This window comes from Prionailurus bengalensis, chromosome A1 (assembly GCF_016509475.1).
Source record: "Prionailurus bengalensis isolate Pbe53 chromosome A1, Fcat_Pben_1.1_paternal_pri, whole genome shotgun sequence".
NCBI lineage: Eukaryota > Metazoa > Chordata > Mammalia > Carnivora > Felidae > Prionailurus > Prionailurus bengalensis.
This window is the reverse complement of record NC_057343.1, coordinates 66,921,842-67,066,020: the sequence shown is the minus strand read 5'-3', so window position 1 is coordinate 67,066,020 and position 144,179 is coordinate 66,921,842. Positions and strand designations below refer to the sequence as shown.

Sequence of the window (144,179 nt, the reverse complement as noted above, 5' to 3'; positions counted from 1 at the left end):
CTGTGACTACAAATGGAGAACAACTGCTCACAGCGAGGGCCAGCCTCTCCACCTGGGCATTAGACCCCATCTCCTTTCTGGTAGGTGACCTCTCAGATGCCCCCGAATGACCCCCACTTTCTGGAATTCATGCATTTGTGTCAACCTCTCCTTTTGAGCGTGGGCTGGACCTAGTGATTTGCTTCTAACAAAAAAGTGATGGGATGGCATTTCCTAATTAAATTACAGAAGTGATGACTCCCTCTCCCCCGCTTTCTCTCTCGGCTCTTGCTCTGGGGGAAGTCAGCTGCCATTTTGTGAGATGCTCCATAGAGAGCCCCACCTGGCAAGGATTGGATGGTCCTCTAACCAAAGGCCAACAAGGACCTGAAGCCTGCCACCAATAGAGCAAGTGACATGGAAATGGATCCTCACCCAGTGGAGCCTTGAGACAGGGCAGCTGGGGCTGACTCTTGATTGTGGTCTTGGGAAAGATCCTGAGCCAGAGGTCCTCAACAAGGCACCCCTGGATCTCTAAGCCACAGAAATCATGAGATAATCAATGTTTATTGTTTGAAGCCATTAAGTTTGAGGATGATTTGTTATGGTACAAGAGATAACTAATATACCATGTGACATATGTAAGGATATGGCTCCAGAAAATCTCTCCCCTTTCTCTTGCAATAGCAAAATTTTCCCTCCCTACTTAATCATTCTTGCCAGCATAAAAATAAATGCTATGCTCTCTTTCTATTTATTTATTTATTTATTTATTTATTTATTTATTTATTTTGAGAGAGAGAGAGAGAGAGGTAGAGAAAGCACGAGTGGAGGAGGGGCAGAGAGAGGAGGAGGAGGAGGAGGAGGAGGAGGAGGAGGAGGAGGAGAGAGAATCCCAAGCAGGTACTGCACTGTCAGCGAGGAGACTGATGTGGGGCTCGAACCCACTAACTGTGAGATCATGACCTGAACGTAAGTCAAGAGTCAGACACTTAACCAACTGAGCTACCCAGGTGCCACAAATGTTATTCTCTCTTAAAACAAACAAACAAAAAAACCTCTCGTGACTCCATTTTCCCCTCTAGCTACCATTCCACTTCTCTGCTCCCCTTTATAGTGAATTTGTTAAAAACAACAACAGCAACAACAACAACAACAAATGATGTCTATATTCCCTATTTCTATTTCCCTGTTTCCTCTTTTCCTTAAACTCCTTGCAGTCAGAGTTTGTCCCCTCCCCCAACACCACCCATCAAAACCTGTTCTGACCCGGGTCACTGATGACTTCATAAATCAAATGGTCAGTTCTCATCGACAGCATTTGAGAGAGTTGGTCACTCCTCCTGGGAGCTATGTGGCAGCTAAGCAACCACACTCACCTGGTTCTTCTGCTATGTCACTGGACCCTCTCTCCTAGTCTCCCTTCCTGATTTCACTTCTCTCCAACCTCTTTTCAAGTTTTATCAGATAAGATACGGATTCATTTCATATTCTCATCTCATAGCTGAATGTTTGTGTCCTTCTGCCCCAAATTCATGTCAGAATCTGAGGCGCAGTGTGATGGTATTTGGAGGTGGGGATTTTGAGAAGGGATTAGGTCATGAAGGTAGAGTGGGATTAATGCCAAGAGACTCCAGAGTGCTCCCTTGCCCTTTCTGCCATTGGAGAACACAGCCAGAAGACAGCTGTCTGTGACTCAAGCAGCAGGCCCTCACCAGACACAGAGTTGGTCCCGGACTTCCCGACCTCTAGAACTCTGAGGAGTACATTTCTGTTGTTTATAAGCCACTCAGCCTATGGTATTCTGTTTTAGTAGCTGGAATGGACTAGGACTTTCTCCAACCTTCAAATGAATTGCAATTGTCTTGGGAAATTATTTTAACAGTGTAGGAAACCACTGTAATGTAAATTACGTATCTTCATAACCAGCAATATGGGTTTATCAGTTAGTATGAGCCAGAGTACCCGGAAGTAACCTATAAACCTTAAGCTCAGTGGTTTACACAACAGAAGTTTATTTTCATTCTGACTCAGGTTAGTAGGGGGAGTGTGCTCATCCAGGCTGATAGAGATTCTTTTGTTTTTTAATTTTTTAAAATTTTACTATTTTTTTTTTTGCAATGCTTATTTATTTTTGACAGAGAGAGAGAGAGAAAGAGCGAGCAAGGGAGGATCAGAGAGAGAGGGAAGACACAGAATCTGAGCTGTCAGCACAGAGCCGGACGCGGGGCTTGAACCCATGAACAGTGAAATCATGACCTGAATCAAAGTCAAGAGTCAGACACTTAACCAACTGAGCCACCCAGGTGCTCCCAGGCTGATAGAGATTCTATGTTAATAGACCTCTATTTTGCTGACTGCTTCAGCAGGGGAACACAGCATAACAACCATACATAGGCTCTTAAAGCTTCTCACTAAAAATTATGCACATCACTTCTTACATCTGTTTAGTCAAAGTAAGTCTTGTGGCCATACCAAACCTCAAAAGGGGCACAGAAATACCATCCCGACCACGTGCCTAGAAGGTGGAGAGCCAGAAATATTTGATGAACTCAGTATTGACCATCTCAATAGGTTTTATGTTAAACACCCTCAATCTTAAAAGAAAACATTACCAACTGGGCTCCTTTGTATTAAGAGACAATGTTATCTGGAAGAAAATGTGGCTAAAGCGCCCCTGACTTAACCAGTGGTCTTTTTACCTCCCGTAATTGAAAAGAGTTCCTATGGCTTTGCAGGTGCAGCCAAATTTGGGAAAGCCATGTGATGCTTGCTGCTCTGCCTTTCATCTCAGGCTTTGATAAAAAATGTCCATCTCCTCTCTGAATTCACAGCTTGCCAGGCGGTCTGTTGCAGTGGAGGATTTCTGGAAGGTCCATAACCCCACTGAGGGATTGAAACTGTAGTTCAGCAGTACAGCTCAAGAGTTTCTTATTTCCTGAATTTATGCACCCCTCCCCCCCCCCAAAAAAAGCCAGACTCTTCCTTCCATCTTTCCAATCTTGTCTCTACCCACTTCACATAAGCACTCATACATTCATCCTGATACACACGCCCCATCGAATGACTCTCTTTCGGGACCTGGTGTTGTAATTCTGCATTTGTTCCCTCCTCCAAAGTCCTTCCCATCATTCAAAGATCTACTCAAATTTTGTCTTTTTCTAGATCTCACACCCTGCCAAGTTCTGATGCCATTTGGCTTTTTTCCCCTTCTGTTTCTCCTTGTATTTTTGTTGTTGCTGTTTTTGTTCTATTAGGCACTTCCTGGCTTCATTGAATTGAATAATTCTCTGTATGTGTGTGTATCAACACAACTGTGTTAAAAGAAGAGTATCTTACTTAGCTTTGTATATCAAAGTGGCCCCCTCTCCTTTCCCCAGTGTCTGGCCTAGACTCTGGTCCTCAGTAAATGTTTGTAATAATATACTCTCTGTGTTGGAATATCTTCTTTCTGAACCTACCAACAATTGGAAACACTTCTAGCTTTAATCAACTTTCTTTTCTCTTCTGATCTTATTATGTGTGGTCTCACTGTGAGCGTTTCAGTTAGTTCAAATCTAAATGCCAGATTTACTTCCAAGAACCCTAAATATTAACATTTAAATATGACATTATATCTTCTGGGCTCATATCTTGTCTGTATCTTGTGGGGTAAAGGGCTGAAGGAAGGAGATTGTTGAACACTCAATATGAGAAGAACCTTTCTGTATTAGTTGGGGTTATTAATGTGAGTTGTTATAACAAAAAACCCCCAACATCTCAGTGGCTCAACACAATTTTTCATGCACATCACAGTCCAAGGCAGGACATGTGGCTCCTCTCTAAGTAGTGACTTGGGACCCAAACTTCTTCCATGTTGTAGTGGGGCCATCACCTAGGGCCTTCTGGATTCTCTGCATTCAGCTGACTGACAGGCCCAGACAGCCCATGGAATTTGCAGGGGTTTTATGCCCATGCCTGGAAACAGGAGGCATCACTTTAGCCTATAATTCTCTGGCTAACACCTCCACCTAGTAATAAGGCGTGCTGGGAAATCGATTCCACTGTTGTACCAAGACAAAGAAGAGAGGATTGGTAAACATCTACCTTGTTACTTTCAAAGGGCCTACGAAGTCATTTCTTCACTATGCAATATTGAGACATTGTTCCAACACTTTCTTGAACAGGGAGATTTGAATCCATGTAAAGGGGGCATGGGCAGCTTCCCTGTAACCATGCTGAATTTCTAGTCCTCTCCTTTGTCTATAAATCCCAGAATTTACTCTCAAAGCCACCCCTCCCCCAAACAACAACAACAACAAAAAGAATAAAGAGATAGGTAGGCAGTCTCTTCCATCAGGTTATTCTCTTCTCTCCCTGAACCCAGGCTACAGGAAACGTTCTCAGAGAATGTTTCTCAACCTTAACAGAGCATCAGGGTCAATGTGAGCTTCTGAACCATTCCATTGAACATTACTCCCTCCTCCTAGAAACACTTCCTTCCCTCAGCCTCCAGGATCCCACTCTTTCTTGACTTTCCTCCTGTCTATCCCATCCTATCTCCTTTTTCTGTTTTTTCTTCTTTCCACTAGCTTTAAACAGTAGGGTGCCCCAGGGCTCAGCCCTGGAAACTTGTCTCATCTCTGTCCAAGCTCATTCCCTTGGTGATTGTATTAGTTTTCTATTTACGGCATAATACGTTACCACAAACCAAGTGGCTTACATGGACATCCCTTGTCGACTCACAGTTCTGTAGGTCAGAAGTCAATGCGTGGTGTGGATGGGTCCTCTGCTCAGGGTCTCAGGAACGGAAGTCAGCAGGTCAGCTGGGCTGCGTTCTCATCTGCAGGTTCTGGAGAAGACCTGCTTTCCAAGCTCAGTCATGCTCAGCTTTAGAGTTCAGTTCCACAAGATTGTAGGACTGAGGCCCCCATTCTCCCTCTGGTTTTCAGCTGGGAACTGCCCTTGGCTCCTACAGGCTGCCTACATTCCTTGCCATGTGGCTCCCATCCTCCAGCTTCAAAGCTAGAGATGGAGACTTTCTTATGCATGTAATCCCTCTTGCTTCAAATTCCTCTCCTCTCCCATCTCTGCCCTCTAGAGCCAGATTCAGAGGGCTCATGGAATTAGGTCAGGTGCACTTGATTATCCCCTTTGACTAAATCGAAGTCAGCTGATTAGTAACAACTATGGACTGAATGTTGGTATCTGCTCCCCATTCATATGCTGAGCCCCTAACCCCTAGCCAGTGTGATGGTATTTGGAGATGGGGCCTTTGGGAGGTAATTAGGGTTTGAAGAGGTCATGAGGGTGGGGCCTTCATGATGGGTTTAGTGCCCTTGTAATAAGACGTGTCAGGGGGCTTCCTCTTTGTGCCCTCCCACCCCATCCCTCAGCTGCTTTCTTTCTCTCTCGCTACCAGGCAGGGACACAGCAAGGCAGTGGCCATCTGTAAACCAGGAAGAGACTTCTCCCTGGTAACTGACCATGCTGGCACCCTGGTCTCAGACTTCTATCCTTTCAGTCAGGGGGATTTTGTTACGGCAGCCCTAGCAGCCCTACACAGTAACCTTAGTTATACCTGCAAAATCTCCTTTGCCATATACTGTAACGTCATCATAGGAGAAAAATCTCACTATGTTCACAGAATCCACCCATAGTTAAGGGGAAGAGATTCTAAAATCTCTGGAGAGGATGATAATGTTAGAATGGTGTTCACCTCAATAATCCCACTTAGTCTCATGGCTTTAAATATCATCTATATGCTCATGATTCTCAAATTTATTTCTCCAGTGTAGACCTGTCTCCAAACCTAGACTTTCTATCTACCTCCTAGACATTTCCACTTGGATGTTTTCCAGGCGCCTCAAACTTCACATAGATGCCGCCAAATTCTCCACCTTCCCGCGCAGACCTGCTCCTCACGTAATCTTTCGACCTCAGGTAGTGGCAGCACAATCTTTCCTATAGCTCAGGTGAAAACCCTTGAGTCATTCCTGATTCCTCCCTTTCTCTGTGCTGCAGCCATCAGGAAGTCCTCTGGAGTCTAGCTTCAAGGGCCCACGCCGTCATAATCTCTCATGTGAATTACTGCAACAATCCCTGTTCCAGTTTCTATTGCTGCCTAAACAAGTCACCGCAGATGTAACAACTTCAAACAACACCGACTTCTTATCTTGCAGATGTGAAGGTCAGAGGTCCGGGGGCTTTGGCCAGATTCTCTGCTCAGGGTCTCTCTCGGTGAGACCAAGATCAAGGTGTCCATTGGCTTGGGCTTTAATCTGGAGCCTCTGAGGGGAAAATCCTCTTCTAGCTTCTTTCAGGTCCTTGTCAGGACTCAGATGCTTTCATGGTTTCCTCTTCCTGCCTTCTCTTTCTGCCACCTTCCTCTTACTCCAGCTGAAGAAAGCTCTCTGCTTTTAAGGGCCTTTGTGTTTAGATTGGGCCCATCAGGACAATCCAGAATAATCTCTCTATTTTAAGTCCATAACCTTAATTGCATCTGCAAAACTCCTTTGGCTATGTAATGTAACCATTCACACATTCCAGGGATAAGGGTGTGAACAGGGTGCAGGGATCATCCCACCTGCCCCAGCCTCCTAAACTGGCCTCCCCGCTCACACCCTTGTTCCCCCGCAGGCCATTCTCAACGCGGCAGACAGACCTGCAGTGACTTTCCATCTCACTTAGAGCAAGTCCACATCTTCACTATACCCCGTGTGCCTACTGAGTTTGGATGCCCCTCACCTTTCCGACCTCCTGCTCACACGCCAAGCATGCTCCCTCTTCCAGCATTTGCCTTTGCTCTTCCGCGCCCCACACTCTCTTCCCTCCAGTACCTCCATGGCTCACTCCCTCATCTTGAAGTCCAGGCCAAGATCCTACCTTCTCAGCCAGGCCTTTCCTGACCACCTGCTTAAAACCGCAGCCTCTGTACTCCCCAGGACTCCTTTAGTCCTTTTCCAGGCTTTAGTTTTTTTCTCCATAGCACTTTTCGCTCCCGAATGTAATACACATTTTATCTGTATTTGTTTACTGGATGCACCAAAGCAAGCCGCACAGAGATTTTTGCTCATTCTGTTCGCTGCTTTATCTCCAGTGCCCAGAACGGTGTCAGACGCGCAGAAGCACCCAGGAAATGTTTGTCAGATGATCGAATCCATGAGTATGAAACAGAGATCCTGGCCTGCCCTACATGGAGGAGATGTTGGGTTGGGACCAGCAGAAAGGAGTTGGACCTTCCGTCCCATGGAGTGCCCTCTGCTCGTCGGACAAAACTGTAAGTGCCACGAAGACCAGGCTGGTGTCGCATCAGAGGACCTGGCACGCAGCAGATTCTTGGTAAATGTTTGCTGAATACAGTTGATGTCGCTGTGCTGGATTCTGCACATACATGATCTCATCTCACCCCCTACGACCTGTAAATTGTGAATTTCATTTTGCCACTTTGACCCTTCTCACAGTGAGCCAAGGGAGACGTCACAGTGTGAGAGCACACTGCGAGGTGTCACAGTAATTCTGGAGAGGAGTTTCGGTCATCCAGTCCACCCTGTACATCCCAGGCTGTATCCCTCTCCACCAATGTGCACACTTTTGAAAGTGTTAGGCCGTGGGAGGACAGCGTGCTGCAGTGACAAGCACGTGGGGTCAGCCCTGGAGAGGTCTGACCGTCATCTGGCCACTGACCGGCTGTGCGACCCTGGAGTAGTTACATAATCTTGCTAAGCCTCCCTTTCGTTGTCTTTAAAAAGAGGGCCAATCATCGCACCTTGTAGGGATATTGCGGGGATTAACTGAGATCATGCAGGTGCAAATACCCAGCAGAATGCTCGCTACAATGATAAGAGTTTCCCTCCTTCCTTTATGAGAGCCCGAATCCACCTCTCGGACGTCTACCCTTTCACGGGAGCCTTGCTCTTGGGAGCAGCGGAGAATGAAACACCTCTCCCTTCCAAACAGCTTTCAAGGCAGTTATCTTGTTCTCCCTCAATCTTCTCTTTCTAAAGGTGAAAATGCTCAGTTCATTCGACCATTCCTTATGAAACCGGTTTTGATTTCTAAGTGGGCACTAGCTTGACAACACAGCTTCCGAAATGTGCTGTCTGGGGAGGACTTCTCCGAGAACTGAGCTTGAGTACTTTTGTTGTGTTTAGTTCCTATCGTACCCCCAGCGCCTGGAGAAGTGCCAGCACATAGTGGGTCCTCAATAAACACGTGTCTATTTAAACAAGGAGTCTACAGAGGTGCTCCATATTGCTTTTTGTGGGGCTCACACTGCTTTTAATGTCAGTTGTCCTCACATCTCAATGGTCCCGAGTGAAGTAAAAATCCACTTCAAACTAGCTTTTAAAGATAATTGCTTGGACAATATCCTCACAGTCCCTCAACTAGAAAATTTGAAGTTGGTACCATGTGATGCCCAGGCACCCTTCCAATCCTGGGTTTTGTTCCCTCTTTTTTCTTTTAATAAAAAAAAGAGGTATAATTCACATAAGATGACACTCCCCATCTAAAGTGTAGTTCAGTGGTATTTACTGTACTCATGAAGTTGTGTCTCCATCCCCACCACCTAATTCCAGAACATTCCCATCACCTCAAAGAGAAACTCCACACCTATCAGTAGTCAGTCTTAATTTCCTCCTCCTTCCATCCCTTGGCAACCACTAATCTACTTTCTGCGGCCATGGATCTGCTTATTCTGTCCATTTCCTATAAATGCAAACATCCAGGATGTGGCCTTTTGTGTCTGACTTACCTCACTTAACACAACGACTTCAAGGTTCATCCCGGTGGTAGCACGCATTCGTTTTGATGACTGAACAATATTCCATTGTACGGATATGGATACACTATGTTTCATTTCTCCATTCATCTGTTGGGTTATTTCCACTTCTTGGCTAATAGGAATAATGCTTCTACAAACACATATGTACAAGTTTGTGTGACACATGTTTTCAATTATCTTGGGTGTACATCTGGGAGTGGAATCGACGAGTGATGGGACGACTCTCTGACCTTCGGAAGATGGCTGCACCGTTTCACATTCCCACCCAAAAATGTCTTTGGTTGTGTGAAGGTTCACACACATTCACACACACTTGGTTGTGTGAAGGTTCCGATTTCTCCACATCCTTGCCAGTACTTGTTATTTTTAGTTTCTTTGATTCCAGCTGTCCCAGGGAGTGTGAAATGGTATCTTGCTGTGGCATTCGATTTACTTGTCTCTTTTAAGTCAGGAAGTTTAAAGATACTCCCTCCAAATATTCCTAGCATCCTGTTTGTCTTAATATTAGTCATATACTTGTTAAACAATGATTAAAATTAATTTATGTTCTCAACTTGGACCACTTGTTAAATTTTTTTAATGTTTATTTATTTTTGAGAGAGAGTTCAAGTGGGGGAGGGGCAGAGAGAGAGAGGGAGACACAGAATCTGAAGCAGATTCCAGGCTCTGAGCTGTCAGCACCGAGCCTGATGCCAGGCTCGAACTCACAGACCGGGAGATCATGACTTGAGCCCACATCAGGCGCTTAACCAACTGAGCCACCCAGGTGCCCAGCTTGCACCACCTCTTAGTGTAACAAGTTTGTTCAATATACAAATCTGCCTAATAGAATGCTTGCTGTAGACATTAAAAAAACAAAACAAAACAAAACAAAACAAAAAACAAAGGATCAGTTCAACTTTTACAAGTTGTGCCTTAGTCCTAATCATCTATTGGTTGAGGGCTCTCATACTCAACCCCTCCTCACTCTTCAAGCTTCTGTGGATATACTTCATCCCCTCACCCCCCAGGGTCCGTCTTCTGAGAGTTCAGAGTTTATCAGCTTGCCGCAAGCTCTGGCAACAGAGAGAGGTTCTAGCTCAGAACCACCGTGCCAGGAGAGCAAAGAGGTGCTGGGACATTTCAACCCCACGTCGCTTCTTGTAGAAATAAAAGGCAAACCTCTATCCAAGAGCAAGACTGGAAAAGATACCTAAAAATCCTGAGCCACAAATTCACAGCCTGCATAGATCAACCAAAGACCACATACACTTAATGTGACACAATGGCTTTCACCGGGACAACTGTGCCCCCCCCCCCCCCCCAGGGAGCATCCGGCAATGTCTCGAGACATTTTTGGTTGTCTACTGGCATCTAGTAGGTAGAGGACAGGGACACTGCTGAACATCCTACAGTGCCCAAGACAGCTTCCAATAGCAAACTTTCTGGCTCCAAATGTCAACATGCAAAATCGAGAAACCCTTGTGTAATAGGTTACTAAAAAGGACTTTTCCTATCTTCTGTCTTCAGCATATTTCACAGACTTTGGTTGAAACTATCTGGTTCCACCTCTCTAGCTGAGCCCCCAGGTGACAGTGGAGAATAAATAGTTAGGTTTTCTATACTCTTATTAAAAGTAGTGCTCAAAATCTCACCAGTGATTGCAGTGAGCCATGTATAAAAAATATATTTATAGTATCCAGAAGGTAAGTGGAGAGATGGTATATAAATATGGATATATGTAATACATGCACACATGTATCCATATATGGGCGTGCATATATTATCACCTATGAAAAACTCATTGTCATATAAAGAAAGGTATCTAGACAAAAGAGAAGGAAAATATTATAAATGGTTAATTATTTATTTTTTTTGAGGGGGGGGTGGGGGGGGGGCAGAGAGAGGGAGACAGCAAATCCCAAGCAGGCTCTGCGCTGACCCAGGGCTCAAGCCCACAATCCATGAGACCATGACCTAAGCAGAAAACCAAGAGTTGGCTGCTTAATTGACTGAGCCACCCAGGTACCCCAAGAAGGAAAATATTATACCGGTGCTTCTGGCAGTAAATTAAGAAAAATATTGTTATTTGTCAGACTTTCATTTATTTTAAATTTTTAAAAATGTTTATTTATCTTGAGAGAGAGAGAGAGAGAGAAAGCACTAGCAGGGGAGGGGCAGAGAGAGATGGAAACACAGAATCCGAAGTAGGTTCCGAGTGCTGACAGCTCAGAGCCTGACGTGGGGTACAAACTCATGGACTGCGAGATCATGACCTGAGCTGAAGTTGGATGCTCAACCAACTGAGCCACCCAGGTGCCCCATTATTTATTTTTTATTCGCGCGTGCGCACGCGCGCGCGTGCGTGTGTGTGTGTGTGTGTGTGTGTGTGTGTGTTTTAAGTAATCTCTATGCCCAACATAGGACTTGAACTCACGACCCTGAAATCTAGAATCACATGCTTTACCAACTGAGCTAGCCAGGCGCCCCTTGTCAGACTTTTAAAATGTGTAACTTATTTTGTAATTTCTCATTCTAAAGAGATTTGTACATTTACACCTCATTTTTATTAATTCTGTATTATTTTTCTTTGAGAGAGCCCCAGGCTGTAGAGCCTTCAGGTCCTAAAGTCAACCTTCTGAGTCCACGATCTTAACCACTACAACCTTCTGCCTTTCTCCACCCACCAGGCACAGACCTGGTTATCATTAAACTTGATCTGCCCCTGCCTGAGCCCATCCCAAACAAGCTTTGTCCTCACCCGTCCACAGATGCTACTCTAGGGATTACCCACAACTTGGCAAACCCAATCCATGGACAGTTCTCAGTCACAGTATTACCCAATCCTCTGCAGCATCTTACACAGTCGATTGCTCCCTCCTCCTTGAAACTCCTCTCTTGGCTGTCATGACACCACACCCAGAAGGTTTCCTCCCTCCCTCTCTGCCTTCCCTGTCCAGCTCGTCTCTCGCCCAGTGCCATGGCTTGAAATGCCACACACATCCGGCGGCCCTCAAATCGCCAGCACGGATGTTTCCCCAGAACTCAGACTCGTTCTTCCACCGCTCTGCCTGACCTTTCTCTTTCCTTGCGCATCTAATATGCATCTTAAGCATCGTGTCCAAAACAGAACCTGCGATCCTCCCCCACCTCGACCTGCTCTTCCCTACAGTCCTTCCCAGGGCAGTAGATGAGACCTCCGTCTACGGTACCTGACTGCTCAAGCCCAAATCTGAGGAGCCGTCCTTTTAATCCCTAGATCCAACTCCACTAACAGCTTCTGTTGCCTCTTCTTGCCAAACATATCCAGCCTCTCTCCATGTCTCCCCAGCACCACTCTCCTCGTTCCTGGCTCACTGCTGTGGCCTTGGAGCTGGTCTCCCTGCTTCCATTCTTGCCCTGCTGCAATCCATGCTCCATACCACACAGTCAGGGGAGCTCAGGTCATGTCGTTCCCCTGTTCCTCTGCTGGAAACCTTCTGGTGGCTTCCCTTATATTTAGAATAAAATACCCTGGCCTGATTTCATCCCATCTCCTGCTTATCTGCAACCCTCCAGCCACATTGGCCTTTCTTTGACTTGAACACACCAAGCTCATTCTGGCTTAGGATTTGTATTGCTGTTCCCTCTGCCTGGAAACCCCTTCCCCGTGATCTCTTCATGGCGACTCCCTGCCATTCTGGTCACCTCTTCAGAGAGGCTGTGCTAAGCAGCCATCCTGTCACTCTACCACATAAACCTATTTTGTTTTTTTTCCTAAACCTATTTCGATTCTCCTCATTGCACTTACTACTCTCTGTTACATCCTAATTTATCTGTTTATTGCCTTTCCTCTTACTACCATAGAGACTCCATGAAAGCAGACACGGTCTTGTTCACCTCTGCACTAGAGGATTCAATAAACATTTATAATAGTGAATGGCTGGGTGAATCCCTGTTTTACAGATGGGAAAACTGAGGCACAGAGAGTTAAGTCTCTAGGCCAAGGTAACACAGGGATAGCGTAGAGTCAAGGTTTGAACCCAGGCAGTCAGTCTTCAGAGTCTGTGACCTTAACCTTCATAGCACCCTACCTTTCTCCACCCACCAGGCACACACCTGCTGGTGATTGACTAGAGACCAGAAAGGCAAGAGGACGCAGGGCGGCTACTCTGTCTTGTATCCAAGGGCGACACCTCCTGGGATGCAAGGAGACAGAACAACCTCATGGGTCCATTCTTAAATACTAGAAGGTGAAATTGTGAGCGGATTTCCAGAACCCATCACTGGGTCTTCAAGTCAAGCCTGCAGCTGACTTTGACCAACTTGCTCCTAAAGTCTTCCCAGGGCCCCTGAGCAGACCTGAAAGTCACCCTCTCTTCACTCAAACCCAACACAAAGCAAAAGAGAGTCCACTTCGCAGCAGCGGTGTGGTCGCTTTTAGGAGTAAGCGGGGTACACCCGGAGGCTGCCAATTTGGTATTTCCAAATTAATGAAGGCCCCTCGTGAGGTGACTGTGAATGGGCTCTGAAGTTACCTGTTACTCCCCGCTGTGCCCTCCCTGTCCTGTCGGGAAAGGGATTCCCTTCTCCTGCAAGCAGTTCACACTTTTTTTTTTAATATTTTAATGTTTTTTGTTTATTTTTGAGACAGAGAGAGACAGAGCATGAACAGGGGAGGGGCAGAGAGAGAGGGAGACACAGAATCTGAAACAGGCTCCAGGCTGTCAGCACAGAGCCCGACGCGGGGCTCGAACCCATGAACCGTGAGATCATGACCTGAGCCAAAGTCAGACCCTTAACCGACTGAGCCACCCAGGCACCCCAAGCAGTTCACACTTTTACAGCGTGGTCTCCGGGTTCCTGAGTCTGAGGTCATTTGTTTTTGCTGTATTTGATGAAATATTGTGTTCTATTCTTCCCAGGGCCTAAGTCACTTCCTGAAGTTAAATTTGCCTGGGGAGTGGCCCTCTCGTGCAATTAATGTATAGAGGCACCGCCAGGGAATGAACTTGTTAATTCAAGCGTTTAACAGTATCTTCAGCCCACCCCTCCCTCCACTGCCCTCTCCCCACAGTGACTGGTGGGTTATTTGGTTTTTTCTTTCCCCTGATACCTAATAAAGTAGAATGAATACCTTCCACGTATTGTAGACACTCTCCCCGTGTTTCTTGTTCCGTGTATGACCACAGCAGAAGGAGAACGAAAGGGTTATATAGATCCTTGAACCTGAGTATTTTCAAGCTCATCGCTTGGAGAAATTACTAATCACTTTCGCAAAGGTTATTCCTTTGGAATCATGTGATTTAAAAACACATTCCTCCCTTTCAGATGTAATTTCTGTGAAATGATAATAATTCAGCAGTTAGTACAAAGAGCAGTAAAGTCATATATCAAGATCACATTCCAGCCCTCTACCATTTCTATTTCTGACACATAAAAAAGGGCAACATATTAATACTAGAGAAATTCAGAATTTATTTTCAACTAAGAATGACTGAAAAAAGATTACTTTTTGACCTTTGTCTTTCTTTGCTAAGGAGAGCTAAGACCAAACTGTCAACCTTGGTTACCTTGAATAAATCAAGATTAAATTTCTTTATATAATGTCTTCTTATATGTTGCTTAGAAATGATTATTAATTAGTACGCTAAAGCATACACAGATGTATGTATTTTGATACCAGAATTTAAGTTATTATTTAAATATGGAAAAAGCTGAATCTTAGGTATATCAGAAAATTGGGGATTAAATCAAGTGTGTGTATGGGTGGCTCAGTCGGGTTCAGTGTCCAACTTTGACTTTGGCTCAGGTCATGATCTCGAGGTTTGTGAGTTTGAGCCCCACATTGCTGTTTCTGCTCTCTGTGGAGCCCACTTCGGATCCTCTGTCCCCTCTCTCTCTGCTCCTTCACCGTTCGTGTGCATGCATGGGCACGTGCACACTCTCCCTCTCTCTCTCAAAAATAAAATAAAATAAAATAAAATAAAATAAAATAAAATAAAATTTAAAAAATAAATTAACTAAACGTGTGTGTGTGTGTGTGTGTGTGTATGTGTGTGTGTGTGTGTGTGTTACTCCCTATTTATTGAGGTTTGGAGCATCTAGCAGACATTTACTGATAAGGACTTCCCAAAATCAAGGGCTGAGACCATTGCTGGGGAGGTCAGAGGCAGTGTTTCCCTGGAGTTCAGACAGTTCAGACCTATGGAAATGTGCACAGTGTGCCAGTATATTCATCTTAACCAACACTCATAGGATCTCAGAGTTGGGAGGACCCTTAAAAGTTATTTAATCCCTTCTCCTTGCATTCAAAAAAAGATTCTTATCTTACAAGGGGCGGAGGAGGAAGGAGTTCCTCCCTAACCCGACCCAGTCTGGCTGGGTTGTGTGGTAAACTTTTGATTACTTAATATTTTGTATCTACGAACAAAGAAGTTTGATCATTAATAAAGCAGAATTTCCATATGGGGTTCTGCGTTAATTGCTTGGATTTAACACATAAGTTTGAGGAATTTAAATGTTTGCTAAATTCAGATGCTTCTCCAGTAAGAAGGGCTTGGAGGGTGGGAGATGTTAATGCCCCAGAGATCTCAAGATTCCCTTTCAGAGTTCCCAGGGCTCTTGGGCAGTTGAGCTCAGGCTTCAGTTAAAAGCTCTTGTCTTGTAGGAGAGGAATACTCCCGAGTCCATCTAGAAATGGCTCAAGGTGCTGGCCACTTCTCCTGGAGTAGTGGAGCTTACCTCTGGACAAGGGCAGGCGTAAGCTCTGCTGATGGAATCAACAACAGGAGATGGGATTTTAAGCTCTTTGTGGCCAGGTGACAACCAGACATGGTAGTTATGACAGCCCTGACAGACGAGATACCCCCCACACCCACACCCACACCCACACACATGTAAAACACCGTGGAGCTCCTAAATTCACAGATGACAACAGAGCCTTCAGCTCCCCCCGGAAGTCTCATGGAAGGGCAAGGACTACTGACATGCATTTGTGAGTTACGATGATTGTTCTAGATTTGGAAGCCAATTGTTTTCCAGTACTTGATTTGCAGGTTAAAAAAAGAAAAAAAAGGTCTTTCCCGTGATTTTCAGATAATGGCCGATTTGACTGACTTGCTTGGTCTCTTGAATTTCATCGCAAAACTCAAACGATAATCACTAACATCCAAGTCATGTGGGGAAGACTTTGGCAGCTGAGTCCACACACCCAACGGCGAAGTCCAAGGCTGTTTTGTTTCCACCATGTTCACATTTCGATTCATAATATTCTGCTGTTTGAAGGAAAGGGTCAGCTGGCATTTAGTCTGGTGGAAATCCAAGTGGCCGCATGCCATCGGCTAAGCAGCACACATTAAAGATGCGTGTGCCTCTTCTTGCTGATTCCTTTTGCTAGAAGGATGCACTTTCCTGATAAATGAAATCTGGAAACCTCTCTTCCCTCTAATTTGCATGAGAGAATTAGGCAAAGGGCCTACGAGGATTAGGAAGGCTCTCGCACCATTCATCTGGAGTCCCGTCGCAGTCACAAAGCTCCACGTAGATAGTGCAATCACCACCACATTCAACATGGAAATTATTCTGTAATTGAACTTTATTAGACACTAAGGCTGAGCCTCCCCGAAGGAAGAAATTTGAACATTTGGGAATGTTATCTGGGAAATTTAGCTTTAAAAAATATTCATTTGAAATATTTGGCTGATTTATTAAAAAAGTACTTTTTCCAGAAGTATAAAATATTCAAAGAATGACCTGGATTCTTCCTTCCTGTTGATATGTTGTAGGACCCATCCTAAAATACGCACATTCTTAGTCATTGTGTTTCAGTTCTTTCGCGGGAAAGAAGTTAGATTGACTTATAAAAGAGAGAGGTCTAGGTCCCTAGCCTGGCTGCTCTCTAGAGTCTCCGTCTTGCATTTCCACCTAACTGCTGGACATCTGAACTTGGATGCTTTGTAGTTACCCCAGAGTCCAGCTAACTCTATGCTCCAATCTCCCCCTTTGCTCCCAAATGACTCACCTCCCTGATTCCCCTCACTGTCTCTGGTACCTACGCTCACTGCCACGTTCCTTGCCTTTGTCCCGAATATCTGTGAGTCTCCAAGGCTTGCTGGGCATTCCCTTGCACTATCTCTCACATTCCACCTCTCCTTTCAATTCCCATTGCCCCCAGACCCCCGCCGCTTCAAGCCTGGATGATTATAATAGTCTCCTAACTAATCGCTTACTTGTTTCTCCCCTCCAATTCACTGCTGCCACGGTAATCTCCCTAAAACACCATTTAATCATGCCAAACCCTTAATTAAAAATCTTCATTATCTCTTCATTACCACCAGGATAAAGTCCAAGCGCCTTAGTTTCCTTCCATTATCTGGCCTCAATCCACATTTCCAGTTTATTGCCCACTATTTCCCCACAGTTTTCGTAGACTGCGCTAAAACCTGTCTAGTGACACCTTTCATCCACCTGGAATGGTTTTTCCAGGCCTCTAAACTGGGATTTCTGTTCATTCTTTGAGGCCCATGTCAAATCCTTCTGTCTCTTGTGGGGCAACTGTGTCCTCCTCAGAGCTCCTAGGACAATGTCCAGTATCAAGCCCATTCGGAGTCATTACTCAATTCTTGAAGTGTTTGTGTTTTCTGACTACTTGGACTCTATGTGTCTTAAGATCAGGAACTTCTCCAGATACATCTTTATATCTCCTTCTCACTATAATCACCACCACCATTCATTGCCTGCCATCCCCAGTAAATACCAATTACGATATGATTTGGTTATAAGATGTTTGGAGTTTGATGGCCAAAGGGAATAACTGGTGTGGTGTGTCCATTGTGGTCCTTTTTATTTGGGACAACCCATATGGGTGATTGGCATGACAGATTATAAAGGGAATTCATTTTGTATGAACAGGTACTCAGTTAAATTCACCCAATCCCAAAGAGATCTAATTAAAGAAGGAGAATTGCTGGGGAAAAGCATGTGTGGTGAAAGACTGTACTTCTCAGTACCCGTAAGGACTAAGGAATACGACGAAGGAAAAATCCTTATGCACAGCCGTTGGACGGGAGAGACTGAAGGGAAAGCAGGCACACTGGTGTTAGCGTCTAAGTTCTAATTTGCATCTAAGTGTTCAGAAATGTGTAGCTCTGCCCTTGTTTGCTTTGATGCTAGACTCACACAGGAGTAAGCACAGAATACCTGGGTGGAGAAGTATCAGGTGATTCTCCTGATTCTCTTCTGCATTTTAGTTCTGATTAGAATACAGGAACCTTGTCCTGAAAAGACTTTTGTGGTTTAAAAAAGACAACCAGATAGTGTCTTTCCTGCTCTCTGCTAGCCTCGAGTGCATTTCACCTCAAGGACCTTTCCCTCTTCTGCTTCGTCTCAATTCACTGTGTTCCTACAGGAGTTCAGTGCTCTCCTCGTCCCCTGGAGTTCTGAGATCGGGCACTTATAATCTCACATGCCATCATCGCAAGAGTGAAAATCTTCCTTAGCGTCATTTGAGTAGAGGATGCCTCTTCATGTCTTCCCCTACTTTCCTCCCACTTTAGGGGGGGGGGGAAGCTTCATAAGTAAAGCAACATCAGATAGTCAATGATGCATTTTCTTTTTTCTTTTCCTATCTTTTTTGCCCCTTCTTGTTAATTTTTTTTTCCACTGGGAAACAGTGAATCTGGGCCACTTGTGCATTGGCATTATTAGAAGCCAGGGGCACAAATGATCATCACGATTGATGGCATGACCCCGGGCACCAGCTAGTGGTTTCCCATGTTACCTATTCCCTACTGATGAGCTGTCATTCGAAGAAGCCCCCAAAGATTAGCTGATGTCCTCTAGCCTGATCGTCCCATCGTTCCCAAAGGGTCTTCTGTAACAGGCTTTTGTTTTTCCTAGTATAATCATTAAAAGCAATATTTCAGTCAGTGAGAACTGAGGTCACCCTATGTGTGCAAGACATTGTTTTCAAAAGCTTGAAATCATTCTGAGCAGGTGAACTGACGCTCACATGACTCGAGGTTGCTCCTAGGTTAAGGTGACATATGAATGCTTACAAATTACAAATACAGTAGAGTATGTGGCTTAAGTAAGAAATCTGAATTAGAAGGTGACTTAAAGAGGTACATTTGGGCACAATTTTGATGCCCATTGTATCAAAAAGTGCAAGAGAGTGGTGTACAAAAAGACATGGACCTGTTATGAGAGTAATGGAAGATGAGGGGGGTTGATTAAGAAAGAGAGTTCAGGGACACCTGGGTGGCTCAGTTGGTTAAGTGTCCGACTTGGGCTCCAGTCACGATCTCATGGTCTGTGAGTTCAAGTCCCATGTTGGGATCTGTGCTGACAGCTCAGGGCCTGGATCCTGCTTCAGATTCTGTCTCCCTCTCTCTCTCTGCCCCTCCCCCACTCATGCTCTGTCTCTCAAAAATAAATAAACATTAAAAAAAATTGAAAAAAGAAGAAAAGAAAGAGAGTTCAGACTGGATGTTTATTATACCAATGGGTTTGAAACGCATAGTCTCATCTATCTTTGCATCTACGACAACCAGGATAGTGCAAGGCACATAGTAGGTGGGCGATTAGTACCTATGAATTAATGCATAAAAAATTAATGGTTGCAGGATCAATATATCAAATAAAAAGTTAGCTAGTATATTTTTAATTTTCTTCAATCTGGGTTTAAATTTTTTTTTCTTCCCCTCTTGCCTGATGGACTTCTTGACTTTCTGACAGAGTAGATCAATAAATGGAAATCCCTAGATTATTATTTTATGCACATCTGTAATGTTTTACTTGGCCTCATGCTGGGTGTGAGGCTCAGACAGGAAAAAGCACTTTGATCCCTTCTTAGTAGAGAGGCCATGTCAACACCTAAGGAAGATAATACCACCAAAGCATGTTTAAAAGCTTTTTGTTATTGGATGGACATTAAGGTCTTCAGGGAAAGGGTGAGGGCATCTTGCAGATCATTGATGTGCTACAGGGAACTTCTGTAAAGTTCTGGTTCAACTGGAAAGTTGAATTTTCCCAGGGTTTTTGCCCAGGTCAAAGTAACACTTGCAATGACCTTTTCTTGCCTGAGTACAAACCTAACATAACGTACCTCTCAGTCTAAAGAGGAAACCACAACAATTTCACTCCAATTGGAAGGTCGTATATTGCACAGAGCAGAAATATGAGTAGCGCAATCATTTTTTAGAGAAGAGAAAATATGGAGGCCTTTCCCTCCGCGTGAACTTGGAGGTCTCCTTGGTAACTGTGTGCTAATTGGTGAACCGTGCATCTGCAGACAGCGGGGCGGGGCAACTCCCTGCCGGACCTCCAGGCACAGGAGCGCCACCTAGTGAGGAAATTCCCCTTCAAAACTTTCTGAATAAAACAACCCCAACTGTATTCATGTAACTTCTCTTTGAAAAATGATTAAGTTCACATAGATAAGTATTTAATTTTAACTATTTTAACAAAGAATTTTAACTTAGGAGTTAAGAGACAAGATCTAGTCAAGTAAACAGAGAAAATTCAAAGGTCCAACCAATACTTTATCACAATTTAAGATTTCTTTCCACCTTGTATATTTTCAAAGTGCTGATACGTTATTTTTCAAATACAAAGAACATCTGCAAAACTTCTGGAGGAAAACAAAAGGGATATGTACGGAGGGCTGGCAATAGTGTGCAGGGGGACAGAAACAAGACCTTTCACTCTATACCGAGTTATATTATTTTCAGACCAGGTGAATGTGCTGCTCATCCAAAAATTATATTTAAAAAGAGCCTTTGGCACATATTCATGTTGCAAAGAGCTGTGAAGTGTCGGCAAAAACAATATCACCAAGTTACATTACATTTGCTAATTTACAAAGAAAAATAGTGCTTCGTCTCCACATGGTTAAAGAATGTTCTCCAAGTGAAAGTATTTGTCTGCTAAATGTAGACTGGTGTATATATAAACTTCATCTCTCTCACACACACACGCAAACACACAAACAGTGTGCACACACTTCTCCTCTGAGTTTCCTACATGTTACATAGGCAGACATCTCAATTATTGAATTAAAAGAGAAAACAGACACTCATGTCAATGGTACTCGACTTCTTTGAACAAAGTCTACCGATAACTTTACCTAATTTGATCCTTGGACATACCAAGTGAAAAAGTAAAAGGATATTAAACATTACAAAGCAAACCTCATAGGACGTGTCCTTTAGGATGCCACAAGGGCGGAAACGAGTCTTCCATTTATCTTCTGAGGCTTGGAGAGAAAAGATGCATGGAATCCTGCACCCAATGCAGCTGACAGTCGCCAAAAAGACCAAGACCCAGAATCGTCAGGCTGGCCTGGTCATTGTTCCCGTGACACCAGGCCACCTGCCCATGTGTTCAGGAGTGGCAGACTGCCATATTGCCTTCCATCATCACACTTCAAAAACTATGATAATTTGCTTTGACGTTATTTTATAACCAGGCAGAACTGGATAAAAAATGTGAAAAATATCATGTAGCTTTGGAGATTTTTTTTTTTTGCCTCTGCGGTTGAATTTTTTTCTGCCCACAGACCACTTTACCGTTAGGTAAAAGACCCTGGAAACTCCACAACTGTTTCCACGGAATTGAAACAAAGTGATACACAAGCAAACTAGACAGCTTTTTGCTGAGCAAGTGGATGCGATTTTTTTCAAGTTCACTTTGAAATTTCAAACCAGACCCTCAGGGAATAAAAACCCCATCACCACCACATTTTACTGTTTTGAATTTTGGGTCAACACTGAGGAGGAAATAAATTTCTGCCATATTTAAAGCATAATAATAGAAAATAAAAGTACAGGTTTAGGGTTCTGCATATTTTAGATATACAAACCACAGACTGTGGCCTAAATAGAATCTAATCTTTTTTCTAAAACGATTTTATTAAAAAAGTAAAAATAAAAAAAAATACTTTATTTTTAATCTCTACATGCAACATGGGGCTAGAACTCACAACCCCGAGATCAAGAGTTGTGCACTCTACTGACTGAGCCAGCCAGGCACCCTTACAACCTAATCTTAATAGTGTTCATTGGTGTACCTGATGTCAAGTGTTATCCTTTATTTTCTATATTTTTTATAGAGAAATGATACAGTATTAAAATAATTTCAACAATTATTATGTGACACGTGTTTATAATTTTTCCTTACTTAGAGTCCCTTAAAGTATTACATTGTATAGAGTCTGACAGCTAAGAAAAAGTTCAAGTGAGGGTGTCTGAAGATTTTTAGATATATACATTTCTATCTTTCACCGGATAAGCTTGTAATTTTAGCAAAGAAGTATAAAATAGGGTGGAATCAATGATGAGGCCATTATCCTGTAAAAATAGACTAAGATGAGAGATTTGTATTTATCTGACAGTTGGTTTTGGCATTATAGAAAAAAAAAAAGGAAAAATATGTACAATTGCAACTCCTGAATGATATCCAATTTATAACTAGTCACATGGTTACCAAGCTAAAAAGCAGTGAAATTGAACCATCCTCCAGTAAATTAAACTCATGCCAATATTCCATCTAAACTGTTAGCCCAACCGTTCTCTTCATTTCATCCGAGTTGACCCAACCCTAACCTGTCCATTGTGAAATTGTTCTTGGAGCGACAACTACAATCCAACATTTAGTAACGGATTATTAAGTAGGGGAAAAACACAAAATGCACATCAGTCAGAACTTGATCTTGGATCCTCAATTAGAAAATATTTGCCTTGCCAGAGCTACAAGTAGTATGAGAAAAATCTTTGGTGTTTTTGTTTATATATGATTTTGAAGTTATTTTCTCTAAAAGTGCCATTTTGGTTGCTTAGCTCTTTACAGCTGGGGAGAACCTGACGTTCTCCATGGAATTTTAAAATTTTTTGCTTTCCCCAAATTACTGTATGTTACAAGATACCTTTTACATCGACTAGATGGGTTTCTGTGTCCGCATGAACGGGCTATTTGCAGCTTATTCTTCGATTAACAGATAGTAATGCTGATTGTTTCAATGCGACCATTCTAACAGCTGAATTGTAGCTAATCAATTCTTCAAAATTCTTTCTTAGAACAGCAGATCTATTAGCAAAATTATTTGAATTAGGTTAAGCTTATTAGACACTTATGAGCTCAATATATAATTCTTTGAACATACACTTTATAACATGTAATTACACACTACAAGATTATATATATTTGAACATATATATAATTCTTTGAACATATACTTTATAATGTAAACACAACATCTACTTTATAACATGTAATTACATACTATATGATCTGAGGTGCTTTAACACTACCCTCAACATATTGTGTGAAAATTCCATAAATTTCCCGAGGAATCTCATTTTTCTCCGTAAACCTATTTAAATCATTAGCTAGTCTATCAAATAAATTAACTAGAAATAAAGCAAGATAAGGGATTCTTAGCAAAATTTTCCCGTCCTCATTCATTCATTCATTCATTCATTCAATGAACCAATATTGAATATCTAGTAAGTGCCAGGCACCAGGTATTATAACAGCAAACAACAGAGACCTACACGGCCCTTGGCCTCATGGGGAAGATGAACTAGAATCAAATAAACACAAAAATGAAAACATAGTTACAAGTGATGTGGAGGAAATAAGGGAGAAGAATGGGGTGGTCTGGAAGAATAATACAATAATTTATATTGGGCCTTCAAGGGGCATCTTTGAGGAAGTGACATTTAAGTCACCGGAACAATAAACCTGAGGCAGCCAGGTGATGAGGAAGGTGGGGTAGGATTTCCAGATAAACAACAAATAATGTTTTAGTGTAAGTTTGCAAGATTTGGGACATATTTCCACTAAGAAACTACTTGTTGCCCCTCTGAAATTAGAATGTTTTATTGAGCTCTAACTGGCATAAACATTATGTTTGAGTTTCAGGTGTACAACATAATGATCCGATATCTGTATAATTGTGAAAAGATCACAAAAAAATCTAGTTAACATCCATCATTGGACATAGTTACCATTTTTTCCCCTTGTGATGAGAACTGTTAAGATCTGGGTTTTTTTTTAGCAGCTTTCAAACATGCAAAAACGGTATTATTCACTACGGCCACCATGCTGTACCTTCTGTCCCCAGGGCATTACGTATTTTATAACCGGAAGTTTGTACTTTTTGACTACCTGCACCTATTTTGTCCATCCGCTACCCCTGCCTCTGGCAACCACCCATCTGTCCTCTGTATCTGTGAGTTGTATTGTTTCTCTGAAATTTGAGTGTAACTAGCCAGCCTGCGTTTCGTCTAGTGACCCCAGGTAGGCACAAGCCCAAAGCAAGTGGGAAAGCTCTGAGGTGGGGCCCCGCCCGGCCCCTTTGGACGAGGGGCGGTGGCTCGCGATGGAAGGGGAAGCGGCTGCCCTGCGGCTGGACAACCGGAAGCCCAGCGTGTCTGCACGACGTTGACTTGCAGGTGTTAGTCTTTTCATGCCTTGAGTTTGCTTAAAGCAAACTTTTGCAGCACTCCGGTTGGGAACTCGTTGCAATTCAATATGATGATTTTCCAATCAATATAGAAACCTGAGAAACATTCTCAGCAAATACAGGAACTGTACGCTCCCGAAAGATGTGCTTATTTTCTTGAAAGACTAGCTTACATAGAACTTTGGTGGATAAAGCATGCACGCGTTCAGTCTCTGCTTTCCACTTGGCTGTTTCATCCCTCATTGGCGCAGTCTGTTGTGGTGCGCGTAGGGGTCCTGGAAGATGCTTGCTATCTGCGGAGGCATTGTCCTGGCAGACCGAGGTGCCCTGCAGAGGGATGGGACTCAACTCTTGCCTCTTGAAAGCTGCCCATTTCAGCCCCCTGAGGTAGTCTCCTCACACAAGCCTCTCAGGTAGCACAGAGAATTTAGTCTTTTCACATCTTTGAGTCAAGGAAAGATACTAGCTGCTGTTTGATAATTTTCTGTTTGGTGTGAGAAAGCATATTAGCGTACAGCCTCCCCTGCGGGGTTCCCCCCACCCCACCCCCCAGGAGTGTGTACCGATGTCAAAAAAGTTTACCTTATGTTCCAAATTCAGTAACACTTAGCTGGTAGCTTTTTGTTTACATGTAATTAAGGAAGATGGCAAAGTCTTTTGCCCCATCCCTGAAGTAATCTAGGAAATAACAGAAGAAAATCAAACTATCTCTAGTCTGCAAATAGAATGGGGGCGCCTGGGTGGCTCTTCTTGGGATTCTCTCTCTCCCTCTCTCTCTCCCTCTCTCTCTCCCTCTCTGCCACTACCCCGCTCATGCTTGCTCTCCTCTCTCTCTCTCTCTCTCTCTCTCTCTCTCAAAATAAGTAACTAAACATTTAAAAACAAAAAGAACTAAAATAGAATAAAGTTAACTATAGAGTCACATATATTGGCAAGTTGGCTTCTCATATACGTGCACACGTGCCCCTTCTGTACACATACTGATAAAGGTCCCACTGTGCACCCTACCAAGTATTTTCTAGCACGTTCAAACAAAAGGTCAAATACAGCCTTATGCAATTTACGATAGAACTCATTCACTGAGGGTCTATCATCTTAACGACCAAGCACTGTAACAAATTCCAGGGGTACTTATTAAATCATATTTAGAAATAAAGATGAAGCAATCCTGGAAATTCAAAGAGTCCCTGAAGAACAGAGTGTGGATAGTTACAAACTAAGGGTTGCAAATCTCATTTATTTTTAAGATCACCAAGCGTGCCTTTCTCCATATACATGTAAGGCCTAGTATCTCTAAATTGCCTTTAGCAAAAGAAAAAAGATAAACACGCATGAAGTAATGCACAAAAGGAAATCTGCATTCCGTATTCCTTTTGCGAGGTATGTTAGTTCCCTAAGACTTCTGTAACAAAGTACCGCAGACTGGTAGCTTTGTGTCAGGCCTGGAGGCTGGCAGTCCAGATCAAGGTGTCCACAGGGTTAGTTTCTTCTAAGGCTGCGATAAAGGATCTGTCCCCGCCTCTCCCAGGCCTCTGGTGGTTTTCTGGCAACTTTTAGCACTCTCAGCTTGGAGAAGCGTCACCCAAATCTCCTGTCTACACACGGTGCTCTCCCTGTGTCTTCACATCTTCTTCCCTCTGACTGTGTCTATCTCTGTCCAAATTTCTCCCCTCTGGAAGGAAGCAATCAGATTAGAATAAAGCCCTCCCTACCGACCTCATCTTAACTTGATCATCTGAAAAGATCCTATTTCCAAATCACGTCACGTTCACAGGCACTGGGAGTTGGGACTTCAGCATCTTTTGGGTAACCCAATTCAACTCAGAACAGGGGCAACTGAACCAATAGTGCAAATACCTCTGCGTTTAAAAACGGAAGCCCTTGGGGCGCCTGGGTGGCTCAGTCGGTTAAGCGCCGACTTCAGCTCAGGTCACGATCTCGCGGTCCGTGAGTTCGAGCCCCGCGTCAGGCTCTGGGCTGATGGCTCAGAGCCTGGAGCCTGTTTCCGATTCTGTGTCTCCCTCTCTCTCTGCGCCTCCCCCGTTCATGCTCTGTCTCTCTCTGTCTCAAAAATAAAATAAACATTTAAAAAAAAAAAACGGAAGCCCTTTGCTAAGCTGGTTTTCCTAACCTTGATTTTTTAAATTAATTTATTTATTTATTTATTTATTGTAAAGTTTATTTATTTATTTTGAGATAAAGACAGAGTACAAGCAGGGGAGGGTCAGAGAGAGAGGGAGAAAGAGAGAGAGAGAGAGAGAGAGAGAGAGAGAGAGAATCCTAAGCAGGCTCCACAGTGACAGCACAGAGACTGATGAGGGGCTCCAACTCACCAACCATGAGATCATGACCTGAGCTGAAACCAAGAGTCAGACACTTAACCCACTGAGCCACCTAGGTGCCCTGTAACCTCAATTTTATTTAATGAAGAGTTGATATGTGAGTCTGAAACCATCCAACCTGGACACGGGAAGGCATGTCACACGGGTAACACAAGATACTATGAGAGCAGACAGTCATGGGGGGGAGCGGTAACAACTCATTTTCCTGACCCACCGACCAAAAATAAAGATCAAAAACTCCCAAAAGATTGACTTACAATGTTACTAGTGAAATCTGATTTTGACACGTCATGATCCCTCATAAAGACAGATCGCCTAGTTACACAGTGAAAAGGGGCACAGGGCTAAGTAAGAGACAGAGTCTGCCTTCCAGGCATGGCCTCCCCCAGATCGCTGGTGGTTCGGGGCAGATAATTAACTTTCTTAGTCTCAGTAGCCTCATGAGGGGGTTGGACGAGCGATTCATAATCCCTTCATAGACCTACACCTTAGTCACCATGGGACACTTGAAGATGTGGTGAGGTGTGTTCATGCATCCCTCAGGTAGGGAAAGAAGTAGCTCTTTCTCTCTTTCTTTCTTAAATTTTTTTAATGTTTATTTTTGACAGAGAGAGAGAGAGAAAGAGAGAGAGAGGGAGAGATCAAATGCAAGAAAGAGCAGGGAAGGGGCAGAGACAGAGGGAGACACAGAATCTAAAGCAGGCTCCAGGCTCTGAGCTGTCAGCACAGAGCCTGATGTGGCGCTCGAACTCACTAACCGTGAGATGCTTAACCGACTGAGCCACCCAGGTGCCCCAGAAGTAGCTCTTTCTAATGCCCCAGAGTAAGATCCTCAGGCCCAAATCCGTGCTGTCTGTACATCCCACTGATTTAACTGAGCCCTGCCAACAAATGTTACTTTTGCTTTCATACGCAGGGGACTGTGGGGTCTTGGAAATAACAAGGCCCACTCACAGGAAATGAAGAACTTAGAGCAGCTCTTGCCAGGCCCCACGTCTAGGTACTTTCTTTTCTTTTAATAACGTCCTCTGTGCTCACAAGCAAGAGGGAGCCACAGTGTAGCCACAATGCTACAAAAGACATGAGAGCGAAGGCCTTTGCCTTTGCGGGACGTGTTGGTATATGTGGAAGGTTAAACAAAGTCCTACCTGAACCTCAAGGAATATGAACACATTGGTAAGTTTCCCCGTAAGGATGGAGAAAGAGCCGACACAGAGAGGGGTCAGGTCTGCGGACACTGGTCACCTTCCCTCGGGTGATTTAGAAGTGCCTGATGGCAGGGCTGAGACCCTGAGTTTTGTCTTCTCAGAACAAGAATCATACAAAGTAGTTCATGGTGCGTGAGGGTCTTTGTGACCATGAACACTCTCATGTTCGGCCGTAAGCCGAACTACTGCTCTAATGGGTTTTCACAAGGATCCCAGTTCATATAGAATGGAAAGCCTCTTGAGAGCCTCAGAAAAGTATCCCAAACCTGGTTTCATTTTGAATCCTTGACTGCGTCCTGCAAATACACAGAACAGAACTGGACCCATATACACCTGCGAAGGGTGTTGGCACAACGTCTTCTTCCCAACATCTCAGCCAGGCTAGTGCTAGGATTTTTGTAAACATATCCAGAAAACTGTGTCTTTTCACCTGTATCTGCCCCACACATCCTTTACAGAGGGAGGGTAAATCAGGCTTCTGGAGGGCTACAGCTCCAAAGGGTAGGAGTGAAGTTAGATTTGGTTTGGTAAATGCCTCCACCTTCCCACAGGGGTTATATAAGAGACCCGCTTTTTTTTTTTCTTTTTTCTGGCAATATCTCTTGGAAGAAAGGCTTTTTTTGGAAACTCTTACATCAGAAGCAGTAACTGCTATTTTCCTATGTATAGTAACACATTTGAAGGGGCCTTCTTTTTGGCCAACAGTCATCAAGCTTCCAGCTTTCCATGGCGGGATAGGAGTCTTCTTAGGCTGGATGTTTAAACTGGATGCTTCAGTACAAGAATGGAGGAGCGGTTTTTTTCTTGAGAACAGGTTGTTGGGTCTTGGTGAGTGAGACTGCCGGAATGGAGTCACTCCTCAAATCAGTAAGGCTGAGATTGGCCAATGATTTGCCCCTTGTCAGTAAGAGCATTCATTGGTGCTGCTGTCAAGACTTTTCCAGCACATGGCACACTGCAGAAATCGGAGTGTTGAGCATATGTGCATCTTTACAGAGGCACATCCGATAATGTTGATAGAAAGTCACAGAGTGTGGGGGGAAAAAATCTGCTGGGGGAATCACTGCAGTTTCTTTTCATTGAAAATCTTGATCGAATGCTGAGCAATATTGTGGCAGATGTGATTTTGGATTTGCAGTGGGGCTTCAGGCTGAACAGGCCTAAAACAGAGCCACTCGGAGGAGTCCTTTACGAATCTCTGCAAATATAAATCCCTAGCCCCTTATTCCGGACAAGCTGGTGATGTGCTTTCTTTTTCAGTTGTCTTGAATTACTTTCCGCTGCACGTGTGTGCAAGTTACCACCTACGCTTTCTCACTCACTCGGCTCAGCACCGTCAGCAAGGACAGTCCCCGATTACAAACGCACTTAGAGGGTGATTTATGCGTGGAGATAGGCAGCATACTCAATGTTGCTGAGGGAGGAAAAACTCCTGATCCTTAAAGGCAATGATAATGATGTGGGTGTAAAGAGAAGTCAGGGTGAAAGAGGAAATAGGCCTTTATCACCAGCAGATCTTTCCCGTCCAAGATAAAGGGAATCCTTCGGACTGGCCGGTTGAATCGGTTGCCCTCCTGGCTGCATCCCACCTCCTTTCATGGTCCCATTTATCTCGTCACCTGATATTGTCTGTGCCTTAAAAACTCCCGTCACAATAGAGACTTCAAATAGGTGGGGAGGAGAATTAAGAGCTTAAAGACATCTGGTGATAGGCAACTTGGATTTAGGCTTGGACGTTATAGGATCTCCATTTTAAAACATCAAAATGTTCATTTTGTGTGGTGTGAAATGTGACTTTCAAAGATGACCCTAATCTCAGGGGAGAGATAGTCTGTCGACATATGTGAATTTCACTAGACAGCCTGTTTTTGCTTCCCTGTGAGGAATTAAAGTAGATATGCTAAAAGGTTGTACCTCTTTCAAAGCTGATTCTCCCTGCAAGAAAGTGTTGAACTGCAGTTGGCGATGGAAGGGGCCGATAAGGCGTCTAGTCAGTCGCTGCCTCCGTGGGTGGCTGCTCTTTTGACATATCTGAATTCGGAGTGAGGGGCTGTTTGTAACAAAGACTCACATACAAAATTTACATGGTCAGAAAGGTTTGTAATATAACGAATGCCCTTATCATCGCTGGAATCTTTACAACAGCTTGGATGACTTTTTAATTGTGGCTTAATACAGTTAATTATGGCAACTCTTCCCCATTTTCCAGGAGGATGAATTAATATTACAGATCATTAATGCTACTAAATTGGCATAATAATATACTAGATTGAACGTCGCAGTTATGTTAAGACCTGCTTTATAATTTGGCTCTTTTGTTATTTGCCTTAAATAGGAACAGCATGCATGATGCTTGCCTCTGAACAGTGGGCTTCATGTGACCACTTGTGTCCTTTTCCTTAATAAATTATTGATACATAAAATCCCAAATGGAAGACTTCTTCGCCTTCAGACTGTATGTGGAGCCAACATTTTCTTTCTAATATCCACTTCATCGGTATAAAAGTTAGAAAGCTCTCTGACTCTTGAGCCAGGTTTTATAATTAGACAAGACTGCATTTTACATCTGCAAAATACTCATGCTTAGTGGGGAAAAAAATGAGAAACGCGATATGTTCCATTCTATTGCAATGGTTATACCATTTTAATCTCTTAAGTTCAATATATATCCTCTAGCAGGCTATACTTCTAGGATTTCATTTTTAGATCCTTAAGGCTGCATATATCTGTCAAACCGACATAATGAATTTAAAGTGCTAATGCCAGAAGACCAGAAAAACATTGAAATATATCCTTGGTTGATTAAATTACCACCTCCAGCTACTTTACATCCTTATGTCCAAATAGATTTTCTTTTTACTTACCAAGTGCCGGATCTGGAAGATGTGGAAGATGTAATTTTATGGTAAAAACATGCACATGTCTTTAGACAAGAGCATTTTATTTAAGCATCTTTTTAAAGTCTGTCCGGTATTTCTGTGATAGGACTTGAAATTTGATTACGGGTCCTTTCAATTACGCTCAACCTGCAGGTTAACCGGTAACTTTCAAGTGTATTCTTGGAATGGAATTCGTGTTTAATATCTGGAGTACTAGTATTCAAATGCACATGATAACAATATTAGAAATATGTGAACTTGCTTTGCAAAAATAGAAAGACAGCAACGGATCCTAATCTTCATGTTAGAAATTGTTTCTTCAGGAACTGCCTAGATTGACCAACTGACAACTTAAGGTAGCAAAAATGACTCAGTCCTTCCTCCTAAATGGGGTTGCTTAGTCATCTAACTAGTCTGTCACAAAAGGGAGACCGGGTGGAAAATCTTATTCTTACTTGTCAAAGGTGCGGTCAAAATAATCCTAGAAATAAAAATGCTATGGATCTCAGTAAGGAGAAAATACTGGTTTTCCTTTCAACTTTTGCTCCTGGAATTTAAGTAGAATCGAAGCTGAAAGATAGTCATGTTTTCTATATGCCTGTCATCGAAGACTTCGAGTACACTGCCTTAAACAACTCCACACACCTTCCTGTGTGCTCTTATCACACGGTCTGGTTCGTACACACTTACACACCCAGGCACACTCAATTACACAATCACAACTCTCAAATATACGCATATTTCAGTGATCACCCGCACACAAAGGAAACATAGAAGCAAATGCGGCTGCAGTGTATGGGGTTCATTTTCTATCAGAAGATGGCCCGCTACGAGCATCCGCATCCGCATCTGCTACAAGACACCCTTCCCTGGCCATCAGGCACGGGGAGGACCGATTCTGACCACATGTTCACCATCCACACCCGTCCAAATCTGACCGAGGGTGGGAGAGGATGGTTCTTCCATCTCAAGGTTAAGTTTCTGGAACCTGGCAGAAACAACACGCAATGCAAAGACAGTGGGTATCAGTGCTTAGACATCAGGGTGCCGTCACGTCTGGGGGTGAAACTAAAGACTGCAATGAACGTGAAATCAAATGACGAGTATCAGAGGAAACAGGAGCAGGGACCGAAGGCAAGAGAGCAGATTTGTAGTGCTTTGAAATGAAACGTTATAATCCCTCCGACAATCCTGTTGACTATGAGCTATAGCACTAGGAGTACAACGCAGGAAAAAAGATACATTGTGGGATAAACAGCTTCTTCTAAGGTAAAACTGAATGGCCAAAATAGATGAATAAAGACACACAATGGAGAGAGAAAAAAGAAATGAGTCAGTGGCAATATAAGCAAAAGGTAAAAGTGAACAGAGGACAGAAAGGCAGAACAGAAAAAAAATGTAAATGAGTGAGACAAAAAAGCCAAAAGACGAAGAAGAAAAAGAGAACGAGAGGGGGGAAAGAAGTAATATTTTCCTTGATAAAAATGCACAAAAGGGAAGATGAACTTTGTTCTTTTTCTCTTTCTACTCTCCTCTCTTTTTCTGCTTTTCGCCTCGCAGCACGCCAGCCTAAGCTGAGAGCTGTAATGTCATTAAATTGCAAATGCTTTTTCATTTCCGACACACACTGTTTACTTATCTGGCAAAAACATATGTTGGAAGGAATCCGTTAAATTCTGCCCATTGCCTTGGGTAAAAGTGCAATGGAAACGGACCCACCGAGCGTCCTCTTTCTTCTTCTTTAGCACTCCCCTTATCTACAAGACGGCTTCGCAGAAAACTGGCTAGTTCAATGAAAAATGAAGATACAGCGGGAGATTAGGGGAGAACACTGAGCACAAAATTCCTGGAGAGAGGGTCACTCCATTGCAAATGATTTCACTCCTCTAGATCTGCATAAATTACTATTTTTAAGGCATCTCCAAAGTCTGTATATTTTTCTCACTCTGTCAAACATTTAATTTCACGCCCCGTGTTCTGAATATGCTAAAATGCATATCTCTGATGCACCTTTAAGCCAGAAAAACGAATGCAAAATTGAAGATAAAATGATGTGATTTGCACTACAAGCCTATTACTTGAGGTATTTACATATAGTTTACCTCTGCAGTTCTGAGGATGATTTATTAAAAAAAATCTGGATTAAGCTCATATAAATATGTATAAATCTTTGTTTAGAAAATAGATTTTGCAGCTGTTGTGTCAAAAAAGTTCTTTAAGATTCTGTGAAGAATTTTCCTTTTAGCATGCTTTAAGAGGGAAAAATGGGGGACAGAATTTGACATTCTGCTTGGGGGGGGGGGGGAGAGTATATCCCACCATCCGGCAGTTATAAAGACTCCTTTATTACTCTTCTTTGCCCAAAGCAGCTTGGCCCGTCCTCGCTCTTTTATTATACTTATTTAATTTTCTTCTTCTTCTTTTTTTTTCCTTTTTGCTTGGGCCCAAATAATAGTGCCCTGGATTACTAAACTCAAATTAAATATCGCTGTTTAATGACTGAAACAATCGTGAGCCTTTTGGACTCGTCCCCAGCCCCTGCCCTGTGGCCTTTCCCAAACTCGCCGTCTTCCAATCAATACATCCTCCAAGAGTCTCCTCACTGACATCAAGCCCTGGACCTACCCGGCGAGAGACTTGTAGCTACCGCCTTGGAAATGATTATTAACACACTGCAAGTAAGAGATCTTCTCCACTGGAGGAGCAATTCTAAAAATACTGGCGTAAAATAAAAGTTATTAAATAAATAAACAAACTGGCGTTTCCTTTAAACAATCCCCACATGTGTGTGTTAGCATCCCCCCGGCTAAAATCTAGAGTTTTGCCTTTTTATCTGAAAAATGCTTCATTTAGTCTGGCTCTCGAATTCCCCCTGATCCCTGTCCCTCTGTAATCACTGTGGGTGGGTGGGTGGGGGCGGGCGGGAATTACTCTTTGCTGTTTTCTTATTACGCTTTGGGTTTGGGAGAGTTCAGGTAACAAAGTGGACTGGTTCCGAGCTGAGCACACCCCAGACCCTGCACAGACAGCACCCCACTACGTGATGAGGGCTGGGCCCAGCTTCTGCACCGCACCTGCCCAGATGCTGTGGGAACCGTTGCTTCTGGAAGCACGTAGTGGGAACAGCTCTGTCTTCAAAGCCCTCATTAATCCTTTCGCAATTAAAACAAGAAAGGGATGTTTGCAGGCATTTGATCACTTTTGGCGGAGATACGAGTTTGCCTGCAAAAGATTGAATTCCAGTCCTGGTGCACTGCGCCTGCTTCAAGGTGACTAATGACGATTTGAAAGAATGAAACGGCATCGTTCTCAAAAGTTAAAGACTCATTCTTTTTTGCACAAAATGGCTTAACAATCCCCCCTAGTGGTCTGTTTCCTGTTACTGTGATTTATGAACACTGCTTTCCCAAACTGCCTGCTCGGTTTGTTATAGGTTCATAGCAAATAACTGCAAAAAAACATAACCCAAACCAAAGGGAGCCTGGAGCTGGGATTCCCTCCTCTCCGACACCTAGGTGCTGCTTGATTTTCTCCCCCACACAGAGATAGGACTAAATCCCGCAAAGCCTAGCTTTCGATTTCGAGGGTGTTTCTCTGAACTGATGAACAACCCCAGCTTTCTGGTGCTTACGATCTGGACACTGAAATCAGTGGGTGGACTGACCATCATGGGGGGTAAAATGCACTCAGGCTTTCCAACATTTCCAGTGCTGGGTTTGGGTTCCTGAAGGGAAAAGGAATGAATCATAGAAGTGGTCTGTGCCCTTCTTACAGGAAGGTTTGGCTCAGACTGGATTATTTTAATCTTTCAGGAGAATTATCTTTACATGATCAAAAACCCTATTTGTTTTTCAAGAGTCCACAAAGAAAATGCCTCGTCATCACTGCCACCTCGTATTCTAGCCTTTTCTCTACTCTGCACACTAAGGGCGGGAAATCCTGTCTCCTTCAGTGTTTGCAGGTGCCATGAACTCTGGCCTTCTCCTCTGCTTCCTTCTAGGCCCCTGTCAGTACATGAAGCTGGCTCACACTGAGTTGGGGCCACCTAAGCATTTCAAGCTTTGAACACTGAGAGGGAGATATCCCATTCACCTGAAAGCTAGCTTCATTTCCCTTGGCCATGCTGCCATTCCTTTCACACTCTATGTAGAAACGGAATCTAGCACATGTTGAGGTCATATAGCATTGCCCCTTGATAGCTCCGATGAGGACAGCATCAAGGTTTCTTATGTTACGGGGATATCTTTGTTCAGGCTGCTATAACAAAATACCATTCACTTGGTCACCTCACAAACTGCAGAAATTTACTGCTCATAGTTCTGGGGGCTCTAAGTCCAAGATCAGGGTGCCAGTGTGGGTGGGTTTCCGTGAAGATTGTCTTCTGATGGCTGGTTTCTCCCTGTGTCTTCACGTGGTGGGAGGAGAGGGTCTGTATGGGTCCTTTATAAGAACACTAATCTCATTGATGAGGGCTCTGCCCCCAGGACCCAATCACCTCCCAAAGGCCCCATCCCCAATAGCATCACACTGGCGGATGAGGATTTCAACGTATTTATTTGGGGGAGACACAAACATTCAGAGCATAGCCCTGGAATATAGGGCTATGTTAGATATTTATTAGATACACATTGACAAAAAAATAGTACAAAACAATGCTAAAACCCTAAGCCCCGACTCACAAGAAGCTTACAACATCAGGAAAAATTAACATGTAAAAATGAATCCATTGCCAGCCTCCATGCACTCCAGCCTTGGTTTGCAGACTTGTATCTAGACTATTCCCCTCAATAATGCTCGGACCGGCATTCATTTCCCTCCTTTCAGTTTCTTCAGTCTCCCTCCAGGTGCACAAAACCATCATTTCTTGCTAGAAATACTCTGGGAGCCCCAGCACCTCCTTTCATTTACTTGGTAACTCATCTTAGCCCCAGTAGCAAGAATGTTTACCTAACTGTGCGACTTTTCCTCTCAGAAATGTGCTCCAGTTCCAAACTACGTTGTCATGAAACTTCATCTTAGCTTTGAGGCCCCCTAAAAGGACTGGCCTTTTCAAGCAACCATTTAGTAGCGTAATTGTCACCTTCTTCTGTACTCTAGACCATAGTGAGTTCAACCTGTTTGCTCTTCCTTGGACCACAGCTTAGGGTTTTTTTACACCTACACATACCTCTCCTGCACAGACAAATTGACCAAGGAGCTAATGACGCTTAGGCCTCAGGGCTCAGCCTGGCATAGGCCATTTCTAAGGCCTCCCACCAAATTCTGTGTCAGTTTTCTTAAGGAGGGTCCCCAAGATTTTATAAGGTTCAGGGCCCACAAAATTAGTACCTCCTCCAGCCCCTTTGTTGTTTTACCCAATGTGGACATCTACTCAGTCCAGAACCTTCTTGGGACTTGCACATATGCCTGTTCATTCTCTCCTTCTCTCTGAACTACATATTGTACTTGTGTGTATTGTCACTTTTAGGAGTTTGAGGATTTCCCCCTGCAATTGTGTTATCTCTCCCATTAGATGACATAATGATTCCACAGGAGGGACTGTCTCATTTTTATATTCTGTACAGAATCGAAGAGCCTTGGTTTCACATTTTAAGCATACTAAACAAACATTTTGACATTGTTTCTGAGGAAACAAACATTGCTTCTGAGGAAGTTTTAAACAGTTTGTTTGTAAGTATCTATATTAAAGATTATTAGAGGCGAAAACTGTAATTTCTCAATACCAAGGTATTTCTCAGGTCAAAATCAAAATAAGCAAACATTCATGGAGCATATTCACTGTTGTATCTTTAAACCCAGCGCGGATAGGTAATAGATACTTCTTGAATTCATCATATGTAAGTCAGGACTGGAGGTAGAGGGTAGAGATTGTTACCCACTGACTTTTATCACTAAAGAAACCAGGGCAATTTAACAGGCTTCTGGCATGGGGCTGGATCTAGAAATCACTCTTCCTCCATTGGTTCTACGTCTGTGTTGGATTCACTCCATGCAGGTCTAATCCACACACTGACATGACTTTTAGTACCCCTAAAGCATACATCCCCAGAGTGGGAGAGGAAAAAAAAGAAAGCTCCTTTTCCCCAAACTTTCCAACAAAAGTTGCAAAGTCAAGTCTCATTAGGCCAACTCGAGGCACAACTTGTCCCTCCTGACTTGTGCCTGGAAAAAGGACCAGAGCTGGCTGTGTGCCCTCTGGAGAGTGGGAAGGAGGTTAACCCCCATGGAAGCCACAGGGATTGGGAAAACAGTGGGAAGTAGCACCTAGCAGAAAATTGAGGAGGCCACTCCCACTTCTTTATAGAAAAATGTGAAGAATAATTAGAAAGCAAGAGAAGTCTCTTTTTTATTTCTTTTATCTTTTTAATTTTTCTATTTAAATCTAAGTTAGTTATGTATAGTGTAATTATGATTTCACCCAGTGCTCATCCCAATAAGCATCGTCCTTAATGCCCCTTGCCTATTTAGCCCATCCGCCGACTCCAAATGCCCTCCAGCAACCTTAAGTTTGTTCTCTGTATTTAAGAGTCTCTTATGGTTTGTCTCCCTCTCTGTTTCTATCTTACTTTTGTTTCCCTTCCCGTGTTCATCTGCTGTTTCTTAAATTCCAAATAGAGTGAAATTATATGATATTTGTCTTTCTCTGACTGACTGATTTCCCTTAACATAATACACTCTAGTTCCATCCATGTTGTTGTAACTGGCAAGGTTTCATTCTTTTTGATCACCGAGTAATATTCCATTGTACATACAGACCACATCTTATTTATCCATTCATCAGTCGACGGACATTTGGGCTCTTTCCATACTTTGGCTATTGTCGATAGTGCTGCTATAAACATTGGGGTGCATGTGCCCCTTTGAACCAATATTTTTGTCCTTTGGATAAATACCTAGAAGTGCAATTGCTGGGTCATAGGGTAGTTCTGTTTTTCATTTTCTGAGGAACCTCCATACTGTTTTCCAGAGTGGCTGCACCAATTTGCATTCCCACTAGCAGTGTAAAAGGGTTCCTCTTTCTCCACGTCCTCGCCAATGTCTGTCGTTGCCTGTGTTGTTAATTTTAGCCATTCTGACAGGTGTGAGGTAATACCTCATTGTGGTTTTGATTCGATTCTCTCTGATGATGAGTGATGTTGAGCATCTTTTCATGTGTCTGTTGGCCATCTGGATATCTTCTTTGGAAAAGTGTCTATTCATGTCTTTAAAGCAAGGGAAATCTTTATGATCTGCTGGTTGCAATATGATTTGGTAGAACCACTGTAAAAATAGTTTGGGGTCATGTTGTGAAATTAACATGTGTGTTGTCTGTGACCTGCAGTCTCACTGCTCAAGTGTGTCCCAGAAAACTGCTTTTAAAATAAAAACAGTTTATTTATTTATTTTTGAGAGAGAGCAAGAGCGGGGGAGGGATCGAGGGAGGGGGTGAGAGAGAATCCCAAGGGTGCTCCATGCTGTCAGCACAGAGCCCAACTCAGTGCTCCATCACCTGGTTGGTGAGATCATGACTTGAGCCAAAATCAAGAGGTGGATGCTTAATTGACTGAGCCACCCAGGCTCCCCCCCAGAGAACTGCTTTCACACAGGCACAGTGATGTCCACGGCAGCATTGCACAGAGTTACCGATTTGGAGGTGGAAAACGGTGATCATCTATCATGCCAACTCTCCGTTTATGAGCTGGAATACGTGTATAAAGAGAAATCTTTCCTTATCTACTAATAGTTCATATAGGGAAGACAGGGTAAATACTTTATGTCACCTTTTTGCTTTATCAATTTTCAAAATCATGATTTAGCTTCCTTCAATGGCAATCAAGTTTTTGGTATTTCATGTGTTTAACCATGTTTGATGCATTTCAGTCCATTGAGGTTAACAGTCTTCTTGATGCTCATGTCGGTCCATCTTTGGCCATGGAGAAGCTTTTCATGTTGGTTCTCAAGTCTGTTAGAAATCTTTGATTGTTTTTCTCTTTCTGGTTCAACAAGATGCTCTGGCATCATCTTCTACATTCCCTGTGCCAAACCCAGGGCAGCAGATGCTCCAAGGAGTCCTAGTTCCTTTGAGTGAAACATGGCATACGGAGAAGGCCTGGAAGTGTTCATGGCTACTGGGCTCACCACTGGTTCTTGGTTTTTCCAATGGACAGCACTAGGAATGTATATATATTAAAGATACATGATATCAAGAGTTCATAGTGATATTTCTAATTTAAATTCAGGGCTACAGGGTTTTACTTAACCTCTTCTATACTACAGTGTATCTCTCTTTTCCCATGTTGAGAATGGTACTTCTCAAAGCACTTAATACTTGATTTAAAAAAAAAAAGCAACTTCTTTTGAATAGTTGATCATTTTTACTAATTGATCAACGTAATCGGCAATAATGTTTCGATTTTTCTTATGGTGCTAATTAAGCTCACTCAAAGAAAATTATCTCAAAGATATCATTCTTTTCCTAGAGAAAATTTTAAATCGAATTATTTTACCTTTACATAGTTCCAACATTATTGGGGTATCCATTTCTCTTGTACTAATGCTAGTAAAATATGCAATATTGGCAATGTTAGTATTTTCCAGTTTTGGGTCTGAAGTCCACAAATTATGACTTTTGAGTAGTCCAATTTGGTCAGATAAGTGCTCTGTTCACAGGTAAGACATGAGCTGCTTTGTCCAAGTAAAACACATGCTACTAAATCAGACCAGTGATTATGTAGTCTTGCACCAAAGAATGTCTATGAGAGAGCCTGGTGATGGCTTACAATGACATCAGCGTATAAAAAGATAGGCCCAAACTTTCAGGTCCTCATTAGCACAGTAAAGATGTTATCAACTCTACCAAGCAGGTTAGTGGAGAAGTAGGATAAAATGCCAGTCTAGGATTTAATGCCCAGAGGGTGCCTTCCTTCTCCCTTGGGAAAAGTATAAGAATTTGAATACAACTTGTCCAAAGTTACATCATTAAGTGATACAGCTGGAGTGATCCTTGAACAAGAAGAGCCCAATGTCCATACATGTTCTTTCCACCAAAATAAACTGTTGTGATTGTAAAATATGTGTACTAGGGGCGCCTGGGTGGCTCAGGTGGTTGAGCGTCTGACTCTTGATTTCGGCCCAGGTCATGATCTCACTGTTCATGGGATTGAGCCCCACGTCGGGCTCTGTGCTGAGTGCTGACTATGGAGCCTGTTTGGGATTCTCTCTCTCCCTCTCTTTTTGCCCCTCCCCCCAAAATAAATAAATACACTTTAAATAAATAAATAAAATATGTGACCTATACACGTGCCTAGCTCTCTACATACTCATCCTTTACCATATTTGTATATATACTGTACATGTACACACCTGTGTGTATGGGCATAAACTCATATATACACACATATATGCATATGTACACACACACACATACATTCGTATATAAATAAGATAAAAGAAAGTAGGTAGAGAGTTAGGCATGTTTATAATTCACAGATACATCCAATACATACATATGGCTGACATGGCTTCTTTGGGTAATGAGTCTTACATATTTACGACATGTTTTAACAACTTGCCTTTGAAGTATATGCCTAATACAGATCATAAAGCCAAGGACCGAGTTTCCCTGCCATCTTGCACCTTATTTAATTCTCAGTTTGTACTCCAGAAATATTAACATCGTGACCATAACATTATAACAAACAAACAGAACAATTCAAAATCAGAAGTCACAAGAAGGGAAAAATTAAACTGGTCATTTATGGAAAACTAAGCCATAGTCATTCTGATCTCATCTCTTCTAACCAAGATAATACTCAGAAAAAAAGAACAAGTAGATTACACACTATAGGAAGTATACTTATGACTGTAATCCTTCTTTATATAGACATGTAATAGAGCAAAATCTCGCTTCTGTAGTATATGTTCCTGAGGCAGGGTTGGGCACCTTAATTTTAGCATTTCAACTGTAACTTTAAATTTCTTACAATTCAAGTATCTACTGAATTCACTTTTAGGCACACACCTATTAGCATTTAAAATAAGTTAGACCTCACATCTAGTAAGTATGAAGACTCATTTGTTGCAGTGTGGCTAAAGCAAATGCCAATAAATTTTGTATTTCTTGGTAGATGTGAGGAGAGTGAACGAAACTGTTCACTTTCAACACACCATCCCACAAATGTGGAATCCAATGGGTGAATTCAAAATAAAATGAAATGAGACATATCTGAAAAGTAGCTGCTGTACTTATGTGCTAATCACACCTCAAAGCATAACATTGCTTGTTGTTTTTTTTTTTTAAATAGGAGCAATAAAATCCTATTATGGATTAATCTTGTGCCAAATTTTGTTTTTTAATCAAATCTATTTTGAGCTAAAGAAAATACAAAATGCAAATGAGGGGCCTGATCCTCCAGATCTTGTGAACATGTAAGGGCTGATACACTTCAAAGATTTGTTTAAAAACTCATCAATTAAAATCCACACACGACACAGCAAAACATGCTTATTTGTAAACCTTTTAATTTTATATTCCATGTAAAGTTCCAACCTAATAAAAGTCTTTGGGGGAGAAGGTTTTAAAATTCCTAAAACTAGACGTTCATAAATAAATACTGGCCCAATTTAATTTCTTACATATGTACCAGACTCTCAGGCTGCAAGTTAGAATTTCATGCTGTAAACAAAACCAAACAACAACAAGAAAACCATGTTGAAAAGAGTCGGTGCTCTCAAATATGCAGCCCCATTCTCTCCAGTATACACACCACTTGAACACAAAGGGTGGGTGAGTTCATGGAAGGGTTGTTTGTGCGGCATTTCCCCTGTGTGCTTTCTCCATCTGGGATGAAATATTCATTAGCAGACCTAAACAAACTCTTCAGAACATTTTTATCTCAAAGTGAGAAAATGCTATTCAAACAGGCTGCTAATGAAGCCATCCACCATCTTGTTTGATGTTCTTGTAGTTAAAGAGTGCTCTGAAAGGCTTCAGGCAGTCCCTACTCTCAGTTGGCAACTGTTTCAACCGCTGTGGGGCCATTGTGTAGCTGCAACACAGACTCCTGTAAAATGCCAACCCACATGCTGTAAATGTAAAATACAACAATATTCATGGACATCAACTATATAACATTAGGTATCACATAAACTACATTTTACTACATGAGATCACACTCATAATAACATATCATTATAAGGATGCTGCTTCTGAGAATTCAAAGCATAAGAAGGAATGTGTTTCAGTTTCTGTCCTGAAGCCAGAGAACACAGAAAATATTGGGACATAAACGTACACTGTTGATGAAATATGTAAAACAAGTAGTTTGTGCATATATATACTTCATAGGCATATCTCACACTACGTAAGAGGCAAATATGGGAAATGTATATTATTCCAAGGTGTGTGTGGATATGTGTATATACGCAAAACTATAAGTAAAATTAAACTGTGTAAAATGAAAATTTTATACTAATATTGTGATGATTCAAAGAAATTAAAAAAATTTTTTAAACATTTATTTACTTTTCAAGGAAGAGAGACTGAGCAGGGGAGGGACAGAGAGAGAGGGGGCTACAGAATCCAAAGTGGGCTCCAGGCTCTGAGCTGTCAGCACAGAGCCTGATGCGGAGCTTGAACTCGTGAGCCATGAGATCATGACCTGAGCCAAATTTGGATGTTTAACCGACTAAGCCACCCAGGTGCCCCAAAGAAATTTTACGATGCTTTTATCATACAGGCTATTACTACTTTGGTTCAACTGGATTGGTACAGTTATTCAGAAAATGATTTTGCAGCATTTGTGAAGTGGAATGTGTGCCAAAGCCCATAGGTATTGTATAGAAAGTCACTAAATATAACAGTCTACACCCAGATGACACACAGGTATTTCAAATTCAATATGTTAAAAGCTAAACACAACATTTAATCTCAATAAAATTGTCCCTCTTCACGTATTTTCTATTTCAATTCATGGCAACCTCTAGGCAAAATTCTAAGAGGTCTAATGGCAACACCCATCCATTGGTGTTGGGTGCTGGATAAGGCCTGTGAATCCAGTGGGATCATATTCATGGGATCACTCCCGTGGTTATGGTACACTATGTGGCAAAGGTGAAGGGATTTTGCAGATGTAATTAAAGTCCCTAAATGGTTGACTTTGAGTTGATCAAAAAGGAGATGAACCTCGGCAGGCCCGATATACTCAGGTGAGCCCTTTAAAAGAGGGTATAGAAGGTTGAGAGATTCTCCTTCTGGCTCTGAGGCAATAAACTACCATGTCGGGAAAGGACTGTCAGAGGGCCACATAGCAAGGAACTACAGATGGCCTGTAGGAGTTAAGAGCAGTCCCCAGCTGACAGGTAGCAAGAGAACGGGACCTCAGTCTTACAAGTGCAAGGGACTGAAATCTGCCCACAACCCATGAGCTTGGAAGAAAACCTTGGGCTCCAGAAAGGAACATGGCTCAGCTGCCACCTTGATACAGCCTTGTAAGACCTGGACAGAAGACCAGCTAAGCCATGCCTGGACACTCGACCCATGGAAACTGACATAATAAGTGTGTGTGGTTTAAAGCTACTAAGGTTGTAGTAATTTGTTAAACAGCAATAGAAAACTGATACATCAACCTCCCCAGTTTCCCGAGGCAAGGCAGAAATCTTGGGTGTCATCCTTACCACTCATTGATTATGACTGTTCACAATAGATCTTATTTCCAAAATACATTTTTTATTCCTCTTCGGTCAGGTCTGCAGTATTTCTCACCCTTGTATTCTTAGTCTGATAGTCAAAATGCTTCCTGATCGGGCTACTACCCCCATCGCTAGCCTCATCCAAGTTGGCACTCTCCAACTTAGACTTTGTTCTCTGGTCTTACCAAATGACTGTATTTCTCCATGAACGCTCATTCAAGCCTCTGCGCTTTGCACAGACCCATTCACTTTGCCTGAAACATCCTTCCTTTCATGGGCTACCTGGAAAACCTCCCCCAGTCTTCAAGATCCTGAAATCTTCCCCTTATCCTTCATTTCCTCAATGAAGCCCTCTCTACCCCCTATCCCAAACTGGAGTTGTTTTCCTCTACAGTCTTTCTATCAGATTTTGTGCATAATTACTTCACTTTTACCTTGGCATAACATCATTATTGGATTCCATGCCTACCCTTTTCTGTTGTTGGTTTTTATTTATTTTGGTTTTTGTTTTTTTCATTGTTTTTTATTTTTTAAGTAATCTCTTCTTTCAAACTCACAACCCTGAGATCAAGACTCGCATGTTTTTCCGACCGAGCCAACCAGACACCCTTCCATGCCTATCCTTTATCTGTAAAATTTGAGGACAGAGCCTCTGTCTCCTTTGCCATTCCTTCCTATCTCTACCTCTTCTAACACACTGCTTGGTACACAACAGGCAGTAAGTAAAAATTCACAAATGCAAAAAAGAGTAGAACCCACTATCATAATAAAATATTATCTGTGAAACTTCCGCCTGCATTTGGCATTGTGCAATGTGCCATGTAAAGTTTAAAAGGTGCAATGAGTTAAGACCACTAATGAATATTGCTGTAAGACAAATCATAGAAACACTGCAGGCAGGAAGATAATAAAAGCAAACTAAAGACTGAAAAGCAGGAATATTGTTAAATTTGTGCTATGCATTGGAAAGGAAGACAATTAATTTGGGCATTAAAATACGCAGATCCGGATAAGAAGCATAGAACTTCACCCACAAATGGGAAAGACCATTATCATAGAAACTCATTCTCTCCCTCTTGTATGTCATCATATAAACTGAGTGCCTGCCCTGTGCCAGACAGGGCGCCAATAAAACAGGTGCGACCCAGTATAGCAGAACATTTGGTGAAGATGCATTTTCTTTATTCCACATTCTCCGGAAAGGGCTGCTTGCCTTTACAAATCCTGAAGGAATAATTTAGCATTTTCATAACAATGGAAAACTGAAGAAAATCCAATTGTTTCAACCAAATGTCCAGAAATTGGCTAAATAAGTGGTGGCATGTTTATACAATGGAATAACGTTCAAGTATTGTAACTGATGCTAAAAATTAGTATATCCTAAACATGATGAAATATTATTATGGTAGTATCCCGCTTCGTATGTGTGTGGTGTGATATTTAGATTATGTTTGACAATAGAGGGGAAAATCTTTTGAGAATACATACAAATGTATTAACGGTGGTATGGACATAGAGTTTTATTTTGTGTTCGGAATATTCTTTTCTTGATTATACTTAACATTTTTCTTCCCTTAAACTCATCTAATTTTCCTATGTATTTAGTTTTGAAATGGAATATATTAAAAAAGGAATTTCTGATTAAAAAAATAACATGGATCCTTTTCTCCATACGTGCACATGGCCAGTAGGAAGGAGGTCATTGTTCTTGCTGACAAACTTTAGATAAATGGTTATGACTCAACAGATACTTACTGAAAACCCACTCCCCTGGTTGGTCATATTCAACGGCAATCCAACATGATTTTGCTTGTATACCTTGTGTCTACTGACTTATGCCCCCATCTTATGTGAAACAACTTTGTTCGCTACCTTCATAGCTATGAATACAATGCAATCTTTTAAAAATACTCTTTAGGTGAAATTTACATACAGTAAAATGTGTGTACATTTAAGTGTGCAACTTGGTGAATTATGATAAATGTGTATATCTATGTCACAACATCCCAGTCAAGATAAGATGATTTCTAGCAACCAGAAAGTTCTCTTATGTCCGCTTCTAATCAATTCTCGCTGACCATGTTTCCATGGCCATAGATCAGTTTTACCCATTCTAAAACTTGATATGAATGTGAGGATACTCCATGTATGGCTTCTTTTGCTTAACATAATATTTTTGTGATTCATCTATGTTGCTATGTCTATCAATAGTTTGTTGCTTTTCATTGCTGAGTAATATTCCATCATATGAATATCCCACAATTTATTTATTCATTCCCCTATTCATGTTTTTCCCCCCAGCTTTTGGCTATTATGAATGAAGCTGCTATGAACATTCTTATTCAAGTCAAATGTCTTAATGACATATGGGCTTTTTTCTAAGATAAAGGCCTATGAGTGGAATTGCTGGATCTCAGGATCAATGGTTTAACTGTATAAGACACTGCCAATGAACTTTCCAGAGTGGTTGGGTCAGTCTGCACTCCCCACAACAATGTATGTGAGTCGGAGCTGTGACACGTTCTCTCCACCTGGGAGCTGTCAGTCTTACTAATTTCTGTCATTCTGCTGGATGTGAAGTGGTGTTTGGTGGGATTTGTATCTCCCTGAGAGCTAATGCTGTGGAGCATCTTCCCATGTGTTTATTCATCATTCATATAGCTTTTTGCTGTCACATCAGTTCAAGATTTGTGCCCACTTTTATTTTTTTATTATTATTTTTTTTCAACGTTTATTTTTGGGACAGAGAGAGACAGAGCATGAACGGGGGAGGGGCAGAGAGAGAGGGAGACACAGAATCGGAAACAGGCTCCAGGCTCTGAGCCATCAGCCCAGAGCCTGAGGCGGGGCTCGAACTCACGGACCGCGAGATCGTGACCTGGCTGAAGTCGGACGCTTAACTGACTGCGCCACGCAGGCGCCCCGTGTGCCCACTTTTAGAAATCAGGTTGTGTTTTTTTCTTATTTATTTGTAGGGCTCCTTGATTTACTCTGGAGAAAGTCCTTTTAGGGACAGATGTACTGTGAATATTTTCAGTCTGCGGCTTGCCATTTGTTTTCTTCATGGTGTCTTTTGGAAAGCGTAAGTTTTGATTTTGAGCCCATTTTATCAACTGTTTTTGACGCTTGGTGCTTTTTGTGTCTTAAGAAATGTTTTTGCCTACCCAAAGGTCACAAAGTTTTCTTGCAAAAGTTTTGTAGTTTTAGCTTTTCTATTTTGGGCCTATTATTCCTCTCAAATTAACTTTTTGGGTGTGGTATGAGATAGGAGTCAAGGTTCATTAGTTCATTGTTTTTTCACATATTTGTGCAGTTGTTTTAGTAGAATTTGTTGCAAAGATTTTTCTTTCCTCATTTAACTGCCTTGGTATTTTGTTATAAAGCAATTGACTACATAAGTGTGGGCCAATTTCTAGACTCTATCTGGCATCCAGTGATCTATCTTTATATCAAAACCATATCATCTCGATTAAGGTGGCTTTATAGAAGGTCTTAAAATCAAGTCCTCTGAATCCAACTTTGTTCCTCTTTTTCAAGATTATTCTTTCTATATCTTTAAAGTTATATGCTGTTTAACACTAATAAATATAATTTTTTTTTAAAAGTCAATTTTATTAAGTGAACAATTCCAAAATAGTTCTTTTGGCCAACAAAACAATAACCAATGCAATCCTTCTTTATCCTGAGGGTCTTGCCAAGTCTGTTTAAATAGATTAGCAGCCTTATATCCCACATTGACATTTGTACACAGAATCATTCAAGGATGTGTGTGAACAGAACAAACATTGACTCAAAGTTTAGAGTTTTTAATTTTTTTTTATTTTTAAGTTTATTTATTTTTGAGAGAGAGAGAGAGAGAAAGGGAGATATCAGTGGAGAGGCCTTAGAGAGAAAAGAAAGAGAGAATCCCAAGCAGAACACACACCATGTGCACAGAGCCTGACGCAGAGCTCGAACCCATGAACTGTGAGACCATGACCCGAGCTGAAATCAAGAGTTGGGCGCTTACCAACTGAGCCACCCAGGTGCCCCAATTTTAGAATTTTTAGAATTAAAAGATACCAAAAAAAAAAAAAAGAAAGAAACTGTGATGAGAGAGCCACATGGCATTGCTAACATACTATTGCTAAAGGGAGCATTTTCTAGCTCTGACACAGGACATCTTTATGGAATACAAGGCCAAATATTTGTAAAGAGATTTTTAAAATGCTGAAAAGCTACACTTGTTAATAATGGGATGAATAAATATGAAACCTAAAAACACAATAACAAAAGGTAAGAAAAGAATCTAATTTTTTAAACGTATCTCAAGGAAAGGATAATATTTAATAAAAATGAATGATAATCTGGTTGATGAGAATAGTCAATGCTATGAATAAAAATCAGACATATAGTGACCTAGGAAAATTGAATGCCTTTTCCTCCCCTTCCCCACAAGCACAGCACAAAATCATCAGTGAAAGATCCCTCTCACCAAGTGTGTCCCCTCCTACTTCTCTCCCAAAGGGGCTTTGAAATTTTTGGCAAGTCTGTCGAACTATCTCTTGCAAACATGAGAGGCCCGGGATGTTTGTCTTCTTCTTTTTAACGTTTATTCATTTTTGAGAGACAGAGAGAGACAGAGCACAAGCAGGGGAGGAGCAGAGAGAGGGAGACACAGATTCCAAAGCAGGCTCCAGGCTCTGAGCTGTCAGAACAGAGCCTGACGCGGGGCTTGAACTCATGAACTGCGAGATCATGACCTGAGCTGAAGTAGGACACTTAACCGACTAAGCGCCCAGGTGCCCCAGGATGTTCGTCTTCTATGTAGTACAGAATACCTCACTTGAAGATAGTTCTATTTTATTTTATTTTATTTTTAAAAAGATTTTACTTTTAAGTAATCTCTACACCCAACATGGGGCTCAAATTCACAACCTTGAGATCAAGAGTTGCGTGCCCCATTGACTGTACCAGCCAGGCGCCCCGAAGTTTTTTTAATCATAAGAAGGGAGTAGATTTTAGCAGCTAATAAGCTTTAGGGCCTGACACACTCTCAATTCTGTCACTTACCTGTGTAACACTGGGAAATTACTTAATCTATTTGAACTCATTTCCTCTCAAGGTTGTTGAGAGGATTACATTAAATAACATGGACTTGGTCTCTCCTTGGACTCTAAGTGGTGAATAAGTCGTCAATGCTAGTTTCTTTTCAGATTTTTCCCAAAGAAGGTGAGGCAAACATCCAAAAACACATAAGCCAAAATAACCACACAGTTTATAAATTCAGTCCTCTTAAAATTACTTAATAACTCTAATCTTCCTCATGTCCCTGAATGTCAGGAATATGAAATAGCAGAAAGGGCACGAGACTAGGATCCAGGGGTCTAGCTTCCATCTGGGCTCTGCTGCTCTGTGACCACGTGATCTGCAGCAAATTATCTACCCCCAGAGGCTCTCGGTTCCTTTTCCATAAACTGAAGGGATTGTTTTAAGAGAATCTCTATGACTCCTTTTCAAATATACGATTTTCAGATGTGACTAAGCAATATAATTGCCACTGTACTCAGTTCTAACAAATCAAGTATTCAGGATAAAATATCTCATATATCCTCCCTCCACTCGAGCATTTGGGGAAGGTGCCAGACCTATGGCAAAGTAGTTGCTGACATCATTTAACCAATCTCAGTGCTTTGGCAGAAGAACTCTTGCTGGCTACATTACATTTAATATGACAAAAACAAATGTCTCCAAACAGGCAATTCGAATGTTACTCAGATTGGTAGGAAGACATGGCCTCTGATAAGTCACGTATAAAGTTCATCCCCCACCATAGTACCTTTATCAATTGGACTAAATTATCGTATAAAGCCTTTCTTCACTAATCTCAATTATAATATCTACAACTTTACTATAGTGTGTAGAACAATCTGGATATTAAATTCAAATCCTGCATGTATTGGACAAGAAAATTTCCTCCTCTTTCTGTATTCTCATTTAAAAGAATAACATCTGGGCATCTGGGTGGCTCAGTGGGTTAAGGGTCTGACTCATGATTTCGGCTCAGGTCATGATCTCCCAGTTTGTGGGATCGAGCCCCGTGTCAGGCTCCACATTGCAGCATGAGCCTGCTTGGGATCCTCTCTCTCCCTCTCTTTCTTCCCCTTCTCTGTTTTGCTCTTTCTTCCTCTCTCAAAATAAATAAACTTTACAAAAAAAATAACACCTATATTTCATTGATACTAAGATGAATATATTTTTCAAGTTTTACGATCTTGAAATTGGATGCGTTAATAGTGTGTTTGAGGGGCGCCTGGGTGGCGCAGTCGGTTAAGCGTCCGACTTCGGCCAGGTCACGATCTCACGGTCCGTGAGTTCGAGCCCCACGTCGGGCTCTGGGCTGATGGCTCGGAGCCTGGAGCCTATTTCCGATTCTGTGTCTCCCTCTCTCTCTGCCCCTCCCCCGTTCATGCTCTGTCTCTCTCTGTCCCAAAAATAAAGAAACGTTGAAAAAAAAAAAAATAGTGTGTTTGAAAAACATTGTACCATAATGTGACTAGCCACACTTTTTCTTTCTTAGTTAAATTAATGGTGAGTCTTCAAAGCAATGGAATCTTAAATTCAGTTAAATACAGTAAAATCCTGCCAACCAAATACAGGAATTATTGTAAGGCTCTGATGAAATAAATGATCTTCAAAAAGTCTTGTCAAGGGGCGCCTGGGTGGCGCAGTCGGTTAAGCGTCCGACTTCAGCCAGGTCACGATCTCGCGGTCCGGGAGTTCGAGCCCCGCATCGGGCTCTGGGCTGATGGCTCGGAGCCTGGAGCCTGTTTCTGATTCTGTGTCTCCCTCTCTCTCTGCCCCTCCCCCATTCAAGCTCTGTCTCTCTCTGTCCCAAAAATAAATAAAAAACGTTGAAAAAAAAAAAAAGTCTTGTCAATTATAAACAGGAACATGGACTGACCATTGTCTAAAGTTCTTAGTCTTTAATGTCTTTAGAAATCCAATATGAATTTACGATCTTATTACTAAAATGAATTCCCTATGCAAAGTAAGGACATGGGCTAACACAAGCTAAGATAAAACCATACTGGCTGTTATGATTCTCTCATTGACCAAAGCAATAAAAACTGAAGTATATAGATTCTTTTTATCAATTTTCCCCAAACAGTATTTTATTCTCAGAGATAAGGCAAATAAAATATTTAATAAAGTCAGTTAAAATTCAAATCAGTATATGTATATAAAATAGATAAATGTCTATTTATTTATAAAAATATAAGCGGCAAACTTAGCAAACCAGTGCGTATGTCTTCATCTAATAAGACACCTTTGCAAACGATAGACTTGCTCTAATGATTCTATCACATTTATAAGGATACTTTTCTATGCACTATTTAAAAAATAATGACTAAAAATTAAACTTTTTAAAAAAATTAAGGTTCCTTTGCAACTAATTTTTTTTCTCATATTAAAGGATAATACATGCTTCTTATAGAGAATTTGGGAATTGCAGAAAAAGATAAATAAGAAAATTTAAGTCTCACACCTCTTAGATAATTACCATTGAGATGTGAATGTATTATTTAGTCTTTTACATAGTACTGTATACATTAATGTAAACTTGGAATCAGGGTATTGGCATGTGTGTGCTTCCAAAACATCTTTGAGCGGTGGATTGGAACAATTTGAGCAAACGGAACATTGGATGCATACATGACTCTTTACACAGCGATTCCTGACTCTGGTTGCACCTCACAAATCACATGCAGAAATTCTAAAACAATGCAATGGCCAGACTCTCTCCTCAGAGATTCTAAATGAGTTTTTCTGTAATGGGATCTAAGCGTGAGGTTTTTTTTTTTTTCTTTTTCTCATGTAATTCTACGGCATAGCCATGGATGAGAACTATGGTTTTCCATCAAGATAAATTTCAAATAGATTAAAAAGTTGACTGTAAAAAACCTGTGGAATTAGTGAATAAAAATATAACTGTATATGTAATCTTAGGGTACTAAAGGGAGAAATATCAAAGGAAAATATTCACATATTTAGCTACATAAGAATCTTTAAATTTCTGAATGCCAAAAAAAAAAAAAAACCACAAAACCACAAACAAAACCAAGGCAAGCAAATAGCAAAGTAGGAAAAATACAGGTAGAGCTATTAGAAAGTCTAAAGGAAAAGATAAAGAATAGAAAAGGTTAGGTATAGGTAAATCACTCACGAAAAAAAGTCACTATATATATATATGGAGATAAAAAGTATTTCCTTTTTAAATGGCAAGCTGATCACTTCAGAATATATTCCTCTCTTCCTGACTCTTCCCCTGCCGCTCATAACTCAGGGGCTATATAGTAGCATTTACATTTATACCCTGAAGCTTTACCTCATTAAAAAAAAAAATCAAACTCTAAGCAAATATATTAAAACTAAAATATGAATACATAAAGAGGAAAGTCACACTGACACATAAAGGTCTCATAAAATCAGATGCAAAGGAACATAGCACCACTTTATTACTGCCTGAGTCCAACTCTGCACAGGCTCAACTTGCAATAAAAGGAAGTCTTTTCAATCTTCTGTAGTGACTTTACCCTTATTAGAATGCATACTCATTATTTTCTCATTACTCCTCTACATAAAACATACCATTTTGCACCTTGGTTCCCACACCCCTTGTACTGTATTCATATTTTATCTCTAAAGATTGTAATATATCACTTCAAACACAATAACCCATTTAAGAATGGATTTTACAGGCAAAAAGGCACACCTTTCGTGATGTGATTGCAATCATCAGCCGCTCCAATCCTCAAGCACATATTACACGGCGCGCACACAAACGATGCAGAAGCACAGAAGAAGCTACTGCAGGCTGCACCAGCCAACGCAACCCAACGTACTTCCTGGTTTCGGGAGGTAACCATAGGAACCCTTTGAAATGTTTTGTTTTATTAATTTGGCTCCTCTTTATTTTTCACGAGTGCCAACACTTTCAAGATCATGCGGTTTAGACATGTCACAGCTGTTGAAACTCACAGCAGAAGCTTGAGCTGACAGTGGTGTATCCTCAAGAACCAGAAACACCAAAACAACATTATGATAAAGAGCAGAAGTATGAAAATGAAGAAGAAGACAAAGGGCAGGAAATATTGCCTTACCGATTTAAAGCATGAGCCCTGGGGGGAAACATCTGGTTCAGAGCAAACAGTGGTTCTTTCAGCACAGCAAGGGGGTCCTACTGGAGAGAGTGAGGAGTGGCCACAGGTGAGACCCGGAGACCCGGAGGCTGAAGAGCAGGCGGCGAAATGTTGTTCTCTGTAAGGGAATTTCACTATTTAAAGAGGTGAGAGATCTAGGACTTTGAAATCCAGATAGGAGCCATAATTTACGATTTTTTGCTACTGGGTTGAAAACCTGACCTATGACAGAAGCGCTTCCTCTCTTGAGTTCTCAGGTTAAGTGTACGAACCATTTTACACACTCTGAGGAACAAAGGTAGACTTTACAGGGGTTTAAAAGTATTGTTAGTTTGGAAATACTAAACTTGAACAAGTATCGAGTATCACTTATTTCTACAAAACCTATTGTCCTTACAAGGGGAAAGAAAGAATCTTCCAGTTTACTAATTTGATGAGGAACTCCAGTCATAGCAATTGGTGTATCTGAGGAAAAAAGCCACTTTTCATTTCAAAAACTCCCCCCCCCCCCCCAAGTAAACCTTTTACAAACACTCTTAACTTCTAGGTGAGTCTTTAACATTTATCTTCTGAAAGATCTGTAAGGCTCACAGGCTAGGCAAAAGATTTAAAAGTTTATTTTGTGTGGGTGTAAGTTGGAATGTAGTCGTGTGTAAATTAGATAGAATCTTGAACGTATTCCAATCACGCCTACTTTCTGTTCTAACCACATATGTACGATTATTTAAAGCAAACACTTTCATCTCCTGGACATTTAAATATTATCTCCATGAATGAACAGATTAGGAAGAATCTCAGGTTCACTGAAAGTTTTGCACACAACTTTCAGGACTGTAAATAAAGAGCACTGTACTGAGTAAGCATGAGCGCCACACATAATCTTTACAACAATCCCGAGTTAGTAATATTAAAACCCATCTCTCACATCTGGCCACTTCTCATTCTAGTCGGAGGACCCCTTCTCCGTGCTAAAGGAATCACTGTTAGTTCCAAAACCAGGTAACAAATGAGAAAATCATTGAAAAATGGCAGAGTCTGGATGTGAAATCAGTCCATCGCGCCAAAACGTCCCTGCTCTTTCCAGTAGATCATAATACCTCCTAGATATAAAAGAATTCAGCACCTTATTTATACCTAACCAGCTATACTCCAAAGCATCTAGTGGCAATAAACCTGAAATATAAGTGACACTTAAGGCAAACATTCACAATAATAATACAACTGACTTTAAACGCACTTTTCAGAACAAACACGAGTCTTGTCTTTCCGAGACAACCTCAAGAAATGAATCTGAATATTTTCATTTCCAAACTGCCTGAAGTTTCTATCCTATGAGATACCTCAGATTTTAAAAAATCTTATCAGACTGGGGTGGTAAAACTTCCAAAAATATATTGAATGATGATTCTACATAAGGACATTTGTTAATACTATTCACTATGTTAATAGAAAAAAAGAAAAATGATATTATCATTTTTTTTTTCAGAAGTAAGCTCCACACCCAGCATGGAGCCCAACTCAGGGCCTGAACTCACAACCCTGAAATCAAGACCCAAGCTGAGATCAAGAGTTGGATGCCCAACCGACCCAGGCACCCATGTATTATCATATTCCTAGATGAGGAAAGGAGTAGATAACATGCAACATCCGTTTTTAAAAATTTTTTATTCTTTAAATTATGACACAGAAAATTGTCTTTTTTTGGTGTACAGTTCTTTGAATTTTAATATGTGTATAGATTCAATGAAGCCACAACCACACTCAGTATACAGAAAAGTTCCATTACCCTCAAAACCTCCTTGGTGTTACCCCTTTGTAGTCAAACCTTCCTCCCACTGGTAACTCTGGACAATGACTGATTATTTTTTCTATCACTACAGTTTTCTCAATTTGAAAATTTCACTTAAATGGAATCATACAATAAATGACCTTTTAAGATTGGCTTTTTTTTTTTTTTTAGTTTATTTATTTTGAGACAGACAGAGAGAGAGAGAGAGAGAGAGAGAGAGAGAACAAACTGGGGAGAGGCAAAGAGAGAGGGAGAGAGAGAATCCCAAGCAGGCTCTGCACTGTCAGTGTGGAGCCCTGTGCCGGGCTGAAACTTACAATGAGATCATGGACCTGAGCTGAAACCGAGAGTCAGACTCAACCAACTGAGCCACCCAGGTGCCCCAAGACTGGCTTTTTAAATTCATCATGTCTTTGAGACTCATTGAAGTTGTGTGAACCAATAGTTTGTTTCTATACTGACAGTATTTTTTGTATGGATATATTATATTCTGTCAATTTAGGACATTTGGATTTCCAGTTTTTCATGATTGTGTATAGAGGTGCTATAAACATTAGCATACAGACATTTGTGTGAATATACTTTTTTTACTTCTCTAGGGTTAATACACAGAAGTGGGGTTTCTGGGTCATATGGTAATTTATTTAACTTATAGGCAACTACAGGACTGTCTTCCAGAATGGCTATACCATTTTGCATTCCCACCAGCAATGTAGGAGAGTTCTAGTTGCTACACATCCTTGGCAAGACTTGGCATTTTCAGTATTTTTATTTTAGCCATTCTAATAGGTGTATAGTGGGTATCTCGCTACGATTCTAATTTACAGTTCCCTAATGGATTTTACTTCTGTTGAACACCTTTTCATGTGCCAATCTGTCATCTGTATATTCTCTTTGGTAAAGTGCCTGGTGAAGACTTTGGTCCATCTTTTTTTTTTTTTTTTTTTTTAACTGGGTTATCTGCTCACTAAAGGGTTTTAAGAGTTCTCTATATATTCTTTATGTGGACTTCTTTATTGGGCATGTATTTCCCAAATATTTTCTCCTAGACTGTAGCTTGTCTATTCATCTTCTTAACATTATCTTTTGTGAGCAAAAGTTTTAAATTCTAATGAAGTCAAATTTATCAATATTTTCTCCTTGGGTTTATGTTTATGTGTTTTTTTAAATGTTTACTTATTTTTGGGAGACACAGACAGCATGAGCAGGGGAGAGGCAGAGACAGAAGAGAGGATCCAAAGCAGGCTCTGTGCTGACAGCAGAAAGGGAAATGCAAGGTTTGAACTTACGAACCATGAGATCATGACCTGACCCAAAGTCGGACACTTAACTGACTGAGCCACCCAGGCATGCCGTGGGGTTTGTGCTTTTGGTGTCTAAGAACTCTTTGACTAAGCTTTCATCCTAAGTGTCCTGAAAGTTTTATGGTTTTATGCTTTACATTTAAATCTGATTTATTTTGAGTTAATTTTTGTGTAAGATGTGAGGTTTCAGTTGAGGTTCATTTATTTTGCAAATGGATGTCCAACAGTTTCAACGCTGTTTGTGGAAAAGACATTCACTTTTCCACTGAATTGGCTTTACATTTTCTCTCCCTTCTATTTTTCTGGAAGAGATTATGTAGAATTGGTGCTATTTCTTCTTTAAATGTTTCACAGAATTCACCAGTGAAACCATCTGGGCCTGGAGATTTTCATTTCTGAAGGCTTTGAAACAAGAATTCCTTAGTTGTTACAGGACTATTTGGGATATTTAGTTCATCTTGAGTGGGTTTTGGTAGTTTGGTGTTTGTGGCAGTATGCTATAGGCCCTATGCATCCCTGCATACCTTGCTGGTTATGCCAATAATGCAAAGCTCTAACGACTCTTCATTTCGGCCCTTTCTCAGGACTGTGAGCAGAATGAAGTAACATTTTCCTCTCAACCCAGCACCAGTTATAAAAGAGATAAATTTCTCAACTTCGGTGTTTCTTGGGGGCTACATGAATCCCACTGCCATGGACTACATCTATTGCCACGATGGACTATATCTATTGCCTCCATGGATGTAGGAATTATGTGTAACCCATGCAAACCAACAGGAAGCTCGTGATATTTGCCAAGCTATGAGTAACAAAGTCCTTCATCTCTGACCTAGGAGTCTCATGTGCTCTGCAGCCTTTATGAAAGAGTAACAGGTTAATAGTTAGCTTCTTAATAAAATCTCACACTCTTCGTAGTTCTTGACATACACTTTCCAGAGAGTTGATTATTTAACCTAAATTGTCCTATTTATGTAGATTTTTGCAGTATTTCCTGTTGTCCTATTAATATTTGCTAAGTCTAATACCTCTTCTTTCATGACTGCTAATTCATATTACCCCTTTTCTTCCTTTGTCAATTTTACTAGAGGCTTATTAATTTTACTGATCTTTTCCAAGAACCAGTTTTGGTTTCATTAATTTTCTCCATGGTTTTCTGTGATCAAGTTTAATTGAAAGCTACTCTTTATTATTTTCTTTCTCCTGCTGCTTTGAGGTTATTTTTTATTTATTTTTTGTTTTCTTAAGTTAAAAGTTTTGTATTATTGATTCAAGACTTCCCTTCTTTATAAGCATTGTTTTTTGTTTCTTAAAGATTTTATTTTCAAGTAATCTGTGTACTCAACGTGGGGCTCAAACTTACAAGCCTGAGATCAAGAGTTGCATGCTCTACCAACTAAGTCAACCAGGCACCCCTCTGTATAATAGGTATTGAATGCTATAAATTTATTCCTAAGAAATATTTTAGCTTCCTCTCATGCATTTTGATATGCTGTATTTTCATTTTGTCAGTTCAAATTATTTTTACTAAGCCATGGTTAATTTGTTTGTTTTTCAAGTATTTGTAGATTTTCCAGTTATCTTTGTGTTACTGATTAGGCTCAGAGAGACTATTTGATAACTTCAATTTTTTTTTTTTTTAGATTTGTTATAATTTTTGACCCAGGTTATAGTCTATCTTGATGAATGGTGCATGCATACCTGAAAAGACTATATTCTGCTGCTCTTGGGTTGAGTGTTCTACAAATGTCATGTAGATCCCATTGACAGTGTTGTTCAGTTCTATATTGTTCTATTCAGTTCTATATATGATGACTGAAAGAGGAGTGTTGAAGTCTCCAACTACAATTAAAGGTTTGTCTATTTCTCTTTTCAGTTCTGTTAGTTTTTGCTGTATGTAGTTTGAAGATCTGCTGTTTGGTATATATTTAAGACTGAGGTGTTCTTGATGAATCAACTCTTATCTTTTTATCCTTTGCTTATCCCTGGTAATTTTCATTACTCTGAAGTGTATCTTGACATTAATATAGTCATACTGTTTGCATGGGTATATCTTTCCTGTCATTTTAACTTACCTATATCACTATATTTAAGTGAATTTTTGTATACAGCATAGTTGGGATACAAAAAAAAATATTCTGACAATCTCTCAATTGGTATATGTAGAACATTTACATTTAGTGTGATTATTGATAAGTCTGGATTTGGGTCTATCAGTTTGTTATTTGTTTTCTGCTTATTTTTCTGTTTTTAATTCCCATTTCCCTTTTCCTCTCTTCTTTTGGGTTATTTGAACACTATTTTAGCATTCCATTTAAACTTTCATATTTTAATTTTGCCAAAATATTTGGGTGTAGGGGTGGTGGTGGTGGTGGTGGTGGTGGTGGTGGTGGTGGTGTGTGTATTTTAGTTATTGCTCTAGGGATCACAATAATATGTACTTAACTTTCCAAAGTCTGCTTGGAATTATGTCATGGGGATGTAGAAATCTTACTGCCATGTTACCAAAACCAATTAACCCTGTTTTGAAGATACTAGCAATAAGGGGGTAAAAATGAGAGGTAAAAAAGGGAAAGAAGAGAAAAAATATGATCATTATATGCAAATGACACAACTGTTTGCCTAGAAAATACAAGAGAACCAACTAGAAAATAATTACAATTATTATAATTCAGTTAGAATTGGGAGCAAAATTAAAATACAGAAATTAACACACTTCATGTGTAAAACAACAGCCATTTGCAAGACAGAATGAAAGAAAACACTCAAATATCCAAGGGGTATAATGAAATGTACAAGATCTATATAAAGAAGTCCTTTAAAAGTGATTGGCAAACACATGTTCACATTAAACAAATAGAAAAGTATTTCATACCACTTTCTTGGATCACTATGAGAGCAATCACAGGTTCATACAGTTAATGAAATGCTTGGCTAAGGAGCCAAAAAGATGAGCAACCATCTGTGGGATTAATATCCAACATGTTAATAAAGTCGTTTCTCCCTAATTTGCTATAGGAATTTAGTTCATCCCACTAGAAATAGTAAACAAGATTTTTCTTTTAAAAATCAGAAAAATTGATTCTAAAGTTCATTATGAAAGAAGTGGTAGGTATAATCATAAAAATTATAACAAAGAAGAGCACTAACAGGTAAATTCTCCCCACCAGACAATATGGCATATTTTAAAGCTACAATAATTAAAATAGTGCAGTTTTAGATCACGGATCAAACAGTTCACTGAAATAGCCTTAAGCCCAGAAATAGACTAGCAACAAATCAGTAAAGAGAAGGTAGATTACACAATATATGATGTTGTAAAAGAGGGCAACCATCTGAAAAAAATTAAGTTGGATCCCTAGCTTATATTTTATAGCAAAATAAATTCTAGGTGAATCAAAACTTTAAATAGATAAAAATGTAAATCTACTAGAAAATATGGACAACTGAAACATAATTTCAAAGAGGTAATGCTTTTCTATCTGTGACATAAGAAGAACACAGAAGCCATAAAAAAATTGAGAATTCCACTGTATTACACAAAACAAAAACCAAAAAAGCTCACCTGAGCTTGGTGTCGGGTTTTTGTTGGGCTTTATTACATAGGCATAGCCAACTGAATCATTGGCCACAAGGCTGAATTTAATCTCCAGTCCTTCCCACCCCAGAGGTCAGGCTGTTATCACTGTGCCCCAAAGCCCCAACTCTCTAATCACATGGTTGGTATTTTGGGTGTGGCTAGCCTTCATCCTGAGTCATCTCATTAGCATGAACTATCAGGTTCCACCATGAATAACAAAGACACTTCATTCACTCTGGAACTTCCAAGGATTTAGATCCTGAAAAGGGGAGGGGGGCTGTAGTGCTGGGAAGAGGGGAAGAGGCAAATTTTTTATCCATTTTATTTTATTCCAAGTGTTTAGAAGCTATTTGTAATAGCAAAAGAGTGGAAACTAACACTGTCCAGTGGCAGAGGACTGATTTAAAAAAATTAAAATATACGCATATAATGGGGTTCTATGCAACGAATGAAGAAAATGGGGCAATTCTGTAGGTAAGGACACAGAATAAACTGCTGAATATGCAAAACATTGTGTACGGTATACTATAGTACCATTTGTGTTTCATATATATGTGCGTGTTTATATACACATGAGGCCATCCAGAAAAATAAACAAGAAACTGATAGCAGAGTGTGGATCAATGGAAGGGAAATGGCTGACTTAATTTTTTACCCTTTCAACCTTCTGATTTTTGCACAATTATGCACATAATACCTACTTAACAAGAATAAAACATCACAATGTATTTGCACATTTCTCTGAGGATACTGAACATTACATGTAATTTAATCTTTGATTACTAAGAGCCATTGTCGGAAGTTATACTGAACAACGAAGCCCTAAGGGTCTATTCAGGCCACAGGGCTGTTTTCACCCACACTGCATGACCCCAGGCTCCTGTGATTTGAGTTAGTGCCATTTTTAGTTTTTCCGATTTCTCCCAGCTACTTCTCACTGCCATCAACCTTCTTCCTCTAGTTGACTCAAACTTCTTTTAAATTGGTGCTTTTAGTTGTAGTGGTCTGAGAAACAAGGCACATAGTTCCAATACTATATAAAATAGAGAGAAACTGCCTCTTTGACAACTTGAGGAAGCGTCTCATAACTGATGAGTTTTAGAGATTAAACTTCAGAACAACTACTTGGCTATGCAAGATTTGTACACATTCTTGGTTCCATGTAATTAAATGAAGAACAGGCAAGGAAGGCATAAAGTCATTATGGGAGGTTCTATGATTTAATTCATGCCATATTGCTAAGTGCATGTCTGAAACTTTTTCAAAATTGCTTTCATTAATTCAAGAATATTTTTGAGCATCTCATGTGCACCAGGGAATGCTCTAGGTGCTAGGGATACAGCAGTGAACAATCCAGACGATGGCCAAACTCCCTTAGAATTTACATTCTAATTGGGGTGAGAGGCAACAGGCAAAGATAAAGTGGGAAGTTTAACAAGAAAAGGGGAAATGTGACAGAGCAATCCGGATGGGGTAGCATCTGTTCGGATGACCTCTCAGTTAGCATCTGATCAGAGAAGAACCACTAGGGTATCACACACCATTTTTAATATATAAAAGAAAGGATTTGTAATAGGGATTATAGGAGGCTGTTCTTTTGTGACAGGGAGGCCACAAAAAGGGAAGGGGGGACGGATGTGAAGCGGGGGAAGCGAGAACATACTGGGACCTGCCAGGAGAGGAGAGCAGAACCCACGGGGACTCAGTGGAACCCATGCCAGTCTCCCGCTGCCTCCAAGCCTCCAACCTCAATGACAGGGTTGTGCTGCAGAACCTGGCACCCTCTGTCACAGAATGAAACACACACCTGGCCGAGGAGTCAGAGAAAGTAAAGGAGGTGATCCAGCAGGAGCTGGCGTTTCTGCATGCCTGGTTGTTGGCCCACAGACCAAAAAGATAAGCCAGCAGATACGCAATAATGTGGGTAAGCCACAACAATGCGTGCCCTGCTTGGACCTTTCAATTATAGAAATCTGGATCTGGCGACTTAACTTCTGCCTTCTGAATCTCACACCACACATCTCTTGTGACCCACACGATCCTAAAATTATGCAGGGAGAATTAAGAGGAACATATCTCCAGCTTAGCTATACTGGCACCACATAAAGCCACTACCGATGGTCAGAGGTCTCTGAAAGATATTTGAGCTGAGAACCTGGAGGGCAAGGAGGATTCAGCCACACAGCCAATGCCAAGATTTGGAAGAGAGTATTCCAGGCAGAAATAGTTACTGCAAAGGCCCTGAGGCAGCGATACAAACACGGTATTTTTTGATGATGGGGTTGGAGTATGGTGAGAGGGAGAGTGGTATGAAATGAGGTCAGAGAGGCAGGGATCAGGTCACATGGATCCTTGTAGAATACGGTAAGGAGCATGGATCACTTTTTTCTAAGTGCAAAGGAAAGCAAATGGAGAGTTTTTGACAAGCCAGTAGTAGTTTGGTCTGATTTATCATTTTAAACTCTGTTTTAAAATAATTTCGAACTTAAAAAAAGGCCTAAGATTAGCACAAAGAATTCTATCATCCAACTGATTTCCCTTCACTGTGCAGAGAATGGGCTTTGGCGGGCAGGGCCACTTCTCTCTAGGACTCCTCCAGATCTCCTGGTTTTCTATGTAAGCCACACTCCTAGAGGACGCTGTGCACGATGCCCTGGGAGACGTGCAGAAAAGGCTGCCGGAGTGTGGAAGCAGCAATATTCCTTCAAGAACTATTCAAGAGTTCAGGCCAGTGTGCTTCCACACTGCTTTTCAGATTTCACAGGAAAACCAATTTTGTCATTTTAGTCTCAACTCAAGAATTCATGTTGGTACCAAAAATGGTATTACCTTTTTAGATCTGGTCTCAAATTGATTGGTTATATTACTTCTCAAAACAAACAAAAATCTTGAAGATCTGACACCACTGAAGCTATTTAAATAGAATGTTACACAAATAATTCTGGATTTCCTAAGAATTTCCCAAGGATCGGCACTGCCTCCTCAGGGAAACGTGCTGAAGGGGCCAGGGCTCATGTTGATGCATGTGTTCTAGTCTCACTACATCACAGCTGGCCTTGGACTTGCCAATCTTCTAGTTTTAGTAGACTTAGACTACAAGTTGAGACCACAGACAGCCTTCCTAAAACAAGCTCTTTTGCCTCTAGCTGAAAGCCAAGGTTCAAATACTGAAGTGTGCTCAGTGCACACTTACACGTGAAACCTCACTTCTGACCTCAGTACAATTTCAGGTTTAATGTTAAAATCAACAGCCAAAATTAACTATGGATAGCCACGCATTCTCACTGAAAACATACACACCTAATAGGTGCTCATTAAATCATGAGGGTGAAGTAGAAAAATGAAAGAGAAGTCAGGTGCCTTTAGAGAACTCATTTATTCTCTCTCACACGCAGTTGAAGGGGAGCTCTGCCAGCACGGTAGGGCTCAGTGACGAAGATAAGGGGCCTGACGCACAGCAGACATTCAGGTAAGTAGGAGCTAGTATTGTTACACGTGTCAACAGAAGTAAATATTTTCTTTACCCTCCTAAAGGAAGAAATAAAATGGAAAAAAATGGAAAAAAAAAGGAAAAAAAAAGCTCTGGACATACTCATCTTCTTTAAGAAAAAAATGTAAACACAGATGTAGGAAAGCATGATCTGTCAGAAAGAAAAGTAGAGCAGTTTTGATCTTAAGGAGAGTTTGCAGTCTATCCTTCCATGCTCGGCGCTGACAGGTCTCCTGCAAACATCCAGCAAGAGAAGAGCGATGCTGTGCCACGACTTACGGACTATAAATTCTGAGCTCTGATTACTAGATTTATTAACAGTGTCTTAGGTGTTATATGTTAATTATTAACAACTGTTTTCCTTCATTTAACAATGGCTCCTGAATAACAAAATAAATTATCAACAATTCAACCATAAATTAAAAGATAATTAAAGTAAAAAAAGACCTGTTAAAGTTTCATATATGCAAGCACAACAACATATTTCATATATTCGGATTACAGTTTCTGTGATCTTTGCGTAAGCAACAGAAAAGTTACTCCCTTTCCACTGTTGCAAGTTCACAACACTTAGGAAAAGACTTCACCTTTTTGTCCTGCTTAATTAACTGCACCTCAGTTGAACGCGACAGACAGAAACCGGGGTTATGAGCGAGACGGGCTAAAAGAAAAGGTTGTGACCCCACAGCAGATCACGTAAACCTAAAATATACTTCGGACTTTCTAGTGGTAACCTGCAGCCCTCATTTATTAGATAATTTACAGAGAACTGTTAGGAAAATGATTTAATGAGCAGGCTGACCTCTGCCATTCTGCCAGTTTGCTGCTCAAGAACCTATGCATCTTGCCTTTAAAATGAAACAGAATACTGTTCATTTCCAATGAGACTAGGTGTCAGGTAAAAACAAAGACGAAGCCATAGATATATTAAAGTTACGCTACGTTAACTACTTAATTAAAAACTTTAATTACCAGATCAGTGCACCATTTCTTGCTTAAAAATGTAATACCTTTGACAGTTGATAAAGAATATTTTTTTTAAAGCCAGATGTGAAAATGAAAAGGTCTGAATGACATGACACACAGAAACAGAATCCTTTCCAATCAGTGACTACTAATGGGAATACTCATTTTATACAGCAGGTATTGACAACCATTTAGCAATTCTTTAAACAGGCACTTGATAGAGTGTTTTGCAGCTAGCATACTCAATACTGGGGCATCACATACACAAAAAAATATGGCTTTATTACAAAGGATTCAAGATGGCAACTACTTAGAATCCAGTGCCAACACGGATTATAACAAATCCAGTGAGTATTTTGTTTTTCAATTATTCATAGAAAATTTAATCCTGATTAAGTATCCTTGGGCAGGAATTCATGGGTAGTTGATGACTGAAACCAACATTTATGTGAAATGCTTCTGTTAATTTAATCTGTGTATACGGCTTAATTATGATTGGGGATTCAATGTAAGAGAAATGAATTATATCAGGATTAAAATTTTAGTACCTATCACATAGTACTTTTTCCTTCTTTCTTTTTAAACATAGAACCCTGTTTGTCTCTTCACCTAAGTGCTTACATTTGAGAACTCTTTGTAACGAATAACCTATGTAATGTATCTAAGTGTTATTTTTCATAAATTATCTGTCAGAAACCCTTTGCTAATCAAGCTAGAACCTGAACTAGAGCCAGAAGTGATAGAAGAAAATGGAGAAGAACCCCACACACAAATAAACAAAAGCTTATTCATTTAGCTATAAATATACTTTATATTCACATTCTGAAGTAATTTCATTTTCAATTCCTTTAAACTCCAATACGAAATGCATTTTCCTCAAAGCATAAAAAGAAGCAGTTTTAAATCAGTGTATTACACTGACTTTGTAACTGGAGTTAGATATGTATGTATAAGCAAGTAATCATTTAACTGATTACTTTTCACAAGACTATCAAACCTGAGTTAACTATTGATATGAGACGAGGCATTGTAAGTGGTGAATCTCTTACCAAAATATCATATAATTCTTTTTCATCTTAATTTCCACAGAGAAATTGCATAAATCACCTTATAACAACACTCTTTCTTCAAAGTTTATTAAGCATATTTCAAAACATTTATTACCTTTTTTCAGTTTGATACTGCTTCAATGCAGTTGTATAAATAACATGCTCGGCCTTCTTTGTTCAATTTTCCATACCACAAGTATGAAAGAAAAGTCACTGCATTTGGATCCTTATTGCACTCTCAAATCAATTCACTTTTCCTTTAAAGAAAATCAAGTATCAGAAGTGAGGCCGACTTTTGTGCCCAGATGATATGGTCAGTGGTAGTGTTACTGAAGAAAGTGAAGAGACTTCCCAGTATAGACTGTGGGACAGAAAGAGTCTGTAGAGAATAACCATGGAAACGGACTGGCAAAGGATAACACCTATTGTAATAACCTGAAAAGAAAAGAAAGGGAATGTATTTATTGCATGCAGCAACAGACAAATTATATTCAAGTTATCATGAACCCATGTACTTTATACTTACATACATCCATATATATATACACACATAAACTACTCCTCCATCTTTAACATGGGTACATTTTATCAAATAAATTTTCAGTAGGAAAATATGACCAATGTTCAGAACTGTAACTGTTCAAGGCAAAACTTATTTAACAGTTTATAAACACACTCAATTTGCTAACCCATTCTCTCCTCAGGGTGCACACACCACAGGAAGAGATCCGAAAAATCAGCTTCCTGGATAATCTAGTAATGAGAATAAAGCATGATTCAGGTAGGGACCTGAATCTTGAAGAGTACTCTAAAAGCTCTTTCAGAAATTCTCAAGTTGCTTCTTTATTTTTGTAGACTACCTTCCTATCTATTTACCCCTTGTAAACACCTCAGGTTTAAGAAACATCCGTGTGTTCAAGCACAGACTGCATTGCTTGTAAAAGGTACCCGGCAGAACACTTTGAAATGATGGAGTCGTTTACCTAAGAAGGTGGGTTTCAGCACAATGAAAATGGTGGCGCACACTTGAGCGTGGCATTGCAGTCTGCAGTCTGTTAAAGCAACTAGACTGATTTTTTAAATCTATTTTGATTTTTCCACTATGCTGTAAAACATCTTAATCAATTTTTCCTAACAACGACGGATTATGAATCGCCTCATTTATAAAATAGTATTATGAAATAGATTAAAATTAACAAAAGCTATTTTTATCATTTTTTATTAACTAAATTAAACATTTTTATTTTACACTTAAAGTTCTAATTTATATACTCGCCAGTTCAATATTTTGTTTCAAAGCTTGATTTTAAAGAGCTCAATGTGGCGCCTCGGTGGCTCAGTGGGTTAAGCGTCCAACTTCGGCTCCGGTCATGAGCTTGTGGTTCATGGGTTTGAGCCCCACACGGGACTCTGTGCTGAGAGTCCCATCCAGCTCAGAGCCTGGAACCTGCTTTGGATTCTGTGTCTCCCTCCCTCTCTGCCTCTCCCCTGCTTGCACTCTGTCTCTCTCAAAAATAAAATAGAGCTTAAAAAAATTAAAAATAAAATACATAAAAAGCTCAAAAAAACCTCTAAATGGAAAAAAATAGGCCTTTTCACCTTTAATAATTTCCCAATAAACACTATAAAAAACCACTGTGATCATGTGTTTTACTTACCTTATCTCTTTGGTAGTCACTAAAAACGACAGAAATACATGCGAGACCTGGATGGCATAAAAACCACAAGATACAGCCCTGAAACAAATGAGAAGTAAGTCAAATGCATGCAGCTGTATCTTTATTTTCAGAGTAACATTACTAGCATATTTAGGAGGTCCTGATTGACCTCAATTGATCTTCAGAGTAGAGCTTGCTACTCTAAATATAAAAAATAAATTTGATGCTGCTAGGATAACATTTTGTTTCTAATCACGTGGGTATTTAAAATTTTGTATTTGTACATCTCTTATATGTACACATTTTAATATGCTTAATACTGTACACTATGTTATATACTTAATCATGAAAATTCATGAATATAAGCAACATCAAACATTGAGAAAAGCAAAGTACAAACGTGTACTATTTCTGTAAAAGGAAAAAAGTAAGACCATGCATTCGTATTCGCATGTAGATACAGGAAGAGATTCTGTAAGAATGCCAAAGCACTGACAGTGCTTGCCCATTTGTGAGCTAGTACGCAGGACAGCAGAACTGGGCAAGGAAGGATGGGAAACTTTTTAACATTATACTTTTCAAGCATCTTTTTCTATCTTCCCTAGAACCACGGCAATGTATTCTATCTTCCAAAATTAAATGTTAAGTGAAATAATAAGTTAATAATAGGAGCTGTTGAGACGCCTGGTATACTGAAGAGAAGGGAAAAAACAAGATGTAAAAAAAGGTGTTTAGTATACTACTGTTTGTGTAAATACGGAGGGAAATACACAGGAATACATACATGTTTAAAGTTCTCTAGGAGGGTAAGTCAGGAATTGATAGCAGTGATTATAGGAGGAGATAATAACTGGATAGACAGACGAGAGGTAAAAAAAAAACAAAACTGCTCTTTAAACACTTTCAGATGTTTGAACCCATTCAAAAAGTTAAATTAAAACATATAAAAATTTTTTAAGAAAAAGTTTGTTACTATCTTCAATATAGAATGAAAGAGGAAATTTACTTTTAAACCCCCTTAAACATATATTAACTTTTCAAATACGCAAACCCATCCATCCCTGTGACAAATTCAAAAGCAAAGTGACGTGTTTTTTTGCCCGTTTGGCACTCAGGAAGCTGACGTGGGTTCCTGCGGCTGCAACAGCAGCTTTAAGATGCTGAACACTGGGAATGAGGAATTTGGCCCTACTTCCACAGCCACCTCGGAATGGACGCTGAGCCCTGTGGACTCGGGCGGGCAGACTAAACGGCTTATCCGAATACCGTTCTGGGTTGCCAAGAGGAAGGTGTACGGATTCTGTCAATCTGACCGAAAAACAGAACTCTCTAGGAGGTAGACTCCTACAGCGTTGCTGCCCCAACTTCTCTCATCTTTTCCTTTGTTAAACGGGTAGAGAAAAAAAAATCAAATTTGCTTTTAGATCCCACGAGGGTAAGGGACACAGAAGAAGTAATAAAGTAAACATGACCTCCTTGGGAGGCAGTGAAATGGCTGAAACATACTATGTCCCCAGGCTCCTGCTTCATCTGCTTTTGCTGAGAGCTCCTTACGGCTTGTTAGAAAAGACTGCATAACTCTGCATGTGAACAGTTCATAGTTAATAACTGTTTTTTGAGAAATGTAAGCTGTATTCTAATGTAATTTTTTAAAAACTCTGATACGGAAAAAGAGTGTAGAATTCCTATTGACAAAGAAATTATGACATAGGCAAACTGACCTAAGATTACATGGAAACTACTATCGCAAGGGTTCTGTAAAATGGGATAATACCTACATCTCACAGGTTGTGAAGATTAGATGAGGTGGGGCACATAAAGGGCGTATCTCAGTGCTTTGGCACAGAATACAAGCTTAACCAATATTAACATGGGGTTGCTTAACTTCCCCCAAAAAGTAGAACAAAGCTGATAATCACAAGAAGCCATTTTCTACCCAAACCCATACCTTGGCAAATGTGATGTAAAACTCCCTTTTCAGCGTGCTTCTCTCCACTGTGATGATCTGGTAGAGTCCACAGCCTAATGACAATGCTAGGCAAATTCTTAAAATGATTAGCAAGATCCCTGCTAAGTTGTGATGTGAATGGTAGCTGTGAGGACTGGTATCTTCAAACTGTTCCCAAAGTAGCAAAATACTCTGCAAAATACAATATTACATTTAGAGAGAGAAAAAAAATCATGTCTACTTATAAGTATAGTACTTGCTTTTTAAACACCTCCTTAAAGCATATATAAATATTCCTAAGAGGTTCTAAGACTTATCACACCATAAAGGTTGTTAATAAAACACAGACACCCAGCACAGACTTTACCCCCCTGATACCCTACCCTACAGCAGAGAAAAGGGATGTTTATTGAATGAGACCAACATACAGAAAATAAAAAATGTGAATGTTACCCCGATACAAGATATCTTTAAGGATGAAAATAAGTTGAAAAGGTTAAGAGTAGAAATCTGAACTTTCTTCTAAATCTTTCTTCCTTCCACACTATATGAAGAATCAAACTGCCCTGTATTCAAGCACCATTGTATCAGGGTGACTTTAAAACATGTCAGTATCTTCTGTAATCCAGAAGTGAATGAGTCGGAGCTGTTGATTTCAGATGTAACCTCTCAGGGTAAAGGAGGGTACATTTTTTATATTCACTAGAAGCAGCCAGGCTATTCTCAGATGACCAGCATCGTTACTTATCCATTTGTTTGTTGACTTTTTTCCTCCTGTATGGTTACTGTTACAGTAAAAAAAAAAAAGCTCACCAAGTTCCTCATTAGCTGTTCTGTGTTTTGCTCTTTTGTAGAAATCACTTTCCCTCCATCTTTTCTAAACACTGATCACAAGCTATTATAATATTTTTGCCATCACACATGTCAGGGGTCCCCCGTGTTTCTTTGATTTGCCAGCTCGGCCCTTAGAGTGGTCTTCAGTGGCTTCCAAAGAATTTAGATCAAAATTCAGTTATTAAATCCAATTCTTAGACTTTATGGGGTTTGTCAGAAACCCCTTCCTCTTCTCATTCTGAAATCTTCCTGCTTCCACACTTGACAGCTGAATTTCTCTGTCATCCCCCACACCTACATTTCCTTCTTAGGGTGAAGATGTGCTCTCCATGACTGAAGTGTTATTTCTTCACTCCACCAAATTACTATACCCATATGATTCCCTAACCTGCATTTCTAAACTTAACTTGTGCAAAAAGAAGTCCTATTGTAAACTACTATCTCCTGGTATCTATGTGAGGTGATGGATATGTTAACTAGCCTGATTTTGGTGATCATTTCAAAATGCATACATATATCAAAACATCAAGTTGTATGTCTTAAAAACGTACAATTTTTATTTGTTAATTAACCCCAAAGAAAACCAACAAAAAAGAACTATTATTTCCCATGATTCGCATTTTTACATCCTCAAACCCCACAGTTTCAGATATGTATACTAGTATGTGACTTGTGGAATATACATGTGTATTTGTACTTATGTATTCTCATTCACCTTCCTTGTCTGGCTGGTTGAGGACCAGGGTCATGTGTCATGTATTTGTCATAAACGCTGACATAAACTCTAGAGAAGTGTCATAATCTCAGTTCTCAATTCCTATTTGTCTATGATAATGGATTAACATTATAAGGAAATCATGAAAATTCAGTTTTTAAAAAAGCTATTTATTGAGAAATGAGAATTTAGCCTGATATGAACACTAGTCTCCATAAGCCCTAGATCAAAAACATTAACTTAGTAGAATCTTGCCCTTATACTTATCATTTCTAATTCAGTTGTTATTAGCCTTTCCTTCTAATGCCTGAGAAAGGCATTATTTCCTTTATAAATATTACCACCTGTCATATGGTCTCTTTCTAAATCAATCATGAAATTCAATACACGTATTTCACTCGACACCTATACTAAATAAATACTATGAGTATAAAGATGAATAAAGCACAGGTCTTATCCTTCATTAATGAAATTTTCAATTTATTTAATGCATTAAAACTTAGACTATAATGTCCTCTGCAGAGCCCAGGTGTAAATTTCATTTTCATCTATAGCTAATGGTGGTCACGAACTCAGTATAAATTTTTGTTTATACCTTTCTTTGTAATTTTTATAAACTCCATTGCATATAAGCATATTGAGATCTGAGAATAAGAGAAAACAAACAGGGGCGCCTGGGTGGCGCAGTCGGTTAAGCGTCCGACTTCGGCCAGGTCACGATCTCGCGGTCCGTGAGTTCGAGCCCCGCGTCGGGCTCTGGGCTGATGGCTCAGAGCCTGGAGCCTGTTTCAGATTCTGTGTCTCCCTCTCTCTCTGCCCCTCCCCCGTTCATGCTCTGTCTCTCTCTGTCCCAAAAATAAATAAACGTTGAAAAAAAAAATTTAAAAAAAAAAAATAAATAAATAAAAAAAATAAAAAAAAAAAAGAGAAAACAAACAAAAAAAGGGCTAAGAGGACTATATTTGTTTTTGCATTTGTTCTCAAAAACTAGATCCCATTCTTGCTCATTCTGTAAATTGCTTTTTCATTAATCTCAGATATTCACTTGAATTGTTTCATGTATAAAGTAGCAGAACTGGACCTAAAGATCCATGCCTATGGATGAATCTCAGATTCATTGATTCACTCATTTAAAATGTTGAATACTTACTATGTGTGTTAGAAAATATAAAAGAAAGCTATTAAGTAGGAAATGAGAATCTAACCTAATAGTAAGCATTCTGCACTTGAATAAGCTGAGAGAAATCTCAAATTCAGATAAATTACAATTACATTCTGCAATCTATACTAGCACTCAGAAGATGAAAAGACTTTAAAGTGACAAATTGCTCATGGGTCCCAAGTTTTACCTTTGAAATGAGACATATTCACGTTTGCATTTCTGCATATTGCAAAGGACAAACACTGAGGATTAATCCTCACCTGCGTTATGACAATGAATACAGCAATGCCAGTGGATGCAGGAGTAGAATCCCACTGGAGAGGTCTGCTTTGAGACTTCTTCATCCTCACTATTGTCCAACCCATACACAGACTCAGAAGCAGGTATAGCATTTGAATTTGGGAAGCAATGTCAAAAACTAAGTGGGAAATGAAAACCAAAGTCAACCAAGTTTTCATAACACGAAGGATCTGGTCTTTTTTGTATTGAGAATATAAAGCAATTATTTTTTAAACACAAAAAGATAGGCATTTTCAAAGAGAAGTTGATAAAATTCAATAATTAGAGATATCCACGTCGAACTCTAACAATTAAAATTTTGCCTTTAAGTTCTTATTAATATTCTTTCTCTCTCTTTCTCTATACATCTCTATTAAGACTAACTTTGGGATGAGCACTGGGTGTTGTATGGAAACCAATTTGACAATAAATTTCTTTTTTTTTTAAATAAATTTCATATTAAAAAAAAGACTAACTTTAAATCTTTGTGTTTCCCATTTTTCTTAATTTTTCTAACTACATAATACTGTTCTCTGTAACTTACTGCTTATTAAAATAAACACATTTTAAATGTAATTTCTGCAATGTGGGGCATACTAGTGTCTTCAGTTCCAGGTTGTTAATTTTTTTTTTTTTTTTTGATGGCTGAACTACATAGTGTGAACTTATTTCCTCAAACTGTTAGCAAGAAATAGCCATGACAACAAAATGCACGGCTGCTGTAGCATTCGGTGATGCTGAGTCCGGGAGACAAACGAAACGAAATGATCCGTGCCCTGGTGTGATGTGCCACCAGGCGGCCACCACGTACACTGCAGGGAAAGGCTGCTACTTTAAACAAGTAGCAAGGAGACCACCCACATCCGGTTCCAGCTTCAAGAAAACAACAATCTCCAAATACTCCAAGTTCCATGCAATTTTACTTTGGAAGCTGGTATTTATTGATTTAAAAAAAAAAAGATGGTCACTTTCTCACCATAGTATATTTTGATACCGACTTTGGCACAAACGTGACCAGAACTGAACAAAGTGAAACTTTCTTCAAATTGCCATCCATACCTTGGATGTTTACAGCTTTTATTTCTTTCATATAAAGATTTTCTTGTAGAAATGGATAAAACTAGCTGTGGTATAACATATTAGCAACTTATAAGCTGAAAACCTATTCACGATACACCTCTTCAGATATATAATGACCACTGTTCTGCCCTCTAAATTAAAACTGAAGACTCTACATTTATGCTCATATACTTGTAATAGTGAGTTCTGATAATGAACTATCATGACATTTGAATGGTACAAAATGCCATGACCTTTCAGATCAAGCAGTTTTCTTTCACCACAGATTTCAAGTGACAGTGATGCCAAATACTTTTATTAAACATCTCACAAATACATATTCAGTTACTTAAAGAAGCCAGCCAAAGAAATATTCCTGCATAAATTAATAATTAGCAAAAACAAATACCTGGGGGGGGGGAACCCTGATGTTCTGGCTCATTTCTCTGTATACTAAGTAATACACATATTGATAGAATACCATAACTGTAAGCATAGGTAGAACACTGCTTATCTGTTTCTGAAAAATAACTATAAATAAAAAAAGCAGATCACACAAAAATCCCATTCTGTGTGATTTTATTAAAAATCTTGAGATTTAATCATTAAACCAAATTTGTTGTCAGAACACCAAAATTTAGCAACGCTGATTTACTGTAAATAAAAACACACACACACAAAAACCTTTTGCTTTTAAACCTACAGTGAAGATGCCAGACAGCCAAAAAAAACAAAAAAAAAAAAAAAACAAAACTGTTTTGTATATAGCAGACACTCACAAAAATCCAAAAGTCTTTGATTTTGGTAATAGCTTGCCCGTGATGGGCTTTTGTGTGTTTTACCTCTCTAAAATGCATAAGCTAAATTATTTCTAAGGTTCTGTTCAGATTTAAAATTCTAAGGTTCTGTTAAACATCCTAAGTCGCCTAAGAGACAAGAGCAAGAGAAACCAGAGTTCTCAATAACGTTCAAATAGAAGCAACTCTTTTTCGTGGCCAGGAGGTGACCAGCACACATTCTCTTCACTAGGAAAACAGGTTCTAGAAGGTTTAGAATCTTAAGACAGGCAGCAAGATGAGGATAAACGGGTCTTCAGATGATTACAGGGATTACCATAAGCTACCCTATTAAAGAGAGAGGAGACCAGAACTATGGAAATATTTAAAAAAGTAAATCCTAGAATGGTTTCATATTCAGAATCTGCTTTTTTAGAGCAAATCTTGACTATTTTTCCCATCATGCTTAATTGAAAAATTACTTCATGAAAGTTCCTCATACAAATAAAAGAACGAGATGTGAGGTCAGTTCACTTATAGGTGTACTCTATGGCTCTGGGTCAGAAATAGAAAAAGAGTCAAAAAAGGGTTGAAAATAGGACTACAAATGTCAGCTCTGGGATCAGAAAACTTGGGTCTGACTTTTGTCTTTACTGCTCAAAAGCTGCTGACATTTGGAAATGTACTTCCTGTCAATGAGCCCAGATTCTTTATGTGCAAAATAAGGCTAATCGTATCTGCTTCAGTGAGTTTTTACTTAAAGTGAGAGAATGTATATAAATATGCTCCCAAAACAATGAAGAACGACGCACATGACTGATAATTAAAAAGAAGTTAAACAGGACACATGGGAACAGGACACATGGGAACACAAGGCTAATTGTATCTACTTCAGTGAGTTTTTACTTAAAGTGAGAGAATGTATATAAATATGCTCCAAAAACAATGAAGAACGACGCACATGACTGATAATTAAAAAGAAGTTAAACAGGACACATGTTTTCAGTTGAGCTGAATTCTAACCAACCTTGGATAGAAAAATTGTATTATGACAAAAAACAATGTACAAAAAGGGAAAACAAACAATAAACAGATAGCAAGTTTATGTTTTAAAAAATGAATCTCAGAAAGATACTCACATTCTGCCAAACTTCCCATAAAAGGTATCCCTAGTCCATCTTTGGAGTAACTGAGGAATTGAAGAGAAGAGTATTAGTATAAATTACAAATGTGAAAAGATTATTCGTAATCAAAGCAGGCATAATTTTGGTGAACTAATTAGGATTAATTAGACATAATGATGAACACAGTTTTAGTGGTTTGGAGTTACCTGGAAAAATGAATGTAATTAGCTAAAGCCGAAGCAGCTTGTAACAGCAATGCAGTTGTCAGGACCTTTAAAATCATGTGCATGGGTCCTCCTTTCTTAATAGCCTGCCACAATGACTGAGCATAAATGCAGGCAATCACAAAGTACACAAGGACTAGGAGGAAGAAGAACTCATGTAGCCCTGTGGAGAGAAGAAAGGAGCTTGCTTCAGTCAAACAAAGCCACTTACAGTGCAGGGTTGCTTTCAAATCTTCCTGCCAATATATTTCTAAAACTTGTTTTTTCACTGGAGTCATAGCATTCACTTTTGTAAGGAAAAAAAAAGGGAAATTATTGAAACTTAAAACAATTTTTTTACTGTGGGATAAATATTTAAACATAAGAAGGCAGATTAAACTAAAAGCAGGTAAAGTCAATATATAAAAAAGCATAGAGGCCGGGGGATAAGCCCGAAGACTAACTGTAAGATCACAGTTTTGTTAGGAAACAGTAAAAACAAGGATTTCAGCATTGTGAGACATACTTTTTACCCCCAAAGTGGATTACTTCCATATGAAAGTTAGGAACAGATTCAGTCAACAACACTTTAATATACCCTGACAATGGCTCTCAAAGTGTGATCCCTGGGCCAGCAGCAGCAGTAGGGAACTTGTTAGAAATGCACATGCTTGGGCCTCATCCCAGATCTGCCGTATCAGAAATTGTGGGAGAGGGGACCAGCAAGCTGTGTTTTAATAAGCCTATGAGGTGATTCTGATGCAGAAACACAACTCTGAAATGTACCATTACCTTACATTTTCAGTTGGAGAGAGTTTCAAAATACCTGTTATGACCAGAGTCCCCTTCTGAAGTCAACTGTCTTCAGCTCTTGTCAAAAAGGAAATCCTATGGAGACCATAAGCCTCCAGTCTACAGTTGACTTAAAACTGTTTAACACCTGACCAGATGGCCAGCAATCCAAAGACGAGCCACTGGCCACCAGTCTAATTTGGTTCTCCAAGGTAAGTTAGGCTAATCATATTCTCTCAGGAAATCAAACCACAAAACATGGAAAGAATCAGGCAATAGAAACTGGAGTTGAAAGGAGCTGATGTTGGGACAGACCAAAGAAGTCGAATGAGGTCACAGTGAAAGAAATATTTTGAGTAAGCAGAAATTTCCAAAGAGCAAAGGGAGCTGCTTGGTAACAAGAACCAAGTAAGTGAACAGACTTTATATTAAAAACGGTGCCAGTCATTAAGCAGGCTCTAGTTCCTACTAGCAGCTTGCCAGTACAGTCTTCGTGCAGCCACAAGAGAAATACCCCTTTTTCTGCAGTACCTGGAATCTTTGAGCTGTGTTATTTTTCAGAAAATTTGGAAAAAATTTATCATAAACCAGAGGGCTAGCTAGTCTATAATACTACGATTTTATATTATATTGTATCTAAACAACACTGGTGCTTAGTGATGGTGGCTGTGAGCAGAGCTGCCTCTCCTGAGCCTGGGGACGAACAGTCTAAACCCCAATCACCTCTATCGATCATGAACACTGACTCTGCTTTAGCTTCCCCTTTGAGGTAAACTCCAATCAACAGGCAGAGAAAGGAGTATTCTTTTTGAAAAAGCAATCCAGAAGATGCAAATAGTAGGAAAAACAGTCAATACACAGTTCGATCTCAATCATGTTTTTGGCATGGTCAGGAGGAAAAAAAAAAAAAAGGTAAGTATTTCAGCCACTGGGTGTCTCTCCTGCTCTACATATATAAACGTCGCTAGTTCATTTCTCTCCTCCAGGTGAAAAAGCATGTTTAGACTTCAGGAAGAGAAGATCAAATAACTGAAGAGGCATAATTTCTTTTTAAACTCCTTACATAGAAAAGTATTCCAGCTTTAGAAATAATGGAACAATAAGCCCAGAATTGTTATAGTAATGGAACAAGACAGAAAATACGCTAAACATATTATCACTGGGTCAGTAAAATTCTTTATGCTAGTCTACCTTTCGAATCTTCGTTATTTTTCCTCCTTAGTATGAAGACTTAATTATGGCATTCTTTCATTCTATTTATTTATAATGCTTTACAGAATATCCATTACAAGATAAAGTTTCAGACTCCATTAGGTTACAAATCTACCATGAAAAGAAAATCCTCAGACTATGTACTGAGTAAACAGAATAATAATATCGGAGGAGGATACTTTTGAAAGCATGTCAGCAGCAAAAAAATGTTTTAGGATTATTCAAGATCAAGTGTACCTTCCAGAAAAGCTAACATTGTAACTAGTAAATTATTTCATTCAGATAATATATTAAATAACTTGAACTAGCTCAGGACACCTGTGCCCTGTACTTTGTTCATTCAGTTTTGCATAAATTATTCTTACCTTGACCCTGTCCACAGACAGTCTAAAGATAAAATGCTGACTCTGCACTCACTGTTCTTTTAAATAAAGTTGCTCTCAAAAAAAAAAGTGGTTTTTTTTCTCTTCAGTGATCAATTTTTATTTTGCCACCATCCATCACAAGAAAGCAGTCTGTATCTGTTCACCGTGAGATTAGATTCTAATCCTAAAACAGGCACTAACTCTCACCTAGATACGGAAGAAGAAAAGTGCCATCAAATGAGTATGCAGCAGGCGGCAAACACATGTTATGAGAAAACGTGTGGGTTTTAAGGCAAGCTGCACAGCAAGAAGCGCTGGCCAAATTCAGCAGGAAGAAAACTTACAGCACAGCTTCGAAAAACCCAGCTCCAGCTGAAGGACAGGAGATGAGAGGAAAGAGGGTAAGACAAGGGGAGAGTCACCGGCCATGGCCACGGCACTGGCCCACTCCCGCCTGCCCGCTCCGCTTGCAGCCTCAGAGCCCCGGTGTCCACACCACCCTGAAGTGTTTCAAGATGGATCTGGATCAGTCTCAACTGATCACAGAAATTCCAACACTCCTGCCAGTAAGAGGGAAGCCTAACCCTTTACTCTGACACGTCGGTCTACCCTCTTTGACACCTTCACTTACATTTCTCTTAGGATGCTGTAGAGCAAAGGCATGTGACCCCGTTCTGCCCAGTGAAGTGCGACGAGGGAGCCTCTGAGGAAGGTGTCCTTGCTCTCAAAAGAGATACTGAATTTTGCCGTTATCTAGATGCGATGCCCACACAGTGAACCGCAGTTAACTCTGAACACGAGGGAGCTAGCCTACGGACAACGCGGACAGTCAGAAGACAGGAGGACACAGACATGCTGACTAAACCACCATGAGGAAGCCTCACAAATTCTTGTTATGTAAGATAATTAATTTCTGCCTGATAATTCATTCATTGTCTGTACCACCTGCATTCGAGTTTTCTGTTACTTTCAACCAAAAGCATGCCAACATGTTACCAGAGCTAGTATCTGGAATCTTGAAAAAACAGTGAGATGGCAGACGTAACAGAGAATAATATTATAATATTATTGCGATGAAAACCAGTCTACTTCAGATGATAATGCTTTAACTCTCAGGAGTCTACTTCTGTTCGTCTCTAACAACAACACAGATACAGTGCTGATTTTTTAACAAAAATTCTAATTTTTTTAAGAAGCAGTTCTACTTTATTCTACCTTAAAGCATAATATTCCTATGTAGTGTTTTGTCAAGTGGCATCATACTTGCCTTAATGGTTTTTTTTTTTTTAACCTAGACCAATCTGTGAAATAGGAGCTTAACCGAAGTTTGATAGACACAAAACACGTAATTGGTTTGAAAGGAAACAAATGATAAAATCTAACCAGAATAATGCGTAGCATTGATTGCAGCTATCCGCACCAGGTTATGTAATTCAAACCCCTCAGACATATAGCTTAGTAGTCAATTCTCAGTAAAAACCATAGCAAATCAATTTTCCCTACTTAGGAAAGAAAGACAAATGAGAAGAAGTTTCTAAGACGAACTAACTGGGGATTACTCCCTGGAAATAAATTCCATACCTTGAGGCTTCCTATACTATAGGAAGAATCCCTCTCAAGACTGTACTGTAAAACCAATACAATACCAAAACAATGTGGAATATGGACTTTTAGGTCACTGGTTCTGTACATTAGAGTCAACTTGAAGCTCTGACAAACTATAGTTGCCTGGCTTCCACTCCAAAAGCCAATCTATTGGAGTCTCAGAGGGTGGACATTTATATATTTTCTAAAGCTCTCCAGATGCACAGTGATGGGTTGAGAACCACTGATTTAGACTTCGATGTAAACCATCACATCTCATGGCAATGTGGAATTAATCATATTTTAAGGCTCCTAGGCATTTTAATCAATAAAATGATGTGATCCCTAGGAATGAAGCCAGCTATATAACAAATCTGAATACTTCTGAGTATTTCTGGCACTTGTTAATAATCAATCCCCACAGATTAGCCTTGCACAGAATCCCATGCTTAATGAAAATACATACTATAGTGACATTTTGCCCGTTGTTTAAATGTAACTTTCTCCATTCTAGTATAAGACAGATTTTAGACATAAGTATAAGCATCAAATCAAAATCAGTCATAGGAGAAGGTAGGTCAGAAGGAGTCAGGACTAAGAGCTGAATCGGAATAGTTTGTATGAACACTAAAGACAAAGCTAGCCATAATTCAGGATGCTGGGAAAAACAATGGAAGATGTAGGCAGGGTTCAGGGTGAGCCAGGGCAAGTATGACTGATGTTCAGTGGCACAGGCCACAAACGTGATCATTCTATGGCCTCTAGTCAATGTTCAGAAGTCTAATTAGGAATGAGAAAGAGACCAAAAATGGGAGTCTGGGTAAGGAAGCCAAAAAAAAAAAAAAAGCATATCAGGATGTAGCAGAGTCTCATGGATCCACACAATAAATAAAACCACCTCTTGAATTGAAGCCATATTGCTGGAAGGGCAGGAGGGGAAAGGGCTATTAGATTTGAACTCCGCTTCAGGCTGTAGGGTTTGCACATCCAGGGACCACAGCAGAGCATTACTTCCCTCTGAGCCTTTACCAGTCCTAAAAATTAGTGTCATAGGAAATAGTGAAGACTTACGGTTAAAAGGGACCATACAAGCAATTTAATCCAACTGTCCATCCAATGCTATCAGTAGACCTGGATTTCATCAATGCGTTTCCCAATACAGAAAATGTTATAAAGATAAAAGAAACAGTAGGACTAAATTAACTTCCAATAATGATCCATACTGCTCCAAAGAACTATTAAGTAAAATTTAACTTTTAAGTTCATCTTCATTCAAAAACAACTTGAGTGGCTTACCCTTATGTCATTTCCTTCACAGAAAGAACTTTTTAACTATTTAAAAATGTTTGGCACTCTGTCACTATGTAAACATTGTTTTTAGACTAAAAGATAGTTTAAAAAATTCATCTTACCACATGTTAAGTTACTGGTGACCTACTGCCCGTAACACATGCTCCTCGAGTTACATTTCTAGCTGTGACAATTTACACTTTGAACTAAACAACCGGTTTAATCTAATGTAGCCTCAATTCCTGTTCTTCCTATACCCACTCACCATGATGGTCAATGAGATTTAATGGGACTGAAATTTTTCGATAAGCAGACTGATTCTTCCAAATGGGTAATGAACTCAGTAAGAAGTAAACTCCTAATCCTTTTCTTTGATAGACAGTCTACAGATCTTAGTTTTCATTCTGACACGCTGATTTACAAGTCTGCTAGAATACTTTATAGCATGTCTATCATTAATCGCAAGAAGTCATTCATTTCTATTTGGGCTAGGAATCTTACTTCCATAGAGCAATACACAACCAAAAATTTAAAAAAAAATTTTTTTTAACCTTTTAAATTTCTTTTTGAGAGACAGAGCATGAATGGGGAAGAAGCAGAGAGAGGGAGACACAGAATCCGAAGCAGGCTCCAGGCTCTGAGCTGTCAGCACAGAGCCCGACGCAGGGCTCAAACCCACAAACCGTGAGATCATGACCTAAGCCGAAGTGGGACACTTAACTGACTGAGTTAAGTGGGTGACTGAGCCACCCAGGCACCCCACGACCTAAAATTTTGATGGCATATTTTATGGGAGTAATTCTGATTTTGGAAAACATTATAAACTTTGATCACTCTTAAAATGGTTGCAAGCTCCTATGAAGATAATCCCTAATCTGTTTAAACAAGTTGGGAAAAATAGGTCAGTTTCTATCTCACTTAAAAATTGGTTTTCCAATTTAGATTGCTCAATTTATTAACATTTTTCTGTTTATAAAAATAATGCTACGTTATCATAAAAACAAAAAAAGGTTTAGAATGTATAGAGAAGACTAAAAATCATCCATAATACTACCACCCAAAATATACAAACATTCTGTTAATATTTCTGTACTTCTCTCTGCTTAATTCTGTGCATTTTGTAACATACTTGAAATCGTAAAATATAAAATTTAGCGTTCTGCTTCTTTAACTTAATAGTATAGCTATTAAAATGCTATTAAAGGATTCATTTACCATCTGCCAACTACTACACACTTAAGTTGCTTTTAAGTTTTAATATTCTAAAAACACAACATGAAGATATTTGTGCATCAATCTTTTTCTATACTTAGAACATACATTTGAGTATATATTCTTACCAGATTCTCCAGCACTAAAATGATCAAATGGATTCCCTTCGGCATCTGGGTTTAGTAACATCATTTCAAATGGGATATCTTCTGCCACAGAATTCTCATTGTCATCTTTGCACGTATACTTGTCTGCATAAAACACGTGCCACGTTTGTGGATATGGAATCTGGGACACAGTCAGATTATGTTCAGTCTGATTCATGGCCACTTTAAAGAGAAAGAAAATAGCACTTTCAAAGCAAAGTTCGCAAATGTATTCGCTGTTTTAGTCATATAATCAATTCGCAGTTTTGTTTAGTTCTTATTACCTTGAAAATCAAACCCCTGGTGTAGTTTTGGAATAAGGTCTGTAAATCCTAAGGTAGATAAAAATAGTGTTATCTTAACCAAAGGAGTCATTATAAAAGTCCTGTGAAGCATCACAAATGAGTAGAATGGTTTCAATGAAATTCTGAATTTGAATTTTAAGTATGTCAAGATTTTCATGTGGATTAGCAACACTAAAAATATTTTCTTTTTTATTGTGGTAAAACATGCTTAACACATGACTGTTTTAACCATTTTGAAGTGTACAGTTCTGTGGCATTAAGTACATTCATAAAGCTGTGTAACCGCCGCAGAGACATTTTTGAAAATTATATTTGCGTTAAATTTAAAATGGAACATTCAACTCAGGGAATCACTGTATCTAAAAACTATGACTGACATATACCTTCAAATGATTTTCCAAAATCTTTTTCTCATTGATTATTCATTAAAAAGATACTCAAAGTGGAAAAATAGAAATGATGGGAATGTAAGAGTTGTCATACTGGGCCCGGTCTATATCGTGGGGGAACGGGGAGGTTCATGAAAGTTGGCATCACACAGATCTGTGTTTGAACCCTGGCTTCCAATATTTACCTACCATGTAAACTTGGGCAAGATGTACAAGCAATGACATTTACTCTCTTCATCTGTAAAATGGAGATAATACTTGGAGCAAGGAGCAGAAGAAAGCACTGAGGTATAGGAGTCAGGTATGATGGTACCTGTCATACAGTAGGTGCTGAATAAAGGATAATTCTCCTTTTCCTTTCTTTAAAACAGGTAGTTATACCAATAAATGGTTCTCTATGCAGGGTAATCCTGCTCCCCTCCAGGGCATTTGCAAATGTGCAGGGACAGTTTTGTTGTCACAATAGTGGACAAGGTCCTTGGAGGGAGGCTGTGCCAAACCGCATGTAATCCAAGGTAAAATTTCATACAATAAAGACCTGTTCCACCGAAAATGTCAACAGCACCCCTTCTGAGAAACACTTAATGATGTCTAATATGCATTCCAAATCTGAAACTATGATTCTGACTTACGAGGTACTCTCACGTAGGAGGGTTATGTCTCAAACACACTATAGAATAAAAAAAGTAGCAGAGTTGGTGCTATTACTTAATAACTTCATGACTCAGCAAATAAATTGCTTAACCTCTCGAAATGTGCTTCTTCGGTAGTAAAATTAAGGTACCCGACCTGTCTGGCTCACAGTTCTTGTCAGGAGCAAATGAGACAGTATATAAAAATCCTACCTAAAGAGTCTGATTCTATACAAAGTATTCTTAAAATGTAAGATAGTGATGGGCCCAATCTCCAACTCTAGATTGCCCCCACAGCAGGCCAGCTAGTCCTGATCTTTTTCTCAATTGAAGAAAAAATACTTTTTAATAAATAAAAGACACTTGTTGAGATAAACTTGATGATCTGCATGTGGAAGAGATTTTAGAGGATATTACGAACTTATTCCTTTTCTTAGGCATCATAATGGTAATGCTAACGGAAGAATTTCCTCACTCTTATAAGATACATGCTGGGGCAAACTGCTCATGACATCCACAGCTTATTTTCTTATGCTGTGATTTAAAACAAAAATCACACACGTACGAATAAGAAGCAAATGTAACAAAATATTAACAATTATTGAATCTAAGCCAGGATATACAGATGTTAGTTGTAGTACACTTTCAACATATCTATATGAATGGAAATGTTCCTAACAAAATGTTTAAAAAATACTACTTATGGATGGTCTTTAAAATGAGATACAGATTTATCTAGTCAGGATTCAAATTTTGAGGACTTAAAACTTTACAACTGGGAATTTCATTAACAGCAGTTGAAGCAGACAAGCTGATTTTATTAATAATGCCACAGCATTGTTTTTTGGGGGCTATCTTAAATTGGCTGGCATTTATACTGCGTTTTTTTTTTTTTTTTGCTTACTTATTTATTTTTACTGTATAGCTTCTTGAAATGCGTAGCAAAGACTCTAGTTTCTGATAAATATTTGAAGACCTTTAACAAGAATTCAATATATGATCACCAGTGGTTCAGAAATTAGGCATGTGAACTGTGCAGCTCACAATGACATAATTTGGACCTCATAATATAACGGTTCTGCTACTTTGCTATTTCATCACTTGTGATTTTTTTCTTAGATAAGATGACATAAAAAATAAAAATTAACTATTATATTTTTCACCAATATACTCTTTAATGTTTCATTTTCAATTGTGCAGATTTACATCAAATAAAAACAAAAGTGTGCTTCAAAAAGTGATACTGGCCTTCAGTTTCTGTCTTGTGGCCTTTTTTTAGCAGGCCTGGGAAACAAACCTCTTCACAAAACTGTATGTTCATTGTTTTTGAGACAAAAGACTACCACACAGCATGCATGTTCTATGCTGATGTAATTAGTATCTCAAATATTAACAAAACTTGAATTGCAGACAATAACGTTAAATGGCTAGTTGCTGAATCATGTTATTAAAGAAAATGAATACTGTTAACAAAAATACACAAAATAATAAAATGCTAATATCTTTAAATGATTTATAAAACACATCAATTGTACAAAGGGAAATCTTATGCATATGATGTAAAAAGATAATACTGAAAATGTTTTATATGCAAAATATTTAGCTCTTGTAATATGACGGCAAATTACCCCAAACCTCCTTGTTAAATGTTTTTTACATACAGTTGTAATTTTCAGTGCTTTTAAATGTCTCCTTTGCTTGCTTTAAAAACCTACAAAATTGTTTTTACCATTGTTTTAAAATTTGATGTTTTATAACATTACTGAAAGAGGAAAAAGGAAGACAGAAAAATAATTTCTCAAATATTAATTTGGGGGAATATATATACTCACAAGCAACATCTGACACTACAGGATTTTTCAAATCTGCTAGTCTTTTCATAGTTCACAGTCACAAGGTTTTTCAAAGGAGTTAGAAACAGTTAAGGAACACATTACCAAGTAGGTAAAAGGCTATTCAATCCTCAAAGTCTCATTAATGGCCAGGAAATGAGAATATTTCTACAAGAAATTACTTAAAAATATGTGGTACTACTACACTGTCATGCATTTAAGGATATGTTTTGTGTTTCAATGCACCAAAGCCTCTAAATAATAACATACTATAAATATGACCACTAATATGTAAAAGGTAGAGAATATAGATTTTCTTAAGACTTGGCTTTTGGTATTGGGAAAAGAATTGATTAGATTTGTAAAAAGCGATATATATATATATATTACCAGTACTTAATTTATTTCAGGTCCCCAAATTTAACAAAACAATCATCATTCCTCACAAACTCTTATTACCTGAGATCTTCCATTCCAATAATACTCTTGCACTCAACAGAAGAACAGAAAAGAAGGAAAAATAGTCTAAGAAACATCTGCTAGAGATTTTACATAAGTTATAGCCCTATATAGATTCAACTCCATCCTGAAGAATTATATTTAGAATTACATCAGGTTAGGACTTTTGGGAACCTTAGCAAAAACTAACCCAACTTTCCTGATGTACAGATAGGTAAAGTGAGGCTCAAAGAAAACAAGCCATGGTTCTCAGTTTAGCAGCCTTTCCATCACACCGTACTGTCTCCTTGTACCCATAAGTTCTGGGACTGAAGGTATATGACTGATATAAAAATTATGTTTTTGCAAATGTATACAGGGTATGGTATAATATTAACAAGGTAATATAAAAAAACAAATCAATTCCTAGAAGTCAAAGCTTTAAATGGCCTCATAAGTTTTTACTGGAGAGAGAAAAAGACTTTGAGATACCAAATACAAAGCAATCAGCCTACCAACCAGAAAAAAACCCTCAATATCTTCAACAAATGGTGTTGGGAAACCTGGACAGCTACATACAAAGGAATGAAACTGGACCACTTTCTTACACCAGACACAAAAATAAAAGTCAAAATGGATTAAAGACCTAAATGTGGGTCCTGAAGACCTGAAACCATAAAAATTTTTGAGAACACAGGTAGTAATTTTTCTGACACTGGCCGAAGCAACATTTTTCTAGATATGTCTTCTGAGGCAAGGGAAATAAAAGAAAAAATAAACTATTGGGACTACATCAAAATAAGAAGCTTCTGCACAGCAAAAGAAACAATCAACAAAACACAAAGACAACCTACTAAATAGAAGATATTTGCAAATGACATATCTGATGGAGGATTAGTATCCAAAATACATAAACAACTTAAAATACATAATACAACTCAATGCCAAAAAACCACAATCCAATTTAGAAATAGGCAGAAGACACAAATAAATATTTCTCCAAGGAAGACATCCAGATGGCCAACAGACACATGAAAAGATGCTCAACATCACTCATCATCAGGGGAATACAAATCAAAACCACAATGAGATATCATCTCACACCTCCCTGAATGGTTTAAAAAAAATGTAAGAAATAGCAAGTGTTGGCGAGGATGTGGAGAAAAAGGAACCCTCATGCACTGTTGTTGGAAATGGAAACTGGTGTAGTCACTATATGCAGAATGGAGGTTCCTCAAAAAATTAAAAACAGAACTGCCATATGATACAGTAATTGCACTACTGGGTATTTACTCAAAGAATATGAAAACATTACTTTGAAAAGATATACACACCCCTACGTTTACTGCAGCATTATTTACAATAGCCAAATTATGGAAGCAGCCCAACTGTCCATTGATAGATGAAGGGATGAGGAAGATGCGGTATAGACATACAATGAAATAATACTCAACCATGAAAAAAATAAAATCTTGCCATTTGCAACAATATGGATGGATCTAGAGAGTTACTGCTAAGTGAAATAAGTCAGTCAGGAGAAAGATAAATACCATCTGATTTTTCTCATGTGTGGAATTTAAGAAACAAAACTAACAAAGAAAAAAAGACAAAAAAAGAAAAAAAGACTCTCATCTACAGAGAACAAACAGGGGAGGAAAGTGGGGGGACGGGTGAAATAGGTAAAAGGGATTAAGAGAACATTTATTATGATCAGCACTGAGTAGTGTATAGAATTGTTGATTCACTATATTATACACCTGAAACTAATATAACACTATGTTAACTACACTGAATTAAAATAAAAACAAAAAAAGGGGGGCCTGGGGGCCTCAGTTGGTTAAGCATCTGACCCTTGATACTGGCTCAGGTCATGATCTCACAGTGGTGAGATCAAGCCCCATGTCAGGGTGGAGCCTGTTTGGGATTCTCTCTCTCCCTCTTTGTCCCTTTCTCACGCACCCTCTCTCTCAAAAATAAATAAATGTTAAAAAAAAATTTTTTCAAGTTTATTTATTTTGACAGAGGGAGCATGAGTGGGGAGGAGCAAAGAGAGGGAAACACAGAATCTGAAGCAGGCTCCAGGTCTGAGCTGTCAGGACAGAACCCGATGCGGGGCCCGAACCTACAAACTGTAAGATCATGACCTGAGCCGAAGTCAGATACCCAAAAGACTGAGCCACCCAGATGCCCCTAAATAAATAAACTTTAAAACAAACCAAAAAACCAAAACCAAAAGCCCTTCAAGCCCTAAGCTCTATGACTATTCATCCTACAAATACTTAGTAAAAGCTACAAAGACATATTATAAGTTTTCATTCTCCTAACACCATGTGACTAGCATCCATAGTACTTACCACAATTGCAATTTCATATTTATTCACATTGATCAGATTCATTCCTGTGACCCCCACTAGCCATAAAGACAAAGAGAGTGTATTTTAGTCCCTGATTTATCCTAAGTGCCTTGCCTAGTACATGAAGCATGAAAGTGCCCAGTGTATGCATGAGTGAATGGGTAGACCAGAAGAGCTTTGCTTCTCTCGCTGATTTTATAACAAATAAATAAAATGAAAAGCGGTAACTATAATATGTGCTGTGGAGGAAAACAAGCTATAAAAACTCACATGTGAACTTAGTGTAGGAAGGAGCCAAAAAGGGAAGGAAGAACAAGAGAGGAAAAGCCTGTGCAAAGGCCCAGAGTAGCACTGAAATAGAACAAGCCCACAGATAAAATGAGGCAGGAGGGGACAATGCTGTGAGACGGAACTGGGGGGCAAACACTGGCCAGACTATGATGGCTTTGCTAATCAGGTTAAGGAGGCATGTCTTTGTCCTAAGAGCAGTAGAAAAAGACAGATTTATAAGTGTGGTAAGAAGTGAATGTGACGTGATCTCTGTTCAGAAAGATCACTCTGGTTCCGGGGGGCACCAGCACGGCAGCAGTGGCCACATGGGACACTACTGCAATAGGCAAGAAATTATGGCAGACTGGAATAACGTGGTGGAGGCAGAGATGAAGAAAAGTAGATGAATTCAAGAGTGATTTAGAGGTCACTCACTGATAGACTGGAAGGAGATGGAGAGGTCAAAGATGGAGTGTTGGAAGACTCCTTGATTTCTAGCTTGCTTACTGGATAGATGGTGGTGTTGGTTCCTGAAACAGGGAACACTGGAAGACGGTGAGGTCTAGATGGGCAAGAGGATGAATTGGTTTGGGACATTATAAGGAGTAGGAATGGAAGGCCAGAACTTTTTATACATATGTGGAACATTCAGATGACCAAATTGGTATAGAAAGGAAAAAATAACTGTTAATGAGCATTTGCACAAATTTCCCAGGTTAGTTCTAAAATTCAAGGGAGAGGTAAATAAGTTTATATAACTGTCTCTTTGATATCTGAATCCAGTCATTTGAGACTTCTTCAACATACTGTTAATGCCATCTCATAAATCTAAATAAGAGATCCCTACACGAGGTGGCAAGGACTGGGGTCTTCTACTCTTAATCCTACTGTAGCTAGCTACCTTATGAGGGACCTAAGAGAGCTGCTAAGACTAGGAAGGCTGAAAGTTCAGAAATGGCAATGTTTTACTTGACTAATTAAAAGAAGATTCAGAGACTCACTGATATGCAGAAGACAGTAGGGGAAACAGAGGGATAATTCTGTTTCCCTACAGAAGGGAGAGGGGAGAGAGGAGAGGGATAATTCCTATTTCTTCTAATGGAAGTTTCACATTTCTCATGTCTTCTACAACCAATTAACTTCCAGCGGGTAACATGGGTAGCATGGTATATGCCCTTCATTTATACAGAAATTAAAAAGAGTTGCACTAATTCTGGATAGTGCACCCTAATACATGGGATAGTCTTGATGAGAATGGAAGGGCTCCAGGATACAGGCAACTAGGATAATAAAAGCAGAGCTTCCCTAGAGGCAAATCTAGAAGTTTACAAATGATGTGGTGCTTGTACATCCCAAGATGACATACTGTGTCACCACATGATTAGGTCCCATGTTCTAGTAACATGTTGCAAAACAGCATCACTTGGGCTAAATTATACAATTAACTGAGATAATACATGTTTAGTGCTTTGCTCAGTGCTAGCAGATAATAAGCATTCAACAAATGCTATCATTCATTCCATGCTGCCACTGGGTCAAAATATATTTGCCATACTGGTGTGAATTATGTGACTTGTAAGAAGTCCAAATGAATGAAAGTATGCCTTTATAAGTTAGCTAGATATTTTTAAAAAATTTTTAATGATAAAGGGAGGGAAAAGACATTCTACCCCTTGATCAAGGAAAAAGTCGGTTTCCTTAAACTTCAGCTTAAAATGTACTAGACAAAATGTCATCAAAGCATGATGTGTCATGAAACATCTTGGTATATAAACAACAGACTTCAACATTCAGGAGTCAAAAAACAGATCCAATGATCAAAAGAAAAAGGAGATACTCACTTGTCAACTGAGCTTTGGACAATTTTTCATTGCAACTATAACCATGACTGCTTTCCTGGAGCTTTAGCCATTCCTGGGCTTGGAACAGGTAGAGTTTAGCTTCTTTCCCAGCAGCTCCTGCTATGTTGTTGATTCTGACACACAGAAGAGCATGGTCACCTTGACATTAAAACAAAAATTATCAACGAGTTTGGTCTTGTATGGAACTGAAATGACAAGACAATTCAACATCTGTATTTATCAAAACAGGAATTTAAAGAGTTTTTCTTAAATCTCACTTAACAAGGTAGATCACATGAGAATGAACAGCCCATTCAGAGGCAAGTCAAGAGACTATTCATATTAATTATCCAAACTTAACCTGTGGTGTCTCCATCTACTTCTGAGGAAAACTGATGACATTTCACTATATCTGGACATTCACTGTCACAGAATTTTTGCCTCATTTTTAGAACCACTCCACATGGCTTTAATCTTTGTTTATAAACCATCTACAGCAATTTCCCACCAAAGTTGCTCTTGTTTTCTAAAGTAACATGTATGTTAATATTTAGCTATACTTTTAATGTAAAAAATAAGCATAGCTAATAGCAAGAAAGTTTAAATAAATTAGTTTGGGGGTAGACATTTTAGACCATGTAAAAAATGTGGCATCTGTGACTTTTACAAAAGAACTTTCAGAACAATAGATACTGTAAGACACTACAGAATAAGCCTGGTTGCACACACTAACTACATTTAAGGCCCTAACAGAAATGGTAAAAAGTAGTTGCCTCTAGGTGAGAAGAAAAGCTGGAGACTTATTTCATTCTAAGATATATTCTTCTGTTGCTGTCATCACTTTATTATAATTTTATTCTAATTAAACATTTTAAATAAATTCAAATGTACAGTATATATCAAAGAATGTCCAAGTCTCCTACATAAATTGATCACATTACAAATTATCAAAAATTTTATTTTATTTTTGATTTTTTATTTTTTAAAAAAAAATTTTTTTTCAACGTTTTTTATTTATTTTTGGGACAGAGAGAGACAGAGCATGAACGGGGGAGGGGCAGAGAGAGAGGGAGACACAGAATCGGAAATAGGCTCCAGGCTCTGAGCCATCAGCCCAGAGCCCGACACGGGGCTCGAACTCACGGACCGCGAGATCGTGACCTGGCTGAAGTCGGACGCTTAACCGACTGCGCCACCCAGGCGCCCCATTATTTTTGAATTTTTTTCAAGTTTATTCATTTTGAGGGAGGGAGAGAGTGAGATCAGGGGAGGGCAGAGAGAGAGGGCAAGAGAGAGAGAATCCCAAGCAGGCTCTGCACTGTCAGCTCAGAGCCCAAAGCAAGGCTCGAACCCTCAAACTGTGAGATCATGACCTGAGCCAAAACCAAGAGTCAGACGCTTAACCGACTGAGCCACCCAGGTTTCCCCAAATTATCAATAATTTTAAGAGTGACTCAAAGGCTTACCATCTTAAATTGCACTGAGTTAGAGTTTATTATTTCAGTGTAATTTAGTAATATTATTCTACTGAATTCAAAGTCACTGAAAATTGGTAATAAATACACACAATGAGAGTGTGTGTGTGAATATACTTGAACACTCAATTCCTCAATCTTCCTTAAAACACCTGGATTCCCAACGTATGTTTCTCCTCCCTGTTTATGGAATATCATGATGATATTCATGAAATATCATCATGAAATATCCAGGTTGTCTAAGTCCTCTGCTAGTCTTGAGTGATAATCCAGGTTGTAGCTTCCATATAGCCCAGATTTTCCAGCACTGTCCAGGTTGTGCCATTTATTGTAATGTCTTTACTATCACTGTCAATATTCAAAGTACAGTTACAGCCAGTTGATTAAAAAAACTAAAAATGTGACCTAAAATATAATAACAAAACCGTTTCTAGAGTTTCTTCTTCACTCAAGATCTGTGCCACACTGGATTTTGGAAAACGGTTGCTTTTCTTTTCTCAGTTGTTTTAAACACTTTGAGTATAAAAAAAAAAAAATTCAGGTTCCTCTTTACATCACCAATTCTGTACCTTCCCAATACTTTAAATTCCCTACACAAAATAGGTTCTTGCTCCTATTATCTTCTACTAAGAATCCTCTCTAGGACCACAGTCTGACATTGCGTCTTTTCATGCTAAAAGCTACATTAATCAAGGATCCCAACCTCATCAAGGCAAATAATTATTTGCAATATAGTACTAGTCAAATAGAGTAGCAAGAGTACATACCAAGAAAATCACTTAAATTTCGAGAGTGCAAATAAAGCAAAAATTAGAATGAACTGCAAATTCATTCATTCAAGAATTATTGATTTTTGAGGGAGACCAGAAAGTACGAATCAAATGCACTTCTCATTTCAGAAGGTCCAGACAGGATACAAATTATGAAGCTCCCAGGACCCACTTACAAGCATTTCTGTCAAGTTAATTCCGGGCCTCCTGGTCCAGAGTCAATCTCCTACTTTAAGCGATCTGACCTAGCAATTGTGACCACCAGATTAGCAGGTGTTTTATTTGGTTTCCCACACTTCTCTGCTTCAAGGAGGTTAGAGCAAATTGATCTTAAAAACAAAAACTAAACCCAGTAAATCTAAGTTCTGGGGCTTCGATGAACGCGTAAGTACAGTGCCTTAGTGTCTACAACCAGTTTGAGTCAGGGGTGAGCAAACCCTGCTTCCTTGAGGGAAGGATCTCGAAAGATGCATTAGAGTCTCCGTTCTTTCGTGCGTGTGGGGAGGGCTGGCGAAGCGGCGTTCCAAGCGCAGAACACAATCACTCCTGGGGGAGGGTGCAGACTAGGGAGTGGGGAGCAGCAACACCAGAGCTGGCATTCGAGCAGCCCAAGATTCCGGCAGCTGCGGTCGGGGGAGGGCTGCCAGCGACGCTGGAGTCCGGGTGGGCTGAGAGAGGGGGGAGGTCCCCGCGTCGCCGCCGCCGGCTCCAGGCCTCCTGAAGCGAGGTGGGGGAGGCGCGGCCCGCGAGATGGGCCCACGCGCCTGCATCCCGCTCCCCGCCCCCGCACCTACCGTGGAACTCGAAGTGGCCGATGCTCTGGCCCTGAGCGTCTCGGGCCGCGGCGCTGCTGAAGCTGCCCCGCAGGGTCTTACCCTGGCCGCCCGGCGGCCACCAGCAGCAGGTGAGGGCCACCGCCAGCAGCCGCAGGCCTCCCATCCCCCCTCCCGCTCGGGACCCACGCCCCGGCCCCTAACAGCCTGCGGCCGCCTTCCCCACGTCGGCAGCCGGGGGTGGGGGAGGAGGGAGCAGGACCGGCGTCGCGGACCCGCCCCCGGGAGACTGACAGCCTATGTGGCAGGTCCCTCCACCACGAGCCAAGTACACCCACCAATCAGAGGCTGAAATGGGCGGGACGTGAGGAGGCGCGCGTCCCATCACTCCTCAGCCTGTTGGCTAGTTCCCGCCTTTTTTATGGAGACTGAGAAGGGTGTTGCTTCAGGTTACGGAAAAAGTATCCCCCTCCGTCTATGTGCGTGGTGCCACGGCGCATGCGTGGGATCGCCTCCGCGGCTCCCGAGTGCTCTCGGGGGAGTGGAGGGTGTGGAAATTGGAAAGAACTGAGAAGCGCACGTTTCTGGCGAAGAAAGGAAAGCCCCGGCAGAGCTCTAGGTCTATGCAACCTGCTGGACGTTTCCGCTTTAATGTCTCAAAGACACGTAACTGTACTCGTCCAAGTTTAACGCATGAATTCTCTTGGCACCTCTAACCGATTTTAACCTCCTAGGTTCCCTATCTTCTTGAGTTATGTCATCAGACACCTGGGAAGTATAGCTTACACCCCTACATCCAATCATCTCAATGAAACACATGCCAATTTAGCGCCTCTTCTGGGCGGCGATGGTAGGCAGCGCTGCCATTTCTATCCAGGCCATCGCGGATACATCATCTTACTTGGCCTGTGGCAAGTGATCTGGCACCAGCCTTAATTTTCTCCAGTTGGTTACACACAGCCCATCTCTACCCTGGAGTCACAGAAAGCTGTGGGAAACGCAATCTGACTGCATCACTTTCCTTCAAACGCCTTTGATCGCCTGTAGTACACAAGTCAGACTCTAGAATATAGCTTTCAAGGCTCTCAAATTTCCATCTCTCAACTTTTTGTCTCCATCCTTACGGAGCCACTGTCAGTTTCCAGAACACTCCAAGTTGTCCTCTCCGAGCCTGGAGCACTTGCAGATCCCTATGGCTGGAAGGCTTCGCTTAGTCTACCACTCAACCTCTCCATCACCTTCCATTTTCTACTTTAACTCTTCTTTCCCAATTGGCTTAAACAAACAAACAAAACTTTTCTTGGGGCGCCTGGGTGGCTCAGTCGGTTAAGTGCCCAACTTGGGCTCAGGTCATGATCTCCCGGTCCAGGAGTTGGAGCCCCACGTAGGGCTCTGTGCTGACAGCTCCCAGCCTGGAGCCTGTTTTGGATTCTGTGTCTCCCTTTCTCTCTGCCCCTCCCCAACTCATGCTCTGTCTCTCTCACTCTCAAAAATGAATAAATGTTAAAAAAAATTTTTTTTTTAAATTTCCTAAACCTCTAAGGCTGTGTTAGATACCCTGGGAACCAGAATCCCTTACTTTCCTACACTGTGTTGTAAATGTCTCTAGATGTCTCTAATCCTCCATTATATAAGAAGCTTCATCTGGTCAGAGACTGTATCTGTCTTGATGAGAGCAGAAGCTCAAAAATTTCATGAATAAATGTATATAAATTATTTTCATTTCACAACATGCTTTCATTACATATAAGCAACTTCTCACAACAGACCTCACTATTTAGAAAAAAAAAAAACTTGATGAAATGCTTTCTATAGTATACCCAACATTTTCTATATTGCTGGTCAACCAGGAATAAACTAAAGGTATTAATATGAGATTTTTAAAAATTGCACTCTTTTTTTTATTATAAAAGTAATTCATGTAACTTAGAAAAAAAATTTCACAGCTAAAAGTATATGAAGTAAAAATGGAAGTCCTCATTTTTTCCTTGCCCTGCCTGATATGGTAACAAGGTAACCCCTGTTAATAGTTTAGGGTAGATCTTTTTAGACATGTAGTTACAAATGTACATGGTATTTGCACACCAAGGACAGGAATAAAATTGGTCCTGGAAAAAAAAATCAGAACATAGGCCATGAATACTGTGAGGCCCTTTCTGTCTCTTCTCTTCGTGATCAACTCTGTTTTTCTTTCACTGAAGACAGATTTTTTTTTTTTTGATTCCTCACTTCATTTGAATGAAAATGGCCACCAACTAGTCCCAGATTTGTAGGTCCTCAAGAGTTCAAGAAGAGCAACCAGATTATACTAGAACCTTAGTCCAATTCCAAATCCCAGGAAGATGCTTCAGTTGGCCTAGTGTGAGTTCGATGCTCCCGTGACCTTCCTGAGGTGGGGGAGTGGTCAATTTAGGGTGATTATAAAGGGTAGGAGAGTCTGGTCAGATAAAACCATAAGTATCCACTACAATATATTTTGGTCCTCATTCCATGTGCGTACATTCTTTTGAAAGTGTTTATTTCAGCCCATGGTATTTAAAAGGTGAGACTGGATCTAATATATCATTAGATTGTATCCAGTTTTTCACTACTACATATAAGCAATATAGCAATGAACATATTTGTGTTTATTTGCAATTATCTATATTATACATCATGGAATTTGGGGATCATAGGGTATGTACATTTGAACTTTTCATATATGTTACCACTTTGCCCCTGAAAAAAGTTGTAACAAATGGCATTTCCACATATTCTGCGTATTCTCATTCTTTTTAGACTTTGCCAACACATTACATGAAAAAAGAAAAAAAAACAACAACCAACATATCTATTCATCTATTCAACAACATTAACTGATCATTTATTCTGTCCCAGGCCTTGTCCCATGGCCTGGGCATTACGGCAAAAAACAAAACGGAGCCCCTGACCTCATGGAGCAGTATCAATGAGCAGTTAATTGACATCAATGACCACTATGTAGAAAATGAAAGAAGGATAAAGTAGTTCTGCAGGGCTGGGGTAGAGCTTGCTATCTTAATCGGGGTGGTCAAAGAAGGACTCTCTAGAAGGGTGACATTCAGGCGGAGAACTGACGAAGTATCGGTAAAAACTAGGCAGACATCTGGGGAGAGGCCCAGGAGAAGTAGCAGACCTGACAAATTCAAGGAAGAGCGAGAAGGGCAGGCAGGCTGGAGCATAGGGATAAAGAGGGAGTGTAAGGGAAGAATCTAGAAAATATCTTTACCACTACGGTCAGCAGCCTGCGTTGTCGGTAAAAATATTAACAAAGTAAAAGGCATTTTGCAATTCTAACCTCCTATTTTCCACACTTTGCAAGAAGAGAACGCCTGTTCTCAGCTCAACTGGTGGTAAACAGTCGGTGGAGATCGTTGAAGTACAAGAATGAAAAGAAGGTAATCATTCATAACTCCGACATCTGCGTATTTAAGTAAAAACCCGATCCATACTGGTGTCACTTGTCACGAACCGTACCAGACCTCATCTTCCCAGCCACCCCAATTGCGCTTAACCCGGTGGGTTTGAATGGAGAAGAGCTGCGCCTGCGCAGTAGCGCTGCGCCGCCCGCTCTCCCGCGGGCCCCGCCCAGCCTGCAGTGGGCGGGGATAAGTCGGCCCAGCTCCGGAAGCTGCTGCTGCCCACCCCACTGACGTGTCGGGGCAGCGAGACGTGTCGCGAAGAGTCACGGTGGAACTTACCTACGGTGTACAGATCTGGCGCTTTACGCTGCTAGGCACTGCTGAGCTGGGAGATGTCGGCTGCGGGCAGGGCGGAGCCCTTGGGTCCTCCCGGCAGCTTTGCGAAGCGGCTCCTGGTGACCGGGGGTGCTGGTTTCATGTAGGTAACGGCGTCGCTGGCCGAGTAGTGGCTCCCCAGAAACCCCAACCTTTTCCTGCACCTCTACTTGCTCTTGGCAACTTGGGACCAGCTTAGGGGGCCTGAAATGGGAAGGGTCTTAACGCATGACTAGGATCAGCCTACCTTCTGCCATCAACCCCCCCTCCCCGCCCCCCGTCCCCGCCTCCGCTTGAAAAGTCTTGGTTCCTTTGAAACTCCGACTTCTTTAAGATGCTTCCCAACCAAAACCAAAGTGCTGTGGTACCGTCTGTCCTCTTACCTGGCCTGGGATGCACCTGTCACTCTTCTGAGTGCACCCACGTTGCAGTAAGCTTCCTCCACTGCCCCAGCCTCCAGCCCACCCCTTCCGTACACAGGCCTTCTACATATAGGCGCCAAGCAACCATTTTTGGGTTACAGTAGCACATTCATTTAGTTAGCGGGCTTTAACAAACACCCCTCTGTTAGTGCTTTGACCTGGACTAGATGTGTGATGGCTCTTTACGTCTCACACCCATATTCAATCAGTGAGTCCTCTTTCACTACTTTCAAAGCAAACACTTCTCACACCGCCACCCCACCCCCCCGCCCCGCCCTCCTACCCTAGTCCACGTTACTGTCTTCTTCTGCCTAGATTACTACTGTTACTTCCCAATTGGTTATACTGCTTCCACTCTTGTTCCCCTAAAGTCTGTTCTTCCCACAGAAGTCAGTGTTTATTAAGTAAATAAGTGCATAGAGTTTTACCCTAGTGGTTCCTGTCAAACTTAGAATAAAATCCAAACTCTAACATATCTACAAGACTCAAGTGTCCACGCCCTACTTTTCCAAACTGATCTGCCATTCTACCTCTTTGCTTTTCTGTGCCTGCCACACTTACTCTTTTGGAGTTCCTGTAAACACCTGAGGCCCGTTCCTCCTGTCTTGAGGCCTTTGCACTTGCTTCCTCTTTGCTTAGGCCGCTTGCATCACTCAATTCGGATGGCTACTTAGACATCACCTCCTGGGCGAGGTGTTACCTGGCCATCTTATCTAAAATAGCCCCTTTCTCAACTAATGCACTAATCACTGCCTGAAATTATATTGTGTGTTAGTGTTTACTTGCTTATTGTCTGCATCCCCACTCTAGAATGTAAACCGATGAGGGCAGAGATGATTGTTTTCAACCAGTGTTTATAAGAATGCCTGGCTTATTTTACAAAGGTCTTCAAAAGTTGTTGAACGGATGAATGCACAGGTACCAACAGGAAACTCCCAGTGTCTAGTGGAAGAAGAGAAACATGGGAATAACCTCCCCCATTAGCACCTTAAATAAGCTCTTCTAATCTGATTGTGATTTGGAGGAGGGTACCAGACAGGCAGGGGTTACTTAATGAGAAGAGGAGCATAAAAGGGTGGAACTTGTGTGAGAGTGCTGGTCCTGGAAGGGCAAGTCCTAGAAAATGCTGTGAAAGGGCCGTCAGGTACAAAAGTCTGAGTTCATAATTTGGTCAAGGGCTGCCCTTGTTCCTGGGGGCCCAGTGTTTTAGTGTGTATGAGAAAACCTGGTGAATCATCTCACTGAGATGCCTCCGGTTCCACTTCGAGGTCCTCTGAAGCCAGGAGCCACTATGGCTATCCAATTCAGGATGGCCTCAGCCATTATTAGCCTTGGAAACCCATGTTATTCTGAGGATGCTGGTTTACACCACTAAATTCTTATACCAAGAGATAGAAATTGTAGTAGGGGTGCTGTGAACATAGACAATTCCTATGCTCATACTAACTTAATTTTTGCATAGTTATACCTAAAGTCCCTTAAAAGGTACGTGATAGTTTCAGTCTATCTGGACTGACCACCACCCATTGTATTTATCACCCTGCTTTACTCCCACACGCAAAGCACAAATGGACAAAATCATTTGGTCAAACTAATTTTTTCTTATACCCAGGACCAGTAAATTCTCTTTTCCCCACAGTGCAAAGGCATATCCATATATCGATGCTGATTATTGATGATACTGTTGAGAAAGTTAGTGAAAAGTGGAGGGGAGTATGTATTCAGTATCGCTATGTTATTTCTGTTATTTTGCAGAAACTGAAAAGGTATCTTTGAATAGTTTCCTAATACTCGACAGCTTAGGGTAATGTTTAGGAAATGTTTAGTTTAGGGAAAAGGTTAAGTTTTCTAACAAAATATACTTTTTTCTTACAGCGCATCACATGTGATTGTCTCTTTAGTACAAGATTATCCGAACTATATGATCATAAATCTAGATAAGGTGAGTTTTATAAAATGAGTTTCATGCCCTGACATTGATGTACTTTTTTAAATATTAAAATCTTATGCTGATATTTTAGTTTTTTATTTAGTCATTTGAGCAACTTAGGGGGCCTACATAGTCATGTGATCATGCTGTATTTAATCTTAGTCCATTTAAACTATAAACTAAAGGTTTTAAGTGCAGTATTTTTACCAAAAGAAAATCTTCAACCCTAAATTTAATATGTAGTGTAATCTTGTGATTATTAACCTTTTTTGGAGTTGGGATACTCTGTTTATTTGATTTTATCATTGTTTTATTTGATTTTGTAACTGCCACCTCCTGGAAAATTACATATTTATTTCTTAAAGTTAATGCAGTTTTGAGAATTTTTCAGTAATAATCGAAGTCTCCTTGGAGAGTCCAAAAGCCATGATTGGTAATCACTGGAATTTTTATTTTAAACACAAGATGCAGGTAGTTACCTTAATGTCATAAAACATAATACTAATAGTCCATAAACAAAGAATAATATGTGGGCCTTATCAATTTTTGCCTACCTTACTATCACGGACAGTAATTTTTTCCCCATCTGTACACTGATTTACCAACAGTTAACTCAGGAAACAGTGTGATCAGTCATAATATGCATAACACAGGTGTCTTTGTTTTCAATTACTAATTCCTTTGCAGTAAGAAATGGTAAGCTTTTCTGATGGTTGGAGGCACATGTGGGCAGGAAAATTTTTTAAAGGAGGGCTTTCTACAATAATTTTTTTGAATTTTAAAAAGGTAGCAGAATTACACTTTTTAAAATACTTTTTTTTAACATATCAGAGACTTCTAAAAACACAAAGAGCAAACACTTTAAGAAGACATGTTCTTGTATTACAAGCAGAACATCTATAGTCTTTAAAATAAATTGATGTTTTATAGGAAAAGCTATTATCATTTTTTCTGTTGTTTCTCTCCCATTCCTCACTTACTTATTTTAAGCTGGATTACTGTGCAAGCTTGAAGAATCTTGAAACCATTTCTAACAAACAAAACTACAAATTTATACAGGTATGAGAGTTTTCTTATAATTATATAATTTTTATACTGTGCCTCTTTAGCCATTCAGACATTCTGTCTTTCTACTTTGCAAACTTGTGTAATGTAAGCATGGAAAGTATGCTTCTTAAAGACCTTTTAATTTCTAGAAGTACAACATGCTACAGAGAATGCCACTTTTAAATCGATACCACATATAAAGCAGCATGTGACATTGGGCATGTCGGCAGATCTATGGGTAGCTGATTGAACTTAAATGGTTTGTTATTTTTTAGGTCCTTACCAGCCTTCTTGATAAGGCCTTGCTGGGATTTAAAGAAATTGGTGTAAAGGGGAATGTTACTCAGGCCAGGCAATAGTCAAAAAGCCCACCATGCAGCCCCTGGGATAGTCTTCTCTTATGAAGGTGGATTAACTGGCTCTGGAAGGCTGATTCTTACTGGCCACCCTTAGACGAGTCCAAAGTATAAACCAGAGAGTCAGGTCATTGACTTGCAAAGGGAAATTTTAATGTCAGATGAAACTATTTAACTCATGATTTGTGGGGGGGGGGGGGGGGGGGGGGGGGGTTGTTTTTTTTTTTTTAGAGATATTCTATAAATTCTTTTAAAAAATTTTTATTTAAAAATTTGTGGGGGGGACACCTGGGTGGCTCAGTTGGTTAATCATCTGACTTCGGTTCAGGTCATGATCTCAAGGTTTGTGAGTTCAAGTCCTGTGTCAGGCTCTGCTGACAGCTTGGAGCCCAGAGCCTGCTTCAGATTCTGTGTCTCCCTTTCTCTCTGCCCCTCCCCCACTTGCACTCTGTCTCTCTCTCTCTCAAAAGTAAATTAAAAAAAAAAAAGTTTAAAAATTAAAAAAAATTTTTCTTCATTTTTATTTATTTGAGAGAGAGAGAGAAAGAACATGTGTGAGCAGGGGAGAGGGGAAGGGGGGTAGAGAGAATCCTAAGCAGAATCCATACTCAGTGTGGAGCCCAGGGCAGGGCTCGATCCTGTGACCCTAGGACTATTACCTGAGCCAAAATCAAAAGTTGGATGCTCAACCAGCTGAGCCACCCAGGCACCCCTACAAAGTCTCTTTTTAACCACAAATCGTAAAGAATATACTGAGCAAACATTTTATAATTCTGTTCTATATGAAAGTATTTCAGTCATTAAAGAATTGTTGAGAATACGTATTTTTAGAAGAATTAAATATACACACAACATCAAAAGTACTCATAATGAGGCACCTGGGTGGCTCAGTCGGTGAAGCGTCCGACTCTTGGTTTCAGCTCAGGTCATGATCTCATTTTTGTGAGTTTGGACCCTGGGTTGGGCTCTTCACTGACAGCTCAGAGCCTGGAGACTGTTTGAGATTCTCTGTCTCCCTCTCTCTCTGCCCCTCCCCCACTCACTCTGTCTCTGTCTCTCTCAAAAGAAACAAATAAACTTAAAAAAAATATTCACAGTTCACTTAGTTGTGGTAAAATACATTTTTCAAAATGTCATCTGGTTGTCATACTTTAAACATATTTCAACAATGGTTACCTTAAACTTAAAAAAAATATGTTTAAAAAGTTTCCTGTTAACATAGTGACCTTAGGTTGGCAGGAATGTTACGGGAAAAAGCCAGCACAGTTTTTAGTAGTAGTTGGTGCTCAATAAAATATTGTTTTAGAAACTTATTTACAAGAAAGCCATCTTGAACTGAATATCTTATATCCTAGGATGCTGGAGAAATACATCATTACTATACTTACTTGAGCCTTTGGTTGAATTTTCAAGATATTCCCTATTCTCTCTATTCTCTATTTTTTTATCATTGTTTTGGTTCATGTAGTCAAATGGTTATTACGAATGACAGTGCTCAATGAAACTTAGTTTTTTCATGTTTGCTTTTTATGTAGGGTGACATATGTAATTCTCACTTTGTGAAACTGCTTTTTGAAACAGAGAAAATAGATATAGTGCTACATTTTGCTGCGCAAACACATGTAGGTAAGCATTGTTTTATGTTACAGTTATGATGGGAAGATTTTTTTCCCCAGTGACTAGCCCAAATCAAAGTCCACCACTGAGGTTGAATAAGTAGGTACTTAATATATATGTCTTTGAAAGAGCACATACCGTGCTCCCCCAGGAGAATAGGACAATTTTAATAATGTAGGTTGAAGTATAACCTTGAATGCTATCTTAAAACTTTCAGTTTAACCAAATTCAATACAGTGATTACTTCTGGGGAGATGGGCCTTCAACTGCATTTTTTATGTTGTTTCTTAAAAGCTGGGTGGTAGGTACACGGTTAAACATATTATCATTATCTATACTGTTATGTGCATCTGAGATCTCTTCTAATTGTCTAACATCTCATAATTTGAAACATACCATACATTCAGAAGAATTTAGAAGTAAAGTGAAATGAATAATGATAACGTGAATACCCATGTAGCCATCACCTAAACAAAAGATAGTGTTGCTAAATTCTCATTAGTAGTAGTACTCTGCCTTATTACCTGATTTTAAAATTATCATTTCCCTTGGTTTTCTCTACAGTATATCTAGGAGATTATTCTAAACAGGATATAGAGATATTCCTCATTCCTTTTTATTTTCATACACTCCATCGCAAATATGTACCCCAGTTGGGTTTATTTCCTACACATTGCTATTTAAATGGCACTGCAATGGATGGCTTTGTGCCTGTGTCCTTGTGTAGTGTCCTTTTGTATGTTTGTCAATTGATGTTGGGTAGAGATTCCTAGAAGTAAGAATTGAGAGTGGATTAGTTTGCTAGGGCCCCCATGACACAATACCACAGGCTGGGGGGCTTGAACATCAGAATTCTATTCCTCACAGTTCTGGAGGCTGAAGTCCAAGGTTAAGGTGCCAGCAGGGTTGGTTTCTTCTCAGGCTTGTGTCCTTGGCTTGCGGGTGGCCACATTCTCACTGTGTTCTCACCTGGTTTTCCCTAGTGTTTCTCTGTGTGTCAGAATTTCTTCTTTTAAGGACACCAGTCATGTTGGACTAGGGCTTACCTGAATGGTGTTGTGTTTAATTACCTCTTTAAAGGCCCTGTCTCCAAATATAGTCACACCATGAGGTACTTGAGGTTAGGGCTCCAACATGAATTTGGGGGGAACACAGTTGAGCCTAATAACCAGGATTGAGGGGGTAAAATCATATGCAGTTTGCCTAGATATTGGGAAGTTTCCTTCCTTAGGGGTTGAAAACACTTTGCATTCTTATTCCTAATGCATGAAGTATCTTTCCCCTATAGCTTCACCAACAGAAGTTATTGTCAAACTTAAATTTTTGCCAATCTGGTAGGTAAGAAGTGGTATCTATCAGTTTTCATTTTGGATTTTCATTATTATAATTGAGGGTGAGCATCTTAAGCTTAACGACCTCTGTATTTCTTATCTAAACTATTTGTTCATGTCTCCTATCCATTTACAATAGGGTTATTCCTTTTTATTTTCTTATAACTTCTTTATAAATTGAATATACTAGCCCTTTGTTTCTGAAAAGTTTAAGTATTTTCCCCAGTTTGTCATTTATTTGTATTTTTACTCTATAGATTTCTGGTTGTTTTTTTCTGTGTAAGAGCTTTTATGTAGTCACAGTTAGCAGGTTTTTTTCCTTTTACATCTGGATTGTGAGTCATATTTAGTAAAGTTCCCCTTATTCCCAGGTTATAGAGAATCTATTCTTCAAAGTAAATTTATTTTCAAAAATAATTTATCTAGCATTTATTGTTCTTTCAGCAATAGTAGGTTGATCTGAAAGCCTAGCCCTCTATTAGTAGAAACTAGATGTTTCAAATTTAAGAACAATTTTAAATTTAGTTTTTTTTTTTTTTTTAGAATAGAAGTGTTTCCTGGGGCACCTGGGTGGCTCAGTCGGTTAAGGTTTCTGCTTGCTTTCAGCTCAGATCATGATCTCATGGTTTGTGAGATCGAGCCCCACATCAGACTCTGTGCTGACAGTGCTGACCTGCTTGGCATTCTCTCTCCCTCTCTCTCTGTTCCTCCCCCACACATTCTCTCATGCGAGTGCGCATGTGCACCCTCTTGAGAAAGACAGAATAAACAAACATAAAAAGTAATAGAATAAAACAGTGTTTCCTGCAAATTTAGCACTGATAGTTTTCTAGGTTCTAAGAATTCACATGTACTTTATAATTTCGGCTTAAAGCAATAGTAAGTAGCAATGTGTTTTTGTTATTTTTTTAAACTATTACAGTTGTAGTGAATGAAGAGAAGTGAGTAGAACTTTCCTTAAACCTGAGTCTACTGTTTGGTGTTTGTTTTGTCCCCTGGGTGGCATTGTTCTAGCTTTCTCTCTCTCTTTTTTTTAGATCTTTCATTTGTACGTGCCTTTGAGTTTACATATGTTAATGTCTATGGCACTCATGTTTTGGTAAGTGCTGCTCATGAAGCCAGAGTGGAGAAATTTATTTACGTTAGCACAGATGAAGTGTATGGAGGCAGTCTTGATAAGGTAAGCTTAGAAAAGTATATGTTTCACCCACTTACCATGAACCATGAAACAAATGTGTCTTATTAAAACTTACTCTGGGGGCGCCTGGCTGGCCGAGTCTGTGAAGTGTGCGACTCCTGATTTTGAGGTGGTGAGTTTGAGCCCTGTGTTGGGTGAAACAATTACTTAAAAATAAAATTAAATTAAAATTAAAATAAAAGAAGTAAAACCTACCCTGGGCTTTTTCATCCTCTCATTATGCACACTTATAGGACTCTCCAAACTATCAGTTCTTTGTGTCCTCTCTTCAAATCAAATAATACCAGCCCAAATGGCAACAACCATCTAGTCTCGGTACATATTTATATGTAATTTGACTGACGGTATTTTTGCCAGAGAACAGCACGTCCCGCCTTTCTGTCCCAGTCCAGACATGATGAATGTCATTCCCACGGGCCAAGCAGAGCATACCGCCCACTCTCCTTCTCTTCCATTCAGGATAGTGCATCGGAATGTCAAGGGGTGCATGTGAAATTATTGTAGCAGCTAAAATCTGTTCTCCTTTTTAAATCACTTGTACATATTATGCTTCCTATGCAAAAGATGGCTCCATTTCATCTATATTTTTCACAGTCAGTGTTTGCAGTGACCTCATTCTGTGTTACGTTTGTATGAAAACACATAAGTGAAAAAAAAATCAAGCGGTTTGAAAAAAACTTGTAATAAAAAAGCAGACCCTGACCACTTCTCCTCAATATCCAGTCCCACCCGTGAGAAGCATTTTCAATTCTCTTTGCAATCTTTATGAAGGAACCCTTTTTTCTTCTTGTGCCCTGTTATCCTACATCAGGTCTGACACAGGAGCCAGAACAATTTTTAGAATATAAGTCAGATGATGGGATTACTGTGCTCAAAACCTGTTCACATTGTTTCAGTGACCTTCAGGGTTCCACAGGTTCTGGCCTCCCTCTAGCTCTCTGGCCTCAACTCCCATTTCTCTTCCCTCACACTAACCTCCTTGTGGTACCTTTGGACGCACTCTGTCTCAGGGCCTTTGCACTTGTTGTTCTCTCTGCCTGCCTTATAGGGTTACTGTGAATGCTACCATATAAAAAACGCTTAGGAAAAATGCCAGGCAAGTAGTTGGGGTCCAGTAAATGTTTTTTAAATGTAGTAATTAATATTTAAGGTTTGTGATATGTTTTCTGATTTTTCTACTTAGAAACTATGCATAATACATATTTATTAAATGCATCTTTTTAAAATTAGGAATTTGACGAATCTTCACCCAAACAACCTACAAATCCGTATGCATCATCTAAGGCAGCTGCTGAGTGTTTTGTACAGTCTTACTGGGAACGATATAAAGTAAGAACTGATTTCAGAAACTCTTGAATAATTTTTCTTTGGACTTAGGTGTTAAAACTCCAAGTTAGATTAGCAACATTCCATTTTTAGAGTTAAAGACCTAGATTGAGCAGTTTATATACTAAGGAGTTTAAAATACTTATTTCCTATATTGTGTGGACAAAGTAGGACCTACTTCTTGTTCAGTTCATCATTTAAAGGAATAATTTGTGGGTGGCTCAGTCAGTTAAACATCTAACTCTTGGTTTCAGCTCAGGTCATGATCTCATAGTCATGGGATCGAGCCCTGTGTTTGGCTACCTGCTGAGTGTGGAGCCTGCTTGGGATTCTCTCTTCTCTCTCTCCCTCTGCCCCTCTCCTGCACTCTCTCTCTAAAATAAACAAAAATTAAAAAAATAATAAAGCAATAATTTGTATACATTTTTTCCTACTTCAGTGATACATAGAGAATTAGAGCTGTAGGGAAAACCTGGTTGGAATATCCTGATTCCCAGAATCCTCCGGGTGAAAGAAGACAGAGGGAGGGCAGGTTCCATGACCTACCGCATGCTCCTCTCTGCATGATTCACCTCTCTTGGCTCCTCGTGAATGGGAGTTGACATTCCCTTGCCTTTTGTGTTCCATAACTTTGGCCCTTTTCCCATTTGTGGTAGCTCCTTTTATTTGTAAGGGTTGGTGCCTCAGAGAAAGACAACTTGCAGTTTCACATCCTAACCAAACCTGAGGTCCAAGATAGAGTCTCTGAAATCATCAGGTAGAAATTTCTGTAATTTTTCTGCTGTCAAACCTAACAAACCTGGCCCTATCTCTCTTCATCCTGCACTTGTCCAAGTAGATATTCCTCTTTTTCTTTTTGGGAACCTCTGCCTTTCTCTGACTCCCATCCTCTCCTGTCTTTTCAAGAACCTTACATTAGAAAACTGTCCCTTCACTTCTGTCCTTAAGATGTGTGGGGTTACTTAGCTGCAAGTGCCCAAATTTTAGAACTGTTTGTCTTTAGATAATTATTACAGTTGGACCTCTTATTGCATTAATGTTGACAACTCTTTAAGTTTCCAGCTGTCATCACACGAAGCAGTAATGTTTACGGACCACATCAATATCCAGAAAAGGTACATTTTACTCCTGAATCCATAGTGTGCTTTAGTGATCGTAGCTTCTCATCATTTAAAATAATCTCTCCTCAGTATTTGTCCAGAATAATTTCTGCTGTAATTGTACATAATTATAAATGCTGTATAGGCCAAAGGCAAATCTCATCAGGTTTAGAGTCTGGAGACCTGAGTTCAAGTCTCAACCTGACAGCAGCTGGTGTGACCTTAGGCCCTTGGAGCGTGGTTTTTAAATTGAGGGATAATGAAAATGCTCAGAAAGGACTTTGAAGGATCCAGAGAGATGACCTTCTGAAAATGCCTTGTACTCGGCAGGATTCGGAAGCACCATAGAGTACTGCCATTGCTCCTGTCCTGGCTGCTGAAGACTCCTTCCTGGTTTGCAGTCTAGAAATTTCAGAGCTAGTCAGAGCATAATGCGGGAAGCTGGTACAGAAATTTGTCTCTCCATCAGCTGGCTAATCATTCCCTAGGTCCTCTTTATTGTTGGCTGGCCTGAACGTCTTCCAGAAAGTAGTACAAGTACTGAATAAAGAAATGTAGTTAAGAGGCTGAAGACACCGGGGCAGTTGGTTCTGTATCATTAAGCCCAATTTTAAGTAACCATTGCTTTCTCTGCTTAAATTTGGAGATAGGGTTTTCCACTTTCCAGCTGGTTGCATTGATCTCTTAACCCAAAGAAGGGGGCCGGCCGGGTCATGATCTGCTGGTCTTAATATCTACTTTGCTTAATTTGGGGAGTATCTTTCAGAGGTGCATTGTTAATTTAATAATATAGCTCGCCCCGTTTAACATAAATTTTCTTTGAATTCAGTGTCACTGGGATTTACTTTTTATTAATTTCACAAGCGCTGAGTGTAGGTGCTGTATGCAAAGCAATGAGTAAGATCCGATTCCTGCCCTTAATGAAATCCGAGGTGAACTTTTGTGATGACAGCGAACTGTTCATGAAGACTTCTGAATTTTTACACTATGTGTCATTTTGTCTTTATATTCGTCTAGCAGATAACTTATCTTTGTGCAATAGGAAGCTATCTTAGAGTTCTTTCACTTGTCAATATTATCATAGGTTTCTTCTTGAACTGGTAAGAAAAATTAGAATTTATCCCTATGTATAATTCTTAATAATCATCTTTTAATCATATGATGAGTTAGATTCATATGGATCAGTGAATTTCCAATGTCTGAAACAATATTTAAATATTCTTTTAGGTTATTCCAAAATTTATATCTTTACTACAACACAACAGGAAATGGTATGTTATCATTTACCTTTGTACCCATATGTTTTTCTGGTACATGGATAGTATTCAGTGACAGCCAGTCTTGAAAATCACAAAGTCTTAAGAGTTGAAGGCCGTAGGATTGAATGTTTCAACAAATTTACAAATTCCTTCTACAATCGATGTGACAGATTTTTAAATAATTACCATCTGTTATCCATCTTTGTAATTTACTTACTAACATCATTGCAACCTTTTTTTTATAACTTCAGTTCTTAAATAATGTATCCTAGAACTTTGAATTTTAGCATTAAAATTTGACATCTATCTTTATATAATTTTTTTCAGAGGAATTATTTAATTCACAGAGCTATATGGATTTCTTCAAAATTAATTTAAGGTAGAAAATTGATGAATAACTTATTTCTCAGGGGTCATTTAGATGCTTGCCACTTTCCTGCTGAGTGCTGAAGGAGGTTTGGAGATCATTTACAAATTATGATAAAATTTAGAAAAGTCTTGAGACTTTGTGTTGTCAGTAAAAGATTTCTAGGATCTCATGGCAATTGGCTGCTCTAGAATGTACACAGTCATTTTGGTACCTTGGTTTGGGAGAGCTTACATTTTTATACATTGTGATTCCCTTTCATTTCATCTTTTTAGCTGCATTCATGGATCAGGGCTTCAAACGAGAAATTTCCTTTATGCTACCGATGTAGTAGAAGCATTTCTCACTGTCCTCAAGAAGGGGAAACCAGGTGAAATTTATAACATCGGAACCAATTTTGAAATGTCAGTTCTCCAGCTTGCCAAAGAACTAATACAACTGGTATGTATATATTGCAGAAAGGTCGTGTTTTCAAAATTGTCACTAAATTAGTGGTAGTAATCACTAAGGTAGTCAAAATCAACAGTTTACAGTTTACTCAGTTGGAAAGTAAACATGTAAAAAAATGAAATGTACGTGAAGATATGTCATTATTTGAAATTATGTCACTCGTTTATAACAGCTTTTCAGGAAAATAAAAATCCTAACACATTAAATGTAGATACTCATTATAACAAATATCTCAATATCAGCAATATAAACTTGTATGTGCTAGTCTTAAGAATCAGTGATATATAAATAATTGTAGTTACGAGTGTAGGTACGTATTAATGCACATCAATATAGATCTCAAGGATTCAGTGTATAGAAACTCTTCCTTTATACCACTCTCAGAATACTCTGGACTCCAACCATGTGGGCCTTCCACACCAAGCAGTGCTCAGACACAAGCTGGGTAGCCTATAATTTAACTCAGTTCTGACATTATCTGCCTGGAAATAGCTTCAGATGCCATAGGTTAAGTAAGGGCTCAGTCTACAAGACTATCCCCTGCTTCAGATGCCAGTCACAAAACCTGGTTGTCGCCTGTGCTTCTGACCAACTGACTATAAATCAGAGGTACTTTGCTAGAGTGACTCACAGAGTTCAGGAAAACAGTTTACTTTCTAGATGGCTGGCTTCTCACACTGGGTGTGACTCCGGAATAGTCAGATGGAGGAGCAGCCTGGGGCCAAGGAGGAGGAAAGATTGTGGATTGACCATGTTCTCTGGGCATATCACCCTCCCAGCACCTCCATGTTTTCAGCAGTCCACATGTTCTCCAAACCCCATCCTTTAGGTTTTTTATGGAGGCTTCATTAAGTGGGCATGATTGGTGAAATCATTGACCACCTGAGAGTAGCTCAATCTCCAGCGCTCTGAACATGTGGTTGGTTCCGTTGGCAACCAGCCCCCTCCTTAGGGGCTTTCCAAAATTCACTCATTAACATAAACTCTGGTGTGCTTAAAAGGGGCTTGTTACGAACAGCAAAAGACACCTTTATCTCTCATCACTTAGGAAATTCCAAGGGTTTTAGGAACAGGGATAAAAACCAAATATATATTTCTTACTATAAATCACAGTATCACACTGAGTAATAACCAAAAGTCAAAAAAGTTAATTTTTTTCCCATAGTTTATGCAATGTGTATTTTTGCTGAGCTTCAGATGGAATTTGGGTTATAAAATATAGGAAGTGTACTAAAATGCTGTTCATTTTAGCTGTCTCCCCCACTTTGAAGCAGTTGTTCTTCCAGTCTTTTAAATCAGCTATGTAATACTTTTGTTATTCTCTGGTCTTATTTTGTAATACGACACAATCCATTTTCACAGATCAAAGAGACCAATTCAGAGTCTGAAATGGAAAACTGGGTGGATTATGTTAATGATAGGTGAGTAATAAGCTAAAACATTGGGGAAAAGTTGTGAAATCTTAGATACTTATAAAATTCTAAGATATGTTCACTTAATCAGAAACTACCATTATCTCTCTTTAATTTTCTGCTATAAGAACATAGGAACCCTAATAAGTTTATGTGTATTTATTTATTCATTCATCAAACATATAGGTATGGGCTGCATTCAAACCCAGATCGTGGCTGAAATCAGAAAAGGATAAGCCACCGAGAGGGTTCAGCATCTGGGATTATAGATGATTTTTTTTTTAACATGTACTTTATTTTACAAATTTTCTATAATAAATTCAGGGAGAATTTTTTTAAGGAAAAATGTGAATTATGGTAAAGATTCATGGACACATATTATTTACATTTGTAAATATATATCCACAATGTCATTTTAAATCTGTTTTGTTTTCTAAGACCTACCAATGACATGAGATATCCAATGAAGTCAGAAAAAATACATGGTTTAGGATGGAGACCCAAAGTGCCTTGGAAAGAAGGAATAAAAAAGACAAGTACGTTATGAATTGATCCTTTTGGGGGAGATTCAGAAAAATTTAAAGGAAAAGTAATTTATTTTTAGAACACTCTAAATTCAGTAGAATGTTATGATGAATCCTTTCCACTTTTCAAAGTGTTACATTTAGTATGTTTCCAGCCATAGTAATCTATTTCCTAAGCATCTTGAATTTCACAGACTGACTTCTGATGAGTCTTCCTGTGTCTCATCAGTGTTTGTCAGAAACCTATTTCATTGATTCTCAGGTGCAAATTTGTCACTTTTTTCACATCCTTTAAAGGTATGTGGTTTAAAGTCACGAATGTCTTATTATTATTGCATCTTTCTTTCTTTCTTTCTTTCTTTCTTTCTTTCTTTCTTTCTTTCTTTCTTTCTTTCTTTCTTTCTTTTCTTGGTAACATGTAAAATAACGCTTACAGGTCCATTTTAACCTCAGTGGCATCTTAGATTTGATGACATCTGGACAGTTGCAGTCTTTGAGTGTCTGAAGCCTTTTTTACATTGAAACAAACAAAATTTAGTTGTGTGAAGAAATGTCCATTAAAATAAGTGTATAGAATCTGTATATATATATGTTAAAGTTTGGTTTAAAAATGTATTCATGAGAAAAGATAAACTCACATGTAGAGAAAAAGTCTTCATTCGGAGCTTGACATACAGAATACTTGTGTTGAATTTTTGAAAGCGAATTCAAAGATAATTTATCATTTTTTAACTAAGAAAAACTTTCCTGATAATATAACAATATAAAATGACTTTACATATTAACAGAAGAAAAATCACACCTTCTCATTGTGCCTGGAATGCTGTATTGCTACATTTACTTGAAAAAAAAAATTACTTGTCCTATAGCTTTAAAACCAGTGCAAATGACGTATCTCTCCTTCTCCCTCAATTTCTTAAAGTCAGAATTTCTTCAGCACTTATACCAGCACATTCAGTATTGAATGACTTTTGAAATTAAAAACAAACAAACAAACGATAACCATCTTTTAAATCTAAGTTTTCGGGTACTGAAACATCTTGTGATTAATGACCTTGGTTGGTTGAAAATCAAGCTGTTTTCATTAGGCATCCCTTTGGCAAGACTGATTCTTACTTAAATTAAGAATCTGAGTACAGTTAGCTGAGTGGCTGATGGGTAAGATTTTTCTGACTTAGCAGGAACTCAGTAAATGCTGGTTGACTGGTGTTTAGTGTTTTGTTTTTTATTTTTGTCCTTTGGTTTTTTTCCCCTCAGTTGACTGGTACAGAGAGAATTTTCACAACTGGAAGAATGCAGAAAAGGCATTGGAACCCTTTCCAGTACAATCACCGTTTGTATAGTCAAGACAGTTTTCAGAGAAAGAAGAAAATTATCCTACCTCCACAAGCCATGGGAAACCAAGTGACCAAAAGGTGTCCTCTTTTCTTTTGGAATTAGATTCATGACTTTTTGCATAAAATTCAAATGCAAAACACCTCAATCTTTAGAATGGTGTGGTGCTGGCATAGGATTTAAATTTCAAGATTCTTTCCAAAAACCTTTCTCCTGAAAGTTAGGCACCAGAAGGCCTAGAAAGACCTTTCGTAGGAAGGGGCCAGGAAAATGGAATCTCATGGTTCTGAGAACAAGGACCGAGCCCAGTTCTGCGCTGACGACAGCCTTCGCGGGCCCTAAACTCAGTTGCCCGACCTTCCCCACTGCCTACAAAGTCTCTCAAGTTTCCATTTTTAGGCAACATAGGATGAGCTGTCTGTCCTCATTCATCTTGTTTATTAAAGGTCTGATGTGCTATAATTGCTTTAAAAGTGGAACAATGGAAGCATATCTAGCACTTTTTAACTTTAGATAATTTTGTAAAATTAAGTTAAATGTTTTTTAAAAGAAGGATGTAGTTTTTACATTTTCAAAATCAGTTGTTGGACTATATATGAGTAATCTCATATGAGAGATTTTTATCATGTATTTGCCATTTAAAATGATTTTATTTATAAAAGTATCACTATTGTAACGTATTTAATGTAGAACGTGCTTTATTTTTACTAAGGTATGTTTTTATTTTGCTGTAGAAAAAATTTTTAAATATCTTGATTAAATACTTTTAATTCCTCTCTCTCCTAAAGACTTTAAGATGGCTTGAAAAAGCAGCTGACTGGATATTGCATTGAGAAAGGGTGAGGAGTTCAAGGTTGTGCCCAGCTTTCTGGCTTCCGTGCATGTGTGATGACTTCTTTCCTCCATGAGGTGGAAAGCTAGGTCATTCACTCACAGGTGGTTAAAAGTAAGAGGGGTAGGGGCGCCTGGGTGGCGCAGTCGGTTAAGCGTCCGACTTCAGCCAGGTCACGATCTCGCGGTCCGTGAGTTCGAGCCCCGCGTCAGGCTCTGGGCTGATGGCTCAGAGCCTGGAGCCTGTTTCCGATTCTGTGTCTCCCTCTCTCTCTGCCCCTCCCCTGTTCATGCTCTGTCTCTCTCTGTCCCAAAAATAAATAAAAAACGTTGAAAAGAAAAAAAAAAATTAAAAAAAAAAAAAAGTAAGAGGGGTAAGGGTGGGGTAAGGGCCTCGAAGAGGTGGAGATCGGGAAAAGAATAAGCAGCTCCAAAGTTGGAAGAGGATTTGCCAAGCAGGAGTGAAACACAAACTGACGTTGAATACAGTCATTTCAGGATTCTGAGATGTGGGGGCACCTGGGTGGCTCAGTCAGTTAAGCATCAGACTCTTGATTTCGGTCAGATCGTGATCTCACGGTTTGTGAGTTCAAGCCCCGAGTTGGGCTCTGTGCTGAGTGTGGAACCTGCTTGGGATTCTCTCTCTCCCTCTCTCTTTGTCCCTCCCCTGCTTGTGGTCTCTCTCTTTCTCAAAATAAATAAACATTAAAAAAAAAATAATTCTGAGATGTGCAAAGTGGATTGATCCAGAGGTAGGCATAGTAGGAGTTGGGAGGGGCCGAGGGGCAGAGGGCTAAGAATAAGCAAAGAGTGAGGCCCCCTAGTCCCGATTGTTTAGGGAAGAAAATTCCTCCTGGGGGTTGGCTGTAGCTAGAGGAAATGGAGAGGGGACCAGGCACGGAGGTGTGGCAGTGAGAGGTTGGGAGGCTGGGAAGTTACAGGCAGAAAATGGGACCAACTGAGAGCAGATGGTCTTTTGGTAGAGTCTGGTCATTGAGGGTAGATGACAAAAACACTGTTTTCTGTGGCATTTAGTTTTGTACATATTTTTGTGTGCCTTTATTCCCAACTTTAATATACTCAATATGGCTTAACTTTATCATTTATTTAGTCTCAGGAGATGACTGGACAGGCATTAAGAACATACAATGAAAAACCAGTGGAAACAAATTTATGCAAAAGTGTTAAAAAAAATGAACGTTCTACGTCATATGTCATCAGAGAAGCGCAGATTAAAACAAAAACTAGATAACTATTAGAATGACCAAATCTGGAACACTGACAGCAACAAATACCGACAAGGGTGCGGAGCAACAGGAACTCTCCTACACCTGCCGTTGGCAATGCAAAATGGTACAGCCACGTTGGAAGACAGTTTGGCAGTTTTCTTACAAAAGTAAACATACCTTTACCACATGATCCAGCATTCACACTCCTTGGTATTTACGCCAAGGAATTGAAACTAAGTCCACACAAAAACCTGCACACAGATGTTTCTAGTAACGTTATTCATAGTTGTCGAGACTTGGAAGCAACCAAGATGTCCAATAGGTGAACGGATAAATAAACTGGTGCATCCAAACTGCATGAGCTGTCCAGCCATAGAAAGGACATGGAGAAAGTTTACATGCACATTACCAAGTGTAGGAAGCCAATCTGAAAGGAGCGTGCAGGAAACATGCTGAGACAAAGTAACGCCTGTAACGATAAAAGAGGAAGCAAGACTGGGCAGGATAATGGTGCTGGCTCAGGCTCTGCAGGCAGAAAGGGCAAATCCATATGGAAAACGTTATCTCTTGTGAGAATAAACTACTGGCCCTTTCAGGATGAAAAGGGCTCCAATGGAGTCAACTTGCCACCAAGTACCTGATGGGTTTCTTCAAGGGATCGTGCCATATTGGGGCTCAGCCTTTGTCTGTTGCCAGCAGGATGGATGTGCAGAAGTGGCAGTGGCTAGATTGGCCTTGGTAAGTGAGAATCTGTGCTGGGGGCCCCACGAGTAGGTTCCATCTCTACCACTGTGGTGACTGCATTCAGACGCCCACTGTGGCAGTTCTGGGGTAGTTGATGGTGAAGCCTAGCCAAAGTTAACTGACCACCTCATCTTGTCTACCAAATGGTTCAGTGACTCTTGCACGGTGGTTGTTTTCTGGTGGGCATTAACATGGGATAAACGGATCTTCATACTCCCCAACCACCCCCATGTGGCCATTCACATGCGTCCAAACCTGTCTTCTTATCTCTGCATCTCTAGTCTTTTTCCTTCCAAGTCCCTGAAGTGGCTTAACCAGGCCATTCACCACTGTCTATGAGTTCATACATTTCTCAGTTCAGGTCACTTCTCTACAGAGTGAATAACCAGGTATGCTGCTCGAAGCTCTGCCCTTTGATGGATCTCTCCTTTGCACATTCTTTTAAAGCCATCCCTATGTGGCTTTAATGCAGCCACCATCCATTTTTGGTTTGTATACACATGACAAGCCAACCCATCTATAAGCTAAGCTTAGGGTTTTCTTTTTTCTTCCCCTTTTCAGTTGGTTGTACAGAACCCTCCACAAGGCCACAGGTGTAAGCTGAGAGAGGTATAACCAAGCTGGTGACATGGGACTCTAGCCTAAATGCTCTTGCAGCTCACTGGTGCCCTCTGATTCCTCTCAGGCTCGGTCCTGATGGGCCATTTTCATCTTACCGTGGACTGCTGCAGGGGCCACCTGACTTTATGGCTAGTTGGGTGTGTCAGTTTCCTAGAGCCTCCATAACAAAATACCACAGACTGGGTGGCTGAAACAAGAGAAATTTATTTTCTCCTAGTTCTGGAGGCTGGATGTCTGACATCAAGTTGTTGGCAGGCTTGGTTTCTTCTGGAGCCTCTCTCCTTGGCTTATCGATGGCGACCTTCTCCCTGTCTTCACGTGGTCATCTCTCTGTGCATGCTCATGTCTGTGTCTAAATTCACTCTTCTTACAGGGACATTGCTCACATTGGATTACCGCCCCCACCCCCAAGACCTCATTTTAATTTAATTCTCTCTTCGAAACCCTTATTTCCAAATGCAGTCACATTCTGAGGTATTAGAGGTTGGGACTTCAACATATGAATTTGGGGAGGGAGGCTCAATTCAGCTCACAATAGTGAGTCCAATAGAACCTGGCACATTATGGACAGTCCTGAAATGTGGTCGCTTGATGTCCTCTAGTCAAGCATTCTGTCTCTTCCAGGGCCCAGTAAACTGCCAGGAGCTGTTTTCTAAAACCCTAAAATTCTCAGGGCACCTGGGTGGCTCCATTGGTTAAGTGTCTGACTCTTGATATTGGCTCAGGTCATGATCTCATGGTTCACGGGATCAAGCCCCGCATCAAGCTCTGTGCTGATAGCACAAAGCCTGCTTGGGATTCTCTTTCTCTCTTTCTCTGCCCCTTCCCAGCTCGTGCTCTCTCTCTCTCTCGCTCTCTCTCTCTCGCTCTCTCTCTGCCCCTCCCCAGCTCATGCTCTCTCTCTCTCTCTCTCTCTCTGTCCCTCCCCAGCTCATGCTCTCACTCTCTCTGCCCCTCCCCAGCTCATGCGCTCTCTCTCTCTCTCTCTGTCCTTCCCCAGCTCATGCTCTCACTCTCTCTCTCTCTGCCCCTCCCCAGCTCATGCTCGCTCTCTCTCTCTCTCTCTCTCTGCCCCTCCCCAGCTCATGCTCTCTCTCTCTCTCTCTCTCTCTCTCTCTGTCCTTCCCCAGCTCATGCTCTCACTCTCTCTCTCTCTCTGCCCCTCCCCAGCTCATGCTCGCTCTCTCTCTCTCTCTCTCTGCCCCTCCCCAGCTCATGCTCTCACTCTCTCTCTCTCTCTGCCCCTCCCCAGCTCATGCTCGCTCTCTCTCTCTCTCTCTCTGCCCCTCCCCAGCTCATGCTCTCACTCTCTCTCTCTCTCTGCCCCTCCCCAGCTCATGCTCTCACTCTCTCTCTCTCTCTGCCCCTCCCCAGCTCATGCTCTCATTCTCTGTAAATAAATTAATAAATAAATAAATAAAATCAAAATTCTCCACTGTAATTGGGAAGTTTCTCCCCCAGAACCCCAGGTACTTGCACTGTGATTCCCCCACTGGGGCTCACCATAACATCTCTGCTGTGACTCTTTCTACGACCGACATCTCCAATACCACAGGGCCCACCAGAGCACATGGCCCGAGTGACGGGGAGTTGTTCCCCAGCTTGGACCTGCTGCACACAGCCCTTTCCCTGCTCCAGAGAGCCTTTGTGTCACCCTGTTCATGGGCGGAAGCATCATCCCTAAGTGTGGAATGTGTGGCCTCCAGATCCAAAGAGGCTACCAGGCACTGTGCTTCCCTTGTGGAAGGGGGTGCAAGAGGCAGCAGTTTGATTTCGTCACTGCTCTTCTAAGAATTTCCTGAAATGGCAAGTCCTGAATCTTCATAGGGTTTATCTTCCACCCTCTAGGCTGCACATGAATTAGCAACGCCACCAGTGTGCTACCTGCTCCTGCTAATTCTGCCCGATCAGCAGGACGCCATCAGTTTAATAGATGCATGTGACATTCCACAGGATGGTCAGAAGGTCCAAGTCTCTTCAGAGAGTGGAACCAGTAACAGAGCCCCGAGGCAAAACTCTAAATGCACCTGGTTTCTGATATTCTTTTTTGATTGAGATAGAAAAAACATATTCACCGGATCAATGGCTGGATACCATGTTCCAGGGACTGTAGACTCTGTTCTAGCAAAAGAGATGCCACATGGGCCCAGCAGCTGCTGTGGGAGCCACTACTTGACTGAGCTGTCAGTTGTCCGCAGCCTTTTTTTCCAGAATCCACCCAGACTGGTGAATTCAATGGAGAATTGATGGGGACCCAGCCCGGTTTCCTGAAATCCTTCAGGGTGACACTCACCTTCACGGTCTCCTCCAAGTTGCGATTTTGTTTTTGATCTGCTGTCTCTGCTAGAGAAGGAGTTCGAGCTGTTTGGAAAAACCTGGGACCCTGACACTTGGGAAGGGAATATCTGGGTGGATACCCATAAAGATTTCGACTCTTCTTTTAACTATTAAGTTTTGAGTTTGGTTTCAGGCTTTTTCTGTTCTCCTGGTTTAAGAACTAAGACCCTCACGCTTAGTTGCCAGTGTTGGTTAACCGCCCTCAGCTTTTCATCACGCTCTGTGGGGCATCCATGTGACTTACTAACAACCAATCAATTCCATTGTCCTCGTATGACTTGTTCCCTGAACTTCGCAAATGCCTGAATTATTGCGAGTTTTAGCATTTGGGTTGCCACCTTGTGCGAGGGACGCTCTGTGACCCATGCCCCATTCAGGGTGGTATTCTCTTGACCGGCCAGGCAGTGTGGTGATCTGTTCCCAAACCTAACCTCCCACCTGCTTGGTTGGACCATCGGCCTCGGTTGGATCCCCGGGGAAGGGGTGACGGAGACAGAGGTAGGGGTGCAGGCACTTTATGGTGAGGGGAGATGCTTGTGAAAGGTGTGTAAGGGAGGATGTGCAGGAGGAACCCTCGGGCTGCAGTGTAGGTCAGACAGCTGTGAAAAGAAAGGGGAGACGAAAGTGTGGGGAGACAGCCTCAGCCCGCGATGCAGATCTGCCCAAACACCAGGCGACTGGACAGGGAGCTCCAGAGCAAGCACAGCGTGTGGGAGGAGGTCTCGAACCGGGCAGAAATGCGGGGTGCCCCGTTGTGGTCGGTCATGGGCTGCAGGCTGCTCAGAGACAACTGAGATGGATTCCGAAGGCTCTGCAGGCATAGGCTGTCAGCATAGCTGTCTTGGCAGCTTGCGTGTCAAGCCTCATCTTGAAGGGAAATCCAAGTGGTGAGACCTCCAGGGCTGCTACTGGGCTGTTTGCCCTGAGGAGGGTCCTGGGGCTTATCTGCTCCCGACACAGACTTTCACTCAAGCTGCTTGCTTTTACTCCAGGGCCTTGCCCTCCCCCACCTCCCCTGGGCCCACCTTCCGTAGCTCCTCGAGCTGTGGGGGCCTTTTGTGAGGTCAACCAGCCCAACCCAGATGTTCTGAGAGAACTTTTTGCAGATGACATTTGAGTTGTGATTTGTTTTAAAGGATGACCCACAGTCAGCAGAGGAAACTGAGGCAGAAGGGCCAGACCAGCGAAAGCACCAAGCTGTAAATGATACTGTGTGTTCGTGGAATACGGGTCAGGTCCTCTGCGTTACTCTAGCACAGACATTCTCGTGTGTCTCCAGTCCGTTAGGGAAACGCAAATAAAAGCTATACTGCGATGCCACTTCCTACCTATTAGGATGGCTGTTAGTTTAAAAGGCAAAAAATAATAAATGTTGGCAGGGAAGTTGGAACCCTGGTGCATCACTGGTGGGAATGTGAAGTGATGTAGCCACTGCGGAAAACAGCATAGCGAGTCCTCAAGAAGTCAGACATAGAATTACCATGTGACCCAGCAATTCCACTTCTGGGCATGTGGCCCTGAAAGAATTGAACGCCGGATCTCACACAGATACTTGTACGCCAACATTCATAGCATTATCCACCGTAGCCAGAAGGTGGAAACAACCCCAACGTATACCTGTAGATACGAGTGGATAAGTAAGATGAGTAAACGTAAGACGTGGAATGGAATACAATTCCGCTTATATGAGGTAACTAAAAGGGGTAAATTCAGAGACATCGAAAGGAGGCTAGAGGTTTGCAAGGAGCTAAGGGAAGGGGAGAAGAGGGTGTACTTGTTTAATGCCTCAGAGTTTCTGTTTGGAAGGTGAAAACGTTCCGAGAGTGCGTGATAGTCAGGGCTGCACAACATTGTGAATGCACTTAGTGCCATTGAATTGCACGCTTAAAAGTAGTTAAGAGGGTAAATGTTATCTTTATATATTTTGCCACAATAGCAATTTTTTTAAATGTGTCCCCCCAGACCGATAGCATCTTTAGAGCTGCCAGTTCCTGGGCCCCACCTCAGACTTACAGAATCAGAAACTCTGGCGGGGCGCCTCCATGTTTGAGAACCACTGCTCTATAACACGAGAGAGTAAGTAAAGCTAGAGAGGGGTGTAGGGGCCTGGGCCAGGTCACCGAAGGCTTTGTGTGCTCTGAAAAAAAGTGCTTGGACCACATCCTGCCAGCAGAGAGCTAGCTCAGGATTTCAAGGAAGAAATTGACATTGTTAGATTTGTGGGATTAAACTATTTCCTGATTTCAAAAATAATATGTTCTCATTGCAGAAAGCATGGAAAACTAAATCAATAAAAAAAGACAATCACCCATGACCTGCCACTGGGAGATAACCCCTGTTGATATTTAGATTTCTTGGAGCATATATACACATTTTTAAAAATCCAATATGGGCTCATAATGGAGACATACTGTTTTGGAGTCTGCTTTTTTTCCCCCACTAAGCAATATATCATGAATGTTTTTACATGTTATGAGATCTTTTGCCATTTTTATTGACTGCAGAATTACGTTTTTGATAGCTTATTCTGGCAACAGTATGGAAGATGAATTTGAGATTCTGGCAAGATCGAGCTCCTGCAGGGATCTGAGTCATGAAGCTGTTGCAATAAATCAGGCTGGTGATGATAAGGCCTAAAGCACAGCACTGGAACAGGTGGCGTCGAAGCAGACGTGAGAACTCTTTAGATCAAAAAATTTGATTGATTATGCATGAGAGGTGCGCTTTCTTGATGGGGGTGGTATTTTAAGGTTTTGAATGCTGAATTGTTAAGAGAATGGTAAATTATGTTTGGGAGATGTTGAACTGTAGATATCCGTGGGATGTGCAAGCAGAGAGATCTAAGGCAAAGCTTGAATCGGTGGGTGGGGTTCCAGATCGACAGGTTCATATTTAGGAGTTAAGTGGCTATTAAAACCCTGAAAGTGGATTAAATCTTCCCAAGGGAGAGCACACAAAATGGCAAGGTTGATGGTGGGCAGCATAATTTACAGACAAGCCATGAAGAACACCAACGTATAAGCTGTAGGCAGAGGAACCAAGGAGAAGATGAAAGAACGATTAGAAAAAAAAAAAAAAAAAAGGTCAGCAGAGTGGAAGAGAACAGGAAAAGCTAACACCACAGAAACCAAACGGGTCGATGTTCAATAACAACCAGGTGGCCAGCTGAAGTTCAATAAGGCAAAGACTGTTAAAAGTGTCTGATGTGGCAATGTGCAGGCAAATTTGCTAGTAGTTTTTAGTGGAGTGTGGGGGAGAAGAGCATCTGGATAAGAAAAGTTGAATAGTGATTAGGGATCCAAGATTGGAGAATTGAAATGTAACCCAGTTTTTCAAGGAGTTGAGAGTCAAGGAATGGCCAACCCTTTGGAGGATGCAGGGTCATGGAAGGTGTGCTTTAGAAATCTATTTGGTCTTTGTCCAGGGCTCCTGGCACAGCTCCTAGAACCCTAGGAATTTTCTGAGTGGTAGGAGTGTCTTTGTTTTTCATAATAAGCCCCTTCAGATCACAAGGGAGTTTATACTAATGAGGTGACTTAAGATGGGGCCCCATGATAGCCTCAGGATAGGGCTGGTCACCAGAAAGATCAAGGAATTAGGGAATGGGGTCACTTAGCGCCACCCACTGACCTGGCAAGCGGAGAAGGTCCTGAGGATCGAGTGCAATAAAAACTCTTGAACCAGGAGATTTGTCAAACTTCCACGTTGGTGATCGCCTCTCCCTGTGGTGCACCAGTGGAGGGGGTGGGAACTCTGTCCTCCTTATCCCATATCTTGCCCTGTATATCTCTTCCATCTGGCCGTTCCTGAGTTGTATGCTTAATGATAAGCTGGTAAATGCCAGTGAAGTGCTTCTCTGAGTTCTGAGAGCTATCCTGGCAAATTACCACGCCCCATAAGGGCGTCATGAGAACCTGCAATTTATAGGCAATTGATCAGAGGCAGAGGAAACAACCTGAACTTGCCAAGGGTATTTGAAGTCAGGCCAGTCTGGTGGGACTAAGCCCTCATCAAGATGGAGTCCTGTGGGATCTGATGGCGAATCTGCTTGGATAGCGTCAGAATGGAATTGCATTGTTGGATGCCCAGCTGGTGTCCACAGAGAATTGGAGAAATGCTCGGTGTGGGGAAAAACCCATACATTTGGTGGCCGGAAGTGCAAGTGTGGTAATAACAGAGAGGAGAGGAGGCAATCTAGTTTTTCCTTCAGAAGGGTTTCCAGAAGCTGCCCTATTTTGTTTTTAGCCTGGAAGGGACTTCTGTACTAATGTAAAGCGACGCCTGGGCAGCAGAGGAGGAAAGATTGATGATTGTCAGGGGCGGGATGTTCCTGGGGTGCAGCGTCTGACATGGGCACCACGGGCAAGACTAGCTTTGGGGTGGAATGGGACCAGGCCAGTTCACCTCATCTTCCTGGACCAATAAAGGCAGGAGGTGAGAAGATTTTGGATGTAGAGACTTTGGGGACAGAAGGTGAGGGAATTCAGCATGGCTACAACTTCTTCTTGAGAGTAAGGAGGGAAGCAACTGAGGAGAGAAGTGAGAGTTTTGATGAGTCTCAGAGCAACATGAAGGCACAGCCAAGTCAAGGCAGCGGATGTCTAGCGGCACCCGGTACAACGACTGGAATCACCGCCGCCTCGAGCATCCCTGTACACACCTATCTACACAGGTGCGCATGCTTCTGAAGGTCCAAAGCTCAGAAATGCCACTTCTGGGTCCAAAGGCACAGGCACCTGAGGTTGGAAAGGCACAGCCGAACCCGCCTGTGCTGTGGCCGGTCGTGGGTATTAATAAACCCTTTGGTCTGGGCCAATTTGAAAGATGCAAACATTCTGTTGTTTTATTGCACTTCTGTAATCTTTAGCCAGCTTAAATCTCTGTGTGTGTGTTTATTGGCCACTTGTGTTCCTTTTTGTCTGATTTGACTGTTTATATTGTTGCTGGTGTTCCAACTGGGGTGTTTGAGGCAAATCTTTTTTAGTGACATGATTGAACATTAATTGGAGCATCTCCTTGAAGTCATCTCCCCTGACATGGGCTCCGGGGACCATCCAATCCTGCTTCCACCTAGAACCTCAGTCGGATGAGCCACGACGGTCTGTCTCATCATGCCCAAGGTGGCTTCACTCCTCTTCCTACTCAGTCTGGACCCACCATGGTCCAAACTGGTGTAAAGTCATTCCTAGTGATGAAGTTTTGGGGTGGTGGTGGGGTGGTCTGGAGCCGATGGCCAAAAAAGAATTCTTGGACGTCTTTGGTAGAAAAAGGTGATTTTACTAAAGCACGGGGACAGGACCCGTGGGCAGGAAGAGTTGCACTGCAAGTGCAGGGGGTGATGTTTTATGGAGTCTGGGGAGATACAGTCAAGGAGGAGTTTCCAAAGAGACTTTCACAAGCTAAAGATTTAACTGGAGGCCTAGCTACTGTCAGGCTAAGGTTGTTTTTCCCTCCAGTAAAGCATTAACATTAAGACAGTAGGGATTTCCTGGACTTTGGGCCATTGATGGGATTGCCTTTTTCTTGTAAACTGGTGGAGACTCTCATTTGTGTTTTTGTCCTTTCCTGTTTTGGGGTAGCCGGAGTGTCCAAGGAATATCATACATGTCCCACTCGGGGTGGGGTGGGGGTTGTTCGCCTGTACTCTGCCCTCAGCTTGCCCCACACTCCCTCATCACTAGCACTCTTAATTTCGCTGCTTGCTCTCTTGCTGTCTCATCCATCCATTTATCTATTCATCCACTGCGTGTTATTGAACATCTACTGTGTTTTCGGCACTATCTCTAGTTAGCCCAACCTTGAATGAGCCTAACCTTTCTCCTTCTCTCATTCTACACCTATATTATAGGCTATCGCTGGAAAAAAAAATTCAAAGTTTTACATATTGGTACCACAAACTTAAATAGGTAGGAAAAACTGTAAGCAATGCCTTCATCTGTTCCTGGCCAGCTCCCTTTTACATGCTACAGGGAAGGGGCTCTCAATTTTGATCACACTGTAACATTCCTGACCCTATTCTGCTCTCAGTCATTCTCAGCCCATTCTTCTGCTACTATTGTAGAAACAGGCAAAATGATGCAATGGTCACAGGGGCCTGGAGTTGTGTTTCCGGGGCCAGAGCAAAGGTGAAAACTGGCGCTCACCTTTGAACATTCTTGACTCACCTTGGAGGAGATGTGCTCAAGCTCACAAAATCCTAGAGATCTAGGGGCACCTGGGTGGCTCAGTCGGTTAAGCGTCCAACTTCGGCTCGGGTCACGATCTCGCGCTCTGTGGGTTCGAGCCCCGCATCGGGCTCTGGGCTGATGGCTCAGAGCCTGGAGCCTGCTTCCGGTTCTGTGTCTCCCTCTCTCTCTGCCCCTCCCCCGTTCATGCTCTGTCTTTCACTGTCTCAAAAATAAATAACAACGTTAAAAAAAAATTTAAAAAAATCCTAGAGATCTAGATACATCGCTCCTATGAATTTCCTTCCGCCATTCATTCCGCGATTGAGGACATTCCGGAAGAGGATCAGCCCAGGGGAGTGCCAGGACAACCATGTCCAGACAGACTTCCTTCTGGGCTGTCACCTGCTTGGAGGGACTGAGCAAGGAATCAGCCACATGGAATCATACTGCTGGCCACTTCTTAAGGAAGCATAAACCCACCTTTCTAAATCTGGGATGGAGGGCTACCGTGTCCCAGTATCATTTTGTTAGCCTCCCACTGGGCATGAATCAAGTGAGCACCATGGTTAGTTGTAACGCTGTCCTGACCTGTTTCTCGGCTTTCGACACTGCCTTTGATCCATCAAAACAGGCAACTAAAAATGAGCAGCTGCAGCATCTGCGCAGGATAAACATGAAACACCACCAAGCTTATGAGAGCCCCCAGCACTTCAAGTTCAAAGTTCCAGTTCACCACTTCCTGCTTCTGTGATCTTTCGCACATTTCTTCAACTGGGGCTCAATATCCCCCTTTGTAAAATGGAAATAGTAGTTATTGTGAATTTTAAAGCTTTCTTTATTTATCTTGAGAGAGAGAGAGAGAGAGAGAGAGAGAGAGACAGAGCGAGTGGGGGAGAGGCAGAGAGAGAGGGAGAGAGGGAGAATCTCAGGGGGGCTCTGCACTGTCAACGCAGAACCCAGTGTGGGGCTCCCAAGTCATGGACCATGAGATCATGACCTGAGCCAAGATCAAGAGTTGGATGCTTAACTGACTGAGCCACCCAAGTACCCCTATTATGAATTTTAAAGATATTGGGGTGCCTGGGTGGCACAGTCGGTTAAGCGTCCGACTTCAGCCAGGTCACGATCTCGCGGTCCGCGAGTTCGAGCCCCGCGTCAGGCTCTGGGCTGATGGCTCAGAGCCTGGAGCCTGTTTCCGATTCTGTGTGTCCCTCTCTCTCTGTCCCTCCCCCATTCATGCCCTGTCTCTCTCTGTCCCAAAAATAAATAAATGTTGAAAAAAAAAAAAGATATTGCATGTAAAACACTCAGCTAGTGCCTAGTACATAAATTAAAAGTAACTTATTCTTATTTCACAGGAAAAAAAAAACAGAGAAAACAAGAGTCTCTGTTCCCTAAACAAAAAAAATTTTTCCTTGCCTCCTGTCTGGTCTACCTTCTCTGTTTACCAAGAAACCTGAGGCAGTGTCCCCACTCAGTGTTCCATGTGTTCACCTCTGGATCCCGACTTGTGCCCCATTACTTTCTGAGTCTGTTTTCACCATCCTCACTCAGCCTCCTAAATAAGAAACCAAAGGCCAATTTTCTTCCTCGTTACCTGGCAGCTCGTGTCCCCATTTGTTTAAAATACCTTCTTCCTTTGCCTTTGGAGGCACTATTCTCTCTCATCTTGCTTATCATTTCCCTCCTCTCACCCCTTTGCTGCTTCTTATTCTTCTGCCCATTGCCTAACCTGACATTTTGGGCTGGATAAGTCTTAGTTGTGAGGAGATGTCATGTGCATTGTAGAAGGCTTAATAGCATCCCTGACCTCTCGTCTCCCATCCCCACGCCCCCCCGCCCCAGTTGCGACAACCAAAAATGCCTCCAGACATTGCCACTGTACCCTGGTGAGCAAAATTATCCCTAGTTGGGAACCACTGCCCCTAGTGATGGTGTTCCCAGAATTCCTTCCTCGGCCTCCTTACTCACATCCCTTCTGTGTGTGGTCTCATTCATTCCTGTTGCCTCAACTGCCATGCTCATGGCGACCATGATACCCACCTTTCATTTTCCCAGCACCTGCCTTTTTTTCCTGGGTTATAGGCTCAGAGTGCCTATCGCTTCCTTGGTCCACCCATCTGGATTCTAGAAGATAGCTCAACTTTTACAGGTACAGGAGGGAACTCCCCTCCTCCACAGCCCTGGATTAGTTGGCCCCATGTTTGCAGTCTTCACAAAAGCTATCACCATCCACCCTATCCAAAGCCACCAACTGTGACACCACCGTTGACTGTCTCTCACTGTCCCTTTCTATAGTCACTAAATCCTAAAGATTCCTCCTTGACCATCTCTGAAATCTGGTGTCTCTTCTAGAGCTCCCACTATCACTGCCTTATAACACTTGTTACATCCTCCCCTCTGGTTTCCCTGCTTCCAGACCCACTCAGACCTTTCCTTCATACATCCCCGGACTTGCATTTTTATAAATCAAACCACTTCCTGGTATAGAAATTTATGCTCTAGTTCCCTGATGCTCAGTGCTTCAAATTTCAAAGGGTTATGCATACACGGGCGAGCCCTCCCTCCTTCCTGGCAGCTCTGTCCGGGCTGTCCTCGCACTTGCCACCTAGTGCCCCAAGGCACCAACTTGGCCTTGCCAGCAGATGCTGAGGTTCTGTCCTTTATACCACATCGCTCTGTATTCAAATGATTCACGAGTTTATGGGTTTGTGCGCCCCACCGGACCTGTTGCTCCTGGGAGTGTAATCATCTCTGTATCCCACCACCTGGACCCTCGGCATCTCTATGGTCTGTGGGGTTTTAAGGGAGCAGGGTCTTTGTCATGTCTCTTGGTCTCTCAGTTTCTCTCTGCCTCTCTTTCCATCCATCCATCTCCCTCTTCTGCTCTCTGCCCCCACTCCAGGCAGAGCCTCTTGCTTTTTCTTACACCACTGACCACTTAATGCTCACTTTTTCCTTGAACCTCACACTTCAAGAGTTAAAGCGTTTTGCAAGTTTTGCACCGGCTACTAATTTCACTTACATTGTGTTGCTGTTTAGGACTGATCTTTAACCCTCACTTTGGTTCTTCATGGTAGAAACATATCTTTTGCGAAAATTAATAAAAGGAAACCTCATTTAGAATGGAATCAGAGGGCCGGCAGGGGGACCTCTCATGCCCAGCACTGGCGTTCTTCTTCTTCTTCTTCTTCTTTTAAATGTTTATTTATTTTGAGAGAGAGCGAGAGAGCACAAACATGGTGCACACACACACATGCAAATGGGAGGGGGGCAGAGAGAGGGGGAGACCGAGAATCCCAAGCAGTCCCTGCACTCTCAGCACAGAGCCCGATCTCAGGAACTGTGAGATCATGACCAGAGCTGAAATCAAGAGTCATAGGCTTAACCAACTAAGCCACCCAGGCGCCCTACTCAGCACTAGTTTTCAATGACAGACCCAATAAGAGGAGAGGGACCTTGTTAGTCCATATACCTTACTATCCCAGCAGCAGGAAGGGAGTTTTCTCTATCCCTCCCCTCCTGCAAAAGCCCAATGAGAGTCACAGCTCAGCCAACGAGAAGCTCCTATACTTCAAACTCCTGGTTTATTCCAATGGGCTTACAGTTTATAACAGCCCCTCCCAGCCTCCCCTTTTTCCTCTATAAAAGCGGTCTCTCTGTTCTCCAGAATTGCCTATGGTTTTGCCTCAGCAGGTTTCTTTCCCTGCTTTTCCCAATGAACCCATTTTTGCTGGTAAAATAACTGGCCATTTTATTTTTAAGGTTACATTTTGAATAATTGCTCTTTGATCTTTTCTTAGCTTTAATAGTATTTCTAATACTCTTGTGTTTATAGCTAAACTCATTATGTTCTAATTGACACACTCTTAAAAAAGATGAGTTTTACCCAATGGTGGAAAACTTTCTATTTTACCAATGTAATCTTTCTATCCTAACTGCAGAGAGTGGGAAGCCCCCTTTTCATCATCTTGACTTAATTAGGTCAGTTTTAAGAAGCGAAAGAAATAATTCTAATTCATGGTCTCCCTCCCTTGGCTCTAAACTGATGGAAAACCCTTCAATCAAATATCGAATGGCAGTTCTACACTTTGCTTAGTCCCTCATCTATTGACTTGGAGTGAAAATCTCACTTAATGAAGATAGCTGTGAGCATTAACTATAGAGTTAGGAGAGGAGACAAAGCACATTTTCAGGTTAAAATGCTGAGTAAAATTTACGGAGTGGGGGGATAGTAAATAAAATAGGCCAAATAAGCCCTTGAGAAATGTCATTCTATTTCCAGAAAATTTTAAAAGTTTGGTTAATGGTTCTGGAGTTCTGACCTTCACATTCTTTCTTTCTTTTCCTTTTTTTTTTAATAGAATAAGCTTAGGTGAAAATATAAAGCAATTTTCTTTGCCCAGAAAAAAAGCCTCCGATATACAATATTCCTTTTAGGTATTTGCATATTACATATCAAGGGAAAACTCCATGTGTTAACGTTTAGAAAATACACATTTCCCTTAAATTAATCTGCTACTTTGCAGGTATTCCTTTTGCCTTGGTAACGTTCTAAATAAATATGCTACCTCCGACTTACTCAAATATTTCAGCTGTCATAAAAAAAGAATGGTGAACCACACAGCTAAAATTAAATCAGTTTAAAATTCTCAGGAGTTGAAATTATGGTTGCTTAAGTTAATGGACTAATCAAACCATAGTTTTAGATGATGTTTCCGCAATATTCTAATTACTGCAATCTGATTTTCTTTAGTCATTGTGAAGGTCAAAACTGAAAGCCTGATTCAAAAAGGAAATTAAAAGTTAAGAATAAAAGACAAGGAAGACATTTTTATCCCCAACATATGTCATGATAGATTATTAAGTTGACCTTGTAAAGCTAAAGAAAGATTTTGCTGTAAATCACATTGGAGTTGACTCTAAGATACGGAAACTGCATTCCACATTTTCTTGAAACAATACAATTTTCTTTAATTGTGTTATGTTTCTTTAAGAAAGGTGATTTGTTCTATATTAAATAAACAAAAAATAACATCTATGCATGTTTTGGTTTTTATGCCTTTGTAAGGCTTTCATGTGAGTAAAAGCAGAAGTAGGGGGAAAAATCCTTTGTCAGACCATATATACTGATTTGGTGATTCCAAAAATATAGTCCTTGTATACACAGAACAAACCTTAGCAACAGATGGACAAAGGGGCTACTTAGACTGATTATGGATTTTGGCAAAAGCTTCTCTAGTCTTACAAAATATATCTCTAAGTCACATTCTGACACTGAAAATTCCATTAATAAGGAACAAAACTCTTCAATCTTTGGTGAAAAATAGCATTGTATTTAGAAATTTCTAGGATCTGTAAGATAAGACTAATATCCATCTTTTTAAAACTGTTTATTATGAAAAATTTTGGACATATAGAAAATATAGAAAAGGTGAAAGAAATATTTCTCCTCCTGCCTTCAACAACTGTCAACACTTTGCTATATTGATTTTATTTGTGTGTGTGTGTGTGTGTGTGTTAACACATTAGAAAGTAAGTGAGACATCATGATGCTTTAACCCCAAATACTTCAGCATAAATCTCCAAAAAGAAACCATAGCATTTTCCTACATAATGGCAATATATCATTTCATACCTAAGAAAATTAATAGTTATTTCTTAATATACATATTTAAATTTCTCCATGTTTCTCTAAGAATTAACAGAATATGCACCCTCCCCCCAAATGCGCCACTTAGGCATACATAAGGATTAGTTTGAGCTGAAGGCAATTGAGAAGAAGCAGATACAAGAAAACTCTGCCTTCCCCCTGTTTGCCTAAAAGCGGGCATAAATTGGAAAAGATGCCCCCCTCCCTTCTTACCAGGAAGGACAGAAGGTAATCACCAAAGACGACAGTACATCCTGATCAGCCCACACATGGCGCCAGAGGAATCTATGTAACAAACTTTACTAACTGAACTTATCTGCCATCAGTTTCCCATACATTTACCTTCCCACAATTTGCTGCCCTAGAAACTTGATCTTTTCTCTTTGTCTTGTCACTACTCTACAAATTTATTGTTCGTTTGCTAAGATGCTGTGTAAGCCCAAGTTCTCACCGTCCCCCTGAGTTACTCATCACTGGGTACTCCCACGTGTGTGCCCACACAATGTGCAGGTTAATAAGCCCCTGTTTGCCTTTCTCTTGTTAATCTGTCTTTTAGTCTTCTAATCTCTAGGGCAAAATTCGGTGCTGAGTGAGGTCAAGAAGACCATGTGCCTCAAAACCTAATGTCCCCAAAGTACGTGTGGGTCGTAGATTTAAACAAACCACAATGTTTTGATAAAGATATGGGACAAGCACAGTGCAGTGTGACAGCTCTGGCCTGGAATGAGTTGTAGTCTTAACTCTGCCACCAAATAACTATGAGATACTGGCAATCATTAACCGCTTTCATTGACTGACACATGGGGTAGAGGCCATTGTCCCAGCCGATCTGAGGTCGTTCTGTAAATATTACAGAAACACTGATGGGATTGAATGTCAGAAGTTACTTCTTGTGGAGACGAGGAACAACACTTTGATTTTATTTCTGGCATTCCTTATGGGGCAAGCAGGGAGGCATCAGTCATACCCCCTATCCAATCATTCAATCCTTGCTCAGAGGACAACATGCACAGTCGGAAGAGGGCACTTCTGTCTGGTGAGACAGGTTCCTTCCTGCCCGTCCAGGAGGATTTGTACACTGGACTGTGAATGGGAAAACACCAAGCACGAGTGATGCAGAGAAGCCACAGCCCCTTCTAAATCACATGCAGCTCTATGTGTTGGGGAAACCTGGGTGTAGCCAACTTTTCCTCTTGCTAATGATGGGAGAAGGCCGGCTATCTGAGAGGTGGGATCTGACGTCAGGACCCCACTTTCTGCCCTGTAATTTAGGACAGCCCTGGAAATGTGCCCAGAGAGCTCCAACTGCTGGACAGAGGAGAGCCGATCTGGTCATTTTATACCACGATCTTGTGTATCTTCACTGGCACAAAGGAACAGACTGATTTATTTCTTGTGTCTGTTTTGTTTTGTTTTATTTTTTGTTTAAATTATCAGAGGACTTAAGAAACTCCTGTGCTAAGTTTATTTTGTCTTATTTCTTTGGGTGAATAATCAGGCTTTACCCCTCAATTGCTGGATAGGTGTGGAGTGGGGAGATGGGGTAGGGATGCTGGTCCCCTTCATCAAGAAAGAGAGGCAAGCAATTAAGCTGACAGCACTTAAAAATCACCCATGTCTCTGAAACTCAAGCTCTAGAATCCAAGTTTTCTGGCCTTGAGGGCATTGTGCAAAATCCACATGGTTAGTTAGGCATTTGTTTGATGGATGTGGGAGGATTGGATTAGAACATATGAAAAGCTTGGTAGGTTGTTCTTGAGTATAATTTACTTGATTGTTTTTGGCCTGGTAAGTACACCCAGAGGCTTTATACTGATGTATGTGATTCAACAAAAACAAAAAACAATAAGGTCTTTATAGACTTGTGGTTTAATGGCTTTAAATAAATTAACTTCTTTTGGATCAATTCAGCACACTGATGATATTTACAATCTATTAACTTTTTTACACTTCTCCCCCAAGTTGCCACTTTAATATATAACTTTGGAGAAATGGCTTTATATCCCTCAAGCAAAAGTATTACTTTCTACACACAGGAACTTCAAAATGCATAGACATGCCCATAAAAAAAGCATCTACAAGAAAAAGCTGAGCCCTAACCCCAGATTCCAGTTTCAGATTTCGACTCTCATACCAATTTTTTAATTGAAACAGGGACTTTCTTAAAAAAATATCCAGACCATTTGGTGCAAACTAAAGAATATGCTCTACTGGTCCCCAGTCAGTTCAGCACCAGATTAATTGTGCAACTAGTATGGACTGAATTGTGTTTCTTCAGCCCCAGTTCATATGTTGAATCCCTTTTCCCCACTGTGACTGTATTTGGAAATAGGGCTTTTAGGAGATAATTAAAGTAAAAAAGCTCATAGGGTAGGGTCCTCATCTGATAGAATTGGTGGCTTTATAAGAAGAAGACAGAGAGAGGTCTTTCTATGCATGTGCAGCAAAGAAAGAACACATGAGCACGCAGAGAGGGAAGGCTGACATCTGCAAGCCAGAAAGAGAGCTCTCACCAGGACCCTATCCGGCTGCCACCTTGATCTTGGACTTCACAGCCTCCAAACTGTGAGAGAATACATTTCTGCACCCATCTATGGTGCTTTCTTGCAGCAGTCCAAGCGAAGCAAGACAGTAACCTTAACCAAATTATAATGTCTCTGGGCCTCAGTTTTCTGATACGTAAAAATCTGTGGATCAGGTTAAATTAATCCTAAATTCTCTTCCATCCCTAGCATTCTGATCTGTGATTCTAACTGAAATTGTCTGGCTCCACAAGAGCACCACATTTGTATTAACAAAAAAAATTTTAATGGAGTTTTCCAATTTTCAGAATAGTTACAAAACGGTACAGAGAAGTGCCATATATCTCTTAACTCAGATTCACCAACGTTTAATATTTTTCTCCATATACTTTTTCATATTCTCTCTCTGTATTTGTACACATATTATTTATTTATTTTGCTGAACCACTTGAGGGTAGATTGCAGATATACCTCTTTATCCCTTTAGAGTTCAGGATGTATTCTCTAAAAACATGCATATTTTCTTACCTATGGTTCCCAACTCAAGGAAATTTAACACTGATAATAACACTTCTATGTAATCTACAGCTCATGTTCCAATGGTTCTTCAAGGGTTCTGTTAATATCCCTTAAAGCATTTTCCCCTCCCAGCTGGGAATCCATCTGGGATCACCTACTGCTCCTTATCACACTGTTCTCATGTCTCCTTCTCCCCCTTCATCTGGAACAGTTCCTTTGGCTTGTCTTTCTTTTCATGAGTGTAAGAGTTTTGTAAAGAATACAGGCCATTTAATAGAATGACCTTTATTTTGGATTCGTTCAATGTTGTCTCATGATTAAGGTCAGGTTCTGCATTCCTGGTCGGACCACTATATAATGGATGTTGTATCCTTTCCAGAGAATCACATCAGGCAGCACGTGATATCTGAATGTCATTCATTGGTGATATTAATCTTTATGACTAGATCAAGGCGTTGTCCCATTTCTTCATTTATTTATATGGTTTCTATTTTTCTCTTTGCAACTATTATGCAATCTAGAGAGACACTTTGAGGCCATACAATGGTCCAACAGGCTTAGTAGCATCCACTCACGGTTCTTGACTGAGCCAGTCGTTACTATGATGCTTAGAAAATGGTGACGTCCATTGCCACCACTCCATCCACTTTAATCAGTTCACACAAGTCACTTACCTGTAAACCAGAACCCTCAGTCCCCTCCCCTCTACTATTGTACTCATGGATTTTTATTTTATCCAAAAGGTAAATAATCTATTACTCTCCTTATTTATTTTGATGCTCTGATTGTATCAGATTTGGCCAGCGGGAGCCCCTTCAAACTGGCTCCTATGTCCTTTGGATACACTTCCATCTTTTTAACACTTTTGAGAAATGTTGATCCAAATCAGAGGCAAATCAAAATAAGTGCTATTTTTCTGTGTGTGCTGTGGGGCCCTAGGAACGAAGCTAAGGACACATTATCAACTGACAGGAGCTCAAAAATGTATTAGATGTTGTAACTATGTACAACATATTCTCTTTAGTTGTATTATTCTTAGGTTTTCCAGTTAGTTGTCGTAATTAGTTTTCATAGTTATCATAGGTAATGAGACTGGATTGCCAAAATCCTAGGGCTAATTTGGAAGACAGAACTACAGCCTACGCAAAGCTTCTTTTCAACATGGAGGTTTCTTCAACATCTTATCTTCATTTGAATGCCAACATCTTTATCATTTGTCCCTTACTGTGATGTGTGTGCACAGGCTTACACTTCACATTTGCTCTTGGCACTTGGTCTCTGTGGAAGTTCTGACGGTTCTTCTCGCCTCTGCAATCTTGCTGAACAAAGCCAGATTTTCTCCCAAACTCGGTAATAATTGTCATTCCTGCTATCAACACTAAGGCACTAGGCTGGAGGTTTTCAAACTTTCATAATATTCTTAGTGTCGCAGTAATTTTTTCCAATGCTCCCACGACGAAAGAAATTCTGAACAGTTCCTTTTATTAAACATTCAGGCCCAAATAACTTAGTAAGTGTTTATGCCCACAAGCTTTGTAATTGTTTGGAAAAATTATATACAGAAGTTGAAAGAAAGTTGTATGTTTATTTCATCTGTAAAGAGCCATCACTACTTACCTGTGGGGTGTGTGCACCTGTTGGGTAGGGCACAATTTCTCAAGCCTTGAAGCAGCTTGGACATAACCATTTTTATTTCCTTTAATGCATTTATTGTCACAGGCAATTGCTTTTTATCAGAACTGCTAAAAACCTAGCTATGCAAAGTGATGATGTCACTGAAAGCGATGTAGACTGATATATTGCTGAAACTATGAGCTATTGAGTAGCTCGTGCGGTGTCCCAAAGATGTCCAGTTATCACTGTGTTTCCCTCAAAAGTGTAAAATATCCCGCACTACAGTACTGCAGGGTGCTTTGCCGCACAGTTGGGAAACTGTGACACTAAGCCCTGGAAACTTCCAGTTCCCTTGGTAAAACAGCGACAACAAATACTGAGCCGATGTTAAAAATCGTGTCACTAATGGTGTACCAGTAGAGTTCGTTATGTAGTACCAAGCTGTGGCCCTTTTGCACACTTGATAAATTGGGGGATCACATTGTTTATTTTCCAGGCGCTGGAGACTTTTAAAGAGTGAAAGAGGTACTAACTAACCATGACAGGGTTCTGGGACAACAGGTGCAAACAAGGACTGTGCTGGGCAAGCCCAGCTGTGCGGCCACCCAGTTCATCCTGACATGCATCACAACACTTAACATTCTGAGATGCGCCTTCACTCAACAAATGATCACCGCTACAACGTGGTTTCCATGATCGTGTAATTGGCGGAAGGATCTTATCTCATGGCATGGTGAAAACGTGAAATTTGATGGTTGTGCTCTTCTCTGTCCTATCCTTTTTCCTCCATCTCCCCTTAGACGCTGGACCTTCTTTCTCCCCGCCCCCCCCCCCCCCATCCCATCAACACTTACCTGCCATTTTCCTAGCCACCCAGGTTCAAGTCTTCACCTGCAACGTGCTGAAGAGAATGTGAAAGGTACCTACATTCATGGCACAAGAAAGCCTGTAAAAAATATTCTCTTTTCTCATCTCTTTCTGTACGATCTGCACCAGGCAGGTGCTCCGAATTTCTTCTTCTTCCACTCTAAGCCCCACAAAGCCCTCACAGATCAACGTCCAACCCCAAGGTCTTTTGAGTCTCTTTTTCCTCCTTAGCTACAAGGTCTTTTAAATCTCAAGCTCTTCTCTTAGCTGCATTCGACACAACAAAGGAACTCAGAAAGCGACTCTGCACCTTAGAGATTACAAACGCTTCCAATATTCAATCTTTCATCCTTTTTTTCTTTCACGTTCGAATGCACTCATCCATGCATCTCTCAAGATTGCCTGTGAAGGTTCCACCTAATTTCAGAGCTCTAAAGGGCGGGCCAAAAGGGCGGTACGGTAATTATTAGGGCTTTTAGAAAATCACGAATTAATCGGAAAGAAAAAGTATATAAAACAATAGGATGTTTGGGCTTTGCAGAATGTCTGTGCCGGGCACGTAGCGGACGCCTCGGAAACATTTGTCTACGGGTGTAGAAGTAGCATTGATACTGGAAAATCGTCCCTAATGAGCTCGCCGAGCTCTTACGGAGCGCCCTCGGTGTGCCAGGCAGACTCCGTGCAGAGTGATGGTATGTTCCCGGGGCATTCGGAGGGTCGCAGGGAGGCTCAATCCTGCCTCCAGGCCCTTGTCCGCTCCTTCATCTCCGTGGTGACACACGTGTGCGATCACAGGCCGGCGCGGATCGGCGGGAAGGGTCTGCCTCGCGGGGCCAGGAGGCTCCCCGCGGACGGCGGGGACGAGCTGGGGGGACGAGCCCGCCCAGGGAGGCGCGGAGGAGCCGCGGGGCCCGGACCCCCGGACCGCGTTCCGGGCAGCTGGCGCTCCGGCGCGCTCGGCGGCCCCGCGGCTGTTAATTGAGTCAGAAATGCCGGTTACGTTGAAGAAAGTAAGGTTTACGCGGCTTAGGCTGGTAAAGAGCAGAGCGGAGTTCTGACGCAAGCGTTTAAGTGACCGGGAAGGAACACTCTTCAGCAGTGACTGAGAACAGACGGAAGGGGCGGACGCAAATAGTTCAGTGATAGTCTACTTTAAAGAGAACTGAAGGGGCGCCGAAATAGCTCAGTTGGGAGAGCGTTAGACTGAAGATCTAAAGGTCCCTGGTTCGATCCCGGGTTTCGGCAGCGCTCTCTTTTTAGTCCCTAAAGGAATCAAATTTCCAACGAATCCCTTGCCCTGAGTAACCTGGTTCATTAATGCCAGCCCACTGGAGAACGAGGACTTGAAGGATAAGCGAGCGTGGAACTGAAACAGCCAATCTTAGCGCCCCCTACCCCGAGACGGGGGCCGCCCCGCACCGCCACTTCCGGGGCGCCTTCCTGGCCGGCAGCCGAGGCTCTGCTGCGCATGCGCGATGCGGGGCCTGGCGGCAGGGCGGCCCACGCCCCACCCGAGTCCCGCAGCTCCTGGCGCCCGGCGCGCCACCAGTGACCCAAGGGTGCTGCTCCGAGAAAGCGCTCCGTCTGCCTCCCGGGGAACGAAAGACAACTTCACCTCAAGCTAAATTCCCCGAGTATCCCAACTTGAAAAGCCAGACCCTGCTGTGCGCTCAAGTGGCCCCGGTCGGGCGTTGCCCGTAGGGGAACCGGGCGGCTCCGTATCTCCGGGTAGAGGCGCACTCAGGACCGCTCCGAGGGCATAACCCTGAGTTACTTGCCAAACGTGGAAGAGCGCGGCAGCATCACAGCTCTGTAAAATCGATCTTGCACCTGAGCAACTTTATTTCGAGTGTAGGCCAGTGGTTCTCAAAGTGTGGTCCCCGGAACAGCAGCAAGGGCTTCAAATGCCAATTCTGGGTCCCACCTCGGACCTACAGTATCAGAAACTGGTTTCCAGCTCTAGGTGTCTTAAGCAGCCCTGCGAGTGAGATTCGGAGGCAGCTAAAGTTTGAGGATCCACTTATCTAGAAATTCCTTTGTATTTCCAAAAGGGTCCTTTCCTAAGACTGTTTTTGTGAACAAACCTTTTCCTTTTGCTGCCTCTTACCTGCGAGTCTGAAATAAAACTTTGTCACGTGCTCGAAATACACCTTTTTCCGAGAGGTTTTGCTTTCACAGTGAGTGTGTGCGTTCCGGGTGTGATCAACTCTCCTAGCTACCCGGGGGAGCCCACTCCCCAGCGCTAATCTAGGTGGTGTGGCCTAAAAAAAAAAAAAAAAAGGAGGCCCAGCCCTCCCTCCGATTCTATGTTGTGTGGCTCCTGGGAGCTGAGCCAGGACCCAGGGGAAGCAGGCGCAAGGATGTAGATTTGAATTAAAGAAGGAAGAAATTTCAATTTGTTAAAGCCTCTAGAAAAGGAATGTGTAGTTCAGCAGGGTGGTGAGTTGCGAATCAGCACATGACAGAAAGCTTTTGGGACTTATGTAGTGGTTCTTGCAGATCTTCTTGTTCTCCTGGGTCGACAGGGTACTTCGCCTTTATGAAGTACTGTGTGCTCGCAGGTTATTCATTCGTTCATCAGTTGAGCATTAATTATTGACCTCCCACTGTGGGCCAGAAATTATTACATCTTCATGATTACTTAATAAAAAATGCATCATTATCTCCACTTTACACATAACAGTCCTTGTAGGATGGTAAAGATTAAACCTAATATATGTCAGGCATGTAACATCTGCCACCTCTTAAATGATACTGTACCTGAATACTTGTTGGGATGTTTGGTTAAGATGGGTGCTTAAAAATGAGGGTTAGTTAGAGGAAGAAACCAAAGGCCTTTGCTGGTTAATCTAAAAGGCTCTATGGGGAAGATGGCATTGGTTGGGGCCGCAGAGGAAGATTTCTTGGATGTGGGAGAGCAAACTGGGGTACGAGCAGCTCTCCATGCGTTTAAATGCAAGGGGAATGGTGTGGGCACTAAAGGTGAGACAGGCAGTTTTCAGACTACCCTGTAGGGCAGACACTAAGATCGGGTATTTGCTACTGGACATTTGGTATTGGGGGAGGTGAGAGGCACACATCAGGTTAGAAGTCTGCAGAGGGAAAGGTAAAAGGGGACAGTTGGGCAGGCCCCCACTGGGACGTGGTTGTAAAGGGTTTTGCTGGCCTCGCGGGAGGGAGGAATGGACGTGAAAAGATAAGCAGCATTTAAAAAATGTGATGCATGTATGTTTTAAAATAATTATACAATATGTATATACCATTTTTTTTTTTTACCTTAAGAATTAAAGTCTAGAGTTGTAATCTGATCATTCTTACTGCCTTTCATTGACAAGTGAAGTGCTCTGATAGATATCAAACACTGTCACTTCCTGGAGTGAAGGCTGAGAAAGACTGAACATGACTTGTCTCTTAGGGAGCCTCCTGACACCGGGGACAGCTCTTTCTAACTGAGGAGGGGGTGAAGGGTCAGCCCTTACCTCAGGAAAGAAATACTTTCAATGGAAAGAATGTGATCAACATCACACATTTATCAGTGAGTTCTCAGCCCAGTCTTCTCCTGGCAGCGAAAAGGTTATGAAGGTGTGCTCGTGCTCCAGGTTGGTCATCCAGTGCGGAAGGGAAAAGGCATCTTCTCAAATTCCCTTGATAAGTTTTTAGAAAGAAACTTGGGTCATCTGGCTCTTGCGACAAATTTCTAAGGGACACACAAGCACCGTGCTACGTGACTGTTTATTTCTTAATTACTCTCGGTGCTACATTCATTTTAGGCCAGGGTTAAGATATAGATAGTAAAGGTGTTATAATTGTTATATATAATAAAACTAGATGAGCATCTGCTAATTCATTGGGACATTTTGTGTAATCAATATGTAAATATGTTAATGCCCATTTTATTAGTCTTGGGTTATATGTCTATTTTAAATGTGTAGTAGCTTGTAGCTGCTTAGTTTTGTGTCATATTCGTTGTTATAGCTTGGATTTGTATGACGTTGAGCCATGGTCAGAAATACAACTCCTTGTTTGGATTTCCCTGAGATTCCAGGAATGTATGGCTCCTACATGATAATCCTTAATATGTGGTGTCAGAATGGATTACCTTGTGTGAGTGTAGCTCATCTATCTAGCTGAAATCTTGGAGTGTCGCTTGCAGTTCTAGCTGTTGGAGCCTGGGAATGAAGGAGAACAGTTTGAGCAAAGGCAAGGGTCTTCTTCACAACAGACACCCAAGTCACATATTACTTCTGTAAATTCCAATTTCCATATAATGGGTTGTCTTAAAGTCAGGTGCACAAATATATATTTGCCTATTCATTGCCTTATTCAATGCCTATTCAATGCCTATTCGTTGCATTTTGAGCAACCTCTCTTCCTATATACTCATCGACTCTCTATCGAGAATATACAGAGTCACCATTTCTGGAGTGCTTTTCACGTGCCGGCAATTCTAATGAGCATGTTTCATACATAATCCCACTAAACTTGTCAACAACTCTATCAGGTAGGAGGCATAGTTGAATATAAGGGGGGGGGGGAGCTACGTAGGTGTGCTCTTGCGAAAAGCCGGAGTAATTCTGAGATATATTAAAATGAAATATATAAAAATAAAGGAGTAGTTCATTTACACACTGCACTAGTGAGATTCCTGTGAGAGCATTTGGTTCAGTTTTGATTAACTCAGTTTAAGAAGAAAGGGTTAACAAAGAACAAAAACATGGTTAAGGAAGAGGAGATTTATTTTAAAGACAACAACACAAGGATATGAAATAGACTTGCTAAGATAAAAGAAAACTAAGGGTCACTTGATTCCAGTCTTCAAATTATTGTTTTGCAGGAGGGTATGAATTCTAGGGAGATGCTACAAGAAGAATGGGTTTAGATGAAGGCAGGAGAGATAAACAGAGGAGCTGTGATAAGATATTTAGCCTATTTTGTGATAGAAAATGGTCTGACCAAGATAGGAGAAACTGGAGAATTGCTTTTGAATAGATTTATCGGTGTTTAAGAGGACTGCTAGTCAACTTTTGGGGTGTAGGGGAGGAAAAACACTTTTGATCACTACCCTCTTAGCTTCTCAGCAGGGGCCTTAGAAATAAGACTGACAAAAGACAGATTAACAAGAAAAAACAACAAAGCAAACAGAAGATTATTAACCTGTGCATTGTGCATACATGTGGGAGTACCCAGTGATGAGTAGCTCAAAGGGGTGGTGAGAACTTGGTCCTATATAGCATCTTAACAAAAGAACAGTAAGTTTGTACAGAAGTGACAAGACCAAGGAAAAAGACTAAGTTTCCTGGCTGGCAAATGGTGGGAAGGCAAAAAAATGGGAAACTAATGGCAGATAGGCTAGTTAGTAAAATTTGTTACATAGATTCCTCTGGCGCCATTTATAGGCTGATCAGGGTGTACTGTTGTCTTTGATGATTAACTTCTGTCCTTCCTGGTAGGAGATGGGGGAGCTGGTGAAGGACACATCTTTATGTCCTGCTTTTAGGCAAACGGGGAAGGGCAGACAGCTTCTTGTCAATTACCTTCAGAGTCAAAATAATTTTCATGCTAAAGTGGTATGTTTGGGGTGGCATCTTCGTAACCCATCAGACACTTTAAAAAGATCGGAGTTGTGGTTTCTTTGTAAGTGCTGCTGCTGACAGTTCAGGAAGGAAGCAGATGGGGCAGCATGGTGTCAGCTGAAAGAAAGCCAACGTCAAAGTAGGTTTGTAAATGCTTTTATTCGTTGTCCTGCCGAGGACGACAGCCCAGGAGACAGTCTTTCAGATCGCTGAGGCACTGTTTTGAGGCTGGTTAGCTACAGGGGATTACATATACAAAAAAGGGAAAGGGTCTGCATGCTTGTAAGCAGTTCTCCAAATAGCTGTGCATCAGAAGGTGTAATCTGTTTGGTTGTAAAAATTCAGGTTTCTGATTTCCACAGGGACTTGGGAAAGTCTCTCGGGTCAACTTAATACATTGTTTCTATTGTATCCGGTTGGTCAAAAATACTGCCTGCAGGCCTCTGCTTAACTGGTTTTCTAGTTCTTATTTTTGACTTCTCCTTGAGGTCGTGTGAGATGTCACAGGGGGCTGACATTAGTCACTTGTACAGTTTTAGTGCACAATGGGGTGCGGACATTGCAGGCAGAGACCATAACGATGATGGTGGTCTCAGAGAGATGGATCCTATTATCTCTTAATGCTAAGTATGTCTAAAAACAATATGACATTTGGCCCTGCCTCTGTGATGAGTTAGTGTGCCTGAGAAATCATGCACTGTAGTCAGACAAAAATTTTTAAAAAGCACTTTGCATCCTGAGATAAACCAAGATGGTCTTCCAGGGGATCCGTCTGTCTGCTTGGAATCCCCATAATAAATGAAACCATAGCTGTCCCTGAAAGTTATGGACCGCATCAAAGATAATTTTATCTATGACAGTTTCAATGTTGACATCTGAAGACATGTGGTGACCTTTGTAGATAAAATACTGTGACAAAATCTGTTTTCCCGCCATGAACAGACTAAATGTAAACTTGGTAACACTGCTTATCTGGCAATTTAAAAAAAGTGTTTATTTATTTATTTTAAGAGAGAGAGAGTGAGAGCACAAGCAAGGGAAAGAGAAGAGAGAGAGGAAAGAGAGAATCCCAGGCAAGCTCTGTGCTGCAGCGGGGTTTGAGCCTAAGAACCATGAGATTACGACTGAGCCAAAACCAAGAGTGGTCACTTAACTGAGTAGGCCATCCAGGGTCCTGATTTTTTTTTTTTATTTCAGTTTTTTGCTTGCTTTTGTTTTGTTTTGTTTTTGAATGTTTATTCATTTTTGAGAGAGAGAGAGAGAGAGAGAGAGAAAGAGGGAGGGAGTGAGCAGAGGAGGGGCAGAGAGAGCGAGGGAGACACAGAATCTGAAGCAGGCTCCAGGCTCCGAGCTGTGAGCACAGAGCGTGATGTGAGGGCTCAAACGCATGAACTGTGACATCGTGACCTGAGCCGAGGTCAGACGCTTAGCTGACTGAGTCACCCAGGCGCCCCAACTTCTGTTTTGTTTTTCAGCTACTCTTTTTAAAACTTGGGCTCCCTCATTAAACTTCTTTGCAAGTAAACTACTTTCTTTCTTTTGTTTCCTAAATAACTTTCTCAGAGCAACTGTCTGCTTAAATATGAACTCAGGGTCAGGAAGGTAAAAATTGGGGGCGTTTGATAGAGTTTCAGGCAAATTGAAACACGTGGAGACGCATGTTTGAGGTGCTGGCTGCCTGTGGTGAGAATTCAGGAAGGAAGTTGGCCATCGCATTCTTGGTGGCCTCAAACGAAGGTGACAGGCATGTAAAGGGGAATGAGAGGCTCGTCTCCTTTTTATCGCTGAGCCTAGTTCCCGTCTGAGACCAGCACTGTTAGTAACTTCTCGTGTATCCTGCAGTAACTAATTTTTGTATAGACGAGCACGTGCACATATATTTCCTTTTACACAAGCAGTATCGATGCACATGCTGTTGTAAAGCTTTTAAAGGGACGCGATATCTCTTCTTTTTTCTTTCTTTCTTTTTCTCCTAGCCAGTTGTAAACCTGAGCTGAACTTTTAAACCATATTTATACTGTCCCGTGAAGCATTCAGAGATCATCTCACCCAAGAGCAACGGTGTTTACATTCCCTAACTGAATGAAGTTCCAAAGATATGATTGTAAAAGGACTTTAATATTAAAGCCATAAACTGTGTCTAAATTCGAATGGTCTGATCTCTTATTTTAGGAACAATAATTAACGTAAAAATTTGGTTTTATTCTTTTTGTAAAATGAAGACTTGATTTTGTTGAGTAGGTTAAGCTATTGGTCAGGGAGGGATGGAGGACAGGTCTACAGCGGCATGGAAACATTTTGCTTTTAAGCATTTCTTATGTCAAGTTGGTAAATTGCTCAGGAAAAAAATACAATCAGATGTTTGTTTATTCCACACCTTGTTCCTCTAGTGTCTCCTCAAATTCATATCCATCTTTCAAATTCTCTCTCAAGTATTGCTTCTGCACAGAACCTCTTCCACAGTTTAAGCTTTTCTGGATCTCTCCCATTTTGACCTCCCAGAAAGCTCACTGTCTACTGTACCCTGGGCATGTGACTCTGTCCCGGCCTGCACTTTTCTGTTTGGAAGGTGTGTTCGCTTCCTTATGGCAAAATGCTACCTGCTCAAAACGGTGGCTTTGACTTCAGGAAGAGATACTTGAGCATTTCCATGTTCCAGCAAGAAAATGCTATTATCAAATAGCAGTGGGGACTGAAAGAGGTCATGTGACCTGGAATGGCTGTAGGGCATGCACTGGTCACCCTACAAGGCGGAGGAACCGGAGGAAGAGGGCAAGAACAGCAGAGAAGAAGCCAGGCAGGCTGCGTGGAGGACAGTCACATCCCCTCTCCCAGGATGGTGGGGGTGAGGGTAGGAAGCAGACGCACAGCGCTGACAATTGATCTAGCAGGCTATAGTGGGAATCCTCAGAAAAGGGCTTTTATTTTAGGCACAGAGAGAAGCTTCCAGACAGCCTGAACACAACTTCATTCCTTTTAAATCTGAGTTAGCTGCATGCGTGGTGGGCAATGGTGGGCCCGTTACCCTCAGCCAAACTGGCGAAAGTATTCGAGTTGGGGCTCATTGCAGCAGTCTGTTGTTCATAGCCTTGAACTCTCACATTGTGAAAACAGACGGATGGTACACCAAAACTATGTTTTTTTTTCCGACTGCAGTGGATGAAGAGGAGGAAGTATGTCGCAGCAGGAGTTAGAGGAGAAGCCAAATGAAACCCAGTGGCCGCTGTCGCCACCACGGCGTGTATACACCTGGCGTGGGGAACGGTCCAGAGGCCGGCCCCTGGCGGCAGGTACCTGAGCTCGGGCTCCACCTGTTGGCTGAGTACTGTTCCCACGTTCTCTAACCCTGCTCGGTTTCAGTTTCTCCATCTACAAAATAGGAAAAAAGTAAATGGCTTCTTTTCTTTTTCTTTCAAAATTAAAAAAAAAATTTTTTTTAATAAAAAAATGGCTTATTTTCTAGCGCTATGGTGAAAAGTAAGCCAGCCGGGTAGGACAAGTGCTCAGTGCGCAGCGCTGGGCACACCGCGTGGGCAGGAAGGCCCCTGCACGCCCAGGTCGCCGCAGGAAGCTCTGTCAGCATCAGCTTCGCCTGAATCCCCAGGAGGGTTTAGACGCTGCATCTTCCTGTACCTCCCACACCTTGTCCATGGAGCTGTGTAGGTAATATTTTATTGAATTCCCCTGGTCTTTTTCCCTGACTGGCTACTGTTACTTCCTGAGACCTTGATCTGTGTTCATGGCAGAGAGCTCTGAACAGGTGCTCAATGCCTATTTAGTCAACAAATAATAATCCATCTCCTCCCTTCACACCCCCCAAAGATGGCTCATTAACATGTCATGGCCCCAGGCTGTATTCGTCTATGTTATATTCCCTAACAAGAGAATGAACTCTTTTGAGGGCCGAGACTGAGGTTTTTTACTCCTTTTCTATGCCTTTCCATCACTTAGCCCTGTGCCAGAAACCTTTTATGTTCTCCAGAAATACTTCTTGACATCTATTGATTTGACAA

At 40.9% G+C, this 144,179-nt stretch overlaps 2 protein-coding genes and 1 non-coding gene across 6 annotated transcripts; 2 read left to right on the top strand and 1 right to left on the bottom strand.

Annotated features, from left to right (window-relative positions):
* Positions 1 to 50,401: 50,401 nt before the first annotated feature.
* GPR180 (G protein-coupled receptor 180) lies at positions 50,402 to 92,353 on the bottom strand. Of its 2 annotated transcripts, XR_006297513.1 has the most exons (10): positions 92,082 to 92,314; positions 89,043 to 89,201; positions 80,964 to 81,164; positions 74,384 to 74,564; positions 74,193 to 74,242; positions 71,200 to 71,357; positions 68,229 to 68,420; positions 66,281 to 66,358; positions 64,738 to 65,057; positions 50,402 to 52,565 (listed from the first exon to the last, which is right to left on the bottom strand). XR_006297513.1 is itself a non-coding variant. In XM_043581611.1 (9 exons), the coding sequence occupies exons 1-9, from the start codon at positions 92,224 to 92,226 to the stop codon at positions 64,899 to 64,901; spliced, it is 1,323 nt and encodes a 440-aa protein (XP_043437546.1). In that variant the 5' UTR covers positions 92,227 to 92,353; the 3' UTR covers positions 58,192 to 64,898. The 2 variants fall into 2 exon arrangements, 1 of the variants encoding a protein (XP_043437546.1); XM_043581611.1 differs by lacking the exon at positions 50,402 to 52,565 and having other exon boundaries at positions 58,192 to 65,057; positions 92,082 to 92,353.
* A 3,322-nt stretch (positions 92,354 to 95,675) lies between these two features.
* TGDS (TDP-glucose 4,6-dehydratase) lies at positions 95,676 to 112,166 on the top strand. Of its 3 annotated transcripts, none has more exons than XM_043581576.1 (12): positions 95,676 to 95,918; positions 98,113 to 98,179; positions 99,158 to 99,226; positions 101,106 to 101,196; positions 103,556 to 103,698; positions 104,947 to 105,045; positions 106,098 to 106,157; positions 107,370 to 107,413; positions 108,044 to 108,209; positions 109,581 to 109,639; positions 110,069 to 110,166; positions 111,412 to 112,166. In XM_043581576.1, exons 1-12 carry the CDS (start codon positions 95,833 to 95,835, stop codon positions 111,495 to 111,497), a joined length of 1,068 nt encoding a protein of 355 aa, XP_043437511.1. In that variant the 5' UTR covers positions 95,676 to 95,832; the 3' UTR covers positions 111,498 to 112,166. The 3 variants fall into 3 exon arrangements, with proteins under 3 accessions (XP_043437511.1, XP_043437521.1, XP_043437531.1); XM_043581586.1 differs by having other exon boundaries at positions 95,700 to 95,918; positions 103,556 to 103,617; XM_043581596.1 differs by lacking the exon at positions 110,069 to 110,166 and having other exon boundaries at positions 95,702 to 95,918.
* A 23,599-nt stretch (positions 112,167 to 135,765) lies between these two features.
* TRNAF-GAA lies at positions 135,766 to 135,838 on the top strand. The gene has a single exon. It is a non-coding gene; the product is annotated as a tRNA-Phe (tRNA).
* Positions 135,839 to 144,179: the final 8,341 nt, after the last annotated feature.

Excerpts from the sequence above, each read along its gene's own strand:
- GPR180 (XM_043581611.1), bottom strand. The coding sequence starts at position 92,226 with ATGGGAGGCCTGCGGCTGCTGGCGGTGGCCCTCACCTGCTGCTGGTGG. Across the intron at positions 74,565-80,963 it reads TTTTAGTGCTGGAGAATCTG|GGCTACATGAGTTCTTCTTC; the intron begins GTAAGAATATAT and ends TTCTCTCCACAG. Across the intron at positions 65,058-66,280 it reads GTGACTACCAAAGAGATAAG|GTTATTACAATAGGTGTTAT; the intron begins GTAAGTAAAACA and ends TTTTCTTTTCAG.
- TGDS (XM_043581576.1), top strand. The coding sequence starts at position 95,833 with ATGTCGGCTGCGGGCAGGGCGGAGCCCTTGGGTCCTCCCGGCAGCTTT. Across the intron at positions 105,046-106,097 it reads CTTACTGGGAACGATATAAA|TTTCCAGCTGTCATCACACG; the intron begins GTAAGAACTGAT and ends CAACTCTTTAAG. Across the intron at positions 107,414-108,043 it reads CTACAACACAACAGGAAATG|CTGCATTCATGGATCAGGGC; the intron begins GTATGTTATCAT and ends TCATCTTTTTAG.